Source organism: Pezoporus occidentalis, unplaced genomic scaffold (assembly GCF_034315485.1).
Source record: "Pezoporus occidentalis ecotype Australia unplaced genomic scaffold, CSIRO_AGI_Poc_V1 ctg274, whole genome shotgun sequence".
Taxonomy (NCBI): Eukaryota; Metazoa; Chordata; class Aves; order Psittaciformes; family Psittacidae; genus Pezoporus; species Pezoporus occidentalis.
The window spans coordinates 1-108263 of record NW_026914653.1 but is presented as its reverse complement, the minus strand read 5'-3'; the positions used below and the strand labels follow the sequence as shown (position 1 = coordinate 108263).

The window sequence follows — 108263 nt, the reverse complement described above, 5'->3', positions numbered from 1 at the left end:
TGATGGGCTGGATGAATCTTCAGACTAACCCAGCGCTGACTACTTAGGGTTTCATGCCTTGCTATTGAAAGCAGTGCCACTTCCCTTTCCATTGCCAGAAGCCTTCTTCAGACTGCACTGCAGCTGCTCGACACCTCCAGATCCACCAGAGGACACGTAGGGCTCTGCCCAGTTCAGCCTTGGCCAATGCTCCTGCTGCCAACTGCGCCATTGGAAACGGGTCACACTTTGTCCACCCAAATCATGGCAGTGTAGGACACTCAGGGTCAGACCCACACGCTCCAAACCAGGCTGAAAGCTGAACCTGCACATCCCCGATGACAAGTACCTGCAGATGCTTCTGGTCTTTGTGCACAGCTCCACTCACAGCAGCTGCCTGTAGCACTGGACCCGATGAGCTCCAGAGTATGCAGCTTCCAGGATCACCATCCTTGGAAGCATCCAAAAGCCACGTAGATGTGGCGCTTGGGGACACGGGTTAGGGGTGGCTTCGCAGTTGGACTTGATCTTAAGGGTCTTTTCCAACCTAAATGGTTCTGTGGTTCTGTAAAAGGCTGGGGCAGCCCTCTGTGAAGATCAGTGTCCTACAGAAATGCCTGTGCTGCGGTGGGTCCTCCTCTAGCTGGAAAGTAACACATGGATAGTTCTGGCTGCATACTCCAAGTCACCGCGTTGGGCTGCTGGTGGCATCATCACTGCTTCCTGATCCATTCTGCCCAGCACTCACTGGCACCTCTGCTCTTCCAAACCAGGAATCCCAAAATGGTTTCCCACTGATTCTTCCTGAATATTTACTTGGGAGTAAGCTTGAATTCACTTGAAAGCCTAACTCTATGGATTCCATACTGCAAGCCATGGCGTGTATCTGCAATGCCTTCCACCAGCTAAGCTGCACATAGGGGTGGCTGCCAATGCCTCTGACTCCTGGGGCTGCTGGCAGCATTCCCAGGACTCCAGCTTTCTTGTCACAAAGTGCCAATGGATCACAGTAATTGAAGGATGAGCAGTGCAGGGGAACAGAACCTGTGCTACAGATGATGTGTCTGGAGGAGGAGCAGGTCCAACAACCTGCAGCATCCTTGGCTGGTGCCAGTCCCTTCGTTCCTGCTGTTGGCGCAACCTTCCCACACCAAGGGGCTTCTCTAGGCTGTCAGTGATGCTTTCAACTCTGCACTGATGTTGTGTCAAGAAAGACATCTCCTTCTCTTCCACAGATGGCTTGGTTTTGTCTTACTGAATCACATCAAGAGTTTCCCATTACCAGGAACCAGCCCATTCACTTTCTTCCAAATCGCACTGGGCACATTTCTTCAGAACCTTGAGGTGAGGATCTTCCTTCAGGATCTTCCCCTTGTCCCTAGAGAAGACTCAGGCTCATGGACCACTTTGTGAGGGTGAAAGAGGTTCTGGAAGAGAGGTGGTGGTGTGTCATGGAATGTCTAACCTGGAATCTTCCCAGCAAAAAGGAGAGGGTAAGCGAACTCGGATTCACTGATTTACTTGGAGATCATTGGAAAGTAGAAGGAAGACTTTGTCAGAAGACAGGACAGGGGCATGATGGCAGTTGGAAGAGCATCACAACAGGGGACTGCAGCACGAGACATGAGGCTGCTTCTACATCCTTCTGATTGCCACCCCGTTGCGTTGGATCCGGCTGGGATGGAGCTGATGTTCTTCTGAGCAGCGCATGGGGTGGATTGGATGTGTGAGGGTGACTGTTGGGAACACGCCAACAGTGTTCTGGTGCTTTGGCTATTGCTGAACAGCGCTTGCACGCCATCAAGACCTTCCCTCCCAGCAAGCAGGCTGGGGATGGACAAGAAGTTGGAAACGGATGTTCCATACAACATCATGCTCAGCAAATCAACACTTAATGAGTGGAGGAGGATGCAGGGACATTTATGCTTACAGTACCTGTCTTCCCACGTAAACGTTATGCACACAGAGACCCAGAAAATGGGGCAACATCTGCCTGCTTCCAGGACCCGCTCATTAAATTCCTTAGCTTGCTTTCTCCACATGCAGCTTTGAGCCTGTTCAACTGGCTTTATCTCCATCCACAAGCTTGTCTGGCTCCTCTCTTCCCCTCATCCTGCAGGAGGGGAGCAAGAGAGCAGCTGGGTAGGTGCAACTTGATGGCTGGCCAGGGTCAACCCATCGCACCCACATGCGTGCAGGGAATATTCCCACTTTCCACACAAATCGATTCCCTCCTTACTACTGCTTATATCCGATGTGCAGATGTGGCCCAACTTGTACCGCTTCCACCTTCTGGAACAAGCACGGAGCAGGCTGCAGGCATCTTCCTCCCTGGCTGCTCAAAGAAATCATCTCCTATGAATGGGCCTCTTTGCTTTGCACATCTACCAACAAGGGCCATGCATCATCTGTGCACACCTGCTCCAGGATGCAGGTCACTGGTCCAACCACCACTCCTTTTCTCAGGCACTCAGCGGTCTGGCTGCTGCTCCTAGCTCTGGGATACTTGGGCTGCACAACAGTGTAGGTCATGAGGCCCTTCATGCTCATCATTCGCTCCACTATGCATCAGTCATTCATTACGGTGCCCATTTTCCTATGCTAAACTATGGGATTTCTGCCCCCAAACACTCACTCCACACACAGCAAATCCATAGATGCCCATACCACCCTTGCTTGCTCTATCATAAGCACCTGCCTCTTAAACAGTAATCTCCATCATTAAAGTGTTTAGTTCCATCATACACCTTCCTTCTTCACCCACCAACACGTTTGGTGTGTCATCTGCTCCTACACTTGGCCTATCTGACACTCTTCACTGCAGGGACCACCTTTTTCTTCCCTTCCTGCCTCTCTAAATCCACTGGAGTCTTTCCCACTGAGATGCATATTAGTAAGGAACAGATGACTGATAGAGTCAGTGGGGTCTCCAAAGATGGATCTCCAAAGCAACATCTTTCACCACAACCCTACGCATGCGTCAGGCATCCGTGTGGTAACAGAAACCTTGCAGATGTATTTAAAATACAGAAAATAAAGAACTGAGATCAGCAGGGGAGTTCTGCAGGGGTCAGAGATGTTGAATGTAACCATAAATGGGACAGGAAAACCCACAATGACAAATCCTGTTGGCAAAGCAGCTGTTCATGGCTGGTACAGCAAAGAGAACTGCAGAACTCAATGCAAGCCTCAAGGACATGGACAAGAGAGGGCAGTGAAAGGCATCCACACAACACGTGACAGAATATGCTGGACAAACACACTACAAAGGTCTATAAAAACTATGAGAGTGAAGACTGAGTGCACCGCCTCTCCTACAATCAAAACCAAAGGAGCATCAAATGAAGGCAGCAAGAGGCATGTTTAAATAACAAATAAATGCAAAAGAGAAAGATAACCCCCCCTGCATATAGAAATAGACCTTTTTTGCTTCAACAAGTTATTATTGAACATGACTCTGTTTTAAAAAAGTACACCTACCTCCTCCCCTCCAAAAATGCACCCCACAGCCAAACCTCAACATTGCACAACTGGCAAAGGCCTTATAAAGGCTTACAATAGGAAGAGTAAGAAACACATACCTCCTAATTGTCAGCAGGGGGTTCTCCTGCTGCCACCTTCGCATCTGGAAGAGGGTTGGTATGAACAGCATCTGTATTATCTGCCTGTAATTCCCGACTCATTTAAATAGCATTTATTAAACACTGACCATTGACCTTTCGTGACCACTGACAGGTCTCAGGTATGTATAAAAGTTGTCATGCACATTAGGAAAACAAAAGAATTATCGACAGTTGGGGTTTGCCATTTACACTGAGTTTCTAAGAGATAGGCCATGGGATCCCGAAGTGGGAAGGTTTATTCGCTAGGACTAATAGAGAAACCCCTCCATTCAAAATATAGAGAATGCACTAACAAAAAATGCCCATCTTCTGCATTCTTTGATACATGTGATGCTCCAGAAGCAGAATTTGATGGTCCAAGTCTTTTATTTCTGGTATTAAGAACCCTGTCCTTTTTTTACGTACACATCCTGTGTATTTTATCCTGTGCCTATTTTGTTCACATCTTCCATCTACCAGAAACGTTCCTTGTTTAAACACGGAATTCCTTCTTGAAGTCACTGCAATGCAGCTGAGCATGGGCCTGCTGACGAGCTGCAGTTCAGCTCTGCTGCATCTTCCTGCGCATCTCCTCCAGCGCCGCTTCCCGTGCCCTTAACTGCTGTTTGAGTCGTGCGATTCTTTCATCCCGGATGGTTTCATCCAAGTCTGGAGGAGTCAAAGGGAAAGCATCATTTCTGAAAGACCCTTCCAGAATTGAAGGGGCATCTTCAGAAGACACTAAAACTGGGATACTTGGGTATGGAATGTCACTATATTGAGAGTCCAGGTCTTGCTCAGAGTCCCTGCCCAGAGATGACACAGTGAAGTCTGTGGAGATACTTTGCTGCAGTAAGACCGGCAGAGGTGAAGGACTTCTGCTATGGACACTGGAACTGGAGCTGGTGTTCTCTGAACTTGGACCTGTGGCTGATTTGACTGAAGTTTTCCTTTTCTTTCCAGTGTTTGACGCCGCTGAGGATTTTACCTTTCTTTTCTTAGCCAGATCCTCTTCTGGATCCACAGTTTTCTGTAGAGCCAAGAAAACACACTTCTGTTAAACTGAGCATCATTCCACATTGTAAGTAAGCACAAATCACAAGCTATTTGTTGCAAGCTTCTTGGCATTCCTATATGGAAGACGTTTCTTTAGCAATTTGAGCAAACATACCTCTGTGTTCAGTATCTTTCTAACAAAGATTCCCAGTTAACAATTCCAGAACACTGAATTCCTTCCTTAGTGCGCTTCTGCCTCTCCTGTGCACACCTATCATCTCCTGCTGCTGCTTATATTCAACTGCAGTGTGAGACAAAAACTTTGGGAACACTGTGGCTGAACAGAGCTACTTTGGATGGATAAAACCATTTTACTGCATTAAGATGGAAGTTCCTTCATTGAGGGAGTCTTTCCAGAAGCACCCAAACAAGTTCTTGGCCAACATCAAAGGACCACGTTTATAAAGACATTTGTAACGCTGAAGATTAGAGAGGTACAACAAAACCACACACGTGGATACCCTTCTTTGGCAGTCCACCTCACCTTGTCATGTGAGTGACTGAAGCACCTTAGAACAATGACACTTGACTGATCTCAAACTCAACTGTAAAGCCTCACAAGAAATTACTCTTCTATTATTCTGCTTATACCCACTGGATAAACATAATTGTTTGCAGAAGGTTCCATATAAATAATTAGGACAAAGAGGCCTGGTTTCTATTCCAATAAAGATTACGCCTGCCACCACCAGAGGGTCCAGTCTTCTTCAAAGCGTTTGTCCTTCAGATTTCCTCCCATGAAACCAGGAAAGAGGAGAAGGATTCTGGGACTACTCAAGTCATACTCAAGTCACCCAACTCCTTTGTGGCCCACAAACAAGATGTAGGAGCGATTCTGACAGCGAGCACAATTACTGGCTTGCCCTGATGAACCTAGAAGAGGAAGGATGCAAACCAACACCCAGCTCTGTACTGAATACACACATGGAGCTTTCTGAAGGTGTTGCTGTACACATTTTAGCACCGTAAGATTTCAAGATACCTTTTCCTCATTCACACATTCCTGGTGTTGATTCGTTGTTTCCACATCTACCAATGATGAATCAACAGAATCACTTTTCCTTTTCAAGCTGTTACTGGAGCAAACCCTTTCTTCTAGTTCCTCACAGGAGCTCCTTAATGGTATTCTCTTAAGGTAAACTCTCTCCTCCTTAGAGAGTCCAAATTTTTTCCTTAATTCCAAGTATTGTTTCCAATGTGGCTTTTCTTGCTGTTTGATTTGAATAAGCTTTCTTGGTGAATCCATCTTTCCACATTGCATCTGAAATACAGAAACAGTGAGAGACCCATCAATCTCTCAATCTCTCTCCCCACACACACGTAAGCTAAAAAGTAGTTACTAGGAAGACAGCTGAACATTTGTGTTGTCTGCCATTCTCCAAGAGTTACACTTAACACAGATTAATCCAACTTTTAGGTATTATATACATATGTACACAGGCCTAACGCTCTTGTTAGTCACGTAAAACCCCAAGTACACTGTGGAACCTCCAGAAAATGCAGAGTCCAACCAGCAAACACAGAAGTAAAAGAAGCAACAAGGAAATCACCTGTTCTAAAACTTCTAAATAACAAAGGAAGATGATGGAAGATCAGACAAGTGTTTTCACAGGGCCACATTTAGGCTGCTGAGTGCATCTCATACTTGTGTTGTGGTTGACAATACTAACCAAGCACCATTAGCCATGTTGGGTATCTAACCTCATTGTAACCTGAGCTGTGTCTGAACTTCAAGGTCAACCTCACATCAGTAGGTCGGGCAATGCACAGGCTTGCAAATTCACAGACTAAAACCAGCAAACATTCGATGTTTTTCAGAGATTAAAGCAACACTTGGCACCACACAGCACTAAAGGAAAAGAAAAAAAGGCTATTTAACCAGTTTCCAGGTGAGGAAGGATCACAAGAGTCCCTGCAACGCGTTCCAGTGATTAAACTTGGAATTTTGCACAAATATGCCTAGCTGGCATTGCTCTTCTACCTGCTCAATGCAAGCTTCAGAATGATTCCTTTTATCTGAAGGCAAATTCATCCTGGCCTCTTGAGCAACTGAAACTTTGACCTCCAATCTCCATGGGTAGAGGCTGAGGCATTTGAGGCTAAGGACTTTTTTGATGTTATGGCTTTAAAAGAACAAGAGGTCCAGCCTGAAGGTGGAAAGCCATTAAGGATCACAAGAGTTTCTTCTGCCTGACATGAAACCATGAGTCATAGAAGGTGGATCCCTCCTCACCATGGCATGAAAGGAAGGCAGCACAGCTCCTGCCTTTGGCTGAGCTAGTGGAGGCTGGAGCTGACTTAGTGCAACACCAGAGCTTGTCTCTGGGTGACAAACCCTGCTCGACCACCTCGGTTTCCACTTGTGTAGCTGCAAACTTCTCTACCTCACATCGCACCTACAACAGTCAACAGCTAGGCTTTGTGAACGTGGTACCAACCACGTAAAGCAGGTATCAAAGCATTTCAGATATGAAAGCAGACTGTCCCCAGGGCGCAACCAAGAAACAACTCTCCTATAGTTTCAGTTGTTTCTGACAATTTATCTTGTGAGAAAATACAAAGGCATCTTCTCCCTCCTTCTTCCTTTTCTCTATGCGTTTTCTCACTTGCATAGTACAATCTTATTGAAAAGAAAAGCCATTTCTTGACCAGAAACACACTTTAGATGAGCATATCCAGTGGCAAAACACCTGGTTACAAAAAACTGTGAACTTTTTAACAGCCATTTTATTCAAATAGAACCAGGACCATACAACAACTTAGCAGAGTGAGATGGGCACGTGTATTGGAGAGAGTTACCTTTTGACAGTCCTCACTGAAAGCACCCTCTTGCTTAGCCTGAGGCAAAACAGCCCTTGCTGCTTTGGGGGAATGGGTCTTTCCTTTGCCATTGGGGCACACGTTTTCCTGTGCCCCATCTGCCGTAACGGGGGTCACTCCACTTGAAATGCTCGTGTTGAAGAGCAAATTCTTTCTGTGGTTTACAGTGGAATCCTGCTGGTTAGCACTTGGTGTCACCGGAGCTGCAGGTGCAGATCTTACATCGCTTCTTAAGCCAGTTGGGGAAGGGGAGTCTGGAGACGGGTTTGGATCTTTCTGAGACAGCACCATCCCACTGGTTTTGGACAACATCAGATTCACTACTTCACTGGTTATTTTGCTGACTGCAGTAGAATCAATTAGTGTGGATGTCTCCGTTCTCACTGAAACATCAGAAGAGGAAGATGGCTGGTTGTCAGCTTGGCCCGATAGAACATCAGAGCTTCTTTTGGTCAACAAATAGACTTTCCCATTGTACATGACCAGAGCATTATCTTTAATAGGCAGGATTTTTGTTTGGCTTCCACCAGGACTGCTAGAACACAGTGATAAAATATTCACAGAGTTCGCTTCTGCATTCTTCATGTCTGACAAAGTCTTCAGGATCTTGGAAGCCACGTTATTGGATGACTTCACGGGGATCCGGCAAGGTGTCGACGACTGTGGACCTTCTTGCACGACCCATTTCATCGGACATTGCTGGCACTGCTGACCATCAGATGTTACTGTCCCAGGAGCAGGGCTACTTCCCTTTTGTGTAGTTGTCATTATCAACGTTTGTGAAACTTCCGGGGCAGGTTTTGGGCAAATGGCTCGTAAGCTCGTGAGGGCTGTTTTCACTGTTTTCACTGGCGACACGTAAATAACAGTTGGCGTTTTTGCACCGTCATCCTCTCCAGACGCTTCTGTCGCTGTCGTCGTAAGGATTTTTTGCTGTACTGCAGGTGGTAAAAAAGAAGCTGGGACAGATTTCACTTCTGCATCAGCTGGGATCTGGAGGTGGTGGCCAGAAGGCACGCTTGAAGTCTTCACAGCAACTGGCAGCGTTTTTGTGTTGAGCACCATGTATGCTGTGTTGCTCTGGTTGGATGAACTGGTGACAGCAATGTTCTGTAAAGACAGTTTGTCCACTGAAACACAACTGCTCTGGCTGTTAGCACCTGAATTTGGAGTTAGGCTTTCTTTTTCAGAACCTGCCCTAAGACTTTCCTGTTTGTCTAATGTCCTTGCAAGAATAATCTTTCCAGGGTTAGGAGACTGAAAAACGGGTATCTTAACAGATGAAGGCGCGGTGGTATTGCCAAGCTGTGTCTTAAAAGTAAGATGGACTGGACTAGAAACACTCGCTTTAGAATTATTTGCCATGGTTGAAGACTGAACTATTGGCACAAAGCTTCCAGAAGCTATAGGAATTGGAAGTAATTTCAGAAGGTTTTTTCCATCTGGTCCCGTCGTCTGAACTACTCGGTACATACAGCCTGCAACGCTTAACAAAACAAAGACAAGAGACAAGAGAAAAGAGAAAAGAAAGAGAGCGTAAGTGAACACAGCACAGATATCTTCATTCATGTGCATCAGTGCATTGTACACCCGGTGCTGCCACGCCTCAGAAGCTGATGAACTACTGAAAGCTCCTGATCTTCAGGGACTTCACTGGCAAATCAGACTGAGCTACTCAGTGTACATTTGGGAGCAGCATTTCAGAACCACAGGCTATCTGAAAAACAACGGGCAACCTTTACATCCCAGAGTAGCAAGAAATGGCATCCTTTTCAGGTAACAAAAGACCTACAGAAACCCCTCACGTTACCCTCCTCCTCTGCTTACAGGCCCTTCCGTTCTGAGAAAATAAAAAGCTCCTTCCAGATTTCACAGAGAAGCTGTGTTTTTTGCTTTCCCACATCCCTGTTCCTATTAATATCCCTGCTTAGTGCTACAAAGTCTGAATCTCACAGAAGCTTCAGGAAAAGGCAGCAGATTAGTTGTGTGGCAAGACAGAAGCAGAAATTACTTCAGACATACACACAAAACAAGGGAATTAAGATGCAGAATACACTGACTTTGTGGAGTAGGCTGTAGGGTGACCACATGCCTACATCTCCCCTGCCTGCTCATTCTTCAGGCAAATACAGACCACAAAGGTGGTGGTCTTCAAAGAAAGCAACAAAATGCTATCGAGATACATGCATTTATAAGAACAGAAATCTAAGTCTAGGAAGGGAAAGGCTTCAAAACTGAGGGGGAAGACATGGAAACAGCACCAGTCAAATCTGGAGAGTGCGTTTTGGTAGGTGAAGATAGGAACTCCCAAGAGCAGACAGACAGAGAGAACCCTGTCAAACCAGAAGTTAGTTGTGATGCTTCAAACGTCAAGATTTTCCAAGTCCAAGATACTGGACTTGAAATATGTATTGCAAGATGCTCTTGGGACTCTCAGAAGAACAATCTAATGCCCAAAGCACTGCAGAAGCAACACGGCATGTCGAGACATGCATGAACAAAACAGCTTCCCTCACTAGCAAAGAGGCCAAATGAACTGAAAGGAAGTTTCATAGTCTTGGTAGCAGATCCAGAATGATAAAAAGGCAAAGCTGCCAACTCCACTATGTCCCATTGACTTTCTGCATATTTCCCTGTACCAGTCCAGATGACATCAACGTTTTGTGCTGTTTACTGTCAAGTAGTTTTGAAACACTGGCGATATTTTCTGGCAGTGAAGCATTACAGTTTGGACTTCCAACCCAGCTTGGAACAGAGTGACCAGGAGCTACCCATCACGTGTCCCACTGATAGATCTCCTCAAGAAGTCAGTCAAGACGTTGCCTTTTCCCATCAAGTGAGAAGAAGGATGCTGCTCACTCTCAGAGCTGGACAGCTCCTGCTACAGTCTGAGGGGTCATGTTCCCCTTGGTGGCCAACACAAATGACCATGCTATTGTCTATCTAAACCACAAAGGCTTTAGGCATACAGAGCTTTCCTCATTGTACCTTACCATTAACTCCCACACCCAGTATTTTGGTACAAGGCCTCATTTCTAAGCACAATGTGTGAGAAGGCAAATGTTGGTGTGATTGATCAGAGCAGTGGGCAGCCTTCTGCTTCAAAAACAACCGACTTAAAAACATGGCCAATACCCCACCTGGTTCTAGTGGAAGCTGCCATCAGAGGTTTTAGTAGCAAAATGGAGTTGGATGGTTTGGCATCAGAAATGACAGTTGAGGAGGACTAACATGAGCAATCTTATAGAAATACTTTTGCTTAAACAAAGAGCAACTACAAGTGTTTGTATGCTAGAACTTAAAGCAGAAAGGACTCACTTCATATCTCCCAGCACTACTGATAATGCAAAGTTAGGAAGACCAGCACTGAGCTCCTGAACAGCTTCTTGCATTTGTATCTATTCTGTGCTTTGGATCATTCAGTTGAGCTTGATGACCTTAAAGGTCTTTTCCTACTTGATTCAATGCTTCATTAATAACCCCATGATCTACAATGGCAACTTCTCTTCTACATGCAAGAATCAATATTCTGAAGGCAAACTGAGAAGGACATTTTCATCAAGTTCATGTTCATGTCTGTGGAACACAGACATGGAGCTGTCAAACCACAGCAGCTTAAACAGAGCAAATGGGCACTTACCTCTGCTCAAACTAACTAGCACTGCAAGGAGGCATCAAAGGGCAGAGGAAACCCCCAAAGAGGCATGCTCCTTCACCTGTCAAAGCAAGGGGATACCTCTAATTTTTGGGCAAGAGGAAGGGGAGCAGCTCAGAGAGAGAGAGCGAGGGAGGCAGCAAGAAACACAGAGAGGAAGAGAGAGAAGAGGCAGAAGACGCATTGGCATGAATGCTTTCTTCAGCGGCAACGCCGGTGTCCAGCGCTCAATTCCACTCTTCTTGTTTCTCCCTTGAGTCACTGTTCATCTCCTTTAGGATGGGCTCAAAAAACGGGTTTGACACTGTGCTACAAACAGGATCTTTTAAGTAGGCTGGGGAAGAGACCTCCTTGAAAAAATCCGGTTTGTCAGAGCTCCAGGTCATTCTGCTTCTCAGGATCCCAAGAAGACAACGGCAGCTTTTGATCTTCACACTGCATGCAAAAAGAGCAAGAAACCCCCCAGGTGCAGTTTTGTGGGCAATAACATCCTTTTACCTGAAACAAATACTCACAGGACTGCAGAAGCACAAAAACAAAAAGCTAAAAGATAGACAAGAAGGAAGGAAAGGAAATGTTCAGAGACATTGAGAAATTGCATTCACACGTCTTCCCCCTTTGGAAGAGGAAGGCAAAGCATCATTCTCAAAGTTTTTAGATGCTTTTTCTACTCCATGTATCAACTGAAAACCCTCCACCATCTATAGCTCACATTGGTAAAGACTCTTCCAGGTGATACAAAGAAATAACCAGGATGGGCGCCTTGTATTACCCAAATTAAAGCATTTTTCATACATTATTGAGTGATGAAGAGGAGAGCTGGAAGCTGCCTTAGTTCCCTCTGCAGGCTCCCCCTGCTTTGAAGAATCTGGTTTAAGAATCACTCAAGCAGAGTGAAAAAGGTCTTTCCATCCCCTTTTAGAAATGTCAGATAATTTAGTTTAAGAACTGGCTGATTAAAAGTAATAATTATAGGAATTCTGTCCATTAGGCCAAGTTGGACATGAGGATTCCTCCCATAATTCTGAAGCAGTGTTCCTTCTCCTCTTCATCCTCCTTCACTTCCCTACCCCACAAATAGAAGCCCCCTCAAATCTCAGATATTAACACTAATAATAATTCCATTGAAATGGTACTTCAGCATGGCCCAAGGTCTAAAGGCAAAGCCGGAGGAAAACCAGCTCATGGAAGAAAAAACGAGTGGTGGACTGGGAGAAATCCTGCCCCATGGCACCACAGAAACCACCAACTTCAGGTTTTCATCTTCCCTTCCCAAATCCATACATAAATCTGCGCCCTTCAGGGTGGCAACTGTCAACATGACGACATCTCGCTTGACCGAAAATGGTCGTTATTTCTTGAGGCAATATTGAAACCTTCCAAGTCAACACTGGGCACGTCATTAAGCAGGATATGACAGCAGAGACAAGGGAAAGAAAAATGGGAACGTTTCCTTACTTAGTTCTATCAAGCTGGCAGAATAAAGAGAACAGTCAACGCTTCCCTCAGCTCAACAGAATTCCCATGAAGAAAACAGGAATTCATCGTCATTTGTTCCATCAGCCACCGACTGGATTGCGAGGTCTCATCCAAACGCATTTAGTACTCTTCCTAAGAAGCCCAAAGGACACCACACTGAGTATTCCAAACTTCACCTCCTGTCCCTGGTAAGGAAAGGCAGCTCTCTGTCAAGTCTAGGTGCAGTTCGACTTCCAAGTTGCCAGAAGAAGCATTCCCAGGCAGAACCAAGCTGGTTTTTAGCCTGCCTTTCCTTCCAACCATTGCTTTAGGGACACCTTTCACCTCCTCTCAACATGAATAAACCAAGCAGGGCCCAGAAGCCACTACAGAGCTCAACCACCCAACTTCACTGATTTTAATGGATTTGGCTGATTCCAGAAAGCAGGAAAAGGCCATTGATTCTACACTGGAAGCGTAAATCTGGGGACAAGGGCAAATTAACTGCTTGTGATGTGCCTTTATGCAGCCACATCCCATCCATGGATTAGCTGAAGGTTGAATCAAAACAGGTTTTGTTATCATTACCTGCAAGGAATCCTGGCTGGAATTTAGGCCCAGGCCATTCCTAACGCCTCGGGGGGGTTATTTAAATACTTATTTATAAATATTTATTGAAATATCTTTATTTATATATTATTGTAATCCAAATAATGGCCAAAGAAGCCTTCTTTGACGCTCATTTTGCATGGAAACACTTCCACCCATTAGGCACTATTCCGGGATGCGCCAACCGCTGGGAAACGCTTCCTGTCCTTGGCCATAAACCCCAGCTCTCCCCATGGACAACCAGCTCCTCCAGCCAGGAAACCTTCGGCAAAGCCCCATGCCCACGGCAACAACAGCACCCGAGGAGCTCACACCAAGCCCTGCGCCTCAAGTAGACGACACCAGAGCCCCAACGGGAACGCACACATGGAACCACGGAGAGCCTGGCAGCGGGAGGGGGGGGAACGGGACCCCCGGGCTCACCCCCACCCCATGGCTCTTTGCACCTCGGGTGCTGCAAGCCCATCCCGCGAGGCTGGAGCCCTCCTCGCCCCCCCGTACCCCGCTCCATGTGCCGGGCAGAGGTGTGAAGCCACAGACCGGTCGTCGTCGTTACCCCCCCCCCCCCCCAACCTCCGGTGCCCCCCGGGGCCTTGCCCCTCCGGCGCCGCAGGGAGCGGAGCGGCGGGTCCGTACCTGCGGGCGTCTCCTCCCCGCCCACCGGCAGGGCCCGGTACTCACAACTGCGGGGCGCGGCGCGGCCGCTCCTCGGGGCTCCGCGGCGGCCGGGCTGACATGGCACCGGCACCGGCCGACGGGCGGCGGGCGGCGGAAGGCAGGCGGCGCGTCACTTCCGCCCGCCCCGCCGGCCAATCGGAGGGCGCTTCCGCACCGGCTACTTCCGGGAACGGCAGGCACGGAGCTGCGCCGCCGGGCGGCGGTTTGACGAGCGGCGCTTCCGGGTGCAACCGGAAGTGGTTGGAAAGAGGGGGGAAGTGCTTCCGGTGCGGCAGGGAGTGGCTGGTTTGGGGCGGGATGGGACCGGTTGGGGCTGGAAATGACCGGTTTGAACACAGGAAATGGCGGGGTCGGGGCAGAAAATGGCGGGTTTCGAACAGGAAATGGGGGGGGAGCGGGAAGTGGCGGATTTGGGGCAGGAAATGGGCAATTTTGAGGCAGAAAATGGAAGAATTGGGGCAGGAAATGGTCAAATTTGGGGCAGGAAATGGCAGTTTGGGGGCCCGAAATGGCCAAATTTGAGGCAAGAAATGGCCACATTTGGGACAGAAAGTGGCAGATTTGGGGCAGGAAATGGCCAGTTTTGAGGCAGAAAATGGAAGAATTGGGGCCTGAAATGGCCAAATTTAGGGCACAAAATGGTGGATTTGGAGCAGGAAATGGCCAATTTTGAGGCAGAAAATGACCAAATTTGGGGCAGGAAATTGCAGAATTGGGGCAGGAAATGGCCAGTTTTGAGGCAGAAAATGGAAGAATTGGGGCCCGAAATGGCCAAATTTAGGGCAGAAAATGGTGGATTTGGAGCAGGAAATGGCCAATTTTGAGGCAGAAAATGACCAAATTTGGGGCAGGAAATTGCAGAATTGGGGCAGGAAATGGCCAAATTTGGGGCAGGAAATGGCAGATTTGGGGCATGAAATAGCCAAATTTGGGGCAGGAAATGGCCAAATTTGGTGCAGAACATGACAGATCTGGGTCAGGAAATGGCCAAATTTGGGGCAGGAAATGGCAAAATTTGGGGCAGAAAGTGGCAGATTTGGGGCAGGAAATGGCAGATTTGGGGCATGAAATAGCCAAATTTGGGGCAGGAAATGGCCAAATTTGGGGCAGAACATGACAGATTTGGGTCAGGAAATGGCCAGATTTGGGGTAGGAAATGGCAAAATTTGGGTTAGAAAATGGCAGATTTGGGGCAGGAAATGGCAAAATTTGGGTCAGAAAATGGCAGATTTGGGGCAGAAAGTGGCCAATTTTGGGGCCCACCCTCCTCCCTCACAGGAATCCCTTTGCTGTGTCTGGATCTCTTCTTCCCTGTTACTGCTCTGGGAGCAGCTCCACTTGTTCCTCAGTGCTTAACATGTCCTTGCTGCCTGCCCCGATGTTCTTTTGTTGCCTTGAACTCGTGTCCTCTACCTCATACTGAACCTGCTGCTTCCAACCCATCTCATTGCCCCCCTCAGTTACTGCCCATTTACATCAGCTCTGCTCTGCCATTGAATTGGCCCTGCCACCAGAAAGGGTTCAAGGGGAGACTCGAGCAGCGTTTGGACAAGACCTGTGCGAGGCATCCGTCAGGCTCCTTTGAGCCCGATGCGTCTGTCAGAGCCCTCTCCATGTCCTCGTCCGGGTTTCACGGTAACACATTCACCCATGAAGGTAAAGTCAGTTCTGGTCTGAATTCCCTCCATTGTGCTGACCCACACACACGGCTTGGTGCACCCCGAACCTGCTGAGGGTGCTCCATCCCACTGGCCATGGCACCGACAAAGATGTTCAACGCCGGTCCCCACACCAGCAACCCCTGAGGGACACCGCTTGGCACTGATCTCCACATGGCCAGCGAGCTGCTGGACGATGACTGGGACCATCCAGCCAATTCCTGATCCAGCGAGGGGTCCATCCATCCAATCCATGTCTGTCCATGAGGATGCCGTGCAGAACAGTGTCAAACGCCTTGCACAAGTCCAGGTGATACCTGGGAATAAAGGGTTAACATTGTGCCTGCTTGCTGAAGCAGTCACTGTGCTTGGTGAAGCAGAACCGTAGGAGTCAAAGTTGCTAGAACGGTGAAGCAGAATTGCAGGAGTTACGGCTGCGAGGCAGAATTGTAGTAGATCAGATTCATAACTTAACATTGAAGACATTCTTGGTTAAATAGGATCCATAGAAAGCAAAGGAACAAAAGATTGCCAGAGTAACAAAACTTGCAAACTTGACAAGTTTCTGCTTTAAGATATGTAAAACTGGCTTGTACCGAACCTGAGGTTTGGACAGGACCTGAAACCCCATTGAGTCTGTGTGAAAGCAAGAGATTACTCGCAGTGATGAAGAGGAACTAGAGACCTTCATCCTCATGACCCCCTAACGACCACCACCAGGAGGCACTGCGCAGGCGCACCAATGGGATGAATGCCAGAAAACTAATTATAATCCTAGATGGGAGTAGGTTTTGCATATGTATTAGGTGTGAAGCAATCCCATGTTTAGGTAATCATTATATGTAATATAAACAAACTGAGTGGCAAAAGAAAGGTGAGCATGACTTTGGAGGAGCGATCCCCCATGCGCCTCAGCACTGAATAAAGCATACCTACTTTACAACTATAACGCATTGCAGTCTATCCGTGTATCAGAACAGCGCCGGGCCCCACACAGCAACCCCTGAGGGACACTGCTTGGCACTGATCTCCACATGGACATCGAGCTGATGGACAATGAGCGGGACCATTCAGCCAATTCCTTATCCAGCGAGGGGTCCATCCATCCAATCCGTGCCTCTCCAGCTTGGTTATAAGGATGTCTGCGCCCTCAGCAAGTTTGCTGATGACACCAAGCTGTGTGGTTCAGTTGGTACGCTGAAGGGGAGGAATGCCATCCAGAGGGACCTTGACATGCCTGTGAGGTGGGCTTGATATAAGGAAAGCAAGTGCCTGGGAAACATAGGGTTAAAATACTTTTAGCTCAACATAGGTCCAAGATAGAGAACATGGTTTGTGTTGTAAGTCTGTGGTGTGATAACAGAATTTAGTAGTCTTACTAACATGAGTGAATGATTCATTACCATCCTTCTAATTATCAGTTGGTTTGGAGACAGTGCCTCCCAAACATAGAATGACAGAATAGTTAGGGTTGGAAAGGACCTTAAGATCATCCAGTTCCAACCCCCCTGCCATGGGCAGGGACACCTCACACTAAACCATGGCACCCAAGGCTCTGTCCTGCCTAGCCTTGAACACTGCCAGGGATGGAGCATTCACAACTTCCCTGGGCAACCCATTCCAGTGCCTCAGCACCCTCACAGTAAAGAACTTCCTCCTTAGATCCAATCTAAACTTCCCCTGTTTAAGTTTGAACCCATCACCCCTTGTCCTGTCACTATAGTCCCTAATGACGAGTCCCTCCCCAGCATCCTTACAGGCCCCCTTCAGATACTGGAAGCTGCTCTGAGGTCTCCACACAGCCCCTGAGGGACACCACTTGACACTGATCTCCACATGGCCATGGAGCTGCTGGACAATGAGTGGGACCATTCAGCCAATTCCTTACCCAGCGAGGGGTCCGTCCATCCAATCCGTGTCTCTCCATAAGGATGCCGTGCAGAACAGTGTCAAACACCTTGCACAACTCCAGTGCTCACACTTCCCTTCTCCACCAGCTCTGTAACCTCGTCCTACAGCCACCAGATTTGTCAGGCACGATTTGCCCTCAGTGAAGCCCTGTTGGCTCTCAGCAATCACCTCCTGCTTTTCCATGTGCCCAAGAGGATCTTGCTGCCTGGTCCTGCCACGGACAGAGGTGACACTGATCGGTCTGGAGTCTTCCCTTTCCCTGTTTAAAAACGGGGGTTGTGTTTCCCGTTTTCCAGTCAGTGGGGACCTCACCAGACTGCCTCGGCTTCTCATTTCCCTCAGTCCCATGGATGCATTTCTTCAGGTCCTATGGACTTGTGCACCTTCACGTTCCTTAGATGGTCTCGACCCTGATCTCCTCCTGCAGGTGCTTCTTCATTCTCACAGTCCCTGCCTTTGCCTTCTGCAGCTCGGGTGCTGAGGCTGGAGCAATTGCTGGTGAAGACCAAGGGGAAAGAGTCATGGAGTTCCTCAGCCTTCTCCATTCTGCAGGTAATGAGGCCTCCCATTTCCTTCTGGAAAGTGCCCACATTTTCCCTACTCTTCCTTTCCTCACCCATGTACCTGCAGAAGCTCTTCTTGTTGCCCTTGACATCCCTGGCCAGATTTAATTCCATGAGGGCTTTAGCTTCCTCAACTGCTCTCCACATGTGCAGGAACAGCGACTTTCTTCCACCTGTGCTGACAGGCCCCTTCTCTCTTGTTGATGGGGACTAAGCTCCTCTGGCTTCCAGTATCTGAAGGGGCTACAAGGATGCTGGAGAGGGGCTCTTCATCAGGGACTGTAGCAATAGGACAAGGGGTGATGGGTTCAAACTGAAACAGGGGAAGTTCAGGTTAGAGCTAAGGCAGAAGCTCTTCCCTGTGAGGGTGCTGAGGCGCTGGCACAGGGTGCCCAGAGAAGCTGTGGCTGCCCCATCCCTGGCAGTGTTCAAGGCCAGGTTGGACACAGGGGCTTGGAGCAAGCTGCTCTATGGAAGGGGTCCCTGCCTGTGGCAGGGGTTGGAGCTGGAGGAGCTTTAAGGTCCCTCCCAGCCCAAACCAGGCTGGGGTTCTATGACCTGCACTGTCAGGACTAACTCCATCTTTTATTTCTCAGAAGCAAAGGAAGCTCATCTCTGGAAAGGGATTTCTCATTTGCTGATGCATCCAGTAGCCCTAGCGCCCTGCAGACACCTTGCCCAGTTCAATGGGAGCTGACCTGAGTCCTGTGCTACAACTCTTGCTGCAGCAGCATCACCATCACCAGTGAGGGAGATCTTTGCCTTTTGCATTTAGAAGCAGCTAAACTGAAGATTTCCCTAAGGCTCTTTCCTTGCCATCACTTTCTCCTCCTGTTAAATTCAAGACGTTCAGTGAGGTATAAAACCCTCTTCCTCTAAATTGCAAAACAGAGCCCCAGCCTTCACACAAACATCCATTTTGATGAAGCCTTTGGGGAAAACCAGTTCAATCTTCCTTTTCCTGCCTGTCCATATGGCATCATTGGACTTTGAGTTCACTGCGTGTCTAATGACAGCAGAACTGACAAGCTATTTATCTCTTGCGTGCTAGTCCAGGCTTCTCTTCAAGAGGATTTTGTGGCTTGATGGTTTGACACTTCCATTAGAAGAGCAGCCAGGCAGATCCATCCTCTGCCAGTCACTGCAGCTATTGGGAACACTTGCTCTTGACAAACTTGATGCCACTGAGCTATCCCAAGGTGGCAAATGCAGCTAAAATAACTGGTGCCCTAACAGAGCTGGAGTCTGGTGACACTTGTGACAGCACTAAATGATGCTGAATTCGGGTTGATCACATACTTCCTATTCAATCCATGCTACATGGATTATAAACTGCCACTTTGGAGTGGCAAGGCACTAAAAGTATGTGTGCCCTACCGAGGCTGGTTCCACCTCTGTGGTGATGCCTGCCAAATCAGGGGTTTCAACCAGGCAAAGCAAATGCGCAAGTATAAGGTAGTAAAGCTGCCTCAATTCTCTGCCAGTTATCCAGCTCGGGAGAGTAAACTTGGGGTTAGACATAGTGAAACCTTGGTTTCATTCAGATAGGACTTCATGAGGGTTCACAAGAATTTTGCATTCCACATCTGATTTCATGGAATCACGGAACGGTTTGGGTTGGAAGGGACCTTAAAGCTGATCCAGCTCCAACCCCTGCCACTCTGGCTGCGTGCACATTCATGTCCATTAAGCATCCAAAGTCATCTCCTGTACCACAAGGTTACAGGTGATGCTGAACAGCAAAGGGCACTTGACAGCTGCTGCTGGTCCTGTCTTTTCCTGTGCTAGACAGGTCCCAGGACTCACAGTGAAACTCAGGTGACACAAGGCACTCCAAGGTGCAGATGTCTCAGGTAACCAAAGACCAGCCCATTCAGGGCTTGAAGGCAATGACTGCGTGTTGCAGACTGACTCTAAGAGCAGAACCATAGAGTTCTGGAGGACTGTGCAAGCAAGGCAGGGGGTGGCCCCCACAGGTGGACAGAGACCGGACCTGGGAGGAGAATGTGGAGGAAGCTGTGGGGGCTAACCAATACTGTTGTGCCAAGAAGGAGTGGCTGAATACCACTCCTATATATGTGTGAACTGCGTCACAAATAAACCAGAAGTTGCTTATCACCCATATTGGGTTGGCCTGTCTGCTTCTCCTCGCCGCTTACAAATGGCGCCCGAACAGGGACCCGGATTACAGGGCCCTGGTCGCTGGGGACCTGGATTATAGGGCTCCGACTAGCGGGGACCCAGGATACAGGGCTCCGACTAGCGGGGACCCGGGATACAGGGCCCCGGTCGACGGGGACCCGGGATAAAGGGCCCCGGCCGACGGGGCCCCAGGATACAGGGCCCCGGTTTAACGGGGACCCAGGATACAGGGCCCCGACTAGCGGGGACCCGGAATACAGGGCCCCGGTCGACGGGGACCCGGAACGGCGAGAGAGCGGCGCCGGCGGCAGCGGCCGGGCAGCGCGGGCAATGCTGCTGCGGTGGCGTGGCGGACCCGGGTGCTACGACTAGGTGAAAAGGTCCGCCGCTGGGGTGAACCAGACACTGCTGCGTCGGGAGGCCGATCCGGAGACCGAGGTTACAGGACGACCCAGAAGAAGACGATCCGGAAAAGGCTGGCCATGAAAATGGACCGAGAGGTAGCCCTGGACTTATTACAGTGCTTTTTATAAAAGCGGGGAACTGAGCCTTGAACTTTTACAGTGCTTTTTATAAAAGCGGGGAATTGAGCCTGAGACTCTAAAGCAGCTAGCAGGTCTAGTGGCTAGGGAAAGCTAAGAGATTTCTTTTGCAGATCCTAATACAATATTTGAGGAGAGTGAGTGGCAAAAGTTTGGTGATGAACTATTTGACTCAGTGCTTAATGATTATAAAAAGGCAAAGAAACTCGGTAAACCACGGAGGCAAGTAATGAACTGTATAAAAAGATACAAGGCAGAAAAGAAAACTGCCGCGGTAGCAACGGAGAAACTAGGAACAGACGTCCCCGGTCAGCTGAAACCGGGGGAAGATCACAACTCATTCCCCCCAACTCGCGGGAGCACAGGGTTCCCCCCCCCCCCCCTTCCTTTTCTCCCCCTCCATCAGAAGGTGCCGCGGAGGAGGTGTAACCCCCTGCTCCCCCACCACCCCAGTTCCGAAAGTAGGGACTTTGAAAAGGACAGAGAAAGTATATTAGAAAGGATACACATGATGAATGTCAAGGAAGCTGAAAGGAAGAGGTTGGTGCCTCGGCGCCGGATCGATTGGGGCGCCACTGTGAAGCACGCAGTAGAAAATAGGGATCATGCGCGAGCGGGAGAGTTAAAGAAGCCGCGAGCCTCTCCAACCCACTACGCCTTAGAGTGAAAACATTTTAATTCAGTCACGGAGGAGCCAGGTCTGCAGATGGCCACATACCGAACGAGAGACGTCTGATAAGAAAGACACAGCTGCGAGCAACGGAGACCCTGAGTTCGGCCCAGGATCAGCCCCCGAATCCCCTGAATCCGAGCCAGATTTGTGTCCTCTGCTTCCAGACCCTGACTCTTCGTCTCCCGGGTCGGTCTGCTCAGCCTTGCTGGCCCTGGAGACGCTCAGCTGTAACAATGGGTAACCAAAGATGTGATCATTACTGGGGAATTTTCTGCAATGGGCATCTTTGCATATCCTGTGTTTACTACACAGCAGGGGGCTAAAGAGTGGGAAGCTCTTGATCTCAAAATAGTTAAGGAGGCCTGACAAGCAGTGACCACGTGTGCGTTAAAATCCTCTTATACTCAAGCTGTATATGTTACGATTTTTTCTTGCAATTGACAGGGAGAGCCCATACAGTCTCTCTGTGATACTCCTGTACTAGAAGTTGGTAAATATAAGTATGTCCAGGTTTCTGTCAACCCTTGGAGACCTCTGTAGATGCTGCTGGCCACTTCTTCCAGCACAGGCTGGCCACCTGTGTCGGAATGGGTGTGCATTTTGGTCAGTATAAAAGCCCAAGCCTCATACGATGTGGGGGAGGCAGAGCCTCTGCGGGGACGCCCGCTAAGGTTGAGCCTGCCACCTCGCACTGCAATGATGCTTCTCGGAGCTGGTTTGCTGTTAGTCTCCACAGGGTCCTTGTGCCACGTTCTGTACGTGGGACTGTAGTGGGAGTAATGATGGCTTTTGCAGGGACTCAAAAAAACAAAAAGAGGGGGGGAGAGAGAGAGTAATGATGCTGCACTTAACCTGTCTAACCTGTCTACTTCTCAAGAACTGAAGAACTGATAACCTGGGGGAGGGGGTATATTTGTGTCCTCCTGCCTACAGGTCCATGGTGACTGCCTGCAAAGTTTGTGAAGCCTTGCCATGAGCTGGACAGACGAATGGATAAACCTGATGCCTCAGCTACAGGAGCTGACTGTGATTACCCCAAGCAGAATGAGATGGAGGAAGAGAAAGAACAAATAACTGCAAAACATCACTTGGGGGCAACTGAAAAGTAACATCCTGAATATGTGTGCTTGTAAAGTAGCTATATTAGAGGTTGTGATTTTGTGTATAAAACCACCTGTATTTACTAGCTAGTTGCTAATAAGAAACTGCACCTTGTATTATATAGATTTGTCACTTGTAAAAGAGATGTTACAGTACGGAAATTTGCAGTAGCTGCTAGAAAATGCTAAGGCAAAAGCTAGAAAAATTTTAATACAATGGTAGTGTTATAAAGCAGGTGATGGAACAAATTAAGAGAGGGGGAGAATTCCACTGGTAAGAAATTTCTTTGGCTAGTCCTTCACTGCCATCAGCATCTTCAACATGCTGCTGCACCCTGTAATAGTTACTCTGCTAATGTAAATGTGTGTGTGCCTTGCTGTAGTAGCGACTTGTTACTGGATAAAACAAAAGGGGGAAGATGTGGAGACAGTGTTCTCACAGGAGAATGCATAATTGGTGCATAAACTTTGAATAGTCCTGAAAGATACAGCAAGGCCATGAGAGGCCTGAAGAAGCTTAAGCAAGCAAGATAAGAGGCTGGAATTCACCAAGTTAATGAGAACTGTGGACTGTTGGCAAGCTTTCAAGGTTGAGTTCTCACACCTGTGTTTAACCAATTACATGTTAGTCACTAAGGGTCTTCAAAACATGTATCCAATCATGATATGCCAAATCACTGTAAGTGCTTCAGCCGGGGCCTTGGCTCAACTGAGCAGACTGGGTTGCTGAGTTGCTAAGCAGACAATTCTACATCGAAGGCAATTTCTGATTTGTTTTAATGTTGACTCTGTAAGACGTGCAACACTGCAGAACCTTTTGTTGTTGGAACAGGGACATGGATGTGAAGAGTTTGATGGAATGTGTTGTATGAGTCTCTCTGATTATGCTAATTCGATGCACGCACAGCTGAGAACCCTGGCTCAGCTTACCCAGCAATAGTAAATGAGCAATATCCCAAGAATAACTAGATGGTTGTCTTCACCGGGCATTACAGGTTGAGTCAAACACTGTTGTTTGAAGTATTGCACTTCTGTATCATTGTTAGGTTAATCATCATAGCTATTAACTTGTTTATAGTTGTGTGATAAAAGAGGTGAACAGAATAACCCATAATGCCTTGCTTGCACAAAGAAAAAGGGGGGAATTGTTGCAGAATGACTCTAAGAGCAGAACCATAGAGTTCTGGAGGACTGTGCAAGCAAGGCAGGGGGTGGCCCCCACAGGTGGACAGAGACCGGACCTGGGAGGAGAATGTGGAGGAAGCTGTGGGGGCTAACCAATACTGTTATGCCAAGAAGGAGTGGCTGAGTACTACCACTCCTATATATGTGTGAACTGCATCACAAATAAACTAGAAGTTGCTTATCACCCATATTGGGTTGGCCTGTCTGCTTCTCCTCGCCGCTTACAACTGTGCCTTAAAACATGAGGCAAGAACCAGCTCTGCGTTCCTGTGGCCACCTGCCCTGCAGACACGGATGCACTACATTCCTTTAAGCCCAGGAAAGAAGCTAATTAGAAAGATGAGGGATGCCAGGAGGCGTTCAGAGCATGCTCCCTGAGGCAAGAAGCACTGCATTGAAAGGTTTGGTCACTGCTTTTCCTTCTGGTCCTCCTTGCAAATCATTAGGTTTGCTGAGGAGCTGAATTGTCAAGTACAGGAGCTTGGTGCAGCAGGAGAGGCCAATGAGCCTCTTGGACCAGCATGACAGTTGTTGCATGGAGGAAGCTGAAGGCCGTGCCGCTGTGCTCTTCCCCAACAGGTCCTGCAGGTCAGCAGCAGCACTGGGAGATGCTGCTGGCAGCAGGCTTTGTGCACCTCCTGGTGCAAAGAGGTCCCGATGCTGCTTCGGCACTAGATCCACGGATGCCTTCAAGTGAAGGAGTTGGGGTGCACTGGATTGCACTTAGACTTGTCTTGCAGCCAGGTTTCCAAAGAGGACAGATGGAGACCAACTGTGAGAACAGATTGCTTTAGAGACTTCACGTTTTCCGTGTCAGAAATAGTACCTCCAGTGATTAAACCCCACTGCCCCCCTCCCACCCCACCAAACCCCGCCATAACAAAGGCGATGGACTCCTCCAGCCTTGCGAAGCTCCACAGTGAGATGTTTCAGTGGAAGGGTGAGTTTTTACATGTGGTCCATGGCAGAAGGAACATTTACCCCACAGTTCCCGAGGAAGGAGCCAAGAAGGAGAGATCTGGGCAAGAAAGATCAGTTCTCAAGCAAGAGGCACCACTTGCAGGGCAAGGTTCTGAGCGCGTTTGTCCGCTTCAGCTGACCTCTGCCTTTCCCCCTTTGCCATTTGGTGGTTCCAAAGAGGTGAACCCAGCTGGGATGCAGGTTTGTTCTGGCATTCTGGCCACCTTTCCTCTTGGAATGTGTTCTCCGGGGTGGTCACGTTTGACCTGCGTTTCCATTGGGCCATCGGTGGCATCTACAGCAAGAAGGGAAGAATTGAAGTTGGAAAGTCCTTCTTCAGCTTGGCAGCCCACGGGGACAGGAATGGCTCTAAACTGACAGAAGGGAGATTGAGATGAGCTCTTAGGCAGAAGCTCTTCCCTGTGAGAGTGCTGAGGCACTGGCACAGGGTGCCTGTAAATAGAAGCATTTTTTGGCATGATTTGGAACTTCAGCTGCAGCTGTCACAGAACCCCAGCCTGGCTTGTGTTGGCAGGGACCTTAAAACTCATCCAGCTCCAAGCCCTGCCACGGGCAGGGACACCTTCCACTAGAGCAGCTTGCTCCAAGCCCCTGTGTCCAACCTGGCCTTGAGCACTGCCAGGGATGGGGCAGCCACAGCTTCTCTGGGCACCCTGTGCCAGCGCCTCAGCACCCTCACAGGGAAGAGCTTCTGCCTAAGAGCTCAGCTCAGTCTCCCCTCGGGCAGGTTAAAGCCATTCCCCTTGGCCTGTCCCTACATCCCTTGTCCCAAGCCCCTCTCCAGCTTTCCTGCAGCCCCTTCAGGCGCTGGAGCTGCTCTCAGGTCTCCCCTTCAGGAGTCTTCTCTTGTCCAGGCTGCCCCAGCCCAGCTCTCTCAGCCTGGCTCCAGAGCAGAGCTGCTCCAGCCCTCGCAGCATCTCCATGGCCTCCTCTGGCCTCGCTCCAACAGCTCCATGTCCCACACCCCAGAGTGTTGAGGGTTCAGTTCCCAGGGGGTTGCAATGGGCTCTGGACCAGGCTGGGCACGCAGCTGGGTTTGTCTCCATGATGCTCACGAGTGTTTCAGGGAACAGGACAAGCCAGATCATCTTTTACGATGTTGCTAAAGCTGTTCCTTGTGGGGTGAATGGGGCCGGGTCACCCAGTGCAGCCATTTGGGAGGGTGAGAGTTGAGCACTTTGGCTGCAAAAGCTGCTGCAGTCCAAGGGGGAATGACTGTGCCAATCCCCACATCAGCCCTGGCCACTGAGAACCTGCTCTAGTGGAAGGGGTCCCTGCCTGTGGCAGGGCTTGGAGCTGGAGGAGCTTTAAGGTCCCTTCCAACCCAAACCAGGCTGGGATTTAGGCCCCAAACCAGACAGCTGGGCTTTACCTCAAGGGTTTCCTGGCTCTCCATAGCACATCACCTCAATGAGAGGATGCCACACAACCACTGACAGGCAGCTCCCCCTGCCCCTGCCCCAGCCCCAGCCCTTGCCCTACCCCTGCCCATGCCCCTGCCCTTGCCCATATCCCTGCCCTTGCCCATATCCGTGCCCCTGCCTTGCTTTGCCCATGCCTTGCCCATACCCATGCCCCTGCCTTGCTCTGCCCATGCCCTTGACCTTGCCCCTGCCCCTGCCTTGCCCATGCCCTTGCCCATACCTGTACCCATACCCATACCTGTGCCCGTACCCGTACCTGTACCCATACCCATGCCCATACCATACCCATACCCATACCATACCCGTACCCATACCCATGCCCATACCCATACCTGTGCCCGTACCCGTACCTGTACCCATACCCATGCCCATATCATACCCATACCCATAACATACCCATACCCGTACCCATACCATACCCATACCATACCCATACCCATACCATACCCATACCCATACCCATACCCGTACCCATACCATACCCATACCCATACCATACCCATACCATACCCATACCCATACCCATACCCATACCCATACCATACCCATACCCATACCCATACCCATACCATACCCATACCCATACCATACCCATACCCATACCATACCCATACCCATACCCATACCCATACCCATACCATACCCATACCATACAGATACCATACCCATACCCATACCCATACCATACCCATCCCCATACCCATGCCCATACCCGTACCCATACCTGTGCCCATACCCATACCCATGCCTTGCCCTTGCCCCGCCCCTGCCGTTCCCGCCCTCGGCTCTCCTCCAATAGCAGCTCACCTCCACCTCGCGTTCGAAACGCCGCCACTCAGGGGGCGTGGCTTCGTCTTACCCAATCAGCGCCGGCGTGGGGCGGGGCTTCCGCCGGCGCCTAGCAACCGGGGGAAAACCCCGCCCCTGCTGCCCGCGCCGCGCCGCCGCCTCAGGCCGCGGGTGCGTGTGAGGAGGGGGTAATTAGGGGAGGGGGGTAATTAGGGGAGAGGGGTAATTAGGGGGGGGGTAATTAGGTGGGGGAGGGTGCTCAGCTCCTCCATTGTGGGTGCTCAGGCTGAGGAGCGGTGAGGTAATGGGGGGGGGGTCAGGATTAGGCCGTAGTGCGCTGGGCCTGTGTGGGGCTCGCTGTGCCCTGAGGGGGGGTCCCCTTCCTCGGGTGGGAGGTGTGGGGTGCGTTTATGTGGGCGGGGGGGGTCCCTGTGGGTGAGATGGGGAGGGCTGTGTCTTGGGGGGGGGGCCCTGCCTGTAATGTCCAACCCCTGGGGCAGTTTTGGGGTGTCCCCTGCACAGGAAGGGGCGTTGGGGGGGGAGAGGGGCCCTGCCTGCTGCAGGGAGGGGGGGCACGGGCGGGTGACCCCATGCAAAGCACCTGTGGGGTCCCAGCATGGCAAAGGGGGGGCCTGGAAGGGGAAGGGTGGGCCCCGGGAGGGTGGGATTTATTGGGCTCAGCTGGGGCCTGCGGGGCTCAGAGGGGTGATAAAGGACGGGGTTGGGTCCCATCCTCCATCTGAGAGCAGGAGCAGGCTTCCACCAGCCTGGACCCGGGTTAACCCCCGTTAGCCAGAAGGAAGCTCTCAGTTAAACGCTGTTGTTGCCATCCCGTTCGGGCAGCGCTGACCCCCGGGTTCTGCCACCTCCGAGCCTCCCACAATGCAGAGAGCATCGCGGCTGAAGAGGGAGCTCTCGCTCCTGACCACGGAGCCGCCCCCGGGCATCACCTGCTGGCAAGAGGCAAACCGGGTGGATCAGCTCCGAGCACGTACGTACCCCTCGGGGGGGGTGCTGTGAGGAGGGGATGCGCTGGAGCTTGCTATCGAGCTTGGATTTGCTGGGTGCTGTCTGCTTGGTGGGTTATATGGGTGGTGGGGTTGTCTTGTGTTGGCTTTCTTCAAGCTTGGCCAATGGTTCTGATTGCCATGGGGGAGCACTGGTCTCACAAATGCCCTCTTTGTTCCTTGCTCTTGAACTTAAGGGCTCTGTAAGTGCTACAGATGCTGTTGGACGAATTGCAGTGGGTTTGAATGTAACGTTTCTGTCTGAATCTTGCTCCTAAAGAAATCGTAGGAGCTGCAGGCACGCCGTATGAGAAAGGGATATTCGACCTGGAAATACTGGTTCCTGAAAGGTGAGTGGGCAACGACATCTAGTGAGGCAGCTGGGGTAGTGCTGCTTCAGTTAAGATCCTTGCTGCAGGTGCTTCCTTTAAGTCTTTCTTTGTTGGGAGGCAAAAGGAAGGCGGTGGATTAGGTGAGAGCCTTCATTTAAGGAATGTCATCAGCTGATTTCCATGAGCTGCTGTATTTGTTTCACATGGGACATTCTCTAGCATGTGATTAAAAGCACTAGGACATGATGTCTGCTTCCTCATAGTCCTCAAAGCTTCCTGGAAAGGAGCTTGTTCACGAGTGAAAAGCTTCCTTCCACGTTTGCTTTGTGGGAAGCTACCCAGGGAAGTGCCAGTGGGATGTGGTGAAGGCAAAGCCTTACCTCCTCCAGGCATCTGTGGGGAAGGATGCCACTTACTATACAGCCAGGGGAGGGAATGATGGCATTATTGGGTGCTGGTGTAGAGAGGAAAGTAACTTTGTTTCTTGACACTTGTCCTTAAAGGTACCCATTTGAGCCCCCCAAGATTCGCTTTCTGACCCCAATTTATCATCCTAACATTGACTCTGCTGGGAGGATTTGCATGGATGTTCTTAAATTACCGCCAAAGGTAAGAGAGCTCCTTGGGCCCGAGCACAACAGTGACCTCCTTGTCTTGTTCTTGTAAAACCCTTCTTGAATGTCTGTTTGCTACTGACTTATTTACACAGGAGCACGGGAATAAAGTTTCTGAGCAGCATCTCCTTTGTTTAGAGACTAGAACATGAGCTTTTCTTCCACAGAAGGTTCCAAGATTTAGGGATTGTTGTCAAAAGGCATTAGGTGGTTCTGTGGATATGGGTTACCCTGGTCCCACCAAGCAGAGCCAGGGAGGATGTGGTATCAGTCAGGCTTCCTCAGAGAGACCATCACTGCCTGGGTGTTGAGAGCAGGGCTGGGGCTTTGGTGGGGCTGAAGTGCTGCACATCCTGAGGCAGCTTGTAAGCAGATGAGGTTTAAATGCTGCCAGTCCTGAGGTTTCTCTAGGCAGCCCATGGGCATGTTTCATAGAATCCCAGACTGGTTTGGGTTGGAAGGGACCTTAAAGCTCATCCAGTTCCAACCCCTGCCACGGGCAGGGACCCCTTCTGCTAGAGCAGCTTGCTCCAAGCCCCTGTGTCCAACCTGGCCTTGAACACTGCCAGGGATGGGGCAGCCACAGCTTCTCTGGGCACCCTGTGCCAGCGCCTCAGCACCCTCACAGGGAAGAGCTTCTGCCTAAGAGCTCATCTCAGTCTCCCCTCTGGCAGGTTAAAGCCATTCCCCTTGGCCTGTCCCTACATCCCTTGTCCCAAGCCCCTCTCCAGCTTTCCTGCAGCCCCTTCAGGCACTGGAGCTGCTCTCAGGTCTCCCCTTCAGGAGCCTTCTCTTGTCCAGGCTGCCCCAGCCCAGCTCTCTCAGCCTGGCTCCAGAGCAGAGCTGCTCCAGCCCTCGCAGCATCTCCATGGCCTCCTCTGGCCTCCCTCCAACAGCTCCATGTCCCTCTTGTGCTGCTGCCCCAGAGCCAGATCAGGACTGCGGGGGGGTGGTCCCAGGGTTCTTTCTAACTGCTGCTCTCACCCCATTTCCTTGCAGGGTGCATGGACACCTTCCTTGAACATCTCCACTCTGCTGACCTCCATACAGCTGCTGATGGCAGAGCCCAACCCCGATGACCCTCTCATGGCATCCATAGTACGTGAGCTCTTCCTCTCCTGCAGCTGCAGGCACAGACTGGGGAGGAGCAGGGTGTTAGATTCAGGCTGTGCTTCCCCTTCCCCTGCCCTGGCTTAACACACAAGCAGTGTAGCTCGCTCTTGGCCAGGCCTGGGGGCATGCCTGTGTTTCCCAAAGGCAGCTGGGGCAGGTGGAGCTGGGCTCTGCAGAGATGTAAAGCTCTTGTCCTGCCACAGCAAACAGAAGTCACTTCATGTGTTGTACCGTGGGCTCGTACGGGGTTTGATCTGGTTTAAGGGTCCGAAAGCAAGACCTTAGGCCCAGCTTCTTGGTGTGATGTTTGCATGAAGTCAAATCTCTCTTTGCCTTATGTTCAGTCCTCAGAGTACAAGTACAAAAAGGAGCTTTTCCTGCTGAATGCCAGGGAGTGGACTGAGAAGCATGCGAGCCAGCAGAAGAGGGTAAGAAGCACCCTCCGTGTGCTCAGCCGAGGGTGGCTCTGCCTGTGAGCAGCCCTCCTTATCCCAGTTTGCCTTTCACAGTCACTTTGTGCAGCGTTCCCCTTCCCTCCCCTTCTGTCCTGTGGTTTGGATGGGTTTAATTTGGTTGTACTTTATTTAAGGTCATTAAAATCTAATGATTCTAATGGTGGGTTTGGGATGTCTCTAGAGAAGGAGGCTCTGCACCTCTGCCCCCCAGGCAGCCTGTCCCAGTGCTCTGCCACCCTCAATGGGAAGAAGCTCTTCCTCCTGCTGAGGTGGAACTTGCTGTGGTTCAGTTTCTGGCCATTGCTCCTCGTCCTGTGCCTGGGCACCACTGGGAAGGGTCTGGCACCATCCTCCTTTGAGCTACTGATGGGATCCCCTCTCGGGCTGCTCCGGACCCACCAGGCCCAGCCCCACAGTCACCTCCTCCTCCTGTTATCACAGGCTTTGGGAGAGAAGCTGGACCCCAGTGCCACCAGTGCCCCCGAGGGAGCTGCTGCCCAGAAGAGGAAAGGGAGCAGCGTGAGCAAGAAGGAGAAGAGCCCTCGCCTGGAATCCTGAGCGGGGTTTGTTCCTGTGGCTCTGCCCTTTCCCCTTGGCACAGCTGGGCCTGAGGGGTGGAGCTGAACGGAGCCTGCAGCAGGTTTTCCTAGTATTTTTTTTCCCTGTGGGATGTTCCACTGTGTAAATAAGCCATACAGCTTTAATTTCTACCTGGGTTTCTGGTTTGTTGGGTGGAGTTTATGGAATATCCCAAAGCAAAGGGGAACGGGAAGTGCTGCTTCAGTTTCTGCCTTCCAGCTTTCAGAGAACTGACAACAGCACCACATATTCTGGTTTCTGGTTTACTCTGTTTTCCTCCTAACACTGAAGTGCCTAAAGGACAGGAATCCTGCAAGCTTCAGTCTCCTGACCGTTGGAATTCCAGCTTTCCAGAGCTGTGTTAGACTCTGGATACAGCTTGGACCAGGTCAGAGGACGCAGCTGCGCCTGGATGTGGTGTCTCACCAGTGACAGGCACCAGTGCAGTGGGGTGAAGAAAAGCCCAAAGGGTGCCCACAGGTCTGGCAGTGGGATGGGGAGGAGAGATGGGTGCCAGCACCCCTCAGCTGGAGAAGGCTTGTAGGATGAAGGACAACTTTTAGGGGCAGGACATCTCTTACCAGAGCCTCCTGCTCCACACAGTTGCCTGCAGGGCATTTAACCCATGTCCTGTCCCTGCTCCAAGGGAACGTGAGCCAGGCCCAGCCTTCTGTGTCCATAGGAGCAGAGGCAGGACTTAGGGAAGGAACAGGCAGGGAATGAGAGAGCTGTGCTCTGACACGCCAGGACCTGGAGCATCCTTCCTGCTGCTGGCTCCAACCCTGGGGCTGCTCTCTGCTGGGCCTCGTCCTGCTCAGTCGAAGTTGTAGTAAAGGCAAAAGGCGAAGAACATGGCAAAGATCTGCAATGACAGGAGGGGGGAGCAGGTCAAAGCCCCCCCCATCCTTCACCCCAGGTGGTTTTACACCATGTGTGCCTTCTGGGGGTGCTTGTGGCAGCCAGAGGCTGGGGAGCGCCCATCCTGGTCCCTTCACCCCCAGAGAACCCGGCTGCGGTGCCTGCCCCATCCCAGCCCCATGCAGCACCTCAATGCCCAGCACAACCAGGCTGCAGATCCCAGGCAGAGACACGAACTGCTGCAAGGTCCGGCCGAAGGTGGAGAAGCAGCCCTGGAGGAGGGAGATGCTGGAGGGGGGTCCTCATGCTCCCAATGGGGCCGGGAGCTCAGAGGGTGACCAAGGTGCGGGCAGGATGAGGCGGTGATGGAGGGAGCCCCCCCACCTGCTCATGGATGTACCCAGGGCTCCGGTCCTGGCACTGCTCCCAGCCCAGCAGCTCCCCTGCGTGCAGGAGCCCATCGCGGGTGCAGCACACGCGGGGCCACGGCATCCCCGGGTGCAGCTCCTGGAAGCAGGAACCGTTCCCAAAGTCTTCGGGTCCTAAAACACCACAACAGGAGAACTGGACCGGAAGGGGACTGCCATCAATGCGCTGCCAGCGGGGAGTGGATGCAACAGCCCCACACTGGGGGCCATGAGCCCCTCGCCTGCAGCCAGGGTCACCCTCGGCAGGTCCCATGGGTGCTCACCGTGACCATGAGGGTGTTCCAGGCCGTGGAGAAGACCTCGGCACCCTCGTCCCCGCGGTAGCTCCTCCGCAGCTCAGACAGGAGCAGCTCCGGCTGCATCTGGGGGTACCAGGGATGGGACCCACCTCGAACCAGCCCCGTTCTATGGGATGTAGGTACCCAACCACCCAGGGTGAGGCTTGCGTGAGGGGGATGAAGGTGATGAAGGCTGCCCCCCACAGCAGACCTAGGGGAACCAGGGCAGGAGGAGAGGGGCTGGTACCTGTTTCCAGTGCAGCAGGAAGAGAACGGCCCCAACGAGCTGCGTGATGAAGACAAGGCTCACGAGGATGAAGAACTGGAAAGCATCGGGATGAAGGTGTCAGAGACCAGCCCTGCTCCAGCTCTTCCTGCCCTCCTCTGCAGCCTGCCCTGCCTGTGCCCTGGGACCAAGGGACACGGGGGAGGAAGCTTGGAAATGCCACAGGGGACAACCCAGTGCCCCTCATTGCTGCCTTTTCACGTCCTTTGGGCTCTACACAAGATGGAGACTGGGGTGGGAGCTGCTTTGTCTTCCCCAGAGGGTGCTCAGGCATTGGAACACCGTCCCTGCAGTGCTCAGTGCTGTGGGTCAGTGGTGGCTTTGGCAGTGCTGGGGTAAGGCTTGGACTGGATGAACTGAAAGGGCTTTTCCAGCCCCATGGGTGCAATGGTTCTGGGAGGGATGGGGCATATGCGGCTATAATGGGGACCCCCCCCCCCCATCCTCGCACCCTGCTCACCCCCAGCAGCAGCGCTCGGCTCCGGCGCAGGGCCCCCCAGCAGCCCAGGAAGCCCAGCAGCGCCAGGGCCGTGCCCACGGCCAGCAGCAGGAAGGCACCGGCGCTCAGCACCCCGTTGGCAGCCACGATGTGCTGGAAGCCGGATGGGTCCACGGCCACCCAGAGTCCCACGGCCACCAGGCTCGTCCCCCCGGCCTGCGGATGGGCCGCGGTTATGGGGTGCAGGGGGCACCCCATGGGGACCGGGGGTGCAGTGAGCTTGGCGGGACACACACACACACACACTCACAAACACCAGCGCGTTGAAGATGAGCATCAGGTACTTGACGCAGCTCAGGACACCCATGGGGACACCGCGGGCGGGGGGGCTTCACGGCAGCGTTGGTCCCTATGGAGGGGAGAGCAGAGCCTGGACCCCCCCCCCCCTCCCCGGAGCATCCCCTCCATCCCCATGGCACCCTCCGGACCCCACCAGCACTCACCCTGCGGGGCCTCCGAGCGGCACCGGCAAGGCTGGAAGAAGCTCCCTGCCAAGGGGAGAAACCCCCTCGGCCGGGGGAAGGAGGGGGGGGCCATGAATGATTGATGGGGAACAGGATCCGCCATTGTCCGGGTGTCCTTAACGGGGGTAACCAAAGCCCGGGCAGGGAAAGCCGAGCCGGGCCCCACAGCGGGAGGGGGGACCTCGGGCATCGGTGACTGCTGCGGGCACCGGGACACGCGGACAGCGGGGGCCGGGACGGGCCCCCCCCCGGCTCTGCCCCGTTCAACCGGGCTCCATCACCGCCACCCCACCAGTAGGGGGCAGGCGAGTGCGCGACCATAGAGACAAGGCGGGGCAGCTGGGACGGCTTCTCCAATCGCAACGGGGGCGGGAGAGACAGACAGCGGCTGTAGCCAATCAGAAAGCGGCGTTTTGTTAAGGGGCGGGGTTTCTAACGCCGAGCGGGGCGGAAGCGGCCCCGGTCCCTCAGAGTCGCTTCCGGTGCCGCCGCCGCCGCCGCCCTGTGCGGGATGTAGCGGCCGGTGAGTGCGGCGGGGCCGGGGCTGTCGCTATCGTTATCACTGTCACTATCGCTATCGCCATCGCCGTCTGTCGTTATCGCTGTCGCGGTGCCGCTCCTCACCTCTCTGTTCTTTCCCCCCCCACCCCGCAGCGCGGCGGCACAAGGACGCGGAGGACCCGGCCCCATGGCGTCCCGCAAGGCCTCCGCCGCCGGGCCGGGCACCGCGCTGGGCGCCGCCGGCCGCGACAGAGCGCACCTGGAGCTGGCCGAGCTGGGGCCGCTGCTGGAGGAGAAGGGGGAGCAGGGAGCAGGCGGCTCGGCCGCGGTAAGCACCGAGCTCAGAGGCACCCGGAGCCGGGCACCCGCGGGTGGCTGCGCTGGGCTGGTCCCGGAGCGGCTCCCGGGGTGCGGGGGAGGGTCTGTGGCAGCTTCATGTAGGGGTGAGGTGAGGACGCGCTGCTGCTGCTCGCGGTGGTCCCGGTCCCCGGCTCTTCCATGGCCCTGAGGGCTGGGAATCAGCTTCCCAAAGCCGTGAATGGGAGAGCCGGGGTGGGCCCCGGGGGAGCTCCGGGAGCTGCAGGCTGGGCTCCGTGCTGGGCGCACAGGGATGGGGTTCCTGGGTGAAAATCCGCCCCCCCCCCCCCCCCGGTAATCCCGCCTTGCAGTAAGGATAAACCCGGGATTACTCTGCCCGCGATGGGGAGGACAGGGGCGCGTTGTGTAAGTGCTGGTGCCCGGTGGGCCCTGCCTGTCCCCCTGGGTGCTGGCAGAAGGGGCTCCTTGCTCTCCGCTCCTCCCATGGCCTGCAATGATTTTCCCTCCAGGCTGAAGAGCCGCCGTGCCCGGCGGCCCGTGAGGAAGAGGAGGAGGTGGTCCGTGTGCTGACGCTGCCTCTGCAGGCTCACCATGCCATGGAGAAGATGGAAGAGTTTGTGTACAAGGTACAGGAGGCTGTAGCCCAGCTCCCAAGTCCTGATTTTGGGGGTGTTAAAGAGGCCCTGATGCCCTAAACCCCGGGCTGAAGATGCTGGCCAGGGGCTGGGATGCGCTGCGGTGCCTGGGTGCTCCGGCTCTGCTCCCTGCAGCATCTCCTGGGAATGGTGTGGGAAGGGGATGCTGAGGGTTGTGCCCAGCCATGGAGGACAAGCAGCGACCTGGGAGCAGTCCTGGTGTCCCTGTGGTCCTCTAACTGGGACCCGTTACTGGTCTCACTGGGTGCCTGTGCTCACGGTCACTGCTGTTTGGTGAGCAGCGTCATGAGCTGGGGACCAGCCTGGTCCTGGTGCCATCCAGGGCTCCTTCTTTCCAGTCTGGAATGGGAGGGAACAGGGGCTGTGGAAGGGTTAAATCTAAAGCTGCAAATCCCGGGATGTGCCTGGTTTAAGGGCTCCCTTGTGCTGTAAAACCCAAACCTCACACACACACACAGAGACACGAGGAGCATCCCAGGGCATCTTCAGCCCTTCCTGGGCTTATTCCATGCAGGACTTTGTGCTCTGGGGGTGGGTGGATGCGACCCCGAGGCTGGCTGCAGCTCCAGGGCCCAGCAGCATCTCGGTGTCGTGGTGCAGGTGTGGGAAGGGCGCTGGCGGGTGATCCCCTACGACGTGCTGCCCGACTGGCTCAAGGACAACGATTACCTCCTGCACGGGCACCGCCCGCCCATGCCCAGCTTCCGCGCCTGCTTCAAGAGCATCTTCCGGATACACACCGAGACGGGCAACATCTGGACACATCTGCTAGGTGCTGGGGCCTCGGGGGGGGGTGTGGAGAGCAGGCACTGCCATGGGACCCCAGGGCTGGGCTCAGGCACTGCTGGTGCCTTTGAGAGTGGGGTGGAGAAACGTGGCCTGGGGAAAGCAGGGAAATGTGGGGCGAGCTTCCCTCTGCAACGGTGCCGTGTGTTCCCTGCAGGCTTTGTGTTGTTCCTGTGCTTGGGAATCCTGACCATGCTGCGGCCCAACATGTATTTCATGGCTCCTCTCCAGGAGAAGGTGGTGTTTGGGATGTTCTTCCTGGGAGCTGTGCTGTGCCTCAGCTTCTCTTGGCTCTTCCACACTGTCTACTGTCACTCGGAGAAGGTCTCGCGGACCTTTTCAAAGTGAGTCAGCACGAGAGGCTTTGGCATCCTCTTGGGAAGCGCTGCCTTTTATCCCTGGGGAGAGTTCACTGAACCCGGAGTGAACCACCAGTGAACCTGCCCTTTGCAGGAGTGCTTTAAATCATAGAGCCCCAGCCTGGTTTGGGTTGAAGGGAGCTTAAAGCTCCTCCAGTTCCAACCCCTGCCACGGGCAGGGACCCCTTCCATAGAGCAGCTTGCTCCAAGCCCCTGTGTCCAACCTGCCCTTGAACACTGCCAGGGATGGGGCAGCCACAGCTTCTCTGGGCACCCTGTGCCAGCGCCTCAGCACCCTCACAGGGAAGAGCTTCTGCCTAAGAGCTCAGCTCAGTCTCCCCTCTGGCAGGTTAAAGCCATTCCCTTTGGCCTGTCCCTACAGGCCCTTGTCCCAAGCCCCTCTCCAGGTTTCTTGCAGCCCCTTCAGGCACTGGAGCTGCTCTCAGGTCTCCCCTTCAGGAGCCTTCTCTTCTCCAGGCTGCCCCAGCCCAGCTCTCTCAGCCTGGCTCCAGAGCAGAGCTGCTCCAGCCCTCTGGAGCTGGCCCTCAGGCAATGCTATACCCCAGGACCCGCAGCCTTTGTGCCCCTCGTAGCAGGAAACCGAGGGCTCTGGGGTCTCTCTGGGCACTGCTGGGATGTGCCAGTTCAGTGCTTTCCAGTTTACTGGATGCTTTTGAATCTCTGGTTTGGATCCAGCCTGGACTGAAACCAACTGGAGAGGAGCAAACCAAAGGGGTTCCCGGCAGTGACTGCGCTGGGCAGTGGCCAGGGCCTTCCCCCAGGGCCACTCGGGGCTGCTCTTGGCATTGAGCTCACACCAGCCCTTGTGCACAGGCAGAGCCAGGCCTCAGATGGGCCCTTGCTCACACAAACCTGTCCAAGGCAGTTACTTGGGTGCTGTTTGCTGGGCAATGATCCTGTGGGATGAGGGCTCCAGAACACACTGTGCAGCAGGAACACCCTTGTGTACTGGGGGGCACCCCACCATGGTGGTGGTGGTGACACAAACTGCTCCTGGGTTCATTGAAAGAACTTTGCCATGGAGTCAAATCCATGTGTGAGGACTTGTGCCACCTCCTCCTCTCCCTGGAGACACAGCATAGGGCTGCAGGGACTCGCTGTGGGTACCGATGCCGTTACCAAGAGCACACGAGGAGGAGGGTGGATGCTGGGGCTCCCCTGTGACTTCCCTTGTCATTGCACCCCGCCTGCAGGTTGGATTATTCAGGAATTGCACTGCTGATCATGGGAAGCTTCGTCCCATGGCTCTACTACTCGTTCTACTGCTCCCCGCAGCCAAGACTCATCTACCTCTCCATCGTCTGCGTCTTGGGCATCTCGGCCATCATCGTTGCGCAGTGGGACCGCTTCGCCACCCCTAAGCACAGGCAGACCAGAGCAGGTAGGGGCTGCCCCATCCTCCCCCTGCAGCCCCAGTCCCTTTGGGCAACCTTCACTGATGCAATGCCTCTGGCACAGCCTCTCCTCAAGGCGAGGAGCCGCGTTCCTTGTGCTTTTGAGGCTCTGGCATGAGCCCGAGGGCTGGCACCACCGTCCCTGTGTGCGATGGGCTCTGCGAGGTGCTGATCTCTCCTCTCCACCGCAGGCGTGTTCCTGGGGCTGGGGCTGAGCGGGGTGGTGCCCACCATGCACTTCACCATCGCCGAGGGCTTCGTCAAAGCCACCACCGTGGGTCAGATGGGCTGGTTCTTCCTCATGGCCGTGATGTACATCACGGGCGCGGGGCTCTACGCCGCCCGCATCCCCGAGCGCTTCTTCCCGGGCAAGTTTGACATCTGGGTGAGTGGTGGGGAGCAGGCGGTCACTGGGGTGAAGGGTGGGGAGCTTGCGGGTGTCCTGGTGCTCCTTTGGCTCTGCTCTAAAGGGCTTCCTCGCTCTGCTCCCCCCCCTTTCAGTTTCAATCACATCAGATCTTCCACGTGCTCGTGGTGGCCGCAGCCTTTGTCCACTTCTACGGCGTGTCCAACCTGCAGGAGTTTCGCTACGGCCTCGAAGGGGGGTGCACGGACGACTCTCTGCTCTGAGAGCGCCGGGTTTTAGTCCAAGCTTCCCAAGTGCTTTTTAAACTCTTTTTGTCTTTGCTAAAAAGAAGAAAAACAAAAACCTCCAAGGCAGGCCCCAAACCGTGCGGGGTTCTTGGGATGGGGGGGGTGGGTTTTTAAAGCTAAATAACAAATTCCTTAGCAAAGTTGACCAAATCCTCACCCCCCCTCTTCCCCTGCACCGCCGGGGCACTGGCAGCCAGCCCCTGGGGGAGCTGCACCGGGGTCCCCCGAGCCCCCCTCGCATGCATCCCCCGTGTGTGCTGCGGCCCCGGGCCCGGGCCCAGCCCCGGTTTGAGTTGTCCTTTATCTGTTCTGTTTGTCCTTGACACAGTAATGTACCAGAGGAGAGACTATTTAATATTTAATACTATGCTTTAAGAAGCCTTTGCTGGCACCGCGCCACCCTCGGCCCCCTCGCTGGCTGTGGCGGGGAAGGGAGGGCAGTGGGGCAGGGCAATGTAGAGCTGCTGTAGCTGATTGAAATAAACAGGTCAATAGTTCCGTGTGGTGCTGCTGGCGTCGGGCTCTGCTTTTTTGGTGGAGGGGGGGGGGTTTGGGATGAGTGCTGGGAGTGTCCATGTGGGGCCGGGGCAGAGTCCAGCCCCAAGGGCTGAACTCAAAGACATAGGAAAGTCCTGGGTGTTGCAGTGATGAGAGGGCAGGAAACGGCACCTTCCTGTGGGCACGGGGCCCTGGGCTGCTGCTGCGACCAGCAGCAGGGCAGGGAGGGGATCCTGCCCCTCTGCTGTGCTCTGGGGAGACCCCCCTGCAGTCCTGGTCCAGCTCTGGGGCAGCAGCACAAGAGGGATGTGGAGCTGCTGGAGCGAGGCCAGAGGAGGCCATGGAGATGCTGCAAGGGCTGGAGCAGCTCTGCTCTGGAGCCAGGCTGAGAGAGCTGGGCTGGGGCAGCCTGGAGAAGAGAAGGCTCCTGAAGGGGAGACCTGAGAGCAGCTCCAGTGCCTGAAGGGGCTGCAGGAAAGCTGGAGAGGGGCTTGGGACAAGGGATGTAGGGACAGGCCAAGGGGAATGGCCTTAATGGGACTCTGTGCCCTCCTTCCTGGGATCAGCGCAGCAGAAAGGATGCTGCAGGTGGGGGATGAAGGACACCCAAAATCAGAGGCTTCTTGTCATGCAGAAGCACGTGTGAGGGACTGGCCAGTGCATATGGTCATGGGCAATCTGAGGGTAAGAGCCATTTGCCTACAGTTCCCCTCCAGTGCAGCCCTAAGACAGCTCCATGGCATGAGAGCAGGAGCTGTGGGATGTGAGCGCTGGTGATGGACACACGGGGGATGCTCTGGAGCCGATGGGGCAGGCTGCAGTCCTCTCTGAGGCTCACAGTGGGGTCTCAGCTGGAGCCAGGAGCGTTGCCCGAGTGACAGGGAGCAGGAAAACTGCCTTCAGGAGCCAAGTCAGTGGCAAAGGCAAGACAGAGCCACACACTGTGTATGTCTGTTACACCCCAAGAGCAGCTCCATCAACCTGGAAGGTACCAGAGACTCAAGAGCTGGGAATCCTGGAGCAGCTTTAGCATGGTCAGCGGGTTGGGAACAGGAAACTGCCCCTTTTCCAGGGTGGTGGATACAGGAGAAGGGCAGGATTTGCACTCACACTTTGTACAATCCCAATTCAGCCCTTGGGCAGCCATTACCGTGCTGCTTCTGGGTTATCTCCACCCTCTCCTCCTACCAGCCACAAGGGCCTGACTTGGTTCCCTGACAGAGAGCAGAGGTGGAGCTCCCTGCAGGGCAGAGGAACCACGAAGCTGCTCAGGTGCCATGACCCAGGTCTTCTGGAGCACAGCTACTGCAGCAAGGCCAGCACGAACAGCAAACCTCAGCGGGTCATCTGGTACCTGCTGGCCTCCAAACTGGAAAGCAGATGGTTTAACTGCGCTCAGGACTGGGTCCGAGGGTACCCAGGGCAGCTCTGGCCCCACAGCCCTGCGTGTGTTCTGGGCAGGGCTTGCTGCACGGTCCCAGGAAGCAGCAGCACAGGAGCAGGATTAGTTTGCTGCCACCTCCTGCTAACAGAGGCTCAGGGTTTAGAGGGAGGCGGACCCACAAAAGGCAGATTCAGCTCCAGGTGCGGAGCTGGGGCTGGGAGCAGCGTGGAGAACACAGAACAGCACCGGAATACGTGTTGCTGGAAGGAATTTTCACTAGCTTGGGCACTCTCCTGCTAATACTCACTCTAGGAATGGAAAACTGGGTGTAGATAAAACTCTTTTCCTTAAGCTGATCAACGGGCAGCGACCTAAATCCGGTGGGGAAGAGGCTCAACTCCAGCTGTGCTCAACGCGGGTGCTCAGAGCCACATCCCAGGGAAGACTCCAGAGGCTTCCACTGCAGTCTGTGTCCAAAGGATGACAAGACTCCACTTGGTCCTTGTGTGAACCCTCCGTGTATTCTACCAGACACTCACTAACATGACAGCAATGGAACCTATCACGAATAAATAGACCTGTCCTCTTCTCCTGCGTGGCTCGACACCAAGAAGGGCTGAAGGTTCCTCCTGGCGTGGTTCGTGTCCAGAGATGACCACTGGTGGGAAGACGAAGCACAGCTGGGGCTGCCAGTGCTGGAAGTGAGAGCTGAGGAGAACGGGAGCGGAGGAGGATCACTGGTACTGCCTGTAGTCACCAAAGGGAGAGGGCGAGGGAGCGGGCGGCAGCTGGGAGGGATCGTCTGAGAACTGGGGGCCTGTGACAAGGCAAGAGGGGGAGAAAAGGCAAAGAGTTAATGGCAAAGGCAGGAGAAACTCCCCCCTCGGAGCTGGGAGCAGCTTCGCAGTGGCTGTGTCCAGAAACATCCCACTGCAGCCTGATGGAGGCAGTGACGTTTGGGTTTGTTTTCATTCAAAGCGCTCTGTGCATCCAACAGACCCAGAGAGCTGGGCTTGGAGGAGAAGAGCTCTGAGGAGAAGGCTCCAGGGAGACCTTAGAGCAGCTCCAGTGCCTGAAGGGGCTGCAGGAAAGCTGGAGAGGGGCTTGGGACAAGGGATGTAGGGACAGGCCAAGGGGAATGGCTTTAACCTGCCCGAGGGGAGACTGAGATGAGCTCTTAGGCAGAAGCTCTTCCCTGTGAGGGTGCTGAGGCGCTGGCACAGGGTGCCCAGAGAAGCTGTGGCTGCCCCATCCCTGGCAGTGTTCAAGGCCAGGTTGGACACAGGGGCTTGGAGCAAGCTGCTCTAGTGGAAGGTGTCCCTGCCTGTGGCAGGGGTTGGAGCTGGATGAGCTGTAAGGTCCCTTCAACACAAACCAGGCTGGGGTTCTACACTTAAGAGCTTCAGGGCTGGACTTTCACCTCCTTTACTAACAGGGAAATGAACTGGAGCAGAGAGGAAAACACTTCCAGCCCTGCAGAGCAGCTGGAACGCTCTTCCTTGTCACCCTCGAGCTGAACTTCACCATCCCGAAGGCTGCCCCACAGAAACTCCCCTGCCAACAAAGCCAGGCACAAAGGGAACCGATCGCCTGGAGTCGCCCTCCTGAGGCCGCTCACGGCCGTGCTGCTGCAGGGAAGCAGTAAGTGGGCTGTGTGCTGGGGTTAAATAAGCTGTGCCCCACGGGTGAAACTCCTGCTCCAGAGCAGATGAACTTCAACACGTCTTTGTAGTAAGAGAAGAAATGGTTACAGCTTCAACTGAGCAAAGGGCAGCAGGGAACAAGCCAAGAAGCCCCTGAGGAATTCGTGGCTTGCTCCTCACCCTTCCAACCCCAGTGGGTTTGGTTGCATTCATAGAATCATAGAATAGTTTGGGTTGGAAAGGACCTGAAGATCCAGTTCCAACCCCCTGCCATGGGCAGGGACACCTCACACTAAACCATGGCACACAAGGCTCTGTCCAACCTGGCCTTGAACACTGCCAGGGATGGAGCATTCACAGCTTCCCTGGGCAACCCATTCCAGTGCCTCAGCACCCTCACAGGAAAGAACTTCCTCCTTAGATCCAATCTAAACTTCCCCTGTTTCACTTTGAACCCCTTACCCCTTGTCCTGTCACTACAGGACTACTCCCAGAGTAAAAGTGGGGGGCAGAGGGTGAAGTACTTTACACAGGGAGGACTGACACAACCAGGTTCCACCTCGGCCAAGTGAACCCTCAGCCTGTGTTTGCCTCAGGAAAAACCAACCAGGAGGTTGGGTTGGAAGCAGGTTACTGAAAAGCCACCACTAACTCCAGGGAATCTCTCCCCTGGCTCCATCTGCTGCTCCCTATCACCTCCTTTAACCCGGGCTTCCCCACACACTTGCATGCAGACCACAGGCACCTGCCAGAACCACTCCTCTGCCCAGAGCCTGCTGCTTGCTGCTCCTTCAAACCTGCTGTGTCACCCAGTGCCGAGTGCAGTGCAGCACCCTCAGCCTGTGTGGCTGCACCAGGGACAGGGCAGGGCACAGGGGCAGCTGGGACACCCCTGCTTTCAGCCTCCAGCCACCCAGAGGGAAGGCATGGAGGAGCCTCATCCATCTGCCTCCCCCCTGACTTCCTACAGCCTTCCCAACCAGCGGAGCACATGGACTCCGTGGTCAGAGCAGCGAGGGGCAGGGCTCTGTCGGTAAAGGCTGTGCCACAACAGCTTTGTGACAGTGACACCCTGAATCCCTGGGGGCTCCTCACCGTTTGCAAACTGTGTGGAAGCAAATCTGGTCAAGAGAATTCCAGCTCCTTCGATTAAAGCCAGCAGAATTCCTCCCATGGCAGCAGATCCCACCATGGCGACGGGGCCGTCTAAAAATCCAAAGCACAAAACACCACTTTTGAGTCCCCTGTGCACCTTTGGCTCCTGCTGCAGTTCTCTTCTCTCCTAGAAGCAGACTCAGAAGCAGTCGTTTTGCATCCACGAAGCATCACCAGTAAAAGGATCATGAGTGAGCAACTCTCCCCCTCTGCGGAAACAAAGGAACTGGATAACGTTTCCCTACTTGATGCTTCCCTGAGCACAGGACAAAAGCCTCCCATTACCCTTCCAGTCCTCTGAGAACGGAAATTGCACTTTGGGTACCACAGGCGCTTCACTACAGTGATGAGAACATTGATAATACAGAGGTTTTTCAACCCACAGCCTCAATTCCTTACTTCTTGCAGCTAATATGGCTCCAGTCAGGGCTCCGCTGGTGATGGAATTCCAGGGATCCTCCTTCCCTCTCATTCTGACCATACTGCAGTCGATCATGGAGAAGAGGCCTCCCCAGACAGCAAAGCTCCCTGTGAGAAACAACACAAGAGCCTCTGTAGGGGAAGCAGAGAAGCCAACTCCGGTGCAGGCACGTCCCCAAGAGGCGGCGCAGCACCAGCGCTGCAGGTGACGGGGAAACACATCCCAGCAAAGAGCCAAACCTGGGGTAAAAGCAACACTGAGACAAGTTCCCAGGGAACACACGTTGCACTACACGTTATTGGAGAGGTCACACATCATAATGCACACACGGAGCTTAGACAGGGGATCCTGCCCCGCTGCTGTGCCCTGGGGAAGACCCCCCTGCAGCCCTGATCCAGCTCTGGGGCAGCAGCACCAGAGGGATGTGGAGCTGTTGGAGAGAGGCCAGAGGAGGCCATGGAGATGCTGCAAGGGCTGGAGCAGCTCTGCTCTGGAGCCAGGCTGAGAGAGCTGGGCTGGGGCAGCCTGGACAAGAGAAGGCTCCTGAAGGGGAGACCTGAGAGCAGCTCCAGTGCCTGAAGGGGCTGCAGGAAAGCTGGAGAGGGGCTTGGGACAAGGGATGTAGGGACAGGCCAAGGGGAATGGCTTTAACCTGCCAGAGGGGAGACTGAGATGAGCTCTTGGGCAGAAGCTCTTCCCTGTGAGGGTGCTGAGGCGCTGGCACAGGGTGCCCAGAGAAGCTGTGGCTGCCCCATCCCTGGCAGTGTTCAAGGCCAGGTTGGACACAGGGGCTTGGAGCAAGCTGCTCTAGTGGAAGGGGTCCCTGCCTGTGGCAGGGATTGGAGCTGGAAGAGCTTTAAGGTCCCTTCCAACCCAAACCAGGCTGGGGTTCTGCAGTGATTTAGTCCTCGTCTCAGCAGCCAAGAGAAGCAATTCAGCTTCTAAACTGAGCTTCCCAATCACTCACCTCCCAGCTGTGGAGCTCTTGTTTTAATTGCTGTCAAGCTGCCCCGCAGCCGGTGGTTCACACCCTGCAGGAAAAGAGACACAACAGTTACAAGGAGAGTGCAGCCTCACAGCCCATCTGACTGGGTACAGCACAAAGCTGCCACCAGCCCAACCTAGTTCCAAGGCAGCTGTGAGCAGGAGCTGGCAGAAAACACATTTTCCACACACTCTGGTACTTATCACAGCCTTATGAAGCCCTGTCAACTACAGAAAGGAATTAGAGCTCCAGGCCTGAGCCACTTTGAGATCAAAGTGTGTCTGAGTGGCCTGCAGGGGTTGAAGAGGACACTTAATGTTCAGCAAGAGAAGCCTGTTTATTTTCATTGCTTTGTTCCTAGCTGGTGCTGGCTCACTTGACACGCTTTGCACACCAGTGGAGCCAACAGCAGCACCTGGTGCAGGTAACCACAGGGAGGAGACTCTGTCCATGGACAACAGGGAAATCCACCCAGAGGAAGAGCACCATGGGCTGTGCTAGAGGAAAACCACACGTTGAAATGTCACGTTTCCATTGGGTCTATTCCAGTACAGTCACCTCAACCCTGTTTCCGATGCCCACAGAGCAGGAGCAATGTGCTCAGCTGGCAGCTCTAGGCTCACTGGTTGTCCCAAATTCAGTCATTCCTGCTGGTCAGGTGGAGGACTGGAGCAGCTCTGGAGCTGAGCTGGGTCAGCCTGGAGAAGAGAAGGCTCCTGAAGGGGAGACCTGAGAGCAGCTCCAGTGCCTAAAGGGGCTGCAGGAAACCTGGAGAGGGGCTTTGGGCAAGGGCCTGTAGGGATGGGATGAGGAAAACCAGCTTCCAACTGGAAGAGGGAAGAGTTGGATGAGATATTGGGAAGAAGCTCTTCATTATGAGGGTGGTGGGACAGTGGAATGGGTTGCCCAGAGAAGCTGTGGCTGCCCCATCCCTGGCAGTGTTCAAGGGCAGGTTGGACACAGGGGCTTGGAGCAAGCTGCTCTAGTGGAAGGTGTCCCTGCCTGGGGCAGGGGCTGGAACTGGAGGAGCTTTAAGGTCCCTTCCAACCCAAACCAGGCTGGGATTCTGTGAAGATTTAGTTCCTGTACCCAGAAGGATGAAGGACCCACATGGATCCTGAGCACTTCCTCAGATGTGGATTAATGACACGAGGGGTTTAAGCAGCCCCACTCCCAGGGATTTCTCCTCTGTACCTTCAGCTGGGCAGATTCCCTGCTGCTGGGCAGAGGCAAGGAGCAGGCTGCACCCTGCACATGCTCTGCCATGACTTGGCTTACCACTGGGGAATTCCTGAAGCCCTTGATAGCCTGGAAGATGCCACCTCCGATGGCTCCCATGGTGAAAGCGCCTCCGCAGTCATCCACTATCCTCCAGGGACTGGGGAGAGAAGGACAAAAACACCAGATTACATCATGGGACACGGTGCAAGAAGCTGTACAGGAGGCACTGGCCCTGCACCAGGGTGCCAGCTGCACGGCCTCCCAGCCAGCAAGTCATAAACCCCATAGGAAAACAACCTCGACCTTTGGGGAGAGCCCAAGAAGCCACCTCCCTGGAGCGTCACTGTCAGCTCCAGCTCAGCTCCTCACACAGGGCAAGGAGACACGTTTCCAGCCTGGAAAACCACTGCAGAACTCCAGCCCTGTCCTACTTAGGGAGTGTAAAGAGCATCACATTGACTGCTCTCCCTGGAAACTGCAGTGGTAAATTCAAGCAGGCTCAGCTCTCAAAGCACCTCCACGGCTCAGGCTCCTCCTGAGCTCTGCTTTGTTAAATGAGAGACTTCAAAGGCATCTCCTGTTCGACTGCAAAGGTTTTTCCTGCTGCATCCTGGCTCTTTGAAGTGCATTCAAAGGAAACACAGCCCCTGCTGGAGGTTGCAGTGACTCCACCACCACAGAGCATCAAATGGTTCCCATCGACAAGCAAAAGCTTTGCAACAAAGAGCATGCTGCTGACAGCAAACCCTTTGAACACCGGTGAGGTGAGCTTTCATTTGGGGTTCAAATCAAACCTGGGAGCTTTGTAACTCCCCACCACGAACCTGGACTCCTAAACTAGGGGAGCACCAACCTGCTCTTCACCGTCCCCACTGCTGCCAACATCCCAACACAACAAGGTCATTGTGTTGCCTTCATCTTCCATCAGAATCTGACAGCAAAGCCCAGCACTGCGGGGTTTAGGAGGTGGAGTGAGCTGAGCTCTGAGGCAGAAGCTCTTCCCTGTGAGGGTGCTGAGGCACTGGGTGCCCAGAGAAGCTGTGGCTGCCCCATCCCTGGCAGTGTTCAAGGCCAGGTTGGACACAGGGGCTTGGAGCAAGGTGCTCTATGGAAGGGGTCCCTGCCCATGGCAGGGGTTGGAGCTGGAGGAGCTTTAAGGTCCCTTCAACACAAACCAGGCTGGGGTTCTATGAATCCGACCTTACCTTGCATGCAGCAACAAGTACATGGTTTCCTTCCTGTGAGGGTTGCCCTTAAAGTCAAGGAAACATCAGTGACATTAAACTTGTAGGTAAGTGATAGATTAACAGTGGAATCATCTCTTTTATTCTCTTCCAATTCTTTCCCCCACCAGGCTCCGGTGCTGGTGGGACTGTGGGTGCTTAGTGTCAGCGCTGGGACACACAGGGAATGGTTGGGATGGTGTCAAAGAGGTTTCCTCCTTGAAAAGCTGCTCCTGAGGGTGCTGGAGGGAGTTTCAAAGGGAAAGGAAGAACCCCAGAGGGAGCAGGTAATGAGCTTGACATTGAAGCAGGGTTAAAGAGAGGCAAGTGTGTGATTGGGGGCTGATTAATGAAGCTCCTGTAAATAACAGTCACTGCTCAGCTGGGATTCTCTGACCTTGTGGGCAAAGGGAGACCACTTTCCATAATCCATCTGGATTTCAAGCAGGCCTTTACCAAGAGTCCTGTCAGCAGGCTAATGAAGGGCAGCTTGTGAGGAGATGTTTTATTCATAACAGAGCACATCACAATCAGGAGATGGGGAGAAGAACAAACCATCATCAAAACAGCCCCAAGAAGAAAGGCTTCGGTTGCTTTTCATCTTGGCATCCCTGCCAACAGAATGTGCCTGGAACCTCTTCCTCATCATTAAAAGTACAGGGAGAAGGAAAATAAAAGAGGGGAGAAATGTAAAAACAGGAGAAAGGGAAGGAAAATGTGATTTGGGACTAAGGAATTGAATTGAGTTGAAGCTGGAGGGGCTTTGTGGGGAGCTGGGATGAAAGCCTTGGTGCAGGCAGGGTGACAGGGGAGGAGGGGGATGTGTGAAGGGATGATGTGTGATCCTCCTGTGTCCCAAATCCGTGTGGGGCTGGGCTGCTGCTGTCACTGCTGGCACCGGGATGAGGTTGTGGTGCTTCAGAGCAACCAAGTGATGCCAAAGCAAAGCAAGTGACCGATGCCAAGAGGGCATTTCCCTTCCTTTGGGGGGGGTGCAGAGGTTGTGGTGCTCTGCTTGCTGTGAGGGAGAGGTTCAGGGGTAGGTGATGGAGTGAGGAGGGGCTGTGCTGGGGGCTGCAGGTTTGAGACATTGATCTCAGGAGATAAAAAAACACCTCAGGACAAAAGGTAATGACAGGATGGGGGGGGGGGGGGCTTCAAGCTGAGAGAGAGGAGTTTACATTAGATACCAGCATAGAGTCACAGCATCCCAGCCTGGTTTGGGTTGAAGGGACCTTAGAGCTCCTCCAGCTCCAACCCCTGCCACGGGCAGAGACACCTTCCACTAGAGCAGCTTGCTCCAAGCCCCTGTGTCCAACCTGGCCTTGAACACTGCCAGGGATGGGGCAGCCACAGCTTCTCTGGGCACCCTGTGCCAGCGCCTCAGCACCCTCACAGGGAAGAGCTTCTGCCTAAGAGCTCATCTCAGTCTCCCCTCTGGCAGGTTCAAGCCATTCCCCTTGGCCTGTCCCTACATCCCTTGTCCCAAGCCCCTCTCCAGCTTTCCTGCAGCCCCTTCAGGCACTGGAGCTGCTCTCAGGTCTCCCCTTCAGGAGCCTTCTCTTCCCCAGCCCAGCTCTCTCAGCCTGGCTCCACACTCGCTCCTCTCCCCAGCGGCAGCCGAGGTTGCCCAGAGGTGAGGAACGCTGCAACCAGGGCTCTGCTCCCCCCGGGGAGCAGCCACAACCGGTTCATCCCAGCGGCCAGGCGGGGGCTGCCCACACCTCAGCCACGCTTCATCCCCGCGCTAACCGCCGTCAGCACCGAGCCCCTGCCTCCCCTGCGGGCCGTGCCCAGCGCACAGCACCGGCTACAGCCGGTCCTGCAGCGGCACACGGCGGGGGGGGGGGGGGCACAGAGAGAGCGGGGCAATGACCACCGTGTGCGGAGGGGGAGGGTTATGAGAGAGGGGAGCACACAGCAACCGGTACAGAGCATTCACCTGGCCCCGCTCTCTGCTGTGGGGAGGTGCCGTTATGGGGAGCCCCGCGGGGGGGGCCCGGTGGAGCTGAGGGGCTGGTCCCGAGGCTCCCATCCCGTTGGGCCGGTTTAATTGCCTGTTGGCACGGTTTACTACTCGGTGGCACGGTTTATTGTCCATTGGCACGGTTTATTACCGGTTGCCACGGTTTATTGCCAGTTAAAACGGTTTATTACCCGGTGGCACGGTTTATTGCCCGTTGGCACCGTTTATTACCGGTTGCCACGGTTTACTACCCGTTGGCACGGTTTATTACCCGTTGGCACGGTTTATTACCCAGTGGCACGGTTTATTGCCCATTGGCACGGTTTATTACCCGGTGGCACGGCTTATTGCCCGTTGCCACCGTTTCTTACCGGTTGCCACGGTTTACTACCCGTTGGCATGGTTTACTACCTGTTGGCACGGTTTATTCCCCGTTGCCACGGTTCATCACCCGTCGGCACGCTTTATCACCACACCAAACGCTGTACGTTGCACCGCTGCCCCAGACACAGCCGGAACGCGGCCGGGTCCAACCCCACCGCACCGAGGGAGGCAGCGTGAGGCCGAGCCGGGGCCCAGCAGCCCCCCCCCCCCGGTGCTTTCCCCCCTCAGTGAGGCTCCACCGGCCCCGGTACCGGCGCGCCTGCAAGGCCCAGGCCGCGGGCCCGGCCGCTGCCTCAGGGGGGCCCCACCAAGGTCACACACCGGCACCACACACACCCCTCCCGCCGGCAGCGAGGCCTCCCCCCGTTCCCACCCCGTTATCCCCCGTTCCCCTTAACCCCGTTTTCCACCCCACAACCGGGCCCCGCCGGTGCGGCGGCCGGCGCTCACCAGGGCTCCCGCGCGTACTCCTCCATCTTGGCAGGCCCCGCCGCCCTCCGCCCGCCTTCCCCCCCGTGCCATTGGCTGAGCGCGACCCCCAGCAGGCCAATGGGGAGGCAGAGGGCGGGACTAAGCGGCTGGCGCATGCGCGGTACTCATTCCTTCCCCTCAAGCCCCGTAGCTGGGCCTCACGGCGCGGCCTAGTTCCGGGCACCGGGACGGGAGCGGGCCCGCACCGGAACGTGCCCTGCGGTGAGCAGCGGCTCCGGTGCAGGGAGAAGGCGTTGTGGTGGCTCTGTGAGGGCTTCATCCGGTTGTGGTGCTGAGCGAGGTCCGCCCGCCTTAACGTGCTGTGAGACAGCGCTGCTCGGGAGCCTCACCCCGCAGGGAGCCCCTGCAGTGCCTGCAGGAAGGCTGGAGAGGGGCTCGGGACAAGGGATGTAGGGACAGGCCAAGGGGAATGGCTTTAACCTGCCCGAGGGGAGACTGAGATGAGCTCTTAGGCAGAAGCTCTTCCCTGTGAGGGTGCTGAGGCGCTGGCACAGGGTGCCCAGAGAAGCTGTGGCTGCCCCATCCCTGGCAGTGTTCAAGGCCAGGTTGGACACAGGGGCTTGGAGCAAGCTGCTCTAGTGGAAGGTGTCCCTGCCTGTGGCAGGGGTTGGAGCTGGAGGAGCTTTAAGGTCCCTTCCAACCCAAACCAGGCTGGGTTCTGGGGTTCTATGTCCCAAGGACTGTTCTGGCACATTCCCCCTTCCTGGAGAAGCAGGGGCTGGTGCAGTGCTGCAGGTCACCAGGAGGTGGTGCTGTGGCTTCTGCTTTGGCTGAGGCGGGGGAGTTGGGGAGGGGAAAAACCCCCTCGGAGCAGCCCCCTCCACTCTGGTGTTCCTGTTACTGCTGTGACTGGCCCCACACTGATCCAGCCCTTCTTAGCATGGCAATTGCTTGCGGTAGCCTCGTCCTTTGCCTTACTGGGTGGCAAGTTCTACCTCAGCACCCTCACAGGGAAGAGCTTCTGCCTAAGAGCTCAGCTCAGTCTCCCTGCTGGCAGGTTAAAGCCATTCCCCTTGGCCTGTCCCTTCGTGTCACCTGGTTTGTCATGAAACGGCTTGGAAGCAAGATGTGTGTTTAACAGTAAATGGGAAATAAAAGAGATTCAAGGAATCCATCCCATTTGCAGTGTCCTGTATCAGCTAATGGGACTAAAGAAAGGAAGAGAGATGGGGGTTGGAACTGCGTGATCTTAGGGTCCTTTCCAAGCCTAACTGTGATTCTCTGATGGTCCTAGGTGGTGTCACGAGAGGTGAGGCGCTGAAGAGCATCCCCAGCTCTGCCAGAGCCCATGGACGTGTGCCTGGACAAGCTCAGTGTGACTCTGCCTCAGCTCCTCATCCCCAGGACGTGGCTCATCCCCTTGCTGTGGTTCAGAGGCTGTTGCGCAGCAATCCCCATCAATGCCTCCAAGGTGCTCGGTTGCTATGGAGATGGGGAATCCAGAGAAATCCAGACGCTGGCGGAGCCTCCCTGGAGACTGGGAGGTGCTGGGAGCTCCTCTGTGCCTCACTGCACCCCACGCTGGGCTGGGCTGGGCTGTCCTGGCTGGAACGGCTACAGAGGGACAGCATCCAAAGGATGGAGCCGGATACAGAGCAAGGCTCAAGGGTCCTCACACAGGCCCCCAGTCCCTGGTGCTGGTGGCCTGGAGCTGCTCTGATTCTGGGCTGAAAGCACTGGATTTTCTTTGGGTGTTCTCTTTCTTTCAGCACTAGACTCTGTGGAACATGGTGCAGTCAGAGCTCTGTGGATATCCCTGTTCAGAAAGGGATGTGACAGCCAAGATAAATGGCAGGAGGAACATTCTCATAGAGTCATGGACTGGTTTGTGCTGGAAGGGACCTTAAAGCTCCTCCAGCTCCAACCCCAGCCACGGGCAGGGACACCTTCCATAGAGCAGCTTGCTCCAAGCCCCTGTGTCCAACCTGGCCTTGAACACTGCCAGGGATGGGGCAGCCACAGCTTCTCTGGGCACCCTGTGCCAGCGCCTCAGCACCCTCACAGGGAAGAGCTTCTGCCTAAGAGCTCAGCTCAGTCTCCCCTTGGGCAGGTTAAAGCCATTCCCCTTGGCCTGTCCCTACAGGCCCTTGGCCAAAGCCGCTGCTGTAGTGAGGTGGAACACTTAAGACAGTCATTTGGCTTCTTCAGATGAGGAGGGCACCAAATGGACACCAATGTGTTAAATTCTCTCTGGTTCCTGTTGCCTTCGTGCTGCTGCAGTTGTGGCAGTTTTGGGGTGAGGGGAGGAAAAGAGCATCCAGGCTGAGAGCAGAAGAAGGTGAAGGGATGAGCCTGTCCCTCCTAGTCCTCAGTGCAAACCAGCACCAAGATGAGGGTCATGATATCAGGGAGACAGAAGTGATGCAATGTTCAGGGTTATGGTAACTTAACCACTTGGTAACTAAACCCAACAGTTTCTTCTACAATCTGTAAAGAGCCTTGGGCGTGCTGGTGGTGAATCAACAGCAAGGTTTGAGCAGGAGTTGGAGGTAAATGAGATCCTAGAAGACACCAACAGTGTGCATTCCCCATCAGGATGGGCAATGTCTCGTTTGTAACACATAGAGCATCCTATGCCTGCATTCAGGGCAGGAGCTGAGCCAGGAAGATGGACAGAGGAGGGGATGAGGCTTATTACAAGAGCTTATTTTACTGAGCAAGACAAAAGGGCTGTTTGCTTGGTCTAGCAAAGAGAGGTGGGAGCAGGCAGTGAGGAGGATGGTAAAGGGTAAAGTTGCAGTGTGACAAATGGGTCCAAAATACTGTGCATGGGGTAAAGCTGCCTTGAAGCCTGGAGAGAGGAGCCCACCAGCCTCTGTCCCTCTGGGAGAGCTTTCAGGTGCCAGTAAGCTGCTGTATGGATTAGGCTGATGGAAAGTAGGTGCCTCCAAGCCAAGCCCAGGCTTAGGGCACTGCCTGAACCAGAAGCAGGAGAGACTCAGGAATTTCCTCTGTGCAGAAGCAGGGCTGACTCTGGGGCTTGGCAGGGGGGGAAATGGGAATGCAGTGGGGAAGAGCAGGAGCACTGCTCCAGAGGAGAGGGGAGAAGCAGGAGCTCCGATAAAGGGAGCCAGGGATGCGCTGGGGGCAGAGTCAGCAGCGTGAGGGAGCCCCCCCCGACCTCTCTACCAGCCCTCCAGCACGGATGGCCCCATGGTAGGGATCTGCCTCCCACCCCCCCCATCCCCAGCCTGCCAGCTTGTGCATTTTTGCCTGTTTTCTCACTAGGTTGGCCTATTGCCTTTAAAAGGCTAAATGCTCCGGACTAAATTTGGTCATGCAGCTCTGCATGGTTCCCTGGAATGTCCTCGGGTTTCAGGCTCCTCTGATAGCACCATTCCCCGCCTCCCACTGGGCTCCATTGGCTTCCCAGCTCCCAAACCGCCGCTGGACCCTGTTATTGGCCAACCCTTGGACCGAGGGGTGTCCCCTCTTTCTAACCACTATATCCCAAGGCTGCAGGCGTTGGGAGTCACTGGGATTTAACACTTCAGCACCTGCTGCTGCTGGGGAAGCAGTCGGAGCTTCGGCTTCTGGTTTTTCTCCTTCCTTGGGTACCACACAACCGCCACCGTGTCTCGCCAGCGAGCCAAGATGTCCAAAGTGGCCAAATACCGGCGACAAGTCAGCGAAGACCCAGACATCGACAGTTTGTTGTCGACTCTGTCTCCAGAGGAGATGGAGGAGCTGGAAAAGGAGCTGGATGTGGTGGATGCGGATGGGAGCATCCCGCTGGAGCTCAGGCAGGAAAACCCGGCGGAGAACAGTGACGTGACGCTCAACCACTGCGGAAAGGAGACCAGGAAACGTCTTCAGAGGGAGCAGTCGGTTGATGTAAGTTGCAGCTCACCACGTCGAGGTGCTTGGTGGGATGGGGAATGAAGGGGGGGAAATAGCTGTGAGCTCCGCTGGGGTGGTGTAGGGAGGAGGTGGAAAATGGGAATGCTGAGGAAGGCGCTCGCTAAGGAGGAGATGTTGTGGTGGAGGGACCAGAGGAGCGAGGCAGGGACCTGCTCCAGGCACTCTGGGAGGGAACAGGGTGTTCCATGAAGTGCTGGGGTTACAGAGCCCAAAGCTGTGCTGGTGCAGGGGGTTTCTCCCTGCTGGGGCCAGTGACAGCAATCCCATGGGCTGCCTTGCTTTGTACTGTATTTTCCCCTTTGGATATCTCTGAATTCTTGATCCCTTTTATTCTTGTGCAAAAGCTTCAACAGTCTCTGCTTCTGGTGGAATAAAAGAGGGTTGCTGCCTTGGAGCTGGGGGAAATCACCCCAAGGACTGGGTTTTACCCCAAGCCACTTGTTCCGTGCTTATTCAGTTAAATCCATGCTTTGCTCTTCCTTTGGCTACAGTTACCTCCTTCTCCACACCTGCAATAGCTTCCTGGGAGCTGGAAAGCTTCGTGCCAGTCCCTCTCCCTGTGCCTTGCCTTAGTGGGAGCCGATCCCATTCCTCCCTAACCCTTGGTAACCTCTGCACTAAGAATATTTGGTATGTGCTTGGTGTGTGGGAGGCCGGGAAGCGTTTGCTTTCCCTGGGTTTTCACAGCAGGCTGAGCCACACGGGGAATCTTCAGCCTTTATCTGTGCATTCACAGGCAGGTTCCATGTCCCAGGCTCAGAGGAGACGGGACAAGGCTGAGGGGTACCAGCAGCAGAGGCAGAGCCGAGGGTTATGTGGATACTTCCATTAACAGAGTGCTCTGGCTCTGATTCCTGACCTGTTCCAGCAGTAACCTGGATCTTCCAGCTGAGCACATGGAAATAGCTCTTTCTGGATGTTTATAATAGAGTTTGCTATAGGAGGGTCTTCTCCTGACCTACATCTGGGAGAAAAGGATGAAAACTGCAGCTATAGGAGGAATAAATGAAGGTTTCTTTTGCAGGTCTGAACAAGGGGTTAAATAGTTCCCCCCCACTCCCCTCCAAGCTCCTTGTGCAGCCCTGGAGCTTTCCTCTGCTTGTGGGGATGAGGCACTCGCTGCCTTCACCTTCCCTATGTGGCCATGGGATCAGCAGGGTGCATTTTCCCATCTGTGGGCTGTTGGAGAACTTCTCCGTGGTGGGGAATTGCGGGTGCTGCAGGGCAAATGGGCCTGGAAAGGGAGATGCTGTTACGTGGAACCAGTTAGTCCAGTGGTGCTGCAGGGCTTTGCAGTGGTTTGCAGGGGATCCTGGCTTGCAGGCACTGAAAAAGCTGCTTACTCAGGCAGGGGGATTCTTAGTTCAGCATCAGGAGTGATGCTGGTTTGCTTTTAGCCGTGGGAAGACGAGGAGTCAACTGGGAATTGGGATAGGGAAGTGTCCAGGATCAGGAGGAAGGGAGGGAATGTGTGCGTTGCATTGCAGTGACTGGGTATGGCAGAGCTGCCTTGCTTCTGTTGCAATCCCTGGAAGCCAAGAACAGAATCTCCTCCACCTCTTCCTGCTCGGAATTGTTAGGACCTGGGATTAGCACCTGGCTCACAGCACGGGCAGGTCAGCCCATGGACCTTTGCTCCACCATGGGGCATGAGGATGGATGGGCTGGGCTGGGATGGACTGGATGGATTGGGATCATTGGGCCACAGAAGCCATCACAGAAACCAGCCCAGGAAGCTGCTGCTTCCCTCCATGCCAAGCAGCCTCAGGCTGGGTTTTGCTGCAGGATGGATGAGAACACAGAGCCATCCGGAGCATCCCAGGAGGCTCCTGAGCTCTCATGGCAGCACTGAGGCCTGTGATGAAGCTGTGGCTGCCCCATCCCCGGCAGTGTTCAAGGCCAGGTTGGACCCAGGGGCTTGGAGCAAGCTGCTCTAGTGGAAAGGGTCCCTGCCTGTGGCAGGGGCTGGAGCTGGAGGAGCTTTAAGGTCCCTTCCAACCCAAACCATTCCATGATTCCATGAAAAGCAAAGCCTTTGCAAGCGAGAAGCAGACGTGAGCATGGGAGGGAAGTGCAGGACAGGAGCAGGGAAGGAATGGGATGTCATTCCAGCAGGACTGGCCCTCTGAACGTCTGGAACGTGTTATCCTGTGTCTGGGATGTCTCTTCAGCAGGGAGGGACAGGAGGTTGGATTCTTGTCCTTGAACTACAGAGAGCATCGAGGTGCATCGCTGCCTTCACGTAGGCACTGAGGCTGGGAAGTATCCCCGAGCTCCTGCTGACCCAAGCTGCTGCACTCCTGCTCCCCACTCCTCCTCCTGCCTCCTGTTCCTCCGTCCCTCGTTGTCCTTCTCTGTCCTGGTGGAACTTTGTCTCTTGTGCAGGAATTTCTCCTGATGAAGGTATTTGAAAGGGGAAGAGTTGAGTTTCTGCCCATCTCTAGAGTTCTCGCAGTCATGGCTCGTGTCCTGGCCCGGCTCCAGGCACCCTCGTTCCCTTCTAAATATTGGGAAGAGTGAGTATATTTAGAACTCTTCTAACTGCAGAAGAACACATCTTCTTAGTGCTGAAAAGGGTGAAGTTGGGTAACTAGGAAGCAGTTTATAAACAGCCCAAAACAGACGTGAGCTTTGCCCTCCCGCGCCGGGCAGCCGAAGGCACGGCCTGGGGATGCAGGCATGAATTCATCTTCATTAAGCAGTGGTGGTGAAGGCATAACCCAGGCTGCGTGTCCCCAACGGCAGGGTTTAGGACAGGGCCTCCCTTGTGCCCAACAAGGCCTTCTTGTAGGTCACAGGAGCCAAAGTTAAAGCAATGTTCACAAGTAGATAAATGGAGAGATGCCCCCAATGCAGGAGGGACGTGGAGCTGTTGGAGCGAGGCCAGAGGAGGCCATGGAGATGCTGCGAGGGCTGGAGCAGCTCTGCTCTGGAGCCAGGCTGAGAGAGCTGGGCTTGCATCTCCTCCTCCAGCACCACCGCCTTCCCTGGCAATGGATGGAGCCTCCTTCCCTCAACTTCATCTGCAAGGAAATTGCATGTGGGGGCATCATCCTGCTGATGGAAGGGATTCGTTCCAGGGCCACAGAGCCGTTTCCTTTAGCAAGATGCTTGCACATGTGATGGATTTGTCTTTCCATGTGAGCCTTGGGAAAGCTCTGAATAGGAGCCATTGGATGCACAGTCCACATGGGCCCTGTATTTGTATCTCCTGAAGGTTGGGCACCCTTCCCTTTCCTCTTGGATGTCCCTCTGGCCACACACACCCCTTCCAGGTCCATGGAGCCCTGCAGGCTGCTTTGCCCAGCCCAGAGCTCTTGGGGATGTCCCTGGGATCTGTGGGGTTGATGGGTACAGCCACACGCTGGGACAGCGTTCCTCATGGCCAGGGTTTGATGCCAAGGGAAAAGCAGTGACCTTGGAGGGAGTTTACTAAAGCCAAATGCATCATGCCTGAAGGCTGCTGGTGCCGGAGGGCAGCCGGTCCTGTTGCCACGCATGAGGATTGCAGAACTCCTTGGGAAGGTCTTGGAAGTCCTGCTTTCCTTCCTCACTTACTGCGTGGTGGGGGATAGGCTCAGGGCTTACATCTAAGGGTTCTTCCCTTAGTGGGTAAGTTCCTCCCTGCCCAGGGCAGGGGGTTGGAACTGGATGAGCTTTTCAGCTCCCTTCCAACCCAACCCATTCCATGATTCTAGAAGTGGAGCTCCCTCCCAGCAAGCTCTCCACCCCCGTGGCAAACCACGCTAGTCTTTAACTGCCTTGTTAATGCTCAGAACTCATCATCTTTTGATGAAAATACATGGAGGGAAACCAAGCTCCACACTGAAATAACTGGTAAGGAGCAGAGGGAAACAGCAAACAGGGCAGGAAGGGCTTGTATCAGTCCTGCAGCATCTCAGCAGGCTGTGACTAACCCGTATGTATTTCACCTCTGCTCTTCTGTTTATCAGTCACTTCTGTCGGGATGCCAAGGCTGCTCCTTCCCTCTTCCAAGAGGCTTCTGCAGTTCCCAGCCCTTGCCTCTCTTTTACCCTTGTCCTGGGCAGGTCTCCAGCACTTGTCCTCCTGAGAGCATGCTCTTGTTCTGCCCAGCTCCTGCCCTCCCCAGGAGGTGTAAGGGATGGGTACCACTGAGCATCCTTGCTCTCGATGTTTCTCCAATAGCTCCTTGGCTCACGCTGGGATGGGCAGGGAATGAAGGTACGGATGCTCCCACCGACACAGAGTGGGAATGGAGCTGGTGGTGGCTGATGGCCAGGGATCATGGAGCCACAGAGTGGTTTGGGTTGGAAGGGGCCTTAAAGCTCCTCCGGTTCCAAACACCTTCCATTAGAGCAGGTTGCTCCACGCCCCATATCCAACCTGTCAAGCGAGGTGGCGACACAGCCAGGTCTGAGCTGCATTCCTGAAGGAACCTTGCAGCCACATCCTTGGGAAGCAGTGGCAGGAGCCTTGTTTTGCTGTGAGTGGCAGCACAAAGTGTTCCCAGTGCCTCATAGGTCACGTTGAAAGCGCGTTCCCTGTCTGGGACATGCATGGTCCATCTAAGGGCACGGGCAGGGAAAAAAGCTCCATTCCAAGTCAGCCTGCAAGGAAGCAGCCAAGAGGAAAAAGCCAAGTTGTGTATTGCCATCAAGCACAACTGGGATGCAGCTACATCCATGGCAATGTCTGGAGTGTTCGGCTTATATGGGCCCAGCTGCCCAGGAGGTTCCTTATCTGCTGCTGTTGAGCTGATAAACAGACATAGAGAGGAGGAAAAGAGCTGGATCCTGTAGAGAACTGCTTTCCTTCGCAGCGTTAGGACATCATCTGTGTGCTAAAACAGTGCTGGTGACTCAGCTCCCAGCGGGACGCTGGGATTAACTGGTCGTGTCACTCAAGCCCACCCTTCGCCATGTGGGAATCGCAGTGGGATGGAGCGAGAGGATCTCGCTCTGCAGGGGAGGAGGAGGTATCAGGGTGCTTGTTGTGAAGTCGTGCCATGGATAGTGGCAACAGCGATGGCCACCCACGCCACGAGGTGACCTGAGCCCTGCTCAGTCCCTCCCTCCGCCCGGAGCATGGAGCAAACACAGTTGGAAGCAGGCAGGAACAAGAGCTGCAGAGGTGACAGCCTGGATCACAGAGGTGTTCTGGTGCCTGCAGCCTGATGTTGGGTTGAGTAACCCAAGGCTGTGACACAAGAGGGACATGGAGCTGTTGGAGCGAGGCCAGAGGAGGCCATGGAGATGCTGCGAGGGCTGGAGCAGCTCTGCTCTGGAGCCAGGCTGAGAGAGCTGGGCTGGGGCAGCCTGGAGAAGAGAAGGCTCCTGAAGGGGAGACCTGAGAGCAGCTCCAGTGCCTGAAGGGGCTGCAGGAAAGCTGGAGAGGGGCTTGGGACAAGGGATGTAGGGACAGGCCAAGGGGAATGGCTTTAACCTGCCAGAGGGGAGACTGAGCTGAGCTCTTGGGCAGAAGCTCTTCCCTGTGAGGGTGCTGAGGCGCTGGCACAGGGTGCCCAGAGAAGCTGTGGCTGCCCCATCCCTGGCAGTGTTCAAGGCCAGGTTGGACACAGGGGCTTGGAGCAAGCTGCTCTATGGAAGGGGTCCCTGCCTGTGGCAGGGGTTGGAGCTGGAGGAGCTTTAAGCTCCCTTCCAACCCAAACCAGGCTGGGGTTCTGTGACATTTGGGTCTGGATGTACACCGAGGGCTCGGTTCTGCCTCTCACAGGGGACCCAGCACCCGCAGAGCCCCGGGAGCTGCCCTTTGCTTCCTTACAGGGCAGATCTCCAGTTTCTGAGCAGCAGAGATGGGGACTCCTGGCATGTTCTGCTTCATCTCATTACCTGCTGGGTTCTGGCACACAGCTCCCACGAGGTGCAGGAGCCCCAGAGCCTACGGAAGGGCTGGGACCAGCAAACCCGCTCGGATTTGGGCAACCCCTGGCCTTTGGGGTTCACCTCACCTGCGGCAAAGACCTTGATTGATCTTCCCACACCAGTGATGCCGTGAGGTGTCTGTGATGCTCCCATGGGCTGGGCAATGGGACCCATAGGAGATCTGCATTAGCAAAAGGCCTGGAGCTGCTTTCCATGTAGTCACAAGGTGTTCAAGTCCGGCTTCTCCAGCATCCTGTGATGCAGAGGATGGGAGAGGGGACTGAAGACTCACCCGGGATGAATCCCAGTTCTGCTGCTCCTACGAATCTGAGGAATGCTCTTCCTGGGCTGCGCACGGGAGATGCCCTGGGCACAGCTCCAGCCTGGAGGTGGCTGTGGGGGGAATCACCGCCCTTTCCAGCCTCTGCTGCAGAGGACGAGATCCGGGTCCTGGGAATATCCAGGTCAGCCATGGCAGTGCCAGGAGAAGGGGCTGGGAATGCAATGGATAGAAGGGAAAAACCCCCGAATTCTAAGCCCAGGTTTTGTTAGAGAGGCAAAAGCTTCCATGTGCAGCGGATCCATCGGCTTTATGGGTGTCTGGAGAAGGGCTGCTCATCCCTGAGGAAGGGCTGGAGCTCCTGGAGGCAAGGAAACCCAGTCAGAAGGTTTCCTATCAACCCTAATTCAGCAAAGCAAGACCCAAGTGAGGGCCAGAAGTTGTCCAGGCCCTGGAGGACCCCTCTGCATCACCGGAGGAGGTTGTTTTCCAAACCCCTGGCCTGGGAAGTGCCAAGAGCCTGGGATCTGTGGGGGTCAGAAAGGTCTGAGCAGAGGGAAGGGGAATTCCTGAGTTCCTCCTTAAAAGAGCAGGGCAAGAGCTGTTTACATCCCTCTGGGCTTCAGCACATAGAGCATGGCCAAGGGGTCATGGGAGGCCTGCGTGTCCCAGTGATGGAAGCCAAGAGCCTTCCCCCCCTTTGCTTCATGCCAACGGGACCCGACCATGCCAAGAAACTCTTTGCTGCCTGGGAATGGTGCTAGCATGGAGCCCATGGAGCACTGTGGGGTGGGCAGTGGGGTGAGCAGGGTGCCTTGGGGCCAGCAGAAGCCTCATGGACACAGCGTTTGTGCCAGGAATGTCCTTGGCCCTGAGTTGGCCCTGAGTTACCCCAAAGTGGCCAAGGAATGGAGGGAAGGAGCAGCTTGGCTCCAGCAGCCCTCTCGCAGGGTAATGACCACAGATACCCAACCATCCCTATCCCTTCTCCATGCAGTGGGACATCCCTGTCCCTGGGAGCTTGTGCCCAGCCTCCTCAGCCCCTTCACCCGTGGTCACAGCGAGGGTTGGTGGGATGCTGGTGCCTCACTTCACAGTGTCCAGCTGGGAACTGGGCAGCTTGGAGGGGACATGGGGGTTCCTTTAGAGCAGAGGGTGCAGAGGATGATGCACATCCCATGGTTGGAGTCTTGTGGTGGCTCTGGAGACCTTTGCAGGACGTGTAGGACACACTGCATCCCCTCAGGCACTGATACTGGCTTGGCTTGTGGTTATGGATCCATAATCATGCCTAAACCTGCTGCTTCAACAACCAGACCCAGCTTCCTCCCCTTGCCAGGCTGCTCTGGGACACAGGTTCTGCTGTCTCAGGTGCCCCCTTGTCCCTGGGGCTGTCCCACCTCCAAAAGCCCTTCCATTATGCAGCATCTTCTGGGTACCCATTGCCTAAGCCAGGCCCTGCCAAGAGATGAACTGGAAAACACCCTGATGGCTGCAGGAGGACTTCATTATCCCAGCAGAGGCTGGGAGGAAAGGGCAGTGGCTTGGCCTGGCCTTTATCCTACAGCTCTGGGGGGATTCTGGTTGCTCTGCAGGGAGGATGGCTCTGGGTGAAGAGTCTCTGCTGGTGGCAAAGCCGAGGATGCAGAGGATGCTCTGAGGATGCAGATGTTGGAGAGGAGAGAGGCAGAGGAAGGCTCGTGGGCTCCGCTGGGCTCCGGTGCACGCTGAGATCATTCCTGGATTGAGTAAATTCAGGCTTTACCCTGCCAGAGGGGAGACTGAGATGAGCTCTTGGGCAGAAGCTCTTCCCTGTGAGGGTGCTGAGGCGCTGGCACAGGGTGCCCAGAGAAGCTGTGGCTGCCCCATCCCTGGCAGTGTTCAAGGGCAGGTTGGACCCAGGGGCTTGGAGCAAGCTGCTCTATGGAAGGGGTCCCTGCCTGTGGCAGGGGTTGGAGCTGGAGGAGCTTCCAACCCAATTCCATGGTTCCTATCAGCTGGGGGTGCCAAGCAGCATCAACCCCCCAGGGCTCCCCTCCTCACGTCTTGTTCTTTGGCTGCTCTGAGCCCATGGCCGGTGTGGTGGGGCAGCACGTTCAGCCCGGTCGTGGCCATGAGGGGCAATTCCCAGGCCATACCTCTGGAAATAGCTGGTGAAGGCTGCCCCTTCCCATTGCCTGTACACATGCATTTCCATCTGCTCCCTGCCTGCCAGGGACGGACACAACAGCAGCAGCCAGGCCACGACGTGCCCCTTCCCTCCAGGTGGATGCAGGTCCCACATCTTTCCCTCTCCTCTCCATCGTGCTCCCATTTCACTTAGAATTGGAAAGGGAACAGGGTGACCTGCTCTAATGCAATCTAATTGTGATCCATCCCTCTCCCCTAAACAGCTCTTTTCTACCCCAAAATGAGCTTGTGGAGCTTTCAGAGCGAGAAACTCTCTCCCACCATCACATCCCCACCACCCGCAGCAAACCTCAGCATCCCCTGTGCTCCGCTCCGCTCCCACTCATCCCTGCCTGCTCCGTCCCCTGCCCCATCCCTTGCTCAGAGCGTCGGGAGCTCGGATTCCAGGCAAGAAGTTCCCAGTCTCCTTTGCCTTTTAAGGAAGCATCGGAGTGGGTTTGAGGGTTACAAATGCTAACAAGCGATGGCAACGCTCATTTTAGTCTATTTAGAGGAAGAGGGAAGGCATTTGAGTCCATCAAAACACGGGTGATTAATCAGGCAGGGACCAGGCTGTTTGCATTAGGCTTATTTTTAAAGGTCTGACACGCTGTGTAAAAATATTCCCTAATAACTGCGCTGGCAGCAGAGGGAATGGCACGGGAAGGGGGGGAAGCATCCATGGTAAATCTGCCAGCAGAGCTCCGGGTGGCAATGGAGAGGCTGTCTGCGGATGGAGACGGTGCACTGGGGGCTGTGGGGTCAGCCAGGCCTTCAAGACCCAGGGGAGGATGCGTCCCTCCCTCCTCCCCTGCATCTTCTTGCTGCGCAGCCGAGCTCCAGGGGCTGGAGCAATGTCCTGCTTCATTCCCAGCCCCGAGGTGAGGACTCCTGCACCATCACCTGTATCACCACGGGGATGCTGCTCCTGCGGTGGAGATGGCTGGTGGCACAGAGTAAGTGTGCAAAGGCAGGAGGGGATGAAGGCCGTGCTCCCCCCTGGGCACACACACATGGCCCCACTGATGTGACCCCCTCTTTGATGGGATCCATGCAGCGCATCCCAAGTTTCCTGGATGCACATGATCCCGCCCATGGTGGCACTACTGCCCGTGGCACATCCATTGCCTTCCCTTTTCCCTCTGGCCAGGGCACAGCCAGCTCCTCTTCCCCAAGTCCTTTTCCATGCCCCATTCCCTGGCTCCAGTCCCCAAATTCCCCAGACCTGCCCCACACCGCAGCACCTCCAGTGTGGCAACACATCCATGGATGGAGCCTCAACGAGCAGAGCACTAAGGACGTGATCCCAGGACATTCCCTTTGCTAAGCAGGGATTTGCTCTGCACCCTATTTTCCACTGCTTTCATCTTGTTTGGAGAAATCCATTGCCCCCTCTGAGCATGGGAGACGTTCAGGTCCTTCCCCCCAAGGTCTGGATCCCTTCCTCCAAGATGTGCTCATTCCTGGCCTAAGCCTCTGCTCTGCTTGGTCTTGGATGGGCCCAGGATGCTTAGGGGAGACTGAGGGCTCCCCATTGTCAAGTTGTGGGTGCTCAGGCCGGGGAGGAGAAGGCTTTTAGGGGCAGTTGGTGTGGAGATGCTGCTGCTGGCTCTGACTCAAAGCACGCTCAGCCTCCTTTCCTGCCCACCAAGACCATGGGGGCAACTGCAGGAACCTGTATGGAGCCTCCAACCTGGGACATCCAGGGATAATGCTGGGATACCTGAGGGTGGTGGAGCACCCAGAGAAGCTGTGGCTGCCCCATCCCTGGCAGTGTTCAAGGCCAGGTTGGACACAGGGGCTTGGAGCAAGCTGCTCTAGTGGAAGGGGTCCCTGCCCGTGGCAGGGGTTGGAACTGGATGAGCTTTAAGGTCCCTTCAACACAAAGCATTCCATGATTCTGTGATCCCCAAAGACCTTAGAAAGGCACATCTGGGAGCCCCATCCCTGGTCCTTGGGGCCTGCAGCAGCGAGGGGCTGTGTGGACACGGACGGGCTCCGGCATCTCCCTTCGTGTTGCCTGTTTGGGTCTGTGCAGAGGAGCCAAGAAACCTCTTGCCTAAATAAAGCGCTGAGCTCTGTCCTCCCCGATGGCATCTGATTGTGCGCCAGGTACAAACAGTCCCAACTCAGGCCAGGCCAGTTCTTTCCACGAGGAACCAGTCCCTGAGGAGCAACGGTGCCAGCACTGGGACCTGCGCTGGGGCAGGCGCTGCGGCCAGGGCAGCCCTGCCTGCAGACCTGGCTGCGTAGGAAAGCCAAGAGGCTGAGTGCATCCAGCTGCTGCTGTTGTGCAAAGAAAGCTCTTGATGGGGTGGGATGGGGCTTGGAGCAAGCTGCTCCAGTGGAAGGGGTCCTTCCCCATGGCGGGGGTTGGAACTGGATGAGCTTTAAGGTCCCTACACTCTCCTGAGGAGTCACAGCACGCTGCCCCATGGCATCTCCTTGCTGCTCCTGGGGACCCTTCCTGATGCTCTCCCCACGTTTCTATCACAAATGCCTGTTTTAGAGCAGCTCACCCATAGCAGGCACAGTCTGAGACCTTCCCAAGTGTCCTGCATCCCCCTGGCTCCGGTGCTGTGGTTGCTCCTGTGGGACAGAGGCGCAGGTTTGGTGATGATGAGCTTGGGGTGATGAGGCTGGAGGTTAGAGGCGTCTGTCCCTGTAACACCTTGGTGGTTTTCTCTTGTTAGGAAACCAGATTGAGCGAGAAGAACAAGGGAGCCAAGAATGAAGAAGAGAAGGGAAAGGAAACGCCTTCCAAAGAGCCGGCCCGGAAACGAGACACAAAGGTGGGGAAAGACTCTAAAAAGGAAGAAAGTGATCAAAAACCAGACCCCAAAGTTAAAGCTGAAGCTGACACGAAGACCAAAGAGGAGAAGACTATCAACGATAAAGTCCAGGCCGTGGAGAAAAAGAAGGTGGGGAAGGACCAAAAGGAAGAAGAGAAGGATTCAGTGCTGAAGGAGGACACAGGGAAGGACACAAAGGAGGAAGGCTCCATGTCGAAGGAGGATGAGGGGAAGGATAAAAAGGAGGAAGCGAAGGGCTCAGCAGCGAAGGAGATGGACAAAAAGGAAGAAGAAAAGGCTTCAGCACTGAAGAGCACAGGGAAGGACAAGAAGGAGGAAGAGAAGAGTTCCGGAGCAAAGAAACAGGCAGGAAAAGACACGGAAGGAGAAGATAAGAGAGAAAAAGATAAAAAAGAAGAGGAAAAAAGTTCGGCTCTGAAGAAATCCAAGGAGGACACGAAGGAGAAACCGCAGCTGGAGGCAGGGAAGGCAGCAGAGGAGAAGGCAGGCAAGGCAGCGGCCGAGGGCAGCGCCTCCAAGCCCCCCAGCTCTTCGGAGCAGGGCAAGGACGACGAAGCCTCGAGCATTTTCGACGAGCTCATCGAGAAGGTGAAGAACAACGACGCCGCGGTGACCGAGGTGAACGTCAACAACTCGGACTGCATCAACACCGAGACCCTGGTGCGCTTCACCGAGGCGCTGGAGTTCAACACCGTGGTGAAGCTCTTCGCCTTGGCCAACACCCGCGCCGACGACCACGTGGCCTTCGCCATCGCCATCATGCTCAAGTCCAACAAGGTGTTGACCAGCATCAACCTGGACTCCAACCACATCACGGGGAAGGGCATCCTGGCCATTTTCCGGGCGCTGCTGCAGAACACCACGCTGACGGAGCTGCGCTTCCACAACCAGCGGCACATCTGCGGCGGGAAGACGGAGATGGAGATCGCCAAGCTCCTGAAGGAGAACACCACGCTCCTGAAGCTGGGCTACCACTTCGAGCTGGCCGGGCCGCGCATGACGGTCACCAACCTGCTGAGCCGAAACATGGACAAACAGAGGCAGAAACGCCTCCAGGAGCAGAAGCTCGCCCAGGAGCGTGGCGAGAAGAAAGACCTCCTGGAGGTGCCCAAGCCTGGGGCTCTGCCCAAGGGGTCCCCCAAGCCATCCCCGCAGCCATCCCCTAAGGCGTCCCCCAAAAGCTCTCCCAAGAAAGGGGGGGCACCGGCCGCGCCTCCGCCGCCGCCTCCGCCGCTCGCCCCACCGCTGATCACTGAGAACCTGAGGAACTCCCTCTCCCCGGCCACGCAGAGGAAGCTGGGAGAGCGGGCGCTGCCGGGCCAGGAGAAGAACTCCCGGGACCAGCTCCTGGCTGCCATCCGCTCCAGCAACCTCAAACAGCTCAGGAAGGCAAGTGCAGGGCCACAGAGGGGTTGGTCCGTGGGCTGAGACCTGAGGTCGCTTGGGGGGTGGAGAGGTGAGGGACGTCCTTCTCCGGTGTGAGCATGGAGCGGGGTGCCCGTGGTCCCAACCCCTGTGCAGAGCACGTGGCAAGGGGTGGATCCATCCTTCTGCACCATCCCTTGCAGAGCAGACGGGGTCAGCAGGTCCATCCCTTCGTTGAGCTTCCAACAGGGGCAACAGATCCATCCCCTGGGAGAGCAGCCAACAGGGACAAGCCCACCCCTTGGGAGAGGATCCAGCAGGGGCAGATCCATCCCTTGGGCAAGCATCCAACAGGGTCAGGTCCATCCCTTGAGAGAGGATCCAACAGGGACAGGTCCATCCCTTGGGAGAGGATCCAACAGGGACAGGTCCATCCCTTGAGAGAGGATCCAACACGGACAGGTCCATCCCTTGGGAGAGCAGCCAACAAGGTCAGGTCCATACCTTGGGAGAGCATCCAACAGGGACAGGTCCATCCCTTGGGAGAGCATCCAACAAAGTCAGGTCCATCCCTTGGGAGAGCATCCAACAAGGTCAGGTCCATCCCTTGGCAGAGCATCCAACAAGGTCAGGTCCATCCCTTGGCAGAGCATCTAACAGATCCATCCCTTGGGAGAGCATCCAACAGATGCATCCCCTGGGGGAGCAGCCAACAGGGACAGGTCCATCCCTTGGGGGAGGATCCAGCAGGAGCAGATCCATCCCTTGGGCAAACATCCAACAGGGTCAGATCCATCCTTTGGGAGAGGATCCAACAGGGTCAGGTCCATCCCTTGGGAGAGGATCCAGCAGGGGCAGATCCATCCCTTGGGCAAGCATCCAACAAGGTCAGGTCCATCCCTTGGCAGAGCATCTAACAGATCCATCCCTTGGGAGAGCATGCAACAGGATCAGGTCCATCCGTTGGGAGAGGATCCAACAAGGTCAAGTCCATCCTTTGGGAGAGGATCCAACAGGGTCAGGTCCATCCCTTGGGAGAGGATCCAACAGGGTCAGGTCCATCCCTTGGGAGAGCATCCAACAGGATCAGGTCCATCCCTTGGGAGAGGATCCAACAGGGTCAGGTCCATCTCTTGGGAGAGCATCCAACAGGGTCAGGTCCATCCCTTGGCAGAGCCCCTGGGCTGTGGCAGGTCCCCCTCATTCCAGCAGTCAGGTTGGGCTCCCGGGTTTGGGCCACATGGAAGAAGCCAGCTTTAACCCGGGCGATGGAAAGCCGGGATGCAGACAAGGCTCCCCCAAGCCATTCCAGCATCCTCTCCCAGTGCTCCCCCAGTAACGGGGTGTCTTCTCCGGCAGGTGGAGGTGCCGAAGCTGCTGCAGTAGGGACGGGATGGCATTCCCCCCGCAGCGCGGCGTGCCCAGGACACTCACCTTTCCCGGGACTGTTTCCATGGCAAACCCTTTGGGACCCTGCAGTGACCAAGCCGAGGAGCAGCGTTCCCTCTGGGATGGACACGGAAGGGCCACCGCGGCCGAGGGATGTGGCGCGGGTGGAAGACCTTCTATTTATTGGCCTTAACGGTTGTGAAGCCTTCAAGCTCTTCCCTTTGCCAGCACCGTGTCCCGCTCCGCGCCGACGACACGGGAGGGATCCGCAGGGCTGGTCCTGATGGGAAGCTCCTCTTGGAGCACCCCAAAGGGGGTGATCCAGCCTGGGTGAGTGGAGGTGTCCCCCCTCCCCTTTCTGGAGGAGTAGGTGACAACCAGACCACTTGTGTCCCTGTGGTGGCTCTGGGTGGCCGGGGTGCAGGCACCGTGGTGGGTGCTGGCTTGTGGGGCGCTGGGTGAAGCCCAGGAGGGAGCAGGAAGAGGAGGTTTAGGTTTGAGGGGGTCTCCCCCCCCCTTTTCTTCCCTATGAAGGGAGCAGTTCTCCACCATGAGGGTTTTGGGATGCTGGAATGGGTTGAGCGGAGGAGCCGTGGCTGCCCCATCGCTGGCAGTGCTCAAGGCCAGGTTGGACACAGGGGCTTGGAGTGGGACGTGGCCCTGCCCCGGGGTTGGATCTTGATGGTCCCTTCCATCCCAAACCATTCCATGATTCCAGGACCTTCTCCACACCACACCTGCCCCACAGGACGCTGCTGGTCCCCAAAGCACCCCCTGAGCACGGGCAGCTCCAGCTTGGGGGGGGGGCAATGGGGTTTTGGGGTCCCGGTGTGAAGCTTCGCTGCGCTCTGTACCACGGCACCAGCAATAAAGCTCACCCAACGCTACCCCCACCCCGGCACCCACAGCGCCAGCGGGGCACCCCGGAGCACCCGAACCTGGGGTCACCCATAACGGGGTGCCCTGGAGCCACATGGACCTGGGGTCACCCATAACGGGGTGCCCTGGAGCCACATGGACCTGGGGTCACCCATAACGGGGTGCCCTGGAGCCACATGGGGTCACCCATAACGGGGTGCCCTGGAACCACACGGACCTGGGGTCACCCATAACTGGGTGCCCTGGAGCCACATGGGGTCACCCATAACGGGGTGCCCTGGAACCACATGGACCTGGGGTCACCCATAACGGGGTGCCCTGGAGCCATGTGGGCACCCCAAAACCCGGGTCACCCAAAGTGGGGTACCCTGGAGCCACATGGACCTGGGGTCACCGTAACTGGGTGCCCTGGAGCCGTGTGGGCACCCCAAAACCCGGGTCACCCAAAGTGGGGTACCCTGGAGCCACATGGACCTGGAGTCACCCATAACGGGGTACCCTGGAGCCGTGTGAGCACCCCAAAACCCGGTCACCCTCAACCGAGTGCTGGGGACCACCCTGGGGTCACCCCCGGTTGGATTCGGGGTGCATGGAGGAGGGGGGTCCCCCCACTTCTCTTCGCCCCCCCCCCCCACAGGTGACCCCCAACTCGAGGGCACCCCCAAACCGGGTACCGGGGCGGGAGGGGGTCGCCGGAGTCCGGTATGGGGCGCTATGGGGGGCGAACCGGAGCCGAGTGTGCGCGGGGTGGAGCCGGTATGGGGCGCTATAGGAACCGTACCGGAGCCCCGTGTGTGCGCGGCGGGGCCGTTATGGGGCGCTATAGGAGCCGTACCGGAGCCCCGTGTGTGCGCGGCGGGGCCGGTATGGGGCGCTATAGGAACCGTACCGGAGCCCCGTGTGTGTGCGGCGGGGCCGCTATGGGGCGCTATAGGAACCGTACCGGAGCCCCGTGTGTGTGCGGCGGGGCCAGGAGGGGGCGCTATAGGAACCGTACCGGAGCCCCGTGTGTGTGCGGCGGGGCCAGGAGGGGGCGCTATAGGAACCGTACCGGAGCCCCGTGTGTGCGGCGGGGCCGTTATGGGGCGCTATAGGAGCCGTACCGGAGCCCCGTGTGTGTGCGGCGGGGCCGCTATGGGGGCGCTATAGGAACCGTACCGGAGCCCCGTGTGTGCGGCGGGGCCGGTATGGGGCGCTATAGGAACCGTACCGGAGCCCCGTGTGTGCGCGGCGGGGCCAGGAGGGGGCGCTATAGGAACCGTACCGGAGCCCCGTGTGTGTGCGGGGCGGAGCCGGTATGGGGCGCTATAGGAGCCGTACCGGAGCCTCGTGTGTGCGCGGCGGGGCCGCTATGGGGCGCTATAGGAACCGTACCGGAGCCCCGTGTGTGCGCGGCGGGGCCAGGAGGGGGCGCTATAGGAACCGTACCAGAGCCCCGTGTGTCCGCGGCGGGGCCGTTATGGGGCGCTATAGGAACCGTACCGCAGCCCCGTGTGTGCGCGGCGGGGCCAGGAGGGGGCGCTATAGGAACCGTACCGGAGCGCGGGGCCGGCAGGGGGCCCGCAGGCACCGGCCCCGCTCCTCCCCGGCCCCGCTCCTCTCGGTGGGGCTCGGTCCGGCGGGGACGGCGCAGGACAAAAGGCTTGGAGGGGCGATGGGCGTCGGGGCGGCGCCATGAAGAGGAGGAGGAGGAGGAGGAGGAGGAGGCGGCGAGCATGGCGGCGGGCGGCGGCGGGGCGCGGCGGGGGCTGCTGAAGCGGAAGCCGAACTTCACGCTGCAGGAGATCGACATCCTCATGAGCGAGGTGCTCAAGTACGAGCAGCTCCTGTTCGGCGCCGCCGCCAGCACCGTGAACGCCTACGAGAAGCAGAAGATCTGGTGGCGCATCACGAACAAGATCAACGCCGCCGGCCGCAACCAGCGCGACATCGGCGAGGTCAAGAACCGCTGGCGAGGGCTGCGCCGCCGCGCCAATGACAAGATCACCCGGCACCGGCAGGAGCGGCAGGGACCGGCCCCCAGGGCACCCCCCAGGCCTGGCACCGGCACCGGCTCTGGGCCAGGGCCCCCGGAACTCGGCCCCGGCCCCGCGTCCGCTTGGGGACAGAGAGGAGGCACCGGCATCGAGGCGCCGGTCCTGAGCGCAGAGGTGGTACCGCACGGTGGGTGCGGGGGGACCGGGGCACGGGGGAGCAAGAGGGGGATGTGGGGGGCTGGAGCATGGATGCAGGGGAGCAGGACTGGGACAGGGATGGGAGAGAACAGGGACAGGGATGTGGGGGACCAAGAGAGGGGTGTGGGGGGCTGGAGCATGGATGCAGGGGAGCAGGACTGGGACAGGGATGGGAGAGACAGGGACAGGGATGGGAGGAACAGGGACAGGGATGTGGGGGACCAAGAGAGGGGTGTGGGGGGCTGGAGCATAGATGCAGGGGAGCAGGATTGGGACAGGAACAGGGATGGGAGAGACAGGGTCAGGGATGGGGGGGACGAAGAGAGGGATGTGGGGGGCTGGAGCGTGGATGCGGGGGAGCAGGACTGGGACAGGGATGGGAGAGACAGGGATGTGGGGGACCAAGAGAGGGGTGTGGGGGGCTGGAGCATGGATGCAGGGGAGCAGGATTGGGACAGGGATGGGAGAGACAGGGATGTGGGGGACCAAGAGAGGGGTGTGGGGGGCTGGAGCATGGATGCAGGGGAGCAGGATTGGGACAGGGATGGGAGGAACAGGGACCGGGATGTGGGGGGCTGAGGCATGGAGGCAGGACACGGGCGCTGGGAGCAGGATGGGCACAGGGAGGGACAGCAGCAGGGACACAGGGACCGGGATAAGTTCGTGGGGGGACCAGGACAGGGATACGGGGGCGTTAGGAGAGGTGGGAGGAGAGGCTGGGATAGGGCACAGGAGATCAGGACCAGGACAGGGACACTGGGACCACGATGTGGGAGACCAGGACATGGATACAGGGGACTGAGACAGGGACACGGGGGCACTAGGGCAGGTCAGTGCAGGGACAGGGACATGGGGGACAAAGACCAGGATGTGGGGGGACCAGGACACGGATACAGGAGAGGGACATGGGGGACTGGACCAGGACAGGAGCATGGAGAGACAGGAACGCAGGAGAAGATCAGGACCAGGACATGGAGGGGCATGGACCAGGATGCAGGGGGATCAGGAGCACCTCAGGTGCACTGGGACCAGGACATGGGGGCCCAGGGCAGGGATGTGCGGGGACTGGGACCAGGATGCTGGGACCAGGGCAGGTGGATGGAGGGACCGGGGCAAGGACAGGGAGGATCAGGACATGGAGGGGACAGCGACATGGAGGACTGGGATAGGGATGCGGAGGGGAAGAGGGATGTGAGGGGATCATAGTAGGGACATGGGTGACAGGGGCATGGGAGGACTGGGGCAGGGACATAGGAGATAGGGAGAGCAACAGGAGGACTGAGACCAGGACAGGAGGATGCCAGGATCCAGCCAAGGACATGGGGCCCCTGAAACCAGGACAGGGCCAGGAGCACGGAGACAGGGCCAGGGACATGGGGGGACCTGGGCCAGGGCAGGGGACTGAGAACAGGGTGACAGCAGGAAGGGCCTGGGACCAGGACAGGGATGGGGATACCAGGGCTGGGATAGGGGCAGGGGGAGACATGGACCAGGATGGGGACAAGGGACCGCAGCACTGGGAGCAGAACAGGAGGATACTGGGACAGGACAGGGGTGTGGGTGGCTAGGATTAGGAGAAGGACAGGGGTCAGGGGGTACCAGGACCTGGACAGGTGTAAGAGGGGTCTGGGAAGAGGACAAGGACATGGGGTTACTGCGATTTGGACAGGGACGAGGGACATGAGACATGGGAGACCAGGACAGCGACATGGGATTACTGGGATTAGGAAGGGATGTGTGGGGACCAAGACAGGGACAAGGGGGTACTGGGAGCATGCAAGGACACAGGGCACCACATTCAGGACAGGGATATGGGAGTCCCGGGACCAGGAGAGGGATGGGACCTGGGATGGGGCTGGACCACCGGGAGGGATGCAGAGCTATGGGGAGATGTGTGTGTGGGTGACCAGGACCGCGCGCAGGAGAGGGGATGCGGGGCACGGGGGGAAGGGGGGCGGAAGCAGAGGCAGGAAGGGGGCCGGGGGGTCCCACCAGCTGCCCCGCGTCCATCCCGCAGGCCTCAAGGAGGAGGCGGTGAAGGAGGAGCCGGTGGAGGTGAAGCCTGAGCCCTTCCAGAGCCCGGCTCCCGACGGCGCTCCCGGCCCTGGGGTGGGCACGGAGCAGAGCGAGGGCTGGAACCGGACCCCCCCGCGGCCCGCGGCTCCCGAACTGTGCCTGGGGGAGCTGGGGGGGCCGCAGGAGCCGCTGGGCTCCGCTTTCCCGGGGGTCCTCTTCCAGCAAGAGACGGAGCCGCTCCCGGAGTGCGGAGCCGGCCCCGCCGCAGCCACCGCGGGGCTGCCGCCGGACGGGACCCCCGGCTGCGCGCAGCCTTGCGCGGGCGATGCGCGGGCGGTGCAGGCGCAGGAGCGGTTGGTGCAGGAGGTGCGCGCTTTCCGCAGGGAGTTCGCCGAGAGCTGCCGGGAAACCACGGCCCTGCTGCGAGCCATGGCCCAGGCGCTGGGCGCGCTCAGCCGCAGCCTGGCCGAGATCCGGGATCTCTACCTCCGGGAGCAGGGACCCCAGGGCTGATCCTCCCCACCCCTTCACACACACACACACCCCCCCCCAGCTGGCTGTGGGGTCCGGACTCCCCCTTCCCCTCCTCTTGTTGCTTCGAGGCTTTATTTTTATGGGGCTTTCCCAGCCTTTCAATAAATCCCGAGGTGCCCCCCGGGCTCGCTGAGGGGGTCCCGGGGAGCGATGGAGATGGGCGGCGCTTGAGGGATTGGGTTTGGTGGGGGTGAATGGAGGGGGTGGATGGACACCCCCACACACACACAGCCCTTCCTCAGCTCACAGTGATGGTGTGGGAGGGGGTGAATCGCACCCACACACACACACACACCCCAGAGGTGGGTCCCAGGACCAGGGTAGATGGAGGAATCATCCCCGCACCCACAGCCCCATCCCAGGGTTCGATCTGCTGCTTCCTGACCCAATGGAACCCCAGCGTGGTTTGGGTTGAAGGGGACCTCAAAGCTCCTCCAGCTCCAACCCCTGCCACGGGCAGGGACCCCTTCCATAGAGCAGCTTGCTCCAAGCCCCTGTGTCCAACCTGGCCTTGAACACTGCCAGGGATGGGGCAGCCACAGCTTCTCTGGGCACCCTGTGCCAGCGCCTCAGCACCCTCACAGGGAAGAGCTGTGGGGCTGGGGGGGGGGGCAGCAGCATTCCCAGCCTGTCTCATCCCAGCGGCAGCTTTGGTGGGAATTGCCCATCCCAATGCAATGTGGGGATGGAGGAGCTCCAGGAGCAGAAGGGGATGGGGAGAAAGTCGCTATCCCCATGTTAGAGCTCCCCGGGTTGGGCTGTGGGGCTCTGCCCCCCTCCCCACTACGGACCCATGGAGGCGACACCAGGCTGTGGGGCACAAGAAGTGGTTTAATTCCAACCCCAGGGCCGCATCCGGGCGCGCAGGGTGCAGCAGCGCACGGCCCTCGGGGGGCCCCCGGGCACCCCCCCCTACCATGGGTGCCCGGAGCTGTTGGCACCCAGGGCCGGGTGGGGGCACCCACAAAGGACCCAGTGTGCGGGACAAGAGCTGCCCTGTGCTGCCGGCTCCGGGTCACCACCACTATGGACCTCATGCAGCCATGGCCCGGCACCCTCCCGGGGCCCCCCAACCCTGCTGCAGGAGGGTGCTTGGGTGCCCATGGGTGCTCAGGCTCCGGGGTAGCTGGGCTGTGCTGGCACATAGGGCGGAGGCGCTGTGGGGGGGAGCAGGATGGGTGTCACCCCCTGCGAGGCCACCGGGACCCCGTGGGGAATAGGGGGGGGTGCAGGGGGGTATAAAGGGGTGTCCCCGGTGCTCACCTGTGGGGTTGTAGATGGGGGGTCCAGAGGGGTACAGCGGGTACTGGGCAGCAGGGCCGGTCGGCGGGTACACGGGCATGGGGGTGAAGCCGGGCGGGGGGGGCGCGGGGCCGGCTTTGGGGTCCATAGGGAACGGTGCTGGGGCCACTGGGGGGGGGTAGCTGGACAGCTGGATCTCTGGGCCTGCGGGAGACATGGGGCGGGGGGGGGGCTGCAACATCCCGGGATGGGGACAGGGACATGGCCCCACAGCGCCCATATCCCACCCCCTGCATCCCTCTGCTCCCCCCTGCACCCCGCATCCCACCCCCTGCATCCCTCTGCTCCCCCCCGTGCACCCCGCATCCCACACCCTGCATCCCTCTTCTCCCCCCTGCACCCCCCATCCCACCCCCTGCATCCCTCTGCTCCCCCCTGCACCCCGCATCCCACCCCCTGCATCCCTCTGCTCCCCCCCCTGCACCCCGCATCCCACCCCCTGCATCCCTCTGCTCCCCCCTGCACCCCGCATCCCACCCCCTGCATCCCTCTGCTCCCCCCCTGCACCCCGCATCCCACCCCCTGCATCCCTCTGCTCCCCCCCCTGCACCCCCATCCCACCCCCTGCATTCCTCTGCTTCCCCCCGCACCCCCCATCCCACCCCCGGCATCACTCTGCTCCCCCCCCCTGCACCCACATCCCACCCCCTGCATCCCTCTGCTCCCCCCCTGCATCCCTCTTCTCCCCCCTGCATCCCGCATCCCACCCCCTGCATCCCTCTGCTCCCCCCTGCACCCCGCATCCCACCCCCTGCATCCCTCTGCTTCCCCCTGCATCCCTCTGCTTCCCACCCCGCATCCCACCCCCTGCATCCCTCTGCTCCCCCCTGCACCCCCCATCCCACCCCCTGCATCCCTCTGCTCCCCCCCTGCACCCCGCATCCCACCCCCTGCATCCCTCTGCTCCCCCCCCTGCACCCCCATCCCACCCCCCGCAACCCCCTCACCTCGCACCTCCAGGATTCCCCCCATCCCATCACCCCCATCCCATTACCCCGCACCCCCGTTGCCCCCCTGTCCCGCACCCTGCAGCGGGGTGCGCAGCCGCTGCCGCCTCTGGTGCAGGTAGCAGCAGGAGCAGAGGAAGCAGCACACGATGGTCGTGACTATCGCGATGAACAGAACCACGGCCGAGGCGATGCCCGCGATCGTCTTGGGGCTGCGGGGAGAGAGGCGCTGGGAGCGGGCACCCGGAGCGGGACCCCCCGGCACCCAGGGTACCCCCCGCCACACACAGGGTGCCCCCACACAGACCCCCCCCCCGGTCACAGCGGTGCCCGCAGCAACTGGGACCAGTGCAGGGTCCTGCTCCGTCCTTGGAGCACCCGGGGATGGAGGGGCAGGGACGGCCAGAGTGGGACCAGCACCCAGCACCAGTGCCCAGCATCCAGAGTCAGTGCCCAGCACCCAGTGTCAGTGCCCAGCACCCAGCGCCAGTGCCCAGTACCCAGTACCACCACCCAGCATCCAATGCCGAAGGCCAAATACCCAAAGGCATGCACCCAGTAGCAGTGCCCAGCATCCAGCATGCCAGCATCCAATGCACCAGCTCCTGGAACCCAAAGGCAAGCACCCAGCACCCATTGTTGGAGCCCAGCACCCATCCCTGAAGCCCAGCACCCATCGCTGAAGCCCAACACCCATCGCTGAAGCCCAGCACCCATCGTTGGAGCCCAGCACCCATCGCTGAAGCCCAACACCCATCACTGAAGCCCAACACCCATCGCTGAAGCCCAGCACCCATCGTTGGAGCCCAGCACCCATCGCTGAAGCCCAGCACCCATCCCTGAAGCCCAGCACCCATCGCTGGAGCCCAGCACCCATCGTTGGAGCCCAGCACCCATCGCTGAAGCCCAACACCCATTGCTGAAGCCCAGCACCCATCGCTGGAGCCCAGCACCCATCATTGGAACCCAGCACCCATCGCTGGAGCCCAGCACACATTGCTGAAGCCCAGCACCCATCGCTGAAGCCCAGCACCCATCCCTGAAGCCCAGCACTCATTGCTGGAGCCCAGCACCCATCGCTGGAGCCCAGCACCCATCCCTGAAGCCGGCTGGCACCTGAAGGCAAGGCAGTGGCGCTGCTGCCGCTCAGTGATGAGGCGCAGGGGGTCTCGGCAGCAGAACCGCTGGTGGCAGGACCCACAGCAGAAGCTCAGGAACTGGCACTCGAAGCCGGGGTGCCAGGACCCGTTCTTGTCCAAGTACCACAGGCAGTCCTCATCCGCCGCCGCTGAGCACAGCACCGTCACCGGGGCCCCGGCACCCCCAGCCCAGCCACAGCCACCCCAGGGACCCCCATAGCCTGCTCCATCCATCCCCGTGGCCCCACATATCCTGCTGCTATGTAACCCCCCTAAGCCGCTCCATCCCACCCCACATCCTCCTGGATCCTGCCCCATCCCGGCCCACATCTTCCTGTGTACCCTTCTCTATCCTGCCCCGTTGGTCCTGGTACCCCCCGGCAGCCCGCCCCATATCCCCCCATACCTTGCCCCTGTGTTCCCCCCATAGCCTGCTCCATCCCACCCCACATCCTCCTGGATCCTGCCCCATCCCGGCCCACATCTTCCTGTGTACCCTTCTCTATCCTGCCCCGTTGGTCCTGGTACCCCCCTGCAGCCTGCCCCGTATCTCCCCATACCTTGCCCCTGTGTTCCCCCCATAGCCTGCTCCATCCCACCCCACATCCTCCTGGATCCTGCCCCATCCCGGCCCACATCTTCCCGTGTACCCTTCTCCATCCTGCCCCGTTGGTCCTGGTACCCCCCTGCAGCCCGCCCCATATCTCCCCATACCTTGCCCCTGTGTTCCCCCCATAGCCTGCTCCATCCCACCCCACATCCTCCTGGATCCTTCCCCATCCCGGCCCACATCTTCCCATGTACCCTTCTCTATCCTGCCCCGTTGGTCCTGGTACCCCCCTGCAGCCCGCCCCATATCCCCCCATACCTTGCCCCTGTGTTCCCCCCATAGCCTGCTCCACCTTGCCCCACACCCTTGCGGACCCCGCTGCCAGCCCCCCCCCAGCTCCAGCTCTATTTGTGGCCGCAGCCATCTGCGCTCCCAGAAATAGCCCCGGGACGAGGCCCGGAGGCGCCGGGAAGCGCTCAGGAAACCACGGGGCTGGGGCTGAACCCCTCGGGATCGCGCTCGCTCCCCCCCCAACCCCCGGCCCCACGCGGCTCCTGGGCGGCCTCCTCCGGCCTTCACCGAACGCACAACGGGACCACGGTGGGGAAACTGAGGCACGGCCCGGGAGGACCCGGATCCCCCCGGGGTTCACTGCGGATCCCGGCCCCGTGCTCCCGGCTCTCGGGGACACCCCGAGGGGCGCAGGGGACATCGCGCGTTGGTGCAGGCCCCCCCCCCGCATGCGAGCCCCGTTCAGAGCCGGTGACACCGGGTCCGGTCCCGTCCCGTCCCCCCCCCCCCGGTGCTCTCTTACCCAGCGAGGCGGCCACGGCCACGAGCACGGTCCCGGCCAGGGGCCACGCGGTGCCGGGGCTACCGGGACCCATCCCGGGGGCCGCCGCTCAGCGCTGCCCGCGGGGCGCTGGGAGCCGGGGCCGCGCAGGCCCGCAGTGACGCCGCAGCCCCGAGCTCGGTCGCTGCCCGGTGCCCCCCCGCGGCAGCGCCTCCCGCAGCAGCCACCGGCACCGGCCCCCGCCGTGGGGGGGGAGAAACGAGAGCCACGGACACGGCCGAGCAGCCCCCTATGCCTGCAGTCCCCATCACAGCACCCCATCACAGCACCCCCCGTCACAGCACCCCCCATCACAGCACCCCCCATCACAGCACCCCTATGCCTGCAGTCCCCATCGCAGCACCCCCCATCACAGCACCCCCATCACAGCACCCCCATCACAGCACCCCCATCACAGCACCCCCATCACAGCACCCCCATCACAGCACCCCCATCACAGCACCCCCATCACAGCACCCCCATCACAGCACCCCTATCCCCACAACCCCCTCCCCGCACACCCTTCCCAGCACTGTCATTCCATTATCCCCATCCTAGCATCCCCATCCCAGCATCCCCATCCCAGCACCCCCATCCCTGCACCCCCATCCCTGTACCCCGCATTCCATTACCCCCATCTGCACACTCCCATCCTTGCATCCCCTACCCCTGCATCCTCATCCCATACTCATCATCCCGCACCCCTGTCCCAGCACTGTCATCCCATTGCCCCCATCCCAGCATCCCCATCCCCACACTCCCATCCCTGTACCCCCATCCCCACACTCTCATCTTCACATCCCCTAGCCCCCCATCCCCATCCCAGCACCCCTCATCCCCACACTCCCATCCCTGTACCCCCCATCCCAACACCTCCATCCCCACACTCTCATCTTCACATCCCCTAGCCCCCCATCCCCATCCCAGCATCCCTCATCCCCACACTCCCATCCCTGTACCACCCATCCCTGCACTCCCATCTTCGCGTCCCCTATCCCCACACCCCCATCCCGGCACTGTCATCCCATTACCTCCATCCCCGCACTCCCATCCTCACATCCCCTAGCCCCACATCCCCATCCCACCACCCCTCATCCCGCACCCCCCTCCCAGCACTGTCATCCCATTTACCCCCATCCCAGCATGCCAAAGCCTTACTGGGTGCCAGAGGGCACGGCCAGACTTGGGGACCCCCCTGTCATGGGAATCACCCCATCACTACCCCAGAACAGAGCCAGACCCCAACCCTGCACACACACACCCCCCCCACCCCCCCATCCTGTCAATGCCACTGCAGGGACAGGGACCCCCCAGGGGCCAGTGCTGGGGACCCACCAGAGCACCCCAACATGCACCTTTATTAGAGACCAGAGCCCCAAATCCAGCACCGCGGTGACACTGGGGGCACGGTGACAATGAAGGAATGGGGGGGGGGGGGGGGCCAGCCCCAGCCCCATGCACCCCAGAGGTGCCCATGTCCCATGTCACCGTCCCCATTGTCCCTGGGCCAGCCAGGCTGGGGGTGTCCCAGGGTTGGGGTGTCCTGGGTTGGGGTGTCCTGGTTTGGGGTGTCCCAGGGTCGGGGTGTCCTGGGTTGGGGTGTCCCAGGGTTGGGTGTCCTGGGTTGGGGTGTCCTGGGTTGGGGTGTCCCAGGGTTGGGGTGTCCTGGGTTGGGGTGTCCTGGGTTGGGGTGTCCCAGGGTTGGGGTGTCCCCATCACACTTGTGTCACAATCTCGCCGCTCTCAGGCACGTACACCTGCACGGACACACCATCCGGGGAGCGCCGCAGGATGGGGACTGGGGGGGGACCCTGTGTGGGAGAAGGCACCCATGGGTGCTGGCACCCATCCTGCGCCACAGCAGCACCCCGGGGTGCTGGGGTTGGGGCCTGCATGCACCCATCCTGGTGGGACCCCTGGGTGCTGCTGGGGAGGGAGACAGCACCCCAAGTGTCAGCAGGGACACCCCCCCCCCCCCCCCGGCTAGGGGTACCTCAAGTGGACCCACATGGGAACCTGGGTCCTGCTCGTGGGGCCTTGGTGTGACCAGAGAGAACCCTGTGGGACCCCAGTTCCTCCCCTGTGATCTCCTCAGGACCCCAATCCTCCCCCAGGGTCCCCTTTAGGGCCCGATCCTGCCCCACAGGACCTTCACCAGTCCTGTCCCAGGGAACCTGAGGGGTCCCCGATCCTGCCCCAAGGACCCTGTGGGACCCCAGAGCCAACCTGTGGGACCCTGGACTTGCCCGGAGGGGCCATCAGAGGGACCCATCCTGCCCGAAGGAGCTTGAAGAACCTTGATCCCGTCCCCAAAACTCTCCCAAGACCCAAGCACCTTGGCTCTGCCCCAAGGACCTTAACGGGCCCCCTATGCACCCCCTCAGGACCCCACCAGTGCCCGACCCCCCCCTCTCTCCCCATGGTGACGGCTCCATCAGGGCAGCACCCGCGGGGGTCCCCGTGCCCGTGCCCTACCTGAGCCCGCGGCAGCAGCACCCGGCTCACGGGCACGTCCCTGGCGATGCCGGCGCGGGGACCCCGGATCGCTCCCTGCCGGTCGAGGGAATGGGGCCGGGCCCCCCGCAGCCGGGCCCGTTGGTGCCACGATTTGAGCTCCTCGGTGACCGTGGCCTTGGAGAGCCCGCGGGGAGCCGCGTAGTCCTTGAGCGATGGGGTGCGCACGATGCGGCTGTGCGAGGGCACCAGGCGCTGGTAGCGCAACGGGGCCAGGTCCTGCTCGTACAGCACCAGCGGCGGCAGCAGCCGCTGGGCTCCCCGCGGGAAGTAAGCGGGGTCGGGAAGGGGCGGTGGGACCGGGGGATGCGGGACCGGGACCTCGGGGCTGCTGCTGCCCGGGGATGTGGCGTGCGAGACGCTGGACAGGTCCGAGATGCTGTCGTCGGAGCCGGAGCGGTGCGCGGGGCCCGGAGGGGGCAGGCAGGATGCGGGCACCGTCACCGTGTAGTACGTGGGGCGCCGGCGGGGGATGGAGCTGCGGCCCCGAGGCTCCTGCGGCCGGGAGCCCTCGACCCTGCGGGCAGCGGAGTGAGGGGGGGGACCCGACCCATCCGGGAGGCTCCAACCTCCTCCCCATGGGGTTATCCCATTCTCTTCCCCATCTCTATGATGTTATCCCCATCCCTCCCTGTTTCCAGCTCCATCACCTCTATAAAGTCATCTTCATTCTCCTCCCCATAGGGTTATCTCCAACCTCCTCCCCATGGGGTTATCCCCAATAACTCCTCCCTATGTGTGCAGCTCCATCATCTCCCTAGGGTTATCCCCAACCTCCTCCCCATGGGGTTATCCCATTCTCTTCCCCATCTCTATGATGTTATCCCCATCCCTCCCTGTTTCTAGCTCCATCACCTCTATAAAGTCATCTTCATTCTCCTCCCCATAGGGTTATCTCCAACCTCCTCCCCATGGGGTTATCCCCAATAACTCTTCCCTATGTGTTCAGCTCCATCATCTCCCTAGGGTTATCCCCAACCTCCTCCCCATGGGGTTATCCCATTCTCTTCCCCATCTCTATGATGTTATCCCCATCCCTCCCTGTTTCCAGCTCCATCACCTCTATAAAGTCATCTTCATTCTCCTCCCCATAGGGTTATCTCCCACCTCCTCCCCATGGGGTTATCCCCAATAACTCCTCCCTATGGGTTCAGCTCCATCATCTCCCTAGGGTTATCTCCAACCTCCTCCCCATGGGGTTATCCCCAGTAACTCCTCCCTATGTGTGCAGCTCCATCATCTCCCTAGGGTTATCTCCAGCCTCCTCCCCATGGGGTTATCCCATTCTCTTCCCCATCTCTATGATGCTATCCCCACCCCTCCCTGTTTCTAGCTCCATCACCTCTATAATGTTATCTCCAACCTCCTCCCCATGGAGTTAGCTCCATCCTCCCCCTGTTATCTCATTCTCCTCCTGCTGGATTTGGCTCCATCATCTCTAAAGTGTGTCTTCAACCTCCCCCCTATAGGATCAGCAATCTTCCCTTTGGTGTTATTTCTAAGTTCCTCCCAATGGGGTTGAATCCATCGTCTCCATAGGGTTAGCTCCATCTTCCTCCCCACTTATTTATCTCCATCCTCCCCTTGGAATTATCTCCAACCTCCTCCCCATGGGTTTATATCCATCTCCCTATCAGGGTTATCTTCAACCTCCTCTCCATGGCGTTGTCCCCATCCTCCCCATGGCTTCATCTTCATCATTCCATGGGGTTATCCCATCCTCCATCCTCCCCTTGCAGAGCCCCTTGGCCCCCTCCCCACGCACAGACCATACCTCAGGGACTGGGACTGTCCCCGGCGTCCCGCCGGCTCCGGGCTGCTGGGAGCACTGGATCCCGCCTGCCGGCACAGCACCAGGGTCCGGATGGGTACGAAGCGGTAGGGAGGGACATCCCCAGGCCTGCCCACTGCTGAGGACACAGGGTCAGGGCTACTGGGGGCCGGTGGGGACCCAGGATAGCACCGGGGGCTCCGTGTTCCCCCCTCCCCGGCATCGACACCAGGAGCTTTGGCCTTCTCATGGGCTCTGTCGGGGCTGGGGGGCTCCGGTGGGGACCCTGATCCCTCCTCCTCCTCCTCCTCCTCGCTGGGCTCCTCAGGGTCCCCCCGTGGGGTGCTGGCTCCCGGTGTCCGGGTCTCCTCTGTGCGAGAGAGATGGAGCATTGGGATGGAGGGGACACACTGGGGTCCCCCGTCCCCCCCGTGGCCCCACAGCCCCTCACCCTCCTCCAGCAGGACGGTGTCGGACAAGGAGCTGTCATCGGAGGTGCTGGGCTCTGCGGGATGGGTGCCATGAGAGCGGTGCCGGTGTCACCCCCCCCGGTGCTCCCACGGCTCCCGGCACCACCCGGTGCGGCCCCGGGGGCCTCCTCCGCTCCCCGGCTCCCACGGCCGCGTGTCCCGACACGCTCCGGGACGTGGCGGCACCGGCCCGGCCGGCTCTGCCGAGCCCCATGGGCAGCTCCCGGCCTGCCCGGCTGCGCAGGAGGAGCGGGGCCGGGCAGGGCCGGGGGCACCCCGAGGGAAGGAGGCGGCAGCCCCGTGGTCCTGGCGCTGGGGTGCAGGGATGGGGAAAGCACACGCAGGGAAAGGGGGGAGCCCCACCCCGATGGCTGCCACTGGGATGGGGATGTCGGGGGAGGGTGGATTGGGGGTAGCGATGGGGTGCAACGACCAAGGAGGGAGTTTTAGGGTTCATTCAGGGGGGATGCAATCAGCAGGGATGAAGTTTTGGGGTGCATTCAAGGGGGGGAAATCATGGGGGGATGGCGTATGGGGGGTGCAGGCAGTGGTAATGAATTGTTGGGATGCACTCGTAAGAGAACACGTTGGGGTGCATGCAGCATGGGTGGCATTTTGGGGGGTATCCGGAGGGGTGCATTCAGCAGGGATAAGGAACTGGGTTGTATTCCCCACGTTGGGGTGCTCTCTGGGGGGGTACATTCACTGGGGATAATGTACTGGGATGCACCCTGGAGGGGTGCATTCATCATGGGATGGGGCATTGGGGTGCATTCCCCAGGGATGGCATTCTGGGGGCATTTAGGAGGGTGGACATCCGTCCGTCCATCCATCCATCCATCCATCCATCCATCCATCCATCCATCCATCCATCCAATATCCAACCATCCAATATCCATCCATCCATCCATCCATCCATCATCCATCCATCCATCCATCCATTCATCCATCCATCCATCCAATATCCATCCATCCATCCATCCATCCATCCATCCATCCTCCATCCGTCCATCCATCCATCCAATATCCAACCATCCAATATGCATCCATCCCTCCATCCATCCATCCATCCATCCATCCATCCATCCATCCATCCAATATCCAACCATCCAATATCCAACCATCCAATATCCATCCATCCATCCATCCATCCATCATCCATCCATCCATCCATCCATTCATCCATCCATCCATCCAATATCTAACCATCCAATATCCATCCATCCATCCATCCATCCATCATCCATCCATCCAATATCCATCCAGCAATGGGGAATTGGGGTGCATGCCCCAAGGATTGTTATATGGGGGTGACCCCATGGCCAGGACAGGGCCATGGAGGAGCTCACCCTGGGTACCAGCCCGGGCAGAGAGGAGGCGCCGCTGGTTGAGGACGCTCTGCAGGTCCCGCAGCTTCTGCTCCTCCAGCACGGCCGCGCTCTGCCGGCGCCGCCGCAGCCTCCTGCCGATGTTCTCCTCGCGGCAGAGGCGCCGCGCGGCGCGGGCGATCTGCAGCTGCAGCGCCAGGTCCCGCTCCAGCGCGCTCAGAGGGTCCTGGGGATGGGATGTGCTCGGAACCAGCCCAAAGGCCCCCATAGGGGAGGCTTGGTGCAACACATCCCATCCTTCCCATCCTACCCCATGTCAGCCAACCCATCCCATCACACCCCATCCTTCCCATCCTACCCCATGTCATCCCACCCATCCCATCACACCCCATCCTTCCCATCCTACCCCATGTCAGCCCATCCTTCCCATCGCAACCCATCACACCCCATCCTTCCCATCCCATCCTTCCCATCCTACCCCATGTCAGCCCACCCTTCCCATCACACCCCATACTTCCCATCCTACCCTATGTCAGCCCACCCTTCCCATCGCAACCCATCACACCCCATCCCAACACATCCCATCCTACCCCATGTCAGCCCACCCTTCCCATCACACCCCATCCTTCCCATCCCAACATACCCCATCCTTCCCATCCTACCCCATGTCATCCCACCCTTCCCATCCCAACTCATCTCACCCCATCCTTCCCATCCTAACACATCCCATCCTTCCCATTCTACCCCGTGTCATCCCACCCTTTCCATTACAATCCAACACACCCCATCCTTCCCATCCTACCCCATGTCATCCCAGCCTTCCCATCACAACCCATCACACCCCATCCTTCCCATCCTACCCCATGTCAGCCCACCCTTCCCATCACAACCCATCACACTCCATCCTTCCCATCCCATTCAAATCCATCGTTCCCATCCCAATTCATCGCATCCATCCCATCCCATCCTTCCATCTTGCCCTGTGCATCCCATCCCTCACCTTTCCAGCTCATCCCACCCTATCCCATCTCATCATTCCTATTTCCCATCCCTGGCAGTGTTCAAGGCCAGGCTTTGGAGCAAGCTGCTCTAGTGGAAGGGGTCCCTGCCCGTGGCAGGAGTTGGAGCTGGAGGAGCTTTAAGGTCCCTTCCAACCCAAACCACCCCATGATTCCATGGATGATGACCTCCAGGATGGGATGGGGCCATGTCCCCTGCCCCACTGCACCCAGGCAGCCCCTCACCGCCCCACGCAGGACGAGGGTCTCATCCAGCTTGAAGGAAGCCCCGATCCTGCGCCGGACCTTGGGCGGCTTCTCCCCGGCTCTCAGCGGGTACTCGCGGGGCAGCGTCCCCGTCAGCTCCTGGGGAAACAGGGGGGGCCCTGAGCCGCTGCTGTGCCCGGGGGGGTTCGGGCAGGGTCCCCCTGTCCCCACTCACCGCCTCGCGCAGGCAGAGCCGGCGCAGCTCCTGCACGCACCCGTCCAACCGCGCCTCCAGCGCCCGCTGCTGCCCGGCCCGCGGCCAGCCAGGGATACCGGGACCTGGGCATGGAGGAGGGAGGGATGGATGGATGGATGGATGGAGGGATGATGAATGGAGGGATGGAGGAGGGATGGAGGGATGGATGGATGATGGATGGAGGGATGATGAATGGAGGGATGGAGGAATGGATGGATGGATGGATGAGGGATGGATGGATGATGGATGGAGGAATGGATAGATGAGAGATGGATGGATGGATGATGGATGGAGGGATGATGGATGGATGGGTGGATGGATGATGGATGGATGGATGGATGCATGGGTGATGGATGGATGGGTGATGGATGGATGATGGATGATGGATGGGTAATGGATGGATGGATGGATGCATGGGTGATGGATGGATGGGTGATGGATGGATGATGGATGGATGATGGACAGCAGACACCTATTGAGATTCACCCACACTCCCCCAGCCTCAGTTTTCCCCAACCCCAGTGCAGACCAAAGCACCCCTGACACCCCCCCACCCCCCCCATCAGCACCCATGGGTGCTTCAGCTCCCAGGGAACATTTCACCCTGACTCACCCATCCCCAGTGACTCAAACCCAGACCAGACAACCCCTCGCCATGCTTGCCCCCCCCCCCAACCAGGGGAACCCCCATTTCTCCTCCCCCAAAGCAGCTTTGCTGTATCCCATGCACCCAATTGCCCCATCCTCAGCCCGGGGGCACCGTAAGAGGATGCGTGTGTGATGGGGCACCCAAAAACCTTCCCCCCCCCCCCCCCCCCGCACCCCGACCCCCCCCCAGCACTCACCCGGCTGCAGCAGGATCCCACTGTCCGCATCACTCGCCTCCCCCATGCCGGGCCGGGACCCTGCGGGTGACACCATGGAGACACCTTGTCCCCGCGGCACCCCGCGGGCAGCACCCATGGGTGCTCCCCCCCTCCTTTCCCTTCCTGCTCCCCCCCATCCCCTCCGCATCGCCCCCTCCTTCCCCATCGCCGTGGCTGCGGCCGCCTTCCTGTAGGTCCTACAATAAACAAAGGTGCGCGCACACGTGCGTGGGGGCACCCAGCCCAGGGCAAAGGTGGTCTGGGTGCGGCGGGGCGGGGGGGGGGGGAACTGGTTTCACTGGGCTCCGCTCCCAGTTTCCAGTCCTTTTCCATCTGGGAATGGAGGGGGGAAGCTGCCGGCGTGGGAAAGCGGCTCCCCCCCGGCACCCCGACACCCCATTCCCTTGGGAACGGGGGGGGGGAATGGTGGGAGCGGGTTTTGGGGTGCTCAGCACTGGGTTCCCCCCCCACCACCACCTTTCCAGCCGGGCCTCAGTTTCCTGGACGGGGCTGGACGGGGGTCCCGGTGCGTGAGGATGGGGGGGTCCTTACCTGGGCGCTCGCCGCCGGCTCTGCTGCGCCCGGGCCACCGGGACGTGTTTGGGCTTGAGGCGCAGGGAGGGGAGGAGCGGGTGAGCAACACCTTCCGCAGCCTCGCCTCGCCCCGCGCCGCCCCGCAACCGGGCACCACCGGCGGAGCTGCCCCGGCTCCAGCAGCGCCTCAACGCAACCGGTCCTGTACGGGCTGGAGCAGCTCTGCTCGGGAGCCAGGCTGGGAGAGCTGGGCTGGAGAGGAGAAGGCTCCTGAAGGGGAGACCTGAGAGCAGCTCCAGTGCCTGAAGGGGCTGCAGGAAAGCTGGAGAGGGGCTTGGGACAAGGGATGTAGGGACAGGCCAAGGGGAATGGCTTTAACCTGCCTGAGGGGAGACTGAGATGAGCTCTTAGGCAGAAGCTCTTCCCTGGGAGGGTGCTGAGGCGCTGGCACAGGGTGCCCAGAGAAGCTGTGGCTGCCCCATCCCTGGCAGTGTTCAAGGCCAGGTTGGACACAGGGGCTTGGAGCAAGCTGCTCTATGGAAGGGGTCCCTGCCCGTGGCAGGGGTTGGAGCTGGAGGAGCTTTGAGGTCCCTTCCAACCCAGACCAGGCTGGGATTCTGTGACTCTTGGCTTCTCATGGTGTCAGTCCCCATGGTGTGAGCTCCATCAGCCACCCTCAAGAGCCGTAGGGCAATGAGGAGTGGCTGGAGCTGAAGCAGGTGGATGGATGGATGCATGGATACACGAATGGATGGATACATGGATACATGGATGGACACATGGATACATAGATGGATGGATGGATACATGGATGCATGGATGGATGCATGGATACATGGATGGATGCATGGATACATGGACGGATGGATGGATACACGGATGGATGGATACATGGATGGATGGATGGATGGATGATGGATACATGGATACATGAGTGATGGATGATGGATGGATGTATGGATGGATGGATGATGGATAATGGATACACGGGTGATGGGCAGACGGATGCTGCCTGTTACTGGGTGACACAGGCGCTGCCCCTCGATAGGCGCTCGATTTATGCCGCCTGCCTCACCCCCCCCCCGGCGCTCGGGCTATCGACTGCCTCGGCACTCGGCTGCCCGCGCTGCGTGTTCCGGTGTCGCGTTGGCGGCGGGGGATGGCGCTCCGCGCATGCGCAGCGCTGCCGGGCCCGTAGCGGATTTGGGGGTCCCGAGGCCGCCATGACTAACGGTGAGGGGCGGCCGGGGCTGTGGGCCCCTATGGGGGCAGTGGGGCCCTATGGGGGGTATGGGGCCCTATGGGGGGCAGTGGGGACCTATGGGGGAGTATGGGGCCCTATGGGGGCAGTGGGGACCTATGGGGGAGTATGGGGCCCTATGGGGGAGTATGGGGGCCTGTGGAGGGCAGTGGGGACCCAAGGGGGGCAGTCGGGCCCTGTGGGGGGCAGTGGGGCCCTATGGGGGGCAGTGGGGCCCTGTGGGGGGCGGTGGGGCCCTGTGGGGGGGCAGTGGGTCCCTGTGGGGTGCAGTGGGTCCCTGTGGGGGGGCAGTGAGGCCCTGTGGGGTGCAGTGGGTCTCTATGGGGTGCAGTGGGTCCCTGTGGGGGGGCAGTGAGGCCCTGTGGGGTGCAATGGGTCTCTATGGGGTGCAGTGGGTCCCTGTGGGGGGCAGTGGGTCCCTATGGGGTGCAGTGGGGCCCTATGGGGTGCAGTGGGTCTCTGTGGGGTGCAGTGGGTCCCTGTGGGGGGCAGTGGGGCCCTATGGGGTACAGTGGGTCCCTGTGGGGGGGCAGTGGGTCTCTATGGGGTGCAGTGGGTCCCTGTGGGGGGCAGTGGTTCTCTATGGGGTGCAGTGGGTCCCTGTGGGGTGCAGTGGGTCTCTATGGGGTGCAGTGGGTCCCTGTGGGGTGCAGTGGGTCTCTATGGGGTGCAGTGGGTCCCTGTGGGGTGCAGTGGGTCCCTGTGGGGGTGCAGTGGGTCCCTGTGGGGGGGCAGTGGGTCCCTATGGGGTGCAGTGGGTCTCTATGGGGTGCAGTGGGTCCCTGTGGGGGGCAGTGGGTCTCTATGGGGTGCAGTGGGTCCCGGTGGGGGGGCAGTGGGTCCCTATGGGGTCTATGGGTCCCTATGGGGTGTGTGTCCCTATGGGGTCTGTGTGTCCCTATGGGGTCTGTGTCCCTATGGGGTCTATGTCCCTATGGGGTCTATGGCTCCCTATGGGGTCTATGGGTCCCTATGGGGTCTATGGCTCTCTATGGGGTCTATGGATCCCTATGGGGTCTATGGGTCCCTATGGGGTGTGTGTCCCTATGGGGTCTATGGGTCCCTATGGGGTCTATGACTCCCTATGGGGTCTGTGTCCCTATGGGGTCTATGGTCCCTATGGGGTCTGTGTCCCTATGGGGTCTGTGTCCCTATGGGGTCTGTGTCCCTATGGGGTGCGTGTCCTATGGGGTGTGTGTCCTATGGGGTGTGTGTCCTATGGGGTCTGTGTCCCTATGGGGTCTGTGTCCCTATGGGGTGCGTGTCCCTATGGGGTGTGTGTCCTATGGGGTGCGTGTCCCTATGGGGTGTGTGTCCTATGGGGTGTGTGTCCTATGGGGTGTGTGTCCCATGGGGTGTGTGTCCTATGGGGTGTGTGTCCTATGGGGTGCGTGTCCTATGGGGTGCGTGTCCTATGGGGTGCGTGTCCTATGGGGTGCGTGTCCCTATGGGGTGCGTGTCCCTATGGGGTGCGTGTCCCTATGGGGTGCGTGTCCTATGGGGTGCGTGTCCTATGGGGTGCGTGTCCCTATGGGGTGCGTGTCCCTATGGGGTGCGTGTCCCTATGGGGTGCGTGTCCCTATGGGGTGTGTGTCCCTATGGGGTCTATGGTCCCTATGGGGTGTGTGTCCCATGGGGTGCGTGTCCCATGGGGTGCGTGTCCCGCAGTGTACTCCCTGGACGGGCTGGTGGTGTTCGCGCTGCTGCTGGTGTGCACCTGCGCCCACCTGCGCCACGTGCCCCGCATCAAGGGCTGGCTCCTGAGCGAGAAGCGCGGCCTCTGGGGGGTCTTCTACAAGGGTCAGTGGGGCCGGGGAGGCACGGGGATGGGACATGGGGATGGGAATGGGGTATGGGGATGGGAACATGGGATATGGGGATGGGAACATGGGGATGGGGATGGGACATGGGGATGGGGACATGGGGATGGGGATGGGGACATGGGATATGGGGATGGGACATGGGATATGGGGTATGGGGATGGGAACATGGGATATGGGGATGGGGATGGGACATGGGGTATGGGGATGGGAGATGGGGATGGGGATGGGAACATCGGGATGGGAATGGGAACATGGGGATGGGGACATGGGGATGAGGACAAGGGGATGGGGACATGGGGGATGGGGATGGGAACATGGGATATGGGGATGGGAACATGGGGATGTTGATGGGACATGGGATATGGGGATGGGGACATGGGGGATGGGGATGGGAACATGGGAGATAGGGATGGGAACATGGGATAAGGGGATGGGGACATGGGGATGGGGACACGGGATATAGGGATGGGGACATGGGATATAGGGATGACGACAAGGGATATGGGGATGGGGACATGAGATGGGGGACAGGATATGGGGATGGGACATGGGATACAGGGATGGGGATGGGGACATGGGATATGAGGATGGAGATGACAACACAGGGATTTGGACATGGGGATGGGGACACGGGGATGAGGACAAGGGGATGGGGACACGGGATATAGGGATGGGGATGGGGACATGGGGATGGGGACATGCAGATGGGGACACGGGATATAGGATTCGAATGGGGACGTGGGGATGGGACATGGCCTATGAGGATGGAGATGAGGACATGGGGATGGGGATATGGGGAAGGGATATGAGGATGGGGACTTGAGGATGGGGAGATGGGATATAGGGATGGGGACATGGATATGTGGACATGGGAACACAGGGGTTGGGACATGGGGATGGGGACATGTGCTTGGGGACATGGGGATGCGATGTGGACACAGGGGTCCAGGATGGGGCTGTTGAGGTTCGGGCTGGGGACACGGGGTCTGGGATGGAAGAGTTCGGTCTGGGATGAGGCTTTTGTGTTCCAGGGCAGGGGGGGTGGCTCTGGGATGGGGCCATGGGGGGGTCCCGTCCCGTCCCCCCCAAAACCTCACCCCACTCTGCCCCCCACAGCCGCCGTCATCGGCACCCGCCTGCACGTGGCTGTGGCTGTGGCCTGCGTGCTCATGGCCTTCTACGTGCTGGTGGTGAAGTGACCCCCCCCGCAGCGGTGACGGCCACAGAGAGCCCGGTACCACCCCCCGGTGCCCCACAGCCCACCCGGACCTATGGGGGGGGCGGCCATGGCCCAAAGCCCTCCTTAAACACCCCCCCTTTGTGGGGCACCTCTGCACCCTTGGGGTGAACGATGGGACCAGGGGCAGACCCAGCTGTGCCCCATGGGCACCTTGTCCTGATGCTGAACCCAATGGCTCACAGGGGTGCAGCCTCCTGCCATGGGGACTTGTGGGGCTGGGCCCCCCCGCTCCGCCAGTGGGATGTCCATCCATGGGGGGGTCTGTCCCCTGTGCCCATGGGTTTGTCACTGCCCACGTTGGGAATGCTGGAGCACGGCCTGGAAATAAAGCTGGGGCTCCCCTATGGGCAGCAGTGGTTGTGTGGGGCAGGGGGGCTGCTATGGGGCTGGTCCCATGGGGCTGGAGTCCTGGGGCCACCCCCCAGGGGCGGGTGTTGGCAGCTACTGGTCAAGGCGCTGCTGTGGGGCTGGCTGCCATGGGGCCAGGGGCTGCGGGGCTGGTCCCTATTGGCAAAGGGACTGCCATGGGGCTGGGGGTCCCATAGGGTGGGGGACTGGCAGCTGTGGGGTCCATAGGGCAGGGGCCTGGCTGCTATAGGCTCCTATAGGGCAGGGGGCTGGCTACTATGGGGTCCCATAGGGCAGGGGGCTGGCTGCTATGGCGTCCTATAGGGCAGGGGCTGCTGTGGGGTGCCATAGGGCAGGGGGCTGACTGCTATGGGGTCCTATAGGGCAGGGGCTGCTGTGGGGTGCCATAGGGCAGGGGGCTGGTTGCTGTGGCGTCCTATAGGGCAGGGGCTGCTGTGGGATGCCATAGGGCAGGGGGCTGGCTGCTGTGGGGTCCTATAGGGCAGGGGCCTGGCTACTGTGGGGTCCTATAGGGCAGGGGGCTGGCTGCTATGGGGTCCTATAGGGCAGGGACTGGCTGCTATGGGATCCTATAGGGCAGGGACTGGCTGCTATGGGGTCCTATAGGGCAGGGGCTGGCTGCTATGGGGTCCTATAGGGCAGGGGGCTGGCTACTGTGGGGTCCTATAGGGCAGGGGGCTGGCTGCTATGGGGTCCTATAGGGCAGGGTCTGGCTGCTATGGGGTCCTACAGGGCAGGGGCTGCTGTGGGGTACCATAGAGCTGGGTCTGGCTGCTGTGGGATTCTATAGGGTAGGGGCTGCTGTGGGGTCCCCAGTAGTTGTGGGGCGTGGCCTCCTCCGATGCGGGGGGGAGAGGGGGCTGGGGCTGTGATTGTGCGAGGGGGCGGAGGGGAGCGTGGGTCCTCCCAACCACCAGGGGGCGCAGTGGGGCGGGGGCGGGGCCGGGCCTTGCCACGCCCTTTCCCATCGTGCTCCAGGCGGGAGCGCCATAAGCTGGCGGCGGGGGGCGAGCGGCGGGTGCGTGAGCGTGGGTGTGCAAGAAGATCACGTGCGTGTGCAAAGGAGAGCACGTGAGTGTGCAGGGGGAGCACGTGAGTGTGCAGGGGGTGCGTGTGCAAGGGGAGCACGTGAGTGTGCAAGGAGAGCACGTGAGTGTGCAGGGGGCGCGTGTGCAAGGGGGGCACGTGAGTGTAGAAGGGGAGCACGTGAGTGTGCAGGGGGTGCGTGTGCAAGGGGAGCACGTGAGTGTGCAAGGAGAGCACGTGAGTGTGCAGGGGGCGCGTGTGCAAGGGGGGCACGTGAGTGTAGAAGGGGAGCACGTGAATGTGCAAGGGGTGCGTGTGAGCTTGCGTGCGTGTGCAAGGGGAGCACGTGTGCGTGAGTGTGCCAGGGGTGCGTGTGCAAGAGGAGCACGTGCGTGTGTGCAAGGGCTGCGTGTGAGCTTGCGTGTGTGCAACGGGTGTGTGTGTGCGTGAGCGTGAACGTGCGTGTGCAAGGGGCGTGCAAGGCCGCGGTGCCCCCCCCCCTCCCGGCTCTACACGTTGATCTTATTCGATCGGCCCCGGCCGAGATGAGAAGAGCGGCGCCGCGAAGCCCCTGCCCCTGCCCCCGGGGCGCTGTGCGGCGGCGGCCCCGGCCCGGGCGGGATGAGTCGATCAGATAGGCGAGGCGCTGAGCCGCTGAGCTGCTGCCGAGTCTGACCCGCGGCCAACGCCAACGCCGCCAACGCCGGGGCCGCGCACACCGGGGGAGGACCACGGCGACACGCGGGATCCCCGGCCCTGCAGCGCCCCCGTGCGGACGGCGGTGGAGCCGTGACCCTGAGCCGTGCGCCCGGTACCCGGTGGGATCATGGAGCCAAGCAGGCTGGGAAAGCGCTTTCAGCTCGTCCGGTCCAACCTCTATACTCAGCGCTGCCAAGGCCACCACTGCCCCATGGCACTGAGCGGGTGTGAGCACTTGCAGGGACGGTGACTGCAGCCCTGCCCTGGGCAGCCTGTTCCAATGCCTGAGCACCCTCTGGGGCAGGAATTGTTCCTCAGCTCCATCTAAACCTGCCCTGGTGCAGCTTGAGGCCGTTTCCTCTCGTCCCATCCCTTGTTCCTTGGGAGCAGAGCCCAGCCCCTCCTGGCTCCATCCTCCTGTCAGGCACTTGTAGGCAGCCATCAGGTCCCCCCTGAGCCTTCTCTTCTCCACACTGAACCCCCAGGTCCCTCAGCCCTTCCCCATCACACTTGTGCTCCAGGCCCTGCACCAGCTCCATTCCCTTCTCTGGCCCCGCTCCAGCACCTCAATGTCTCTCCTGCAGTGAGGGGCCCAGAGCTGAACACAGGATTCGAGGTGCGGCCTCACCAGTGCCCAACACAGGGGCACAATCCCTGCCCTGGCCCTGCTGCCGCACTGGTGCTGATCCAGGCCAGGATGCTGGGGGCTTCCTGGCTGCCTGGGCACGAGCTGCTTGTGTTCAGCTCAATCACTCAGCATCCCCAGCTCCTTTTGCATGAGCAGTTTCCAGCCGCGCTTCCCCAAGCCTGGAGCGTTGCAGGGGGCTGTTGTGGCCCAAGTGCAGGACCTGGCACTTGGCCTTGTGGAACCTCATCCCACTGGCGAAGCCCATGGACCCAGAAGTGACACCGATCACCGCTGCTCTGAGCTTGGCCACCCAGTGAAGGGTCCTCCTGAACAGGCCATGGGCAGCCGATGCCTGCAGGAGAGCACTGGGGACAGTGTCAATGCTTTACTGAAGTCCCTGTCCCCATCTCCCCCTGTCCCTGTGTGTCCCATATTCCTGTATACCATATATATATATCTCTATATATACCATATTCCATATCCCCATGTCTCCATGTGTCCCCTGTCCCTATATCACATGTCCCCATGTCCCTGTGTGCCCCATGTCCCTGCATCCCATGTTCCCATCTCCCTGCATCCCATGTTCCCATGTGTGTCCCGTATCCCTATATCCAATGTCCCTATATCCCATGTTCCCATGTGTGTCCCATATCCCTATATCCCATCTCCCTGCATCCCATGTTCCCATGTGTGCCCCATGTCCCTACATCCCGTGTTCCCATGTGTGTCCCATATCCCTATATCCCATCTCCCTACACCCCATCTTTCCATGTGTGTCCCATTTCCCTATATCCCATGTTCCCATCTCCCTACACCCCATGTTCCCATGTGTGTCCCATATCCCTATCTCCCTACACCCCATGTTCCCATGTGTGTCCCATATCCCTATCTCCCTACACCCCATGTTCCCATGTGTGTCCCATATCCCTATCTCCCTACACCCCATGTTCCCATGTGTGTCCCATATCCCTATATCCCATCTCCCCGTATCCTGGTGCCCCTTGCCCTAAACATGAGCTGGGACCATTCCCGGGATGGGGTCTGTGTGTGTGTGTGTGAATTCACTCCCGGTACCAGGCAGGGATGGAGGGTGGGGGGGGTGATTCCTGGTGCCATTCCCGGGATCACGCTCCCGGTGCCGGGATAACGATGCTGGACGCTGCCGGGATAACGATGCTGGACGCTGCCGGGATAACGATGCTCGGCGCTGCCGGGATAACGATGCCGGGTGCTGCCGGGATAACGATGCCGGATGCTGCCGGGATAACGATGCTGGACGCTGCCGGGATAACGATGCTCGGCGCTGCCGGGATAACGATGCCGGGTGCTGCCGGGATAACGATGCCGGATGCTGCCGGGATAACGATGCTCGGCGCTGCCGGGATAACGATGCCGGATGCTGCCGGGATAACGATGCTGGATGCTGCCGGGATAACGATGCTCAGTGCCGCTCCCTCTCCGGCGCTCCCACGATAACGGCGCCGTTCCCGTTGTTTAGTTCCCGCTGTTCCGTTCCCGCTGTTCCGTTCCCGTTGTTCCCATTCCCGTTGTTCCGTTCCCGTTCCCTCCGCTGGGCCGCGGGGCGGGGGCGGGCGCAGGTGCCCGCAGGTGCGCGCACGGGGCCGGGCCGTTGAGCGGGGGGGGCGGAGCCCGTGCCCGGTGCTCGGGGCCCATTCGGGGCCGAATCCTGCGCCATGGCCGGGGCCCGCTGGGCGCTGCTGGTGCTGAGCGTGGCGGCCGCCGCCGGGAGCGGCAATGCCGGGGAGCGGCTTCACGTCTGCAAGGAGGTACCGGAACGGGGGGGGTCTATAGGGTGTGGAGGGTCCCTATAGGGTGCGTGGGGTCCATATAGGGTGCGGAGGGTCCTCTATAGGGTGCATGGGGTCCATATAGGGTGCGGGGGGTGCATATAGGGTGTGGAGGGTCCCTATAGGGTGTGTGGGATCCATATAGGGTGTGGGGGGTCCCTATAGGGTGTGAGGGGTCCTCTATAGGGTGTGTGGGGTACCTATAGGGTGTGGGGTCCCTATAGGGTGTGGGGTCCATATAGGGTGCGTGGGGTCCTCTATAGCGTGTGGGGGGGTGTCTCTATAATGGGTGTGGGGTCCCTATAGGGTGTGTGTGTGGGTCTCTATAATGAATGTTGGGTCCCCTATAGGGTGTGTGGGGTCCTTATAGGGTGTGTGGGGTCCCTATAGGGTGTGTGTGTGGGTCTCTATAATGAATGTTGGGTCCCCTATAGGGTGTGTGGGGTCCCCTATAGGATGTGAGGGGTCCTTATAGGGTGTGTGGGGTCCCTATAGGGTGTGTGGGGTCTCTATAATAGGTGTGGGGTCCCCTATAGGGTGTGTGCGGTCCCTATAGGGTGTGTGGGGTCCATATAGGTTGTGGGGGGTCCCCTTTAGGGTGTGTGTGGTCCATATAGGGTGAGGGGGGGTCCCCTATAGTGTGTGTGGGGAGTCTATAATGGATGTAGGGTCCCCTATAGGGTGTGTGGGGTCCCTATAAGGTGTATGGGGTCCCCTATAGCGGGGGGGGGGATGTCTCTATAATGGGTGTGGGGGTCCCTATATTATGGGGGGAGTCCCTATAGTGTGGGGGTCTGTGTAGTGTGTGGGGTCCTTATAGCAGGCGGGGTCCTTACAGCATTGGGGGTTCCCTATAGTGTGGAGCATCCCTATAGCACGGAGGGGTCTCCTATAGTGTCTGTCTGGGTTCCTATAGCGGGGAGGGGGGGGTCCTCTATAGGTGTGGGGGGGTCCCTATAGTTGGGGTGGCTCCACCCTTGCTAAAAGGGGGTCCCATGGAGGGGCTGTCACCTATAGGGACTGTATGGGCTGTGCTGTGCTGCTTATAAAGGGGGGGGGGGGGGATGTGCTGCAAAGGGTCCCCTATAGCAATGGGATGGATAAGGGGGGGTGTCTGTGATGCTGCGAGTGATCCTGGGGGCGTCCATGAAGTCCCCACATCCCGGTTGGATTCTGACACTGGGGGGACATCGTGGTGTCCCCAAACCCCAATGGGGTGGAGGGGGGGGGGGTGTCACCCATGTCCCATGGGCTGGTCCCAGCCTGGCCCAGTGGGGACAAATTGTCCTGTGAGGGGAAAGGGGGGGGGAGGCTCCGCTCACCCCATGGGGTGTCCCCCATCCCGTCCCCCCCCCCGAGGCCCCACGGCTGCTTTCATCTGGGTTTGTGATCCGGTTTTCCACGTGTGTTTGTTCCAGAGCCCGGAGCCGGGAACAATGGGATGGGGCTGGCTCCCGGCCCAAGGAAACACCCCCATGGGGGGGGATTGTGTCCCTTGTCCCCATCCCTCTCTGGGGACAGCCCCAAACACCCCCCCCCCCCCCAGGGTGAATTGGGTCAAAAGATTGGGATTTAAGGGAAAATTCAGTGCTTTTGTACAGGGGGGGGAGGTTTGGGAAGAGGGGAACGAGCTCCTTCGTCCCATGGGAATCCCTCCGGAGCCAGGGCTGCTGCTGCACCCATGGGTGCTGGTGGCACCCAAGCTCTGTGTCCCCAGCCCAGGCTGGGGGCCCCTGAGATGCCAGAGCCAGCGGCATCGGCCTTCGCCGGGATTAATGGCTCCGGTTGGATGCGGCTCCTTGGTCTGGAGCCAGGCCCAGCCCGGAAGGTCGCAGTGCCCCGGCTCTGATCCTGCCGGCGGCACCGCCAGGGTGCTGCCACCAAAGGGGCCTTCCAAGGAAGGGTGCTCCCAAGGGATGGCTCTCCCAAAGGAGGGTGCTTCCCATGGAGGGTGCTCCTGACGGAGGGTGCTCCCAGCAAGGAATCCGTGCGATGGAGGGCGCTCAGGTGGATGGAATTCCCAACGGAGGGTGCTCCTGAGGGAAGGTTTTCTTGATGGAGGGTGCTCCCCATGGGGGGTTCTCCCAGTGGAGGATGCTCCCAATGGATGGTGCTCCCACCAAAGGATCCTTCCAATGGAGGGAGCTGCTGATGTAGGGTGCTCCCAATGGAGGGTGCTCCCAATGGAGGGTGTTCCCAGTTGAGGGTGCTCCCAATGAAGGGTGCTCCCAATGAAGGATGTTCCCAATGGAAGGTGCTCCCAATAGAGGATGCTCCCAATGGAGGGTGCTCTCAATGGAGGGTGCTCCCAATGGAGGGTGTTCCCAGTTGAGGGTGCTCCCAATGAAGGGTGCTCCCAATGAAGGATGTTCCCAATGGAAGGTGCTCCCAATAGAGGATGCTCCCAATGAAGGATGTTCCCAATGGAGGGTGCTCCAAATAGAGGGTGCTCCCAATAAAGGGTGCTCTCAATGGAGGGTGTTCCCAATGAAGGGTTCTCCCAATAAAGTATACTCCCAATAGAGGGTGCTCCCAATGAAGGCTGCTCCCAATGGAGGGTGCTCCCAATAGAGGGTGCTCCCAATGGAGGGTGCTCCCAGTGAAGGGTGCTCCCAATGAAGGGTGCTCCCAATGAAGGGTTCTCCCAATAAAGTATACTCCCAATAGAGGGTGCTCCCAATGAAGGCTGCTCCCAATGAAGGGTGCTCCCAATAGAGGGTGCTCTCAACGGAGGGTGCTCCCAATGGAGGCTGCTCCCAATGGAGAATGCTCCCAATAGAGGATGCTCCCAATAGAGGATGCTCCCAATGAAGGGTGCTCCCAATGGAGGGTGCTCCCACCAGAGGGCTCTCCTTGGGGGGAAGGGGCATGCATTCCACCCCACCTCCCCCCCCAGCACCCCCCAGCGCTCCGGGGCCGCAGCTCCCCGTGTGTCTCCTCTCCCGCAGTCCGAGTACCACTACGAGTACACGGCGTGTGACAGCGCGGGCTCGCGGTGGCGGGTGGCGGTACCGCACACACCGGGGCTCTGCACCGGGCTGCCGGACCCCGTCAGGGGCACCGAGTGCTGTAAGGCCGGGATGGGTGCGAGGAGCAGTGGGGTGGGGTGTGGGGGGGTTGAAGCCACATTGGGGTGACCCCTGTGTTGTGTGTGTGTGTGTCCCCCCATCCCGGTGCAGCGTTCTCCTGCAGGGCAGGCGAGTTCCTGGACATGAAGGCGCAGCGGTGCCGGCCCTGTGCCGAGGGCACCTACTCCTTGGGTACCGGCGTCCGCTTCGACGAGTGGGATGAGGTGCCCCACGGCTTCGCCAGCGTCGCCACCAGCCTGGACAGCGATGACGGCTTTGGGGACGCGGTGGAGAACTGCACGGGGTGAGGGCCGGAGCCTGCGGTGGGGCTGTGGATGGGTACGGCATCAGTGGGGCTGGAGGGGGGATGCAGCATCAATGGGGCTGGAGGAGGTCACAGCATCAATGGGGCTGGGAATGGTCATAGCAGCAGCAGGGCTGGAGGGGGTCACAGCATCAACAGAGCTGGAAGGGGGTCACAGCATCAGTGGGGGTGGGAATGGTCATAGCAGCAGCAGGGCTGGAAGGGGGTCACAGAATCAGTGGGGCTGGGAATGGTCATAGCAGCAGCAGGACTGGAGGGGGGACACAGCATCAACAGAGCTGGAAGGGGGACACAGCGTCAGTGGGGCTGGGAATGGTCATAGCAGCAGCAGGGCTGGAGGGGGTCACAGCATCAATGGGGCTGGGAATGGTCACAGCATCAACAGAGCTGGAAGGGGGTCACAGCATCAATGGGGCTGGAGGAGGTCACAGCATCAGTGGGGCTGGGAATGGTCGTAGCAGCAGCAGGGCTGGAAGGGGGTCACAGCATCAATGGGGCTGGAGGAGGTCACAGCATCAATGGGGCTGGGAATGGTCACAGCATCAGCAGGGCTGGAAGGGGGTCACAGCATCAATGGGGCTGGGAATGGTCACAGCAGCAGCAGGGCTGGAAGGGGGTGACCGCATCAGCAGGGCTGGAAGGGGGACACAGCATCAGTGGGGCTGGGAATGGTCACAGCATCAGTGGGGCTAGAAGGGGGTCACAGCGTCAGTGGGGCTGGGAACGGCCACAGCATCAATGGGGCTGGAAAGGACTCTGGAGATCATCGGGTCCAGCTCCTCCAGAGGAGGAGTTTCCCCCCCCCAGGGTGCTGCTGGGGGCTCATCTGCCCTGGCACAATGGTGACGGTGCAGCAGTGAGCAGGATGGGTGCTGTGACCCCTCTATGGGTGGACAGCACCCCATTTCCTGCTCCCCCCCACTCCCTCCATCACTGTTCCCTGGGGGGTGATGCTCACAGGGTGCTACCAGGACCCTATGGGTGGTGAGCTCCCCCCAGCCCCAAGGGACCCCCACACCCTTGCAGAGGGAGCACCCATGGGCATCCCCACAACCTTTATCTTCCACCATGGGGCACCCACAGCAACCAACCCTCCTCGCAGCGGGAGCACCCATGGGAGTCCCCAGACCTTTGTGCCATGAACCGGCACCGGGGCCCTTTGGTGCTGGCACCATCCAACCCTGCCGGTACCGGCGGCTCCGGTGCTGCCGCGGCTGCTGCAGCCTTTATGCAACTTGCAGATGTAACCTCCTTGCAGCAGCGCTCCCATTATTCATCCAGCAGCTCCGGTGTGGGATCCCTCCTCTTCCTCCTCTTCTTCCTCCTCCCCATTGCCTCTCACAGTGCCAGTGTCCTCCAGGGACCACCGTGCAGTGCTGCATCCCCAAGCCCCCGTTCCCAGCACCACCTCCCTGCCCCTTTGGCACCATCCTCAGCACCCCACGGTCCATGCTGGTGATGGGGATGTCCCGTGTCCCCCCCCCCAGGTCAACGTGGGTGCCGCTGGGGGACTACGTGGCCTCCAACACGGATGAGTGCACGGCCACGCTCATGTACGCCGTCAACCTCAAGCAGTCGGGGACTGTGTCCTTCGAGTACCTCTACCCCGACAGCAGCATCGTCTTTGAGTTCTTTGTAGGTGATGGGTGCAAAGGGGGTGTCCCTGGGGGCAATGGGGGTGTCCCTGGGTGCATTGGGGTGTCCCTGGGGTCAATGGGGGTGTCCCTGGGGGCAGTGGGGTGTCCTTGGGGGCAATGGGGTGTCCCTGGGGACAATGGGGGTGTCCCTGGGGACAATGGGGGTGTCCTTGGGGGCATTGGGGGTGTCCCTGGGGTCAATGGGGGTGTCCCTGGGGTCAATGGGGGTGTCCTTGGGTGTCATTGGGGGTGTCCCTGGGGGCATTGGGGGTGTCCCTGGGGGCAATGGGGGTGTCCTTGGGGGCATTGGGGGTGTCCCTGGGGTCAATGGGGGTGTCCTTGGGGTCAATGGGGGTGTCCCTGGGGGCATTGGGGGTGTCCCTGGGGTCAATGGGGGTGTCCCTGGGGGCAGTGGGGTGTCCCTGGGGACAATGGGGTGTCCCTGGGGTCAATGGGGGTGTCCCTGGGGACAATGGGGGTGTCTCTGGGTACAGTGGGGGTGTCCCTGGGGTCAATGGGGGTGTCCCTGAGGTCAATGGGGTGTCCCTGGGGTCAATGGGGGTGTCCTTGGGGTCAATGGGGGTGTCCCTGGGGGCATTGGGGGTGTCCCTGGGGGCAATGGGGGTGTCCTTGGGGTCAATGGGGGTGTCCCTGGGGGCATTGGGGGTGTCCCTGGGGTCAATGGGGGTGTCCTTGGGGGGCATTGGGGGTGTCCCTGGGGGCAATGGGGTGTCCCTGGGGGCATTGGGGGTGTCCCTGGGGTCAATGGGGGTGTCCCTGGGTGCATTGGGGTGTCCCTGGGGGCATTGGGGGTGTCCTTGGGGGCAAAGGGGGTGTCCCTGGGGACATGGGGGCAAAGGGGGTGTCCTTGGGGCAATGGGGGTGTCCCTGGGGTCAATGGGGGTGTCCCTGGGGACAATGGGGGTGTCCCTGGGGGGCAATGGGGGTGTCCCTGGGGGGCATTGGGGGTGTCCTTGGAGGCATTGGGGGTGTCCCTGGGGGCAATGGGGGTGTCCCTGGGGACATTGGGGGTGTCCCTGGGGACAAGGGGGGTGTCCCTGGGGACATTGGGGGTGTCCCTGGGGACAATGGGGGTGTCCTTGGGGGCAAAGGGGGTGTCCCTGGGGGCATTGGGGGTGTCCTTGGGGGCATTGGGGGTGTCCCTGGGGGCAAAGGGGGTGTCCTTGGGGGCAAAGGGGGTGTCCTTGGGGCAATGGGGGTGTCCCTGGGGTCATTGGGGGTGTCCCTGGGGACAATGGGGGTGTCCCTGGGTGCATTGGGGTGTCCTTGGGGGCATTGGGGGTGTCCCTGGGGACAATGGGGGTGTCCTTGGGGGCATGGGGGTGTCCCTGGGGGCATTGGGGGTGTCCCTGGGGACAATGGGGGTGTCTCTGGGGACAGTGGGGGTGTCCCTGGGTGCATTGGGGTGTTCCTGGGGTCAATGGGGTGTCCTTGGGTGCATTGGGGGTGTCCTTGGGGTCAATGGGGTGTCCCTGGGCACATGGGGATCCTGGCACCACTCCCGCAGGTGCAGAACGACCAGTGCCAGGCCACGGTGGAGGAGTCGCGCTGGATGCGGACGACGGAGAAGGGTTGGGAATTCCATAGCGTGAGTGAGGAGCATGGGGGGGGGAAGTGACGTGTGTGTGTGGGGGGTCCCCCTCATTGCACCCCCCAGGTCCTTTGTCCATCCCCTGTGAAGAAGATGCCCCATGAGGGTGGGTGCTGGCAGGGGGGGGGGTTAAATCCTCACCCCCCCACCCATGGGTGCTGACCCCCATCACCCCTCTCCATCCAGGTGGAGCTGAGCCGCGGGAACAACGTCCTCTTCTGGCGCACCACGGCCTTCTCCGTGTGGTCCAAGGTGCCCAAGCCGGTGCTGGTGAGGAACATCGGCATCACCGGTAGGTGCAGGGTGCAAGGATGGATGGTGGGGGTCCCCCCCCATCGCCCCCATCACTGAGCCCCGTCCCGTGCCAGGGGTGGCCTTCACCTCCGAGTGCTTCCCTTGCAAACCCGGCACCTTCGCGGCCGCCGCCGGCTCCTCCTCCTGCCAGCCCTGCCCCGCCGACACCTCCTCGGGCAAAGGGGCCACCTCCTGCCAGCCCTGCGAGCCCGGCAGCTACGCGGGTGAGCGGGGACACGGCCCCCCCCAAGTCCCATCCCCACATCGTGCCCGTCTTCCCCCCTGTGGAAGCGGAAGGGGGGGACGGGACGGCCACGACACGGGGGTGATGCGAGCATCCCCATCCCCATCCCCACAGAGCCCGGCTCAGCCTCCTGCAAGCCGCGGCCGCCCTGCACGGACAAGGATTACTTCTACACTCACTCTGCGTGCGATGAGCACGGGGAGGTACGGGAAGGGGAAGCGGGGTTTGGGGGGGGGAGGCACCGTTCCTTGTGTGTGTGGTGTCCCCCCCCGGTCCCGCTCAGCCCCCGGGCTCCGCTCCGCAGACGCAGTTGATGTTCAAATGGGCTGAACCCAAGGTGTGCAGCGAGGAGCTCCCGCAGGCGGCCAAGCTGCCGCCGTCGGGGGGCCGGACCCGGTGCCCCCCCTGCAATCCCGGCTTCGCTGCCGTCAACGGCTCCGCCTGCCAGCCCTGCCCGCTGGGTTCCTACTCCAACGGCTCCGGTACCGCTGTGGCCAACGGGGCACCCCGGTTCTGTGCCGGTGCTGGGTCGTTGGGCTCCCAATGTCAGCTCCGTTGTAACCCCCCAAGGGGTGGCCTCAGGGTGTCGGGGGGTTCCATCCCGCTGCTGGGTTCTCCCCTCCTGTCCCTATGGCTGCAGAAAGGGCATCGCTGTCATCGTCATCACCAAGGGGTGACCTGGGTGCCTTGTGCCCACCCCGGGGCTGGGCTGTCCCCATCACTGTCATCACCTCATCCCCGGGGGGTGTTGGTGGGCTCCATCCCCGTGCTGCCTTATTGGGGTCCCCTCAAGATGTCACCATCATTGGGTATCATGGGGGGGGCTGTTGGGTACCACCACGGCTCCGTGCTGTCCCCTCCCGTCCCCAGGCTGCCTGAGCTGCCCCGCGGGCACGGAGCCGGTGCTGGGGCTGGAGTACAAGTGGTGGAACGTGCTGCCCCCCAACATGGAGACCACGGTGCTGAGCGGCATCAACTTCGAGTACAAGGGGATCGCAGGTAGGACCCGGCTGCCCCTAGGGCTGGGACCCTGCCCGGGGACCCCCTCGAGCCCCCACCGTGTCCCTGCAGGCTGGGAGGTGGCCGGGGACTACATCTACACGGCAGCCGGAGCCTCCGACAACGACTTCATGATCCTCACGTTGGTGGTGCCCGGCTTCAGGTGAGGTGGGGAGGGGGGGCACCAGCACCCACAGAGGGATGGGGATGCAGCCCCATGGGTCCCACCGCTGTCCCCCCACCCCGTGCTGTCCTCAGCCCCCCAAGCCCGGTGCTGGAGGATGCGGAGAGCAAGGAGGTGGCCAGGATCACCTTTGTCTTTGAGATGATCTGCAGCGTGAACTGCGAGCTCTACTTCATGGTGGTGAGCGGTGGGACCCGGCTATGGGGTGCGGGGACACACACACACACACACTTTGGGGGGTGTATGTGTGGGGTGGGGGGTCCCACCATTGCCGCACGCCCACCCAAGGGCATCAACTCCCACACCAACACCCCGGTGGAGACGTGGACGGGCCCGCGGGGGAAGCAGTCCTACACGTACGTGGTGGAGAAGAACGCGAGCATGAGCTTCACGTGGGCTTTCCAGCGCACCCCGTACCACGAGGAGGTGAGGAATGGGGTGTCCCCCATCCCCATCCCCATCCCCATCGGGTGCTATGGGTGACGGGTGCTGTCCCTGCCAGGGCCGGCGCTACACCAGCGACGTGGCCAAGCTCTACTCCATCAACGTCACCAACGTCCTCGGGGGGGTGGCTTCCTTCTGCCGGCGCTGCGGCCCCCAGGCCGCGGGGTCCTGCACCCCCTGCCCCCCCGGGCACGTCATGGAGCATGGGGCGGGCGCCTGCCGGCCCTGCCCCCCCGGCACCTACCTGCGGGGTCACCCCTCCGATGGGCTCCCCGCCTGCCACCCCTGCGGGCCCGGCACCTACAGCAACCAGGTGCCTGGGGAGGGGGGGGACATGGGGTCTGGGTCCATGGGATGGGGTCCATGGGATGGGGTCCATGGGGTGATGTCCATGGGGTTTGGGTCCATGGGATGGGGGTCCATGGGGTGATGTCCATGGGGTCTGGGTTCATGGGATAGAGGTCCATGGGGTGATGACCATGGGGTTTGGGTCCATGGGATGGGGGTCCATGGGATGGTGTCCATGGGGTCTGGGTTCATGGGATGGGGGTCCATGGGGTGATGTCCATGGGGTTTGGGTTCATGGGATGGGGGTCCATGGGGTGATGTCCATGGGGTCTGGGTTCATGGGATGGGGTCCATGGGGTGATGTCCATGGGGTCTGGGTTCATGGGGTGATGTTCATGGGGTTTGGGTTCATGGGATGGTGTCCATGGGGTCTGGGTTCATGGGATGGGGGTCCATGGGATGATGTCCATGGGGTTTGGGTTCATGGGATGGGGGTCCGCGGGGTGATGTTCATGGGATGGGGGTCCGCGGGGTGATGTCCATGGGATGGGGGTCCATGGGGTAATGTCCATGGGGTTTGGGTCCACGGGGTGATGTCTGTGGGGTTTGGGTCCATGGGATGGTGTCCATGGGGTCTGGGTTCATGGGATGGAGGTCCATGGGGTGATGACCATGGGGTTTGGGTCCATGGGATGGGGGTCCATGGGGTGATGTCCATGGGGTTTGGGTCCATGGGATGGGGGTCCATGGGGTGATGTCCATGGGGTCTGGGTTCATGGGATGGGGGTCCATGGGGTGATGTCCATGGGGTCTGGGTTCATGGGATAGGGGTCCATGGGGTGATGTCCATGGGGTTTGGGTCCATGGGATGGGGGTCCATGGGGTGATGACCATGGGGTTTGGGTCCATGGGATGGGGGTCCATGGGGTGATGTCCATGGGGTTTGGGTCCATGGGATGGGGGTCCATGGGGTGATGACCATGGGGTTTGGGTCCATGGGATGGTGTCCATGGGGTTTGGATTCATGGGATGGGGGTCCATGGGGTTTGGGTCCATGGGATGGGGGTCCATGGGGTGATGACCATGGGGTTTGGGTCCATGGGATGGGGGTCCATGGGATGGGGGTCCATGGGATGATGACCATGGGGTTTGGGTTCATGGGGTTTGGGTTCATGGGATGGGGGTCCATGGGGTGATGACCATGGGGTTTGGGTCCATGGGATGGTGTCCATGGGGTTTGGATTCATGGGATGGAGGTCCATGGGGTGATGTCCATGGGGTTTGGGTCCATGGGATGGGGGTCCATGGGGTGATGACCATGGGGTTTGGGTCCATGGGGTTTAGGTCCATGGGATGGGGTTCCGCAGGGTGATGTCCATGGGGTTTGGGTCCATGGGATGGGGGTCCATGGGGTGATGACCATGGGGTTTGGGTGCATGGGGTGATGTCTGTGAGGCTGGGGTCCATGAGGTGATGTCCATGGGGTCTGGGTTCATAGGACGGCAGTCCATGGGATGATGTCCATGGGGTGATGTCCATGGGATGGGGGTCCGTGGGAGATGTCCATGGGGTTTGGGTCCATGGGAGATGTCCATGGGGTTTGGGTCCATGGGAGATGTCCATGGGGTTTGGGTGCATGGGGTGATGTCTGTGAGGCTGGGGTCCATGAGGTGATGTCCATGGGGTCTGGGTTCATGGGATGATGTCCATGGGGTGATGTCCATGAGGTGATGTCCATGGGATGGGGGTCCATGGGAGATGTCCATGGGGTTTGGGTCCATGGGGTGATGTCTGTGAGGCTGGGGTCCATGGGATGATGTCCATGGGGTGATGATGTTTATGAGGTTGGGATCCACGGGGTGATGTCCATTAGGTTTGGGTCCATGGGATGATGTCCATGGGATGATGTCCATGGGATGATGTCCATGGGGTGATGTTTATGAGGTTGGGATCCACGGGGTGATGCCCACGGGTGATGACGCCCACGGCTTGGGTGCCTCCGGGTGGGTGCCGCTCTGCGCAGCTCCGCTCGCTCTGTTTCAACAACTGCTCGGCCGCGCTGCCGCTGCGGGGCCGCCTCCTCCGTTCAGTTCCCCAAGATGGCGGCGGCCGCGGGGCTCAGCACGGGCCCGGCCTTCACACACCGCGGGCGGAGATACACACATCACTTCCGGGTCAGCCTCTGCGGGCCGCAGGTGCGGGGAGCACGGGGAGGGAGGGCGGGATCACGTGGGGGGGGGGGAGAGCACGTGGTGGGGGGAGAGATCACGTGGGGAGGGAGAGAGCAGGTGGGAGGGAGAGCGAGCAGCTGGGGGGAGAGAGCACGTGTTAGAGAACACGTGTGTGTGTGAACACGTGTGTGTGTGTGCGTGAGCATAACGTGTGTGAGAGAATGTGTGTGAGAGAGAGCATACGTGTGTGGGTGAACATACATGTGGGTGAACATGTGCGTCTGAACGTGTGCGCACACACATGTTCACACGTTCACACATGTTCACACATGTTCACACACACATGTTCACACACACGTTCACACACACATGTTCACACGCACACACACACGTATGTTCACACACATGCTCACACACACATGTTCCCACACACACCTACCTATGTTCACACACATGTTCACACACACACACACGTTCACACACACGTATGTTCACACGTTCACACACACAACACACGTTCACACACACATGTATGTTCACACACATGTATGCTCACACACATGTACACACATGTTCACACGCACACACACGTATGTTCACACATGTTCACACACATGTATGTTCACACACACGTATGTTCACACACACGTATGTTCACACACACGTATGTTCACACACGTCCACACACATGTATGTTCACACACACGTATGTTCACACATGTTCACACACACATGTTCACATGTTCACACACACATGTTCACACACACATTCACACATGTTCACACACACACGTATGTTCACACACACGTATGTTCACACACACATATGTTCACACACGTTCACACACACATATGTTCACACACACATATGTTCCCACACACGTATGTTCACACACGTTCACACACACGTATGTTCACACACACACGTATGTTCACACACACGTATGTTCCTGTCCCCACGGCCATGCCCACACGTGTGCTGTGGCAGGGCCGGAAGGCGGCCGCCTGCAGTGACAACGTGACGGAGGCGCGGCGCCGCGTGGTCACGGGTTACGTGTGCCAGGCCACGCTCGTGCCCCCCGACCGCCCCCACCGCCAGGGCCCCATCTCCTCCCAGCCCATCAGCCTCGGGGACCGCATCCTGGGTGAGCGCCAGGGACCCCATCCCCAGGGACCCCATCCTCAGGGACCCCCATCGCCATGGACCCCATCCCCAGGGACCCCATCCCCGGGGAGCCCATCCCCAGGGCCCCCATCCCCATGGACCCCATCCCCAGGGCCCCCAT

At 58.2% G+C, this 108263-nt stretch overlaps 11 protein-coding genes, 1 long non-coding RNA gene and 1 other non-coding gene across 22 annotated transcripts; 8 read left to right on the top strand and 5 right to left on the bottom strand.

The window, feature by feature from the left end:
* Window positions 1–3822: 3822 nt before the first annotated feature.
* Window positions 3823–13945, bottom strand: LRIF1 (ligand dependent nuclear receptor interacting factor 1). 8 transcript variants are annotated; one of them, XM_062624864.1, is made up of 5 exons: window positions 13816–13909; window positions 11098–11173; window positions 7437–8943; window positions 5620–5898; window positions 3823–4611 (listed from the first exon to the last, which is right to left on the bottom strand). In XM_062624864.1, the coding sequence occupies exons 3-5, from the start codon at window positions 8928–8930 to the stop codon at window positions 4144–4146; spliced, it is 2241 nt and encodes a 746-aa protein (XP_062480848.1). In that variant the 5' UTR covers window positions 8931–8943; window positions 11098–11173; window positions 13816–13909; the 3' UTR covers window positions 3823–4143. The 8 variants fall into 8 exon arrangements, with proteins under 8 accessions (XP_062480848.1, XP_062480855.1, XP_062480851.1 ...); XM_062624871.1 differs by having other exon boundaries at window positions 7437–8935; XM_062624867.1 differs by having other exon boundaries at window positions 13861–13891.
* Window positions 13946–27591: 13646 nt separating this feature from the next.
* UBE2T (ubiquitin conjugating enzyme E2 T) lies at window positions 27592–30988 on the top strand. The gene is made up of 6 exons (XM_062624860.1): window positions 27592–27816; window positions 28113–28182; window positions 28668–28773; window positions 29778–29876; window positions 30236–30319; window positions 30788–30988. The coding sequence occupies exons 1-6, from the start codon at window positions 27708–27710 to the stop codon at window positions 30902–30904; spliced, it is 585 nt and encodes a 194-aa protein (XP_062480844.1). The 5' UTR covers window positions 27592–27707; the 3' UTR covers window positions 30905–30988.
* Window positions 30989–31632: 644 nt separating this feature from the next.
* On the bottom strand, window positions 31633–33639 carry LOC134166835 (tetraspanin-18-like). 2 transcript variants are annotated; one of them, XM_062624857.1, is made up of 7 exons: window positions 33525–33637; window positions 33236–33430; window positions 32737–32811; window positions 32475–32573; window positions 32168–32347; window positions 31972–32055; window positions 31633–31787 (listed from the first exon to the last, which is right to left on the bottom strand). In XM_062624857.1, exons 1-7 carry the CDS (start codon window positions 33579–33581, stop codon window positions 31740–31742), a joined length of 738 nt encoding a protein of 245 aa, XP_062480841.1. In that variant the 5' UTR covers window positions 33582–33637; the 3' UTR covers window positions 31633–31739. The 2 variants fall into 2 exon arrangements, with proteins under 2 accessions (XP_062480841.1, XP_062480842.1); XM_062624858.1 differs by lacking the exon at window positions 32475–32573 and having other exon boundaries at window positions 33525–33639.
* A 761-nt stretch (window positions 33640–34400) lies between these two features.
* Window positions 34401–38483, top strand: ADIPOR1 (adiponectin receptor 1). Its single transcript, XM_062624861.1, has 7 exons — window positions 34401–34567; window positions 35067–35183; window positions 35814–35985; window positions 36157–36343; window positions 37573–37760; window positions 37965–38158; window positions 38275–38483. The coding sequence occupies exons 1-7, from the start codon at window positions 34427–34429 to the stop codon at window positions 38401–38403; spliced, it is 1128 nt and encodes a 375-aa protein (XP_062480845.1). The 5' UTR covers window positions 34401–34426; the 3' UTR covers window positions 38404–38483.
* Window positions 38484–40808: 2325 nt separating this feature from the next.
* Window positions 40809–49855, bottom strand: TIMM17A (translocase of inner mitochondrial membrane 17A). Its single transcript, XM_062624862.1, has 6 exons — window positions 49758–49855; window positions 45792–45891; window positions 44496–44559; window positions 43507–43635; window positions 43048–43158; window positions 40809–41126 (listed from the first exon to the last, which is right to left on the bottom strand). Exons 1-6 carry the CDS (start codon window positions 49781–49783, stop codon window positions 41044–41046), a joined length of 513 nt encoding a protein of 170 aa, XP_062480846.1. The 5' UTR covers window positions 49784–49855; the 3' UTR covers window positions 40809–41043.
* Window positions 49856–50006: 151 nt separating this feature from the next.
* Window positions 50007–51602, top strand: LOC134166875 (uncharacterized). The gene is made up of 2 exons (XR_009966020.1): window positions 50007–50100; window positions 51034–51602. It is a non-coding gene; the product is annotated as an uncharacterized LOC134166875 (long non-coding RNA).
* Window positions 51603–52806: 1204 nt separating this feature from the next.
* Window positions 52807–67850, top strand: LMOD1 (leiomodin 1). Its single transcript, XM_062624856.1, has 3 exons — window positions 52807–53633; window positions 64667–66175; window positions 67511–67850. Exons 1-3 carry the CDS (start codon window positions 53394–53396, stop codon window positions 67535–67537), a joined length of 1776 nt encoding a protein of 591 aa, XP_062480840.1. The 5' UTR covers window positions 52807–53393; the 3' UTR covers window positions 67538–67850.
* A 2202-nt stretch (window positions 67851–70052) lies between these two features.
* On the top strand, window positions 70053–73129 carry LOC134166833 (myb-related transcription factor, partner of profilin-like). The gene is made up of 2 exons (XM_062624855.1): window positions 70053–70582; window positions 72611–73129. Exons 1-2 carry the CDS (start codon window positions 70135–70137, stop codon window positions 73120–73122), a joined length of 960 nt encoding a protein of 319 aa, XP_062480839.1. The 5' UTR covers window positions 70053–70134; the 3' UTR covers window positions 73123–73129.
* An 825-nt stretch (window positions 73130–73954) lies between these two features.
* On the bottom strand, window positions 73955–78054 carry SHISA4 (shisa family member 4). Its single transcript, XM_062624946.1, has 5 exons — window positions 77896–78054; window positions 76509–76680; window positions 75471–75604; window positions 74407–74589; window positions 73955–74300 (listed from the first exon to the last, which is right to left on the bottom strand). Exons 1-5 carry the CDS (start codon window positions 77966–77968, stop codon window positions 74254–74256), a joined length of 609 nt encoding a protein of 202 aa, XP_062480930.1. The 5' UTR covers window positions 77969–78054; the 3' UTR covers window positions 73955–74253.
* A 1547-nt stretch (window positions 78055–79601) lies between these two features.
* INAVA (innate immunity activator) lies at window positions 79602–87035 on the bottom strand. Of its 2 annotated transcripts, XM_062624945.1 has the most exons (9): window positions 86876–87035; window positions 86303–86362; window positions 85437–85540; window positions 85241–85360; window positions 84018–84222; window positions 82650–82703; window positions 82202–82568; window positions 80389–80944; window positions 79602–79724 (listed from the first exon to the last, which is right to left on the bottom strand). In XM_062624945.1, the coding sequence occupies exons 2-9, from the start codon at window positions 86346–86348 to the stop codon at window positions 79629–79631; spliced, it is 1548 nt and encodes a 515-aa protein (XP_062480929.1). In that variant the 5' UTR covers window positions 86349–86362; window positions 86876–87035; the 3' UTR covers window positions 79602–79628. The 2 variants fall into 2 exon arrangements, with proteins under 2 accessions (XP_062480929.1, XP_062480928.1); XM_062624944.1 differs by lacking the exon at window positions 86876–87035 and having other exon boundaries at window positions 86303–86420.
* A 983-nt stretch (window positions 87036–88018) lies between these two features.
* Window positions 88019–91217, top strand: TMEM167B (transmembrane protein 167B). Its single transcript, XM_062624943.1, has 3 exons — window positions 88019–88090; window positions 89787–89918; window positions 91058–91217. The coding sequence occupies exons 1-3, from the start codon at window positions 88081–88083 to the stop codon at window positions 91138–91140; spliced, it is 225 nt and encodes a 74-aa protein (XP_062480927.1). The 5' UTR covers window positions 88019–88080; the 3' UTR covers window positions 91141–91217.
* Window positions 91218–92935: 1718 nt separating this feature from the next.
* LOC134166879 (small Cajal body-specific RNA 2) lies at window positions 92936–93256 on the top strand. The gene has a single exon (XR_009966022.1). It is a non-coding gene; the product is annotated as a small Cajal body-specific RNA 2 (non-coding RNA).
* A 2273-nt stretch (window positions 93257–95529) lies between these two features.
* Window positions 95530–108225, top strand: LOC134166871 (endosome/lysosome-associated apoptosis and autophagy regulator 1-like; the record flags this gene model as incomplete). Its single annotated transcript, XM_062624942.1, is given in 17 exon segments — window positions 95530–95690; window positions 98660–98780; window positions 98891–99083; window positions 100592–100739; window positions 102270–102350; window positions 102540–102645; window positions 102722–102871; window positions 103006–103094; window positions 103196–103373; window positions 103762–103890; window positions 103963–104053; window positions 104149–104254; window positions 104363–104500; window positions 104577–104831; window positions 106830–106891; window positions 106893–107001; window positions 107966–108225. Coding segments are annotated over 17 exon segments (2309 nt in total), but the record flags the coding sequence as incomplete, so codon positions are not given.
* Between the last annotated feature and the right edge of the window lie 38 nt (window positions 108226–108263).

Bases quoted from the DNA above. Each gene is read 5' to 3' on its own strand.
- LRIF1 (XM_062624863.1), bottom strand. From the start codon at position 13,916: ATGTCAGCCCGGCCGCCGCGGAGCCCCGAGGAGCGGCCGCGCCGCGCC. The intron at 5,899-7,436 runs GTAACTCTCTCC...TCTGTATTTCAG, and splicing joins TCAGTGAGGACTGTCAAAAG to ATGCAATGTGGAAAGATGGA. The intron at 4,612-5,619 runs GTATCTTGAAAT...TTGGCTCTACAG, and splicing joins AATGTGTGAATGAGGAAAAG to AAAACTGTGGATCCAGAAGA.
- UBE2T (XM_062624860.1), top strand. From the start codon at position 27,708: ATGCAGAGAGCATCGCGGCTGAAGAGGGAGCTCTCGCTCCTGACCACG. The intron at 28,183-28,667 runs GTGAGTGGGCAA...TTGTCCTTAAAG, and splicing joins GAAATACTGGTTCCTGAAAG to GTACCCATTTGAGCCCCCCA. The intron at 30,320-30,787 runs GTAAGAAGCACC...CTGTTATCACAG, and splicing joins ATGCGAGCCAGCAGAAGAGG to GCTTTGGGAGAGAAGCTGGA.
- LOC134166835 (XM_062624857.1), bottom strand. From the start codon at position 33,581: ATGGGTGTCCTGAGCTGCGTCAAGTACCTGATGCTCATCTTCAACGCG. The intron at 32,812-33,235 runs GTGAGCAGGGTG...GATGCTTTCCAG, and splicing joins GCCGAGCGCTGCTGCTGGGG to TTCTTCATCCTCGTGAGCCT. The intron at 32,574-32,736 runs GTACCAGCCCCT...TGGTACCCCCAG, and splicing joins TCCTGCTGCACTGGAAACAG to ATGCAGCCGGAGCTGCTCCT.
- ADIPOR1 (XM_062624861.1), top strand. From the start codon at position 34,427: ATGGCGTCCCGCAAGGCCTCCGCCGCCGGGCCGGGCACCGCGCTGGGC. The intron at 36,344-37,572 runs GTGAGTCAGCAC...CCCCGCCTGCAG, and splicing joins GTCTCGCGGACCTTTTCAAA to GTTGGATTATTCAGGAATTG. The intron at 37,761-37,964 runs GTAGGGGCTGCC...TCTCCACCGCAG, and splicing joins GCACAGGCAGACCAGAGCAG to GCGTGTTCCTGGGGCTGGGG.
- TIMM17A (XM_062624862.1), bottom strand. From the start codon at position 49,783: ATGGAGGAGTACGCGCGGGAGCCCTG. The intron at 45,892-49,757 runs GTGAGCGCCGGC...TTCTCTCCCCAG, and splicing joins GAGTACGCGCGGGAGCCCTG to TCCCTGGAGGATAGTGGATG. The intron at 41,127-43,047 runs GTGAGGAGCCCC...GCCTTGTCACAG, and splicing joins TTCCACACAGTTTGCAAACG to GCCCCCAGTTCTCAGACGAT.
- LMOD1 (XM_062624856.1), top strand. From the start codon at position 53,394: ATGTCCAAAGTGGCCAAATACCGGCGACAAGTCAGCGAAGACCCAGAC. The intron at 53,634-64,666 runs GTAAGTTGCAGC...TTCTCTTGTTAG, and splicing joins AGAGGGAGCAGTCGGTTGAT to GAAACCAGATTGAGCGAGAA. The intron at 66,176-67,510 runs GCAAGTGCAGGG...CTTCTCCGGCAG, and splicing joins ACCTCAAACAGCTCAGGAAG to GTGGAGGTGCCGAAGCTGCT.
- LOC134166833 (XM_062624855.1), top strand. From the start codon at position 70,135: ATGGCGGCGGGCGGCGGCGGGGCGCGGCGGGGGCTGCTGAAGCGGAAG. The intron at 70,583-72,610 runs GTGGGTGCGGGG...TCCATCCCGCAG, and splicing joins CGCAGAGGTGGTACCGCACG to GCCTCAAGGAGGAGGCGGTG.
- SHISA4 (XM_062624946.1), bottom strand. From the start codon at position 77,968: ATGGGTCCCGGTAGCCCCGGCACCGCGTGGCCCCTGGCCGGGACCGTG. The intron at 76,681-77,895 runs GTAAGAGAGCAC...TGCTGTGCTCAG, and splicing joins GGCCGTGGCCGCCTCGCTGG to CGGCGGCGGATGAGGACTGC. The intron at 74,301-74,406 runs GTGAGCACCGGG...TCCCCCCCACAG, and splicing joins CCCCATCTACAACCCCACAG to CGCCTCCGCCCTATGTGCCA.
- INAVA (XM_062624944.1), bottom strand. From the start codon at position 86,420: ATGGGTGCTGCCCGCGGGGTGCCGCGGGGACAAGGTGTCTCCATGGTG. The intron at 85,361-85,436 runs GTGAGTGGGGAC...CTGTTTCCCCAG, and splicing joins GGCTCTGCCTGCGCGAGGCG to GAGCTGACGGGGACGCTGCC. The intron at 84,223-85,240 runs GTGAGGGGCTGC...TCCCATCCCCAG, and splicing joins CCCTCGTCCTGCGTGGGGCG to GACCCTCTGAGCGCGCTGGA.
- TMEM167B (XM_062624943.1), top strand. The intron at 89,919-91,057 runs GTCAGTGGGGCC...TGCCCCCCACAG, and splicing joins CTGGGGGGTCTTCTACAAGG to CCGCCGTCATCGGCACCCGC.